Source organism: Eucyclogobius newberryi, unplaced genomic scaffold (genome assembly GCF_026437365.1).
Source record: "Eucyclogobius newberryi isolate DKJ021-1_F unplaced genomic scaffold, fEucNew1.0.hap1 SCAF_6, whole genome shotgun sequence".
Classification (NCBI taxonomy): Eukaryota; Metazoa; Chordata; class Actinopteri; order Gobiiformes; family Gobiidae; genus Eucyclogobius; species Eucyclogobius newberryi.
This window is the reverse complement of record NW_027316278.1, coordinates 14918558-15057484: the sequence shown is the minus strand read 5'-3', so window position 1 is coordinate 15057484 and position 138927 is coordinate 14918558. Positions and strand designations below refer to the sequence as shown.

The window sequence follows — 138927 nt, the reverse complement described above, 5'->3', positions numbered from 1 at the left end:
TTCACATCACAGTTTGAGCTCCTACAGGAGAATGTATAATTTCTCACTATTGATTCCCATTCGTTTCAAGAAAAAACATTACAATGTGACAATTATTCATGATTATTGAGACAGTGACCTATAATTTCCTTTTCTTCCTGTGATCTAATGTGTTTCTGTTCCTCAAGTTTGTCAAATCAAATCAAATCAATTTATTTTTGTAAGGCCCAAAATCAAAACAACAGTTGCCTCTGAGGGCCACAGGGAGAAATGAATCAACAATGTCTGTGGTGGCGATGGAGTCAGACAATGTCTGTGGTGGCGAGGGACGATGTCCCAGGGTCCTCTGTCCTTAGACTCTCCTTCTCGGCCAGGAAAAACTACAAAAAAAACCTCTTTGGGAAAAAAGCGTAGAAACCTGGAGGAGTTCCAGTGAAGGAGAGATCCGACTCTCACAGACGGACAGACGGACACGAGGAGACTGGAGCTGGACCCACTCTTCAGGCAGATGAGGGACCGACTGAGGCGAACTGGAGCCACTCTTCAGGCAGATGAGGGACCGACTGAGGCGAACTGGAGCCACTCTTCAGGCAGATGAGGGACCGTCTGAGTCGAGCTGGATCCACTCTTCAGGCAGATGAGGGACCGTCTGAGTCGAACAGGACCCACTCTTCAGGCAGATGAGGGACCGACTGAGGCGAACAGGACCCACTCTTCAGGCAGATGAGGGACCGTCGGAGTCGAGCTGGACCCACTCTTCAGGCAGATGAGGGACCGACTGAAGCGAACTGGAGCCACTCTTCAGGCAGATGAGGGACCGACTGAGGCGAACTGGAGCCACTCTTCAGGCAGATGAGGGACCGTCGGAGTCGAGCTGGACCCACTCTTCAGGCAGATGAGGGACCGTCTGAGTCGAGCTGGACCCACTCTTCAGGCAGATGAGGGACCGTCTGAGTCGAGCTGGACCCACTCTTCAGGCAGATGAGGGACCGTCTGAGTCGAGCTGGACCCACTCTTCAGGCAGATGAGGGACCGTCGGGGGCGAGCTGGACCCACTCTTCAGGCAGATGAGGGACCGTCGGAGGCGAGCTGGACCCACTCTTCAGGCAGATGAGGGACCGTCAGAGGCGAGCTGGACCCACTCCTCAGGCAGATGAGGGACCGTCCACACAGGGCAGGGACCACTTCACCAGGAGAGGGACATCTGGGTCCACAGGTCCTCAGGAGTGAGAGAAAGAAAAAGAAGGCGGTGAACAGTTTGCAAGTGGAATTAAAAAATAAATATTGTTTGATAGCATAAGTAGTCAGAAGAAGAGGATAGTGCTCAAGCTGTCACACTTCCCCCAGCATAGTTACTCCTAGGGCAGCGTAGCTAAAGCTGTGGGTTTATGTTTCTGTTCCTAACTAGTCTGACCATAAGCGATTTCGAAGAGGAACGTTTTAAACCTGGACTTAAATGAAGAGACTGTGTCAGCATATTTAACATGGGTCGGGAGCTGATTCCATAACACAGGAGCTTGGTAGCTAAACGCTCTACCTCCTACAGTACTTTTAGAGACTCTTGGCACCACCAGAAGGCCGGCATTCTGAGAGCGAAGAGCTCTGTTTGGATGATATGGTTCTATAGCATCTTTGAGGTAGGATGGGGCCATGTCATTTATGGCTTTGTAAGTCAAGAGTAGAATTTTAAATTTGAAACTCGACAGGAGCCAGTGAAGAGACTTCAGCACTGGTGTAATGTGCTCTCTTCTTTTTGTTCCTGTTAGTAATCTTGCTGCTGCATTTTGAACCAGTTGAAAGCTTTTTATGGAGCTTTTAGGACACGCTGCAAGCAGGGAGTTACTGTAGTCTAATCTAGTCGTTACAAATGCATGGATACGTTTTTCAGCATCGCTTTTAGGCTGGATTCTTCTGATTTTGGCTATGTTGCGCAAATGGAAATAGGCTGTTTTACAAGCTTGATTTATATGAGCTTTAAATGAGAGCTCCCGGTCAAGTTTGTGACATGTAAAGTGAGACAAAGTTAAACATGACAAAAGCAGCTAGATGAAAAAAGAACATAACACACTTAACAATCTTATCTGTGTGCTTGTAAGATAAGATAAGATAAGATAAGATATTCCTTTATTGTCCCACATGGGGAAATTTCATTGGTGCAACGCAGGTAGATACAGAGGTAGATACAGAAGAACAGATCACTTATAGGAAGTCTGAAAAACACTTTCAGTAGAAGATCTCCTATAAATAAATAAAAACTCCCATAGACAAATGAACAAATAAATACATAAATACCATTGCATGTGATCACGACAGTAATTGCACATGAATATGTGTCACGACAGCACATCGATTGCACATGAATTTCATAGTAATTGCACATGAATTGTACATGAATTCCAACAGCAATTGCACATATGACAGAATTGCACATGGTTAGGTCAGTATTGCGAGTGTTCAGGACTAACAGTGTTTGTTATAAAGTCTGACAGCAGCAGGAAGGAAAGACCTACGGAACCTTTCCTTCACACAGCGAGGGTGGATCAGTCTCTCACTAAGCTGCTCTCCAGAGCGGAGAGAGTGTCCTGCAGGGGGTGACACTCATGGTCCAGCATAGATGTGAATCTAGCCAGGACCCTCCTGTCCCCCACCTTCTGCACCGAGTCCAGAGCACAGCCCAGGACGGAGCTGGACTTCTTGATGACTTTGTCCAGCTTCCTCCTCTCCCTCTCTGTGATGCTGCTGCTCCAGCAGGCCACACCGTACAGGAGGGCCGATGCCACCACAGAGTCGTAGAAGGTCTTCAGGAGTGGCCCTGTCACTCCAAAAGACCTGAGTCTCCTCAGGAGGTAGAGCCGACTCTGGCTCTTCCTGTACAGTGCGTCTGTGTTATGAGTCCAGTCCAGTTTGTGGTTCAGATGAACACCCAGGTACTTGTATGAGTCCACTCTCTCAATGTCCCGTCCCTGGATGTTCACTGGTGAGGGGGCAGTGGGGTGGCGTCTGCGGAAATCCACCACCATCTCCTTGGTCTTCCCCGCGTTGATGAGGAGGTGGTTCCGCTGACACCAGTCCACAAAGTCCTGCGCCAGTCCTCTGTACTCCGCGTCATCGTCGTCCGTGATGAGTCCGATGATGGCAGAGTCGTCAGAGAACTTCTGCAGGACACAGCTGTCCGTGTCATGTCTGAAGTCTGCAGTGTAAAGGGTGAAGAGAAAGGGCGTGAGGACAGTGCCCTGGGGCGCCCCCACACTGCAGGTCCGAGTGTCAGACACACAGTTCCGGGCTCTCACAAACTGGGGTCGGTCTGTGAGGTAGTCCAGGATCCACTCTGCCAGGTCATACTCCACACCAGCCGTCTCCAGCTTGTCCCTCAGGAGCATCGGCTGGATGGTGTTGAAGGCGCTGGAAAGATCGAAGAACAGAATCCTCACAGAGCTGCCAGGCTTTTCCAGGTGAGAGAGAGAGCGGTGCAGCAGGGAGATGACGGCGTCCTCCACTCCGATGCTAGTCCGATATGCAAACTGCAGCGGGTCCATGGCTGAGCTCACGGTGGAGCGGAGGTGGTCCAGGACTAGCCGCTCCAGTGTCTTCATCAGGTGGGACGTGAGAGCCACTGACCTGAAGCTGTTGAGGTCTTTGGGGCGCGGTGTCTTAGGCACAGGTACCAGACAGGAGGTCTTCCAGACCTGTGGTACCACCCTCAGCTTCAGGCTCATGTTGAAGACATGCTCCATAACTCCACACAGTTCATCTGCGCAGGACTTAAGGAGCCTGGGGCTGATGCCATCAGGTCCTGCTGCCTTCCTCACTTTAATCCTCTTCAGCTCACTCCTCACCTGTGCTGCTGTGACAGTCAGTGGTTGGCAGGGGGACCGTGTGCTGGGGGGATGGGTGAGTCCAGGCGAAGTGGGGAGCTGATGGTCCGGGGCAGATAAGCGAAGAGGAACAGATGCAGGGCATTGTCCAGCTGTGGAAGAGGGAGCATGCAGCTGTGCAGGGGGAGGGGCGGGTGACCGATCAAACCTCAAGAAATGAGCATTTAAATCATTCACCCACTGTAGATCCCCCTCTGTTTGGGCAGGGGGGATTTTGAAGCCCGAGATGGTTTTCAGGCTCCTCCACACTCCCTGAATGTTCTTTTGCTGCAGCTGCTCCTCCATCCTCCTCTTGTAGCCGGCCTCAGCCTGCCTGATCTTCCTCCTCAGCTCCTTCTGCACAGTCCTCAGCTCCTCCTTGTTCCCTGACCTGAAGGCTCTCTTCTTCTCCTTCAGCAGAGCCTTCAGTTCACGGTTAATCCATGGCTTGTTGTTTGGAAAACACCGCACCGTCCGGGAGGGAACAATGTTCTCAAAACAGAAGTTGATGTAGTCCGTGATGCACTCTGTGATGGTGTTGATGTCCTCCCCATGTGGGTCATAAAGCTCAGTCCAGACAGTGGTGCTGAAGCAGTCCCTCAGAGCCTCCTCGCTCTCAGCAGACCACATCCTCACCTCACGGGACACCACAGGCTGCCTGCGCACGATGGGTTCATACACAGGCCTCAGATGTACAAGGTTGTGGTCCGAGCTGCCCAGGGGACCACATGCAGTACATCATTGTATTATGATGTACTGCATGTGAATGAACAAACCAAAGACACATTTCTGCCATCATTATATATAACGGACAATAAACATAGTCTATTCTATTCTATTATCTATGTGTGACGCACGCTGGCATAAACACACACAGAAATTGGGTTTGGAGGGTTTTCACTAACCTGCTGGACAAGCATGGTTGTAAACATGATGATTAAAAGAATAGTCCAGGTTCAGGCTGTACTCAATATATCAATACTGTGATATATCATAAGATAAGATAAGATAAGATAATCCTTTATTGTCCACACATGGGGAAATGTTATTGTTGCAACGCAGGTAGATACAGAGGTAGATACAGAGGAAAAGAACAGATAACTTATAGGAAGTTTGAAAAACACTCTCAATAGAAGATCTCTTATAAACAAAAACATCCTAATCATGACAGACTTCTTGTAAATATGCGGATTCAGAGATGTGCATCATGATACTTTTATAGCAACATAAAGTCAAGATACATTTCAGAGTTCTACACTTCTTAACCTACAGACTGCTGCATCAAGGCTGAATCTGATGATCTGAAAATGTGACTTAATCATGGGACAATTGTACTCAGATAATTCCAATGCATTTTATTCTAGTTAATAGAAACATCATCATCAACAATCATTTTAGTAAATGTTTAATACTGATTTTAAGGGATATTGATGTATCAGGACACGTGTTGTATCAAGTTCCGAGTATTTGGATAAGGATAGTATCTTGAGGTACCTAATGAAAAACAGTTAGTCCTAACCTGAGACATTCACTCTATTCAGAGTGTCTTAAGTACCTAGATGAACTGTATTCTCTAAGCTCCTCTTACCCCTCTCTGTATCCAAACTACAGCTCCCATTGTATCTTTGAACATTGTTACATCTTGACTTGTAAACTTTGTTGGCCCTTGGCTGTTTTCAGACAATTTCCAGAGTATCATTCAATTTTTCTATTCATGACGAGAAAGAAGCTGGATCAGATCCTCATGAAGTGTCCTCTAGACAGCGGGTTCCCAAACGTTTGAGGCCAGGATCCCAAAAATAACAATACAACTGACCTGAAAGTTAAATTGATGCTGGCAATTGTATTTAAACAGAACAGGAACAATGTGTAAACTAGGGCATTTATTGGTATTATTGGACCTAATTTTTGGAATATTTTTTCATGCAGCCTGATCTGCTTTGCTGTACATTCAAATGCTCTCACTGCAGAAATAAAGGCTTTAAAGTGACAATACAATGTACACAGCAGCAGCACCAGGACATTACTGTTTACCATGACAAAACATACAGTACATGGTTGTGATCATAGTGAAGTCACGCTATAGTGACATGCCTGGGAGCTGCAAGTGTGACTGTCAGCCCTGCACAACCTCTGGGATGGGACACACATCTCTGTAGGACAATGGACAGAGAACACGGGTGGATTAGGATCGAGGAGACACCAGGAATTCCTGTCAGCCACTGTGATAATGATGTACAGATGGCCCGGAGTGGAGCCCTCCCCGCACCAGTAATCTGACCAGGAGACCAAGACGTGGATTACCGTTAACTCCGATTAATTTTTTAACATGATGCAGGATATACGCCCATTACACGAACTATTATAGTCATTACCATAATCATCCAGTGTGTGTGGGTCACGTGGCTTGTCGTACTATAGCAGAGAGGTTTGCTATCAGCCCCTGTTAATTTACATGGAGTCTAGACATGGCATCACGTCATCATCCTTTTGTTTTTCATTAACAATATGTAATGACCCTGAGTGAGACCTCATCAACATGTAAGACCAGCTAAAACACAACAGAAAAGGCCTTTTGTCCCAACACCAATCCAATGAGAATAGGGACACGAACCAGTAAACAGTTATTTAGTTATGCATAATGTGGAGAGGATGAGGAAGTATGTATAACGGTTTAGGAAATAAATAACAGACTTTTCAATAATAAATGTAAACAAGTATTGTGTAATATGATATAACTTAAAAATACACATTACAATTAGGCAACAGGGACGTAACTACCTAGGTAAAGGCAAATAATGATGCGTCACTTTTTTTGACGTAAAAGTGACGCAAAATCTTTTATTTGTATTATGACTTCACAAGTATTTGTACAAACACTCACAATGCTCCTTTGTGACATTGTTTATACAAGGCAACAGACAAATAAGGCTATTTCTAAGAAGACAGCTTTGTGGCAAGAACAAGTCCTCATCAAAAGTTACGCCGTGACAGTAAAAAACATCAGACATCTACGGTGCTCGGAACAGTAAAGATACTGAGCATAACCCAAAAGCTCTGGTAGAGGACCTGAGCTTCAGAAAAGGATGAGACCACCCACAGAAGGGGAGAACAGAGTTTATGCTGGGATCTGGGATGTTTCATGGTGGACTGTGACTCTCACGCTCAGTAGTCCTCAGCCTCCTTCCTTACGGCTGATGAACAGTTTCAGGGTGCTGGATTTGGGACAGAACCTCCGTGCAGGGAGAGGAGTCTTTGTGTCTTTGGGCTGCCTGCAGGGCATCATTGGCAGGGCGTAGCTTCATGGAAACTCATGAGTTCATTTGCGTGTTCTCAGCTGGGGCCTCCATGAAGCCTCTGGGTGACTAAACGGAGCTGTCACTCTTGTGTGTCTGTCGTCTGATATAGTGTGAGGAGTCCTCTTAATAAGCTGGTCCTGAAACCACGCTGATTACCCCAATTAAACAGTGTTCCCATCACATCCCAGACCACAGCGTCCAGTGAGTCTGTTGTCTCGTCTGAGGGATGACAATAGACAGCGCTGACACACCCACCACACAAACGCACGTGCTGACCTCAGATCCTAATATTATATTACTGTAGGAAACATTTCAGATGTTCTTCTTTTCAGCTTATTCCCATGATACTTAGATAATAGCTGGGGTTAGTTATGACTAAAAATGTATCTTATAATAGTCTTGTTATCAATAATAGTGATTTAAATGTCATGAGAAAAAACACAGTTGCTTTTGCTATGTGAAAAAATAAAAACATAAAATCTGTTTTGTGCAGGGACATTAGGCACGATGTGAATGTGGATTCCCGTATGAACTTATATAAACTTTTGCACCACTACAGTCCACATTTTGTCAAAATATGTTCATGATAATATGATTGGTGAGATCGGTAAGAATCAATCCTTTCTCTCACACCAACTAACCTCATTTGCATTCCACAAGTACAGTACGACATCTGGACGGTCCTGCCAGCCCCGCTCAGTGACGGGCATTTATTCCAACTCAACTTCTGTTCTTGAAAAGGGCTTTGGACACATTTCTGGTCTAGATGAAGAATGGTTATTTATTTGAACAATAGTTTCAGTTCATAGAGATTTGTGATCTTATTGTTTTACATCTCTTCCTTCCACACACTGTGACACACACTGAAATATCATGTGTGCTTTACAAATACGTCTCCTGTGCCGTGGTGTAGTCGTCCAGCCTGCTTTTCAGGAGAGAAGTCAACACTGGGCACGTCCTGTTGAGATTCACAAATTCAAAAGTCCAGCCTGTCAGTCCTGATCTTATACCACTTTGTGTTTATACAGATAATAATGGAATAATCATGGATGTTATTATCTCTGTAGGAAACGTTGTCCTCTGAGCTGCCATATGTCCCTTGTTTGCTTAAAACTATCTGCTCTCCATATCAAAACACCCATCACTAACATGTCATAATAAACTTACATAATTCACTTCCCTCTCAGTGATTATGTGGTTATGGCTTAAATCTACCGCTGTTGCACGTCTGTCCCATTGTTTCCTGACTCACCGTTTTATTTCCACGTCTTCTGACATATTTTGTGCTTGCATCCTGGCACAGGTGTTGGATTAGGTAAAGCACAACAAATGCTGGTGTGGATGAGCTGCGTTCTCAGCAGTGTGCCATGGTTAAGCCTTTTTTCCCTGTAAAAGACGCCCGATACATGAGTGGTGTAGCTTTCAAGGTAGAGGGAAAAGGAGAGGAACTAAATTGTTGGTCTTTTGTCTCACACATGACACATCAACACTTGGATGAATGATCATGCCAGATTGGTTTTCCCATGAAGCAACACAACAATAGTGTTTTTATATAGCAGGATGCGAATGTCAGCAAAGGTAACTCAATGCAGCGTGGCACTGAACTGTATGTGGCCATTTAATCAGAATGAAAAATCTGTCAATACCTCTGCCAAAGATGTTGTCTTGTCACCTGCAGGAATTGGACTAAGCAATCCATACTTTTCCAATGGAGGGCAATGGTTTGGGAGGCAAAGATATTTACTTATTTTGGCCGCATGGAACGAGTGTGATGAGTGAGGAAAGACATGCAGCAAATTGTCAGAGCAAAGAATCAGTCTTTAACTACGTTTCCATTGGCTCACTTTGGGGCGGATCGGGACGGTCTGAAAGTGTCTGTCTGCCTGTTTAAGGAGTTCGAAGTGGGCCATGAGCGGCACTAGCTCCAAACGCTTTAGCACGAGATGTCTGGACCAGAGAGAATGCAGACTTATGTGAAAAATAATGAAAAATAAATCAATAATTCTCACCAAAATACTGATCTTGTGATAAACCGACACATTTCCGGTGACAATTTTATTTGCTGGGCCGACAAACGTATCAAAACAAAGCTAGTGCACAAGAGCATCAGATGTTTCCGAAGCATAGAGGCGCAGAAGTGAAATAAATGCAAATAAAAGCTGAAACTACACTAGCAGTTGTTTCTTAAACTCTCACATCTCACAGCGCCGCAAACATGGAATAACTAAATGTCTTTTTGTGAAATACTGAGATTGGCTTAATGGAGAAAAAGTTTAATTATGGCAAGATTTAGATTCTATTTTATGTTTAGGTGACGTCAGCTGCTCACGTAGTGGACTCCTGTGAGCCAGGACCTGAGCATGGAGACGCTGATCGCCATTAACAGAAGCATTGAACTGGTCAGGATTTACAATGCTGAGGCCATCACAAAGCATGTAATAGCAAACATCTATTTGTGAGTGTGAATGAGTCTGAAACTGTCTTTTTAAATTAGGAAACGTGAGTGTTTTGGTTCAATTGTTTTTTTGCCTTGTCCAAGAAAAGTACATGAAATGTGTCTTTAGTTTCAAAATAGGACCCTTGGTTTGTCGAACGTGTCCCAGTCCTTCTAGTTTGAAAGTGGATTGGACTTGGCGTTTTGTGCGCGCGGTATCTGTATGATCACTGAAGCGTGTCGTAGTTCATAGCTGCACATGTAGAGTGCACTTTGGGCGTGATGTTTGTGTGGCAGAGACGGATCGGGGGAAAGAGAGAACCCCATTAGGCGCTGCGGCCCGAGGCTCCATCCCGCTCCATGTCAGACTGTGGTAAGAGTGCAGACCCCGCGCTTACATCCGCTGCGTCCCAGTCCATGTACTCCAGCTACTGTCACTGCTGCGCTTTTCCTCTCCACTAATATGCACTAATCCACTAATCATTGTGTTACTGCTGATCAGAAAACAATGTCACATGATATTACAACGCTCAATAGATGCAAGAATCATGTACGTACGTGTGTGTGTGTGTGTGTGTGTGTGTGTGTGTGTGTGCGTGCGTGCGTGCAATGTAGGGCTGCAATATTGAGAATATCGTAATATTATTGGAGTATAATCATTCAAACAGCAATGTGTTACTTAAAACATAACTTCCAATGGATAAGTTGAGGTTTAATTATGAGACAAATGCAAAATGTCTCTCAAATTGATCACAAATGTGCAGAAATATCACCTTATATCAGCTTTTTATATATATTCAGATTTTGCAACGCACACAATATCATCTTCAATGCGTTATATTGCCTAATTCTACTGCAGTTGCAAATTTATTGTATTTAACTTACTTGAACCGGGTCTGAAACTACTTTCTCTATATGTCAGAGAATCTTCTAAATTCTGGTTGTAGAGTACATTCAAGTTTTCTGTCATGTTTATTGTATATTTATTTGTTTTTTAGAGTGTTTGTTTATTTCCTGTGTGGCAAAATGTGTTTCCAGAAAAGCAGGAGACATCTTGACAATGCACGAGGGACAGAACAGATGCCATACTCAACGATTACTGGACCAGCAACAAAATATCCCGTCGTTAGGAATAGAGAAAATTAATTAAATGAACAAAACTTGCAGATGGAAAATGATATTAAAGAGTAAGTTTTATTCTGAAACTGAAACCACCTAAGTTTTGTTATCAATCTCAATAAATCCTGTAATTATTAATACAATGAGTAACAAATACTTTCAGATCTTTCCGGTGATCTAGAAAATTAGTTGCAACAGAAATTTTAGAGGTCAACAACACTGGCACTGATTGTATGCTCAGTTTGTGCCGTGTATTGTGAGTAATTGTGGTGTTTCTAATTAGACTTTCCCGCTTTATAATAAGTCTGAACTTCACACTTTGTAATATGGGATTATGGGAAACCAGAGAGCTATTCGTGTGACTGCACTGTGTAAAGAATAGAGCCAGTTTCTATCCAAACCCTGCCAAAGAATTACTTTTCATGAGATACTGAAAGTAATATGGGTTATAACTCATCATGCAGAGAAAGAAAGTAACAAAAATATAAGTGAAATGTTTACATATCCGTACTTTTACCTTAACAATGAACAGTAGACACTTTTCATTTCTACTGCACTACATTTCAGAGCAGTTATCTGTACTTTCTACTCCACTTCGTTTTGTAACAAGACTAAAAAGTAAAATGTAGTTTTCTTTACCGTTTGAGAGGCAGAAATGAATTTTTAGCACGTTCATAGTTTTAGTTAACAATATAAAAATGGGTAGAGAAATTAGGAACTTTTATCTGTTATCACTACTTTGAAGGTTTAATAGTTCTCAAAATCTATCTGAAATACTTTTTTACTCTAAAAGTACATTTTACATTTTTTAAGGTACTTCCAAACTTTTACTTAAGTAGAGGTTTTCACATCATACTTTCACTTGAGTAATTTTTTGGTAATTTTGCACTTATTCCACCAATACAGTAATATGGGTTATCTAACTAACAATAATACACACATAAATAAGTTGTGGTGTTTTTTAATTCCAATTTATACCAATCTATCCATGTTTACGGTCAACGTTTTCACTGTGAATAAAGCCAACCAAAATGCACTTATAAAGCTGAATTTTAAAGAAAGTAAAGAACGCTGTTCCTTGGAGCGATAGATAGACCGACCCCTCGAGATGTGCTGGGGTCAGTCAGACAGAGCGCTGCTAACTCCCCCGTCAACAACTAGTCCTGACGGGTTGTCTGCGTGTGAGACCAGCCACGTGAAGCAATCCAAACGATAGCCTCAAAAATGCTTGACAGTGGGAGAAAGTGGGGTGTGCAGGGACGAGCGGGCCTTCTCCTGTCCTGGCCCTAATGCTCCAAATGAGGCTGTTTGTACATGGGAGGATGGTGGGGGGTGTGCTGTGGTTGGGGTCCGAGCTCAAACACAGAGGCAGAGCTGAGTGAGTCAGGCTCAAAGCCATATGAGCTGGCAGCTTGTCACATCCACAGACATCACAGGGACCCCACCACTGCACGCGTCACTGTAGACCCACAAGAGTTATGACCAATGTGGATTTTAACATAGAGAAGTGTACACAATAAACACTTACCCTAACATAGATGTACAGGAATATTACACAAACAAGATGAACATTGGATAAAGGATCACCGAAGCTATGAATGCACAAGATGAATTGCCTGGTAATCCTGCGCTTTTATTTTGAAATCCCTGGTATAATACTTCACAAGAAGAGACCGCTTTCTGTCGCATTGATCCACCCGTATAAAGAATAGTGTAATGTATATGCAATAATGAACACAGGCTGTTTACATTGGCATTTGCAACACATACTACAGCCTCTCGTTGGAATATTCATCCCAATTAAAAATGAGAATCTAAAAATAGACGGTGATTAGGTTGGAGTAGGAATGTATGAAAATGAGCAGTGTGTTATATTAACTATTTATTCTTTAAACAGCAAGGTCCTCAGAAGGGCTGACTGTGGAGCTAATGCCCAAATGTGAATTCATGGCATTTTAGAAGAAGCTAATTAAAAACTTGATTGTCATCAAAATGGAAATAGCTTTTTATCCATTAAATACAGGATTACATTTTTTTTAAATTAATATGGTAATTTTATTCATTTTACTGAAATAGAAAAATTGGAAAAGACAAACATAATGTTGTGACAATTGTTGTTCAAGATGGCAAATAATGCAATGAAATGAATCTTCAAATGTCTTTGGATGTGCAATTTCTAATCTTCATTAATTTTAGGTAACCCTGACAACATTTTCATGTGTGTTGAGTTCAAAACCACTGCATAATGATCTTTGATCCAGCCTTTTGATCTCTTGTTCTGGTTTCCTACTTTTCTTTGCAACTGCACATAGAGGGATTCCTTGACACTGCTCATTCCCACAGTGGAGCTCAGGTCCTGTGACACAGGTGCTGTCACAGGTAACATATCTGGCCATTTGCAGTGGAAGAAAATACTCCACTGCTTCTCTCTCTTCGGGCTAATGTTACTGTTGGTTGTTGTGTCTTAAACCTTAACACACCTCAGTCCGTGCATCTCTCTGCTTCCTCTCAGCTAGAGCTCTGGTTTCAGCCTGTCCCTCTGTGAACATGGGGCTGCAGGCACGTGTATTTGGCAAGACAAAATATGCATTTGATCATCTCTGTGTGTGTTTTTGCATCTCAGCTGCAAGGCACTCTCCATTGTGACTTGATTTACACTTTTACATTGACACCCAAATGAGACCTTTTAATAGCTTTCAGTCTAAGGTGGTTTTCAAACAACAATTGCCAAATATTTTGCAGATCAGAAGACAGTTTTGTATTGAGAGTTTACACTGGGACAGTGTTGTTTGTTAATATAAAGAAGAAAAAGTACAGGTCTGAGTATACGCCCTTGTGGGACACTATCTTTAGTGCGATGTTGTCTTGCAGAATCTGTAAATTCAACTGAGATAAGTTAGAAGATCTTTTAATTATCCCACAATGATGATATTTATGTGTTGCGATATTGTACGGTACGCTAATTAATAGCTACAGTTTGCCATAATTACCAAACGAAAAGCCAGAGCTAACGCATAAAATATATAAAATAAAAAGAAAATTATGTAATAAATCAAAAGACTGGAATGGGATTTACAAAGATGGTGTGAGTACTGCATGAGTCAGTTCCAAGATGCTTTTCAAAAGATATTGTCCAGAATTTCCATGTAGACATTCACATAACTAAAATACCTTCCTTTTTGTTTCTAGATGTGAATACATTTGCCCTTTTATTTGGACCTGTTTATTGTGCCTTCGATGTAGCAAGAGAAACTAAATCTACTATCACACTAATGACATGTGGACTGCAGTTATATGTATTTAAATCCAACCTAAATTATTAATGAAATGTAAATAAATTTTCATAAACTGGAATCTTGCGTCGCAATCAAGAACAACCCTGTTAGTTCCCTGATTTTAGGTTGGTGTTGTGTTGGTCAATGCCCTGCAGTGATCAACAAAAGTCTTTCCTCTCAAATCTGTGCAAGTTCAAAACTGAATTTTTAAACTCGTTCCACATCTAATGGAAATTTCCTTCTCACTCCTTTTCAAATCTAAAAAGGAGCACTGAAGTATAAAACCGCATATGAGGACAGTATAGGATGTGAAAGCTATTAGAGAGGCAAAGACAAAGGCCGGCTCTGTGGGAAGAGCTGGAGACGATCCTCGCTGAGCACACAGAGCGCGGTGTCCATGTCCCTCATTCTGCAAACAAACAAAAAGTAAACACCAGCGGAAGAAACTACAGTGACACATGATGCTGCCCATGGCTCCTCCACCTGCCCACTCAGGTTTCCCATAAGGCCATTCTGCTGGCCACGGGACAAAAGACACGCAAAAAGCCAACACCTCTACCCCCCTGAGGTGCCAGTAGACAAAGGACCAAGGAAAAAAAGCGATACAGCGTCTTTGTTTGCCGAGATTAAAACATGTACAGTAGCATTCCCCGAGCACTGCCCTCGCAGCCTCTCACCGGCTCCGCTCCCGGGGGAAAGTCAGGAGGACTCTGCCCGCCTCCCTCCTGCACCCAAGAAAAATGTGTTTGTTTGGATTTGGTTGTCATTGAGATGAGCCTGTGATTGTTGTGGTGGTAGAGGAGCCGAAAAATGTACTGTTACTTCAAAATCATATTAATCAAGTGAAGAGTAACTGTCTGGACGTAACATCTGATTTATAATGGGAAGTTCACTGGAAGGACAACACATTAAATAAAGCACTAGTATTTTCAAAGGATTAAAAAAAAAAAAAAATCTGAAGGAGCAGAGAAAAAAAACACAAATGTTCTAATAATTTAATATCGTCAACATATTTAGATTTACTCACAGTGGGAAGATTCACCGAAACATTTACTCAAGTAAGAGTTATGTTAAGTCAATAACAATATTACTCAAGCTGGTTAAAAAGTACTTTGAGATGTACAATTTCTTCAAAACGTTATTACCAGTAACTGTAAATGTAATCTGAGTGAATACTACCCACCTCTGATTACAAGTGACGAAAATGCCACTTCAATATGAAGATAAGTTCTAGTCATAAATACTCATGTAATGATCAATCAATAGGATCGGAATCAATAGGACAATTATGACAATCTGAAAACAACCTATGTGGCAAACATAAAATAACTAATGCACATTTCCAAACACAAATGATCAATTTGTATTGTTATAGTAAAAACCTGTATATATTTTATGCCAAACAAATATATGCATTTTTGATTTTGTTACATCCTCACCAAAACACACTTGTGTGTTGTTTGATTTAGTTATTATATTTTAAAGTCACTCTCCCTTTACAGAGCTCAAAATGTATTCCAGGAAGTGGTCCTCTGCACTTTTACCCCTGATTCAGACTCAGATTCATTCAGCACTCAAAAAAACAGTGGAACTGCTTAATGTCTCAGTAAAAGTGAGTCCATACGCCCTCTGCTGCAAAACATGTTGTTTTGTTTGCACAGAAAGTGGACTTGAATTACACCTCTGGAGTTGGCACATGTTAAATTAGGTGCATAAAGTTGGTGTGATCAGACTAAACTGCCCCTGCTGACTGTTGGGGCTGTAACTCAATATGGGTAAAGTTAATGCTTAGCCCCTGAATATTAAAGGAGACATATTATGCTTTTACCCCCAGGTAATTAATATTGAAATATAACAGAAGTAGATCATCATTTTACATTTTGTTCACATAAATCACAGTATTGATCTAAAACACCCTAATAACAAAAACAGGTCCATTGACTTCCTGTTAAAAACTGCAGAACTGATAAGCCCCATAGTCATTCACATTTCACCGTAACAAGCAGCAGATTGTCATTCATTTGTTTTTTTATTAGAAAAGTGGCTACAAAACATTTTAGACCTCTATATGCATCACTCAAGCCTTTTTTTTAGCAAACAGTCACAAATAAATACAGAATATAGGGGGCGTGGGTAGGGGGTAAGTGAAGACAGAAATGTTCGGATACTTGACATTTTGCACAATATGTCTCCTCTAACGGTCTGATAACAGCTTCAGAAATCCACTCGCAGAAGAACTGGGAAGCATTGACCGGATAAATCCCTCTGATAACGCAACACTTTGAGATCCGCCATATATTACCAACACGAGCCTTACAAGCAGACGTGTCGTGCGGCTCAAAGTTCATACAAAAGAAAACACAGCACATCAAATACACCAATCTACACAACAATGTATAGTGTATCTGAAGTAATGGCACCGAGAGGGAGGCCCCTAAGACACGCACCGACTCTGCGGGGGGTTTTAGCCAATCTGGCAACCGCAGTAGGAGGTCCCACTCTCATCAGTCCTTAAGATCTAGACCACTTTACCCTTTGTCGCTCTCGAGTCCTCCCTGGCTTGTTATTAAAGTCTAGGTGTGATGTGCCTGGGGTATTTTCTGGACTATTTCGCCACACCACCACTGAATTAAGCATAAAATATATCTTAAATAGTTAATGTGGTAAGTATGTTTTTGATACAATAAAAACACCTTATTTTACACATGATTGAAGTAAAACCGACAAGAATCACACCAGGGTTGTAAAAAAAAAAAAAAATACAAATTTAGACTAGACTTAGAATACAAATCAGTAAAATCACAATGTTTTGAAATGTTGTCTTGTTTAGGGATGTCACAATGTCCCAGTTAAATGAGAAAAAACATGACAATTAAGAAGTATTCACATGCCCGAGACTGTGATCGAACAGTGAAATCCTCCCTTTCATGCTTTTCATTGTCCAACACATTACATTTTCTTTTAGTTTGTGACCAGCTTTACAGAATTGAACAATGACAAAATAAAGTAAATGTGGCAAGTATGTATTTAGAATCAAACACAAAATGTATGATTATTTTCAGTTCTTATATTGTGACCTAAATAATCCCAGTTATCAATTAACCTATTAATCTTGACACAGCTAGTCTTGATGATGAACGAGTATAAGCTCAAAATGCAATATTATGTTGAAAATTTGAATATCCATTGTCATATCAAAATTAGTATTGAGCATTTCCCTATGTGTCATGTAAATGTGTCTAAATTTAAGAAAAAGCTGCTTTAATTGAGCAATTATTTGTCTTTGTAAATTCTCCTTTGAAAACACGTTCTTCTTGTGACCAGTGAGGGACTAAAACATAAGTCCGTGTTTGGCTTTGAAGCTCCTCCCTGCTGTACAAACATGCATTCAAATGAGCTGGGCTGAGAAAGTGTAAAGTGGAGGTGCATTGAGGGGGTGTATAAGCTGGACTAATCCCCCTTCAGTGCATTTGTTGTGTCATTAGAGCTGTATGGAGCGGGGATCCTGTGACACGGGTCCTTTTCACTCCCATCGCCCTCAGCGACTTCACTGCGCAGCGCCAGTGTTGTGTCGGAGCCGCGCAGGATTTTCAAAGGTACGCGGGACCGTCCCTTTAAGACCACACAGACTGAGCACACAATGGCAAAAAAAAAATGACACACTGCAGGTTCAAGTTCACGCTCAAGCTTTATTTTTACCCTTTGCACATCACAATGGATGTTCTTTGCAAGTAGCATACGTTCAGTAAACTACAAAATAGCATTGTTACCACATAATCACTCGTTATCCAGCCCAATGTGAAACAAAGAGCATTGAGCAGTGCGTTAAGACTCCGTTTTATTAGGAGCAAGTTGGACAAGGTGCAAAACATCACCACAGTCTGCAGTTATCAGTCAAACTTTGTCCAAGCAACACATTTTGGTAAGATTACAATATGGGTTTAAAAATGTGACCAATCCAAGAGATGGGCGACTGTTAAGTTGTCGTTTTTGGGAGAAAGGTGTCAGAATACGGTGGACCACATTCATCGTTTCATATCCATGAGTTTCAGCTTCATGTTTATAACCAATGAAGTATAATAAAGTTAGAGAGATCACAGATTGTGCTTGCAGTGGCAATTGGCAATATGGTAAGAGCAGCAAAATACGAATTAAAAATATAGAGAACAGGTAATTCAGGGCCGGAAAATTCACTGATTCAAGGGTTTAAATGAACATAGAATGGTATAATTGTGGTTCGAATAATGTAAGGAACTGTACTTTGTTCCCGATTATGATCTATTTCCTTATCCATAGCTTTTGACAAACATAGGCATAAGATAATACAAAAAAGTCAAACTACAAAGGTAATAAGATTAAATTGAGATGGAAAAGTGTGATCTGTATGTTGATTACTGTTCATGGTATTCAGCTTCTTTATTGGTAACATTTTGATGATTTTTCAAAAAGACACCACATTTTGTTTTAAATTGACCTAACGGTCCTAAGTATTTGCTGTAGAAATTACTGAAGTATTGATTTTTATTTAATTTTTACACCACAAATTTTAATGTTATGTGAATGTTAACTTGGCTTCAAAAACATAAAATACAGTAGGATGATTCAAATTTTGGTCTGATCTTGTTCAGTCCAGCCTGTAAAATCAGTGTAAATGTTGTGAAAGCTTAGATTAGAACGACGAGAGACATATTTAGTCATAATTTTTGTTTATATCCTAAACAAAAGCAAGAAAAAGCTAACTGAATGCTTGTTAGAACTGCAGATATCATTAACAACTCTCTAAATAGATTAAAGTCGAGTATTATATTTGTCTTTCACGTGTAGTGGAGTCAAAGTAACAAGTACTCAATTAAAATACTCAAGTGCAGAAAACTATAACCAGCCTATTATTATACCTCATTGTTTTTGCACATTCAGACATTCAAAATATATATTTTGTTTTGAATCGTAAATCAAATCCCTCCGAAACCCAAGGATATAATTTGCGAATTGCGCGTCACGTTTTCGCCCTCGCACGCAAAAGCAGACCCGATGATTCAAACGCTTCACTCGTCCGGTTTGATTAGCAGTTGTGAGAGAAACACGAGATGTGCTTTGCAAAATCGTCCCCTCGTGTTCAGTGCAGTACAAGAGAAGCTGCTGAATCTAGTGTTCTATTTACAGCAGCCATTATTGAGATGGAAAGTGACCGGCCATAGCAGCATTATAGAGTCCACGGCTTTTACGTTCTGAGAGGTTTGTCTCGGTAAAAGCGTCACATTTTAAGTAGCATTTTGAGTACTAATTTACACAGCTTAATAGCAGTAGTAGAGCAGAGTGGTTAAAACCGTGATATCTCAGCAGTGACTCAATGAACAGATAATGGCATATTCGAATGGCACCATGCATGTATGTAAGGCAGATATATTATGTACTGAGAGACGCATGTAATAAAGCACAATATGCCAAGATGTGAGAACCAAAAGAACCCAGGAAAGACTTTGAGGCAACTAAATGTTTAGCCATTTTTGTATTGGCACAAAGGCGATAATAGCAAAAAGTAGGGCTGGGACAATTATGTCATTTTGTCACGTGGTTTTGCCGTATCGTGTCGCACCGGACCACATGTATCGCAATACTTTAATGACGTCCTGCTTGCAATTTATTGCTAGAGTTCTTAACTGCTTTCCACAGTTAAGAGTGTCATTGAATCTGCAGGAGAGAAAACTACTAACTCTTGATCTGTCACAAACACTATGGCTTGATTAACTACTGTAAATTCGACTTCCTTGTGGTTTTACGTTACATGTACGTATCTGTTGACATGGTTAAAGTTACAGGCAAAACCAGTGTGTTGGCATCAGAACTGTTGCATCAAAGCTAGTATAGCTTTGATGCTGATTGATTGCAAAAGGAAAGAAAGCTTGACCTACAAACAGATCTGCACGTTTACAAATGTCTGAGACTGATTTACTTTAGAAACTATATTTAAATCAATTCAGGGCAAAGTGCTGCAGTCCATAATAATATTGAACCATAATTTAAAATCAAGCGTGTCGTCCCAGCCCTATCAAAAAGTAAAGTAAATATAACAAAAAATGCCATGAAAGTTTAGTTAGTATACCCACAATTACTAACTTGGGCTCATTTAGTTCTGTTTAAGCCCTCTTTTAAAATAATCAGTGCTACTATTCAAAGGCTTTTCATATTTCATACATTTATAATAACTCCACACTGTTGCCGTTTATTCGAACAGCAACCATCGATGTGACCCGTGGTACTGTGTATTGTACCATCCGTCGACTGTGTGAGGTAGCGGCAATTTACTGTAAACAATACAACATAAGACGTAAATACAGTACGGCGAGTTCAAAACAAGCAACAAGAGAGTAGCCGTATTGCTGTTGCCTGCTTATTGCTGGCTTTTTAAAACGTTAAATGGCTCAGAAGGTAAAAACGGCGTCATTCGCTCCGAGACTAGAGCCGAGTGCTACGGTTCAACTCAAGCATTGCTCTCTTTCATCAAAATAAATACATCGGCTCTTCATCCGTCTGCACAAACACACGTGCGTGGCTCATAAATAAGGCTAGGGAGATGAGGAGTGTGCTATTTGTGCAGTAAAATATACGACTAAATATTATGGCCATCCCCCAAACGAAGGATGTCAATGGCATGGCTAATACCCCCTCGAGTGAAGTTCATTTATACGTCTGGTGAGATTGTGCGTGAACCTCTGTTCATTTGGGCGGGTCTTTTAGCTGGTGTTCCCTGAGCGCCCCGGTCAACGTGGCGGTCCACACGTGCAGGGCTGTGGCGGCCGACAGCGTGAGGAAGAAGAGGAAGGCCACCTGGAACCCAAACCAGTCCACCATTCCTCCGGCCAGAGTGCTGAACGTCAACTTCCCGAGCACCTCCAGCGTCGCCAAGAAACTGTAGTGCGTCGCCTGAAAGCAGAAGAAGTGAATAAAGGGCGCAACAGTAAACGTTTGAACGCTGCAACATGAACAAAAAAACAAGTAGTGCTAAACTCGAGAAAAAATACTCATGAAAGATTTGATTTGCCTCATGTCATAAAGTAAAATCTGTTTTCCCCCTGTGCCTCTTTGGGTCAAAATGAGTCCGCTGTGCGCTGCCTGCATCTGATTATACAGCGTTTTATTCTCCGTGAAGGAGGTAGTGCGCTGTTAGCATGCTAGTTGTTTTTAGCTTTACCTAAAAGGGAAGGACTTTGAACTGTGAATTGTCATCGTCTTAAAATAGGCAAAAAACACAACAAAATTCAAACTTTTATGAAAACTGTAGGTCTGTAGAACAAGCAGTGCCAATGGTTTAAGCTAGCGATATCCTATACAAATATTTTAGTAGATCCACGGCTTTCCCATGACGGCAAAACTTTCACTGGCTCTATCTGCAAGTAGTGGAAAAGCTCATAAACCCATCGTATACATGTTGACTGTTGCAAAGAATGTAAGCGAGAAGAGAGATCTGTTTGTCATGTTTTTAAGATGGTAAAAGTCAAGTACAGCATCTTTAGGTTACAAATGACGGGGCAAAGTTGATACTGCTGAAATCTGTAGTCTGCAACAACTCGACCAATCACATTCTTGCATTCTTATGGGTGGATAAGGAGCGTTGCCCAAGGACGGATCGACAAAGAGCTGGACAGATTTGAACCCGATGGCGCTAAACAGCTCAAACAACGTATCCTCAAAATACATGAAAACACACCCAATTGACTTGATTATTTGTTACTTGAGGGAATGTTCAAAGTGAGGTGAAATCCGAGCAAGGGGAAGGAAAAAGTTCGCCAAAGAAAGACAAACATTGTTGGAAAAGGAAGAGTGAGCTGGAGAGAGAGAGGTAAAAGAGAGGAAAGAGAGGAAAAAACGTAAAAAGTGGGGATTGATTCCTATCAGTTGTACCGCATCACGTGAGCGATACTGAACACTGAGGACGGTTAACAGAAAATGTGTGAAAACTTTAGTTGAAAGCCCCAAAGTGCAAAGGGACACAATGGAGGAGAAGACTAAAGAGGATAAGACACCTGAAAGAGAAAACGTGAGATCATGGCCCCAGATGCTGGAGACGAGCCAAGACGAGAACAGTATCTGTGCAGCCTTTGGGTTTTCCACAGAGAGACAGAGATTACCTAATGTGGCCGGCCTCCTCCCTGCACCGGAGAGCGCCACGCCGAAAACACCCAAACTCTGAGCTGACAGCCACAGGAGAGACCGGACAAACTGATTTATTAGGCTGATAAACGATACCGACAATCAAAACAGAGCCTAAAGCTCCAGAACTGAAGCACTGTTTAGATGCACTGAACAAAACAAAGCACATGTATTGTTTTTGTAAAATCAGGAAGTAATCTGGATCGCAAGAAAAAAATAGCATAGGAAGTTCTTTAATGACACGAAATACCTTATTGTTTAATAACCTATAAATAATCTATACATCTAGTTTTCTACATTTTCATATTTTTGGAATGGAATAAAATAAAACGTACTGCTTTTGTGATGAATAATAATGTAAAAAGTTCATAATGCTTTAGGTGTATTAGTCCCTGAGGTAATTGTTTGTAATTGTTTTATAGTTTTACATCGAAAGTTGCAGTTTGTCGATAGAAGGGGGAAAAAAAACGTAAAATGAAAATAAAAGTTGACAATTAGCAGAAATAGTAGAGCTGAGATTTAAAGTAGAATCCCACAGTTCAAACAATAATTCAACAAAATAAAAGGCGTGTGTGTGGATTTCGACCCTTGTTTGCGTTATGGTTGCTAGGTAACAGTTGTGGGATTACCTCACAGCTGCTGGTAAACGGTAAGATTAGGAAAGCGTTAAAGGGTATGGTTTAGGTTAGGGGGAAATGGGTACGGTGTAAGTACATGTAAGCAGCAGTGATTAAAAACAAACAAATGCATAACCTCCTGGCTTTATCTCATCTTATCTTATACAATAAAATTAATTAATTCATTTTATTTTTTTATACAGGGAAAACCCAATGAGAAAAGTTCTCTTTTTCATGGTTAAAACACAACACAAAATAAACAACAGACAAACACAACATATTAAAACACAAATAAAACATTGAATAAAATTAACAAATACATTAAAACACATTTACTTATACAATATGAGCTAAAATTGTATAAAACAAATGCATCGGCACTGGGGGTAGTACTTGACCAGTTCTTTAAAATTATTAAAAGGCATAAAATGATTTAATTTAAGTCTGTTTTGTTCCACAGGGAGGGAGCAAAGTTGTTGAAAGCCTTTTTTCCTGTCTCCGTGTTGACACGATGTGATTGTAAGATTAAAATGTCCTGAGACCTCAAACGGTGAATACCTGAACTGCAATAAACTTGAGAAATATACTGGCAAAATGCAAACTAGAGCCTTGTACACAAACAAAAGGCAGTGCTGCTCTCTTCTTGCATCCAATGATTGCCATTCTACTTTAGAGTATAGAGTAAATTATAAACCAGTCAAAAATAGAACAGTTTAGCAATTGATACTAACTCATCACCATGGCAACCAGATGATGTCTAGCACTAACCCACCTGCTGCTCATGCCCAACCAGGAGGTAACATTATAAACATCAACACAATTATCCAACTGGGGGAAAAAAAGGCACAATATTTAGTTAAATCTGAAATATAATCATGTTCACAACGTTTCAGTGAACTGTGTTGTCCAACCTGTCACATGCACTTCAAAAATAAACGATTTCTTGTACCAACTTGGTGGTGTAATTGGCACGGTTAACACGATGCGCTTTGTCACAGAGTTTGTCGCTGGCGAATAAAGCCAAACCTCAAAATGGAGTGGTCGAGGCCGGTTGCGCCTTTGCCCAACTTGAGCCGAGAGTGCGGTGTGCAGGCGGCAGGAGAGGGCGCTGAGAGAGGCCTGTGTGAGCGACCACAGCTAAGTGGAGTGCCTTTATTCTGAGCAACTTGTTTAACAGATTCAGTTTCTTCCTCCCGGGGATCGTTAACAAGCACTCACGCTATCAGCTTTCTGTCACTGGATACACTCCCTTCAGTACACGCACACACGCACGCACGCACGCACACACGCACACACACACACACACACACACACACACACACACACAAATGCCACGCACACGGGAAATGTGTTGCGAGGCGCTTCTCAAATTAACCCCGGCTCTCATCATGGCATGTTGTGATTGCGGCACATATTCTCGATAATTTATTTTATTAGTAACGAGATCCTGACTGCTGTGATCCGAGCCGCGGCACGCCTTTCCCACCCCCTCGTCTTTTATTTTAAACTGACAGCAATTTAGATGATAATTTGTCACTTTGGGAGATTGACAGGAGGCAAGTCTGAGCGGGCGCGTTAAACAGATCAGCCCCGGGGCACGTACAGTCGGGACAAAAGAGGGGCTCCGCCGAGGACGGGACCAGTCAGAGAAAGCGTTTTTTAACGGGGAAGAGATAGCAAGGTGCCGTGTCGGACAATGGGGAAAACGTGAGAGATGTTCCCGGCGCAACCAGACGATGACAGTGGCAGGCCGAGGCGATGACAGGCGAATGGGCGACGACAGGCGTGGCGCTGTGTTCTGGCTGAGCTCGCTTTGAAAAGACATGACCTAACATTATCAAATGGCATGATTGCGGCGAGGGAACGAAGCCATTATCCAACAACAAGAGTGACATAATAATAATAATAAGTGACATAAGAGACCGATTACTGTATCTATTTGAGCGACTGTTCAAGCTCCTTAACGACAAACCCAATTAGGCATCAGTTGGAAAGTCACTCCGCAATTGCCAAGTTTTATTTTATAGCATTTATTTCCCCTTGTGATGGCTTTGGACTGGAGCAGCAGCCCGTTGAATAAAGCTAAATGTGGCTTGTATAATTGGTGAAAATACACAACATGAGGAAAGTTGGGTAAAAATTAAAAAAATATGCAGCAGTTTGTCAGGAGCCCCACTAGAGCACAAATCAAGTCATTTATAGTTTTTAATGATTTGATTTCTTTGATTTTGTGAAAAGACCAGGATTCACAATTCTACTGGACTTCAAATACACAATTTATTTTTCAACAATATTTCCCATCATTGTGAGCTGCATTAGCTGTTGAATTTCTTTGATTTCTGTGTGAGCCAGGCTTTAAAATGGACCTGATCCGGACCTGGGCTGGATCCAGTTCTGGTCTTGACCTGATTTGGACTCAGTCTGAACACTAAAGATAAACACGTAGCATCAGTCAAGGCTATTTCACGATTCTTTCTCTAATGTGTTTAAGACAAAACCAAAAAGCTATTGATAAAAATATTCAAACGTAGCCTTGTTTTCGGGTACAGTTGAAGTAAAAAAATAAAATAATTTTCTTTAAAAATGGTTTGTATATATTGGGGAGCTAATTCAGGCATCAAGGGCAAAAGATGCATTTAAACATATATTGCAAACTGTGGGATTTATTGTGCTTAGTTTGAGAAAAAGAGGCAAATATTGGTGGAAAACATCGTTATTACCCTTATTGCTTTTTTAAAAAGATCCTCTTTCTGTTGTATTGTGGCAAATAACAGAATAATAACAGGACTTATAGAGGCAGGTAGAGATAAACACATCAATATTATTGTAATTATATGTTGGATGATTTTAAATAAAAGAGGTCTCGATCTCAGTGGGTTCTTGCCTGGTTAAGTAAATGTTAATAAATAAAAATAATAACAGAACTTACCGTGAATTACTTTTTGGACCCACTTAATGTATTTATTTATTACTTTTTATTGAAGGCCTACACTGTTTGATGGCTGCCGAAACTGGAAGGTAAACTCGCTTGAACTGTCAGAGCGTAGCGCGGGAGGACAGACCTACCTGGATGCTATCCTCAGCCCTTTGAGTGCAATGCATCATGGTAGTGAAAGTGAGTGTGGTGATGAGACCGCCCAGGAAGTGCTGAACGCTCATGCTGAGGACAGCCATACCTACAGAGACAGACGAGCCAAATCAAAACCACACAAAAACGAGAAGTGGAGCAGCGCAGAGTCAAACAATGGGAAATAACTTCTCTTTCTGCAGAAAACTATCAATTTGACAATATTCTGTGCACAGCGCTCTGTACTGTATGTCAAAGCAGAGCAGACAAAGCAGTGGAAACGGTGAGCTGCTGAAGTGTCTCTAACTCTGCTGTTCCCCAAACACATGTAGTGTATCCTCTGAGGGGAAGTGGCAGAGAAACACAAGAACCACAGAGCCCGTCGAATGCTGAATTATTCACCCAAGCTGCCGACTTTCTGCAGAATAAGAGTCTTCAGTCAGCGACACAAGGCGAGGAGCCACTGATCAGTCTGGAGGAGCGCGCAGTGTTGTCATGTAATATTGAAAAATGGGAAACTGAATGTTTTGGGTTTTTACGCCTGAATCTTTGTACTGTATGTAAAGTGGCGAGGAGCTAGGCCTGAGCTTTCAGACTGAGGGGCTTGATTGGGGAACAGACAGCTCTTGCAGAGATAAAGAGTATAGATATGAATCCCAAATGTTTGCGACTTGCTGTGCAATGGAATAAGACATGTAATTCAGACACCAGTGAATGTCTCTCTAAAGAGAAATAGCACCTGTCTATCACTGTCCCACCTCAGTCCACATTAACACCTAGAAACAACACATGAACTTTTACTGTACGTATGTGGCAGAAAAGGAATGCAATTTAACAAGAAATATATTTGTTTTTTTTTGGTATTCAGTATTATCAGTCAAATGTATTCAGAAAGGTGAGATGTATTGAAAAAATGAATAAAATTGCATGTTTTGTTTTGGAAATATGGAAAATTGGAATATTGAGTATATTATCAATAGTTAAAAAATATTATAAATTACAAGAAAAATACATTGATCGGAAATGTCTAGTGTAATCTTGATTATAAAGTGACATTTCTGCTCTTTTATTGTTCATTTTTGTGGTAGATTGAACCTCAACCCAGACATTTACAGGCACATTTAGCACATGCCTAATTGTTGCATAGTGGAAATATTGTCGGAACGAACAAATACTGGTTATTAACATTAACTTTTGTCAGTAACTCTACATTGTCATATACTCCTGGAAGTTACAGTACATAGTTAAAAATGGCAAATCTGTTCAGCACGACATGTAAAAACCCTTTATGACTGCTTTGTTGATTTAAGAGGAAGCACGCCAACAGTGACAGAACGGTCTAAACGTGGCTCGGTTGCCAGGCCTCACCTTTCATGAGTGGCGACGGCTCCAGCACCGTGAGCAGTGAACTCTGGAAGACCATGCTGATGGTTCTCAGCACAAACACCCGCCGCATCAGAGCCCCGATGCTGCGGAGACGGACAGAACAAAGCACCAATCAGAGGACTCGCTCGACCTCCCAACTTTTCCCGCGCAATATCGATGAGCAGCCGCAACACAAACACACATAGACGGATGAACGCATGTGCACGTGAGCCGGTAAACAAGTCTCCAGACACTAATTGATTCCCCCGTCAGCACGAGAAAATGGTCCCCCCGGTGGGTTTGCTTCATGACGTAATCAATAACCTAAGGAGATGCCCAGCGTGTGAGGGGTAATTAATCAGTGTTAAGAGCGCACACACAAACAAGCGACACACACCGGGCTTAACGGTGCCAATCACTCAGTGGACGCCTGCCACTCAAACACTACTGCGTTTGTTTACATGGTTTTTCTATCTAATTATTTATCTGTGAACATGTGTGAGCGGGTCGCAAAGAGCAATAAGTTTACGGAGCGAAACCACTAAGACTTGACACTCCGTCCAAGTGTCAGAGTCTATGTGTGAGAGATATTGAGCCAAATCAACTGTAATGAGCCTTTAACTAGAGCAGACATGTCCAAACTATGGCCAGGGGGCCAAATGCGGCCCTCAGAACAATTATTGTTCTGTATAATTGCAAAAATTCAAGCATTTTCATGTTATACTTAATATTAACATTCCTATTAAAGTCTTATTAAAAGGTGTGGAGGCTCATCGAAACTATGTCAACTACAAAATTTCGAAAGATTCACTTGTTTGTGGCCCTTTACTCCATATAAGTTTCAAAATTTGGCCATCTGTGAAAAAAAGTTTGGACACTCCTGAACCAGAGGGCAGAGTAGACAAACTTTGTACTTAAGTAAGCATAAAGTTACTTTAAAAGAGTAGAAGTAGACTCAAATAGTAGAAGATTTCAGCTGTCAATGGTTGAATAATGAACTTGACTCATAAATGCAAACTACTAAAGTGTTTTCATCCGCTGTTTATATTTAGCACACAAACGGGCAAAAAAAAAAGTGTTAAAAGTGTCTTTTAGGGTTCGTTCACACCATATCAAAATTGGGATTAAAACCTGGATCAAAAATTTGATCTAAACCAAGACCAAACTAGGAATGTATTAGTGTGAACAGCCTAAATGTAATTAGTTGAGGTTTCAGATAAATGTGAAACGACCCACAAAAGTGAAGAAAATGTATAAAGTTTATACCCTTACAACTATTAGGTTGGTATAACATCATAATGCTTGAATTGTTCCAATTTTACAGTAATAAGGTACGGTACTACTTTTTGTTGTTTGGACCAACTTAGAAGGAAGTCGAAGGGCCAACATAAATGGGTCTGAGGGCCGCATTTGGCCCCCAGGCTGTAGTTTAGACATACCGTCCTTAGACTGTCCTTCTCTGCAAAAACAACTACAAAACCCTGTGGGGAAAAAGAATAAACATCAGGGAGAACCACAGAGAAAATGTATTAACATGACTCGAGATCATTCTAAAACTGTTCAGCAAAGGTCCAATTCTGCCCCGTTTGTGATTATTTTGTTTTAGTGTCGCTGCTTGTTTCGACAATAGTTTTAGTATTGATTAGTTACTGATTATTGACACTTTCGACAGCCCTGGTCTTATTTTGCGTCCTCTCCTCCCTCCTCTCTCAGCCTTTCCTCGCTCCAATGTGGAAAACCAATCCTGCATCATTCACATGCTAAAGACATTCTCCTCAGCGCTGCCTTCTCAATGACACTCTTTCATATCACGCACTCTGGGTAGAAGCTGTGTGTGCTGTGGCGGTGTGTGTGCTTCGTGTGTGTGCTTCGTGTGTGTGTGTGCTGTGTGTGCTGTGTGTGTGCTGTGTGTGTGCTTCGTGTGTGCTGTGTGTGGTGTGTGTGGTGTGTGTGGTGTGTGCTTCGTGTGTGCTGTGTGTGGTGTGTGTGTGTGTGTGTGTGTGTGTGTGTGTGTGTGTGTGCGTGTGTGTGTGTGCGTGTGTGTGCGTGTGCGTGTGCGTGTGCGTGTGCTTCAGGTGTGTGTGTGAGAGAGAGAACCTGCCTGGCTGCCACCTCACACGGGCCGGTCCCAGATAAGAATAGCCTCATTCTCAGGTTGCCTCTGGTGGTGGAGGTAAAAGGGGGGTCCACTCACAGACCACTCAAGCGCTTCTGATGGCGGGCGGGGATCGAGAGAAACCTTCCAACTGAGCTTTTAGAGATGGGAGCGAAGCCTACTTCTACTCCAGTTCACATACAAAAACAACTCTACTGTTTGCTACGGATTGTCAAGCTCAGTCGGTCAGTCGTAATTATTCAGGTCTAAGGATGCCAGGATTATTAGGTGAATCGATAATCGTGATTATTCAGGTCACAATAAATAGTAAAATATAAAAAAAACAATAATCGGCACAGTTTTTGAAGCAAAATTAGTGTTTTGTATGTAATGTTTTTTTTAGTTCAATTTAGAGTCCAAAAAATAGACCTAATTGTATTTTTTTCTTTTATCTGGCTGTTTTGTCACATTTACTTTATTTTGACAGGAAGTTTGATTTTCATGAAGTTGGTCACAAATTTAAGGAATAGTAATAGTAAAAGAATGAAGTTTTTTCTCACAATGGTCCTGGAATTTGTATAAATAGGTCAAGACAAACATACAATAAAATAGATAATTGAATCACCAAACATTTCCATACTTTTAACTGGTGTTGTTAGCAATCTATTAGCAATCAAAACAACAAACAACTTTCCATCTGACTACATGTTACTATAGTAACAAAAAGAAAACATTACCAAGTCCAAGTGAAAAAAAATATACAAATAAAATTGGAAAAATATAATATTAAGAGTCAAATTTGCGTAGATATAAATACAAACTCAGGGGCAAAAACAAAAAAGAACAAATAATAGTGCAGAAATATCACCTTTATAACCTTATTTGAAAGCTTATCACATAACTTTTTTCATTTTTCATCGGCTCTTTTTGCAGCTACAAGCAATATTCTGGATATTCACATGTTGCGCATCTTCATAACAACATTCACAATATTATCTAAATTTTGATATTTTGCAGACTTCTAGTTCTACATGCCTCTTTTTTTATTCCCCTCATTTTCCCACGATGAGAGTAAAAACCTTAAGAAACCCTAAGAAATGGAGGATCAAACGCTGGACCTTAAAGCCTCATTAAAAGGCCTCATGCCAAGTGTATTTTCACTTGTGTGTGAACCTTTTACCAGTCTACCATCCACCAAATCTTTAAACCGAGATGAGGAAAGAACAAGCGGGTGAAAATACAAAGCTAAACTATGACAATGACATCTTTTCAAAGCCCCTTTTGCCTTAAGAAACACAGGCCTTTTGAGACTTGCACTGTGTTTGCCAGTGTCACTTTACAAGAGAGAAAAAAACTAACTCTGGAAGCATATGAAGACATAACACGGGACAAAAAGCCTGATGCTAGAAAGAGCGAGGAGCAAAGGAGACATGAGAACGAACAAACAAAGAGAACAAAGATTTGTAAAATAACACACATACAATCAAATTATAATGAAATAGCGTGGAAATGAACCTATCACATGCAAGTACGGCATCTGAAGTTTTTTACAATTCACCTTATTCTGTATCTTTACTTCTGTTCAGACTTTGACTGATGGTAATTTAAGCGAGAATTGCAATCATTTCTATGGAGAACTAGAGAAGAGTCTTGCTGCTAAAAAATATAACAAAAATCAAAAACACTGCCCTGTTGTTCTGGGAGGCTTGAGAGCAGCTTTGTATCCGTATCAGGGTTCGATACTAAAACTAGTATCAAACTAGAAACTTGATTCTCATTTGAGCAAATATCGATACTGAAAGTATGAACAGGGAAAAAATTGACCCTTCCTAAACAGCTTCGATCTTGAGCTTTATAAGAACCAGTATAAGACCACAATAATAAAGTGCAACTACTTTGTATTGACAAAGACCTAAAAAAGAGAATCTTTAATTGTCGTTGTGATATCAAAATTTATAGCAAGAATCAGGTATATTCCTTAGAATCAATAGAAGAATTTGAGCTCAGTGCAAAATCACACAAGCAAAAGGAGGGGCACATTTAATGGTGGCACTTGTGGCAAATTATGGAATCAGGTAAAGAGTGACGGCTTGTGATGAATCAAATTCAAAGTTCCTGAATTATTTGGGGGCGTTACCTGAAGGGGGTTGAGAGCTGGCAGCTCCTGAGCTACACGTCCTAACCGAATCTAATTTACACATTTATTTGGAATAATTTGCAGCAAGCGTGAGCGAGTATACAGCATGGCAAAACATGTCTGTGGCTGATGGCCAAACGTGTGCATTTAGCAATATTATTTATCACACCTTTTTTCAAGCATGGAAGCATAATATTAGGCCAGTTCACACATCCAGATGCTTGTTAATGAGGTTTTGATGGTACAGTATGTTGTAAAATGTTCCACCTTCTGCAGAGTCTTAACAAGGACACCTCCATTTGTACCATTGTTGCTAGGTGGTTAGCACTTTCTATGACGAGCATCATCCAAATGTTACAGAATTTGTCCTTCTCCAATATGATCAGTTTCCTTGGTTAACTCGTCTCACAGTGGTACTGTATGTCCTGCACTTCTCATGGTACAGCTGACCTTCTGAGATACTATTTAAAACTCTATGTGTGGAAGCTTAGTCATGCTTGAATAGCCAGTACTAGTGCAATATGTTGAGTATTCAAGTCACCAGGTCACGGACTGATGGTAGATAAACCTCTAGTACCTCTCATTAGGAACACACTTATTTCTCCTAACAGTTTAAAAAGTACTACTTAAAATTATTTGGGCCAATTCATGATAAAGCTCATTTTTTGTACCCCCGGCCATGGAGAACCCTGGTATACAGCATTGACTGCACGTGTTTTCTGCAACATTACACAAACCAAAGGACTGAAGCTAACTCCTTTTTATCTTTCCCCATAAAAACTGCACATCGGAGTATGTAATGTATAATGTGAGCGTCAAACCACTAGGCTTCATGACGCTATTGTTGTTATTTTTAGCAAAGCCTTACATCACACTGGCCATAGGCTCCACTATAACGTGACACTAGTTAAAGCAGATGTACAAATCTTAGGTAACTGTTTTGGCACCAACTGTACAAAATCAAAAAGCTCAGGGGGGAAAGGGAAACAGGTAGATCTGGAAACATGAGTGAGGCAGTATGATTTATGCTAGAAGACAAGGTAAAGCATGGCGCAAAACCACAAATGGAAATGTAAAAATGGAATAATAATTCCTGCATTCAATTGCTACAAATATAACATAAAGTTGTACATGAGAAGCCTGATATTTCTTTACTCCCTGAAGGGTGCATTTACGGCTCAAGCTCAATTCACTCTCGACAAGACACTGAAGTTCTCTGAGCACTTACGGTAAATCCAGCTTCTGTTTATGTATAGAGTAAGAGCAACAGTGGGAGCAAAGTGACAATATTGAGTGGATGTATTTTAAAGACGCATGAGTCTACACAGCGTTACAGGACATAGGAAGCAGGAGAGAGGAGGAGGAGGCGATGACGGACTCTGATGGGAATGAAGCAGGAGCCTACGTTATGCAATTCACTTCAAAGTCAGGTCTAAGGGCACACACACTTTGACTAGAGATGGGCACTATATACAAAATATAAATTGGAAGGTTTGAATAAAAGTTGGCATTAGCCGTGGGAAACGGTTAGCTTAGCCAACTGCTTCTGCGCAAAGGACTGAATAATAAAACAGATAATATTGTCTGAATATTGTTATCGAGATACACAAAAAACAACAATATTTTAATGACATTAATATGAATGTATATTTTTTACTTAAAAATAAAATAAAAAGGGGGAAAAAAAGATTCCTTCTATCTTGATTTTCACTGCATGGAGATTTGTTTATTTTTCTTACCGTTTGCCTTACAAACAACTGCTTTTCTCCATTTTGAGATCATTTAAATGGTAAATGACTAACTTCAAGGCACCTGAAGCGCTCTAAATCAAAGAACCACTCCCCCATTCTCACACACATTCACACACCAGAGAACACAGACACTGGCGACGAGGCAGGTTAAGTGTCTTTCCCAAGGACACAACGGCAGTATTCTGGGCCAGTAGATCTGAGCGCTCCTCAGATCAGAGGACGACCACTCCACAAACAGAGCTACATCACCTCATTTGGGATTTACCTGAACTGACCGAGCAGCAGGCCTCCCAGAGACGAGCCGCAGATGGAGAATCCCATGGCGATGATCCCGTTCCAAAAGCCCAGCTCCCGGGCCGTCATGTGATGGTCCAACAGGAAGAGAGGGAACATGGTGACCGCGCCCTGCTCACCTGCGTGTGACACAACAGAGGGAGAAGATTTCAAGAACGTAACTAACATGTATCGGTATATTATTCTTAATGGATAATCCAAACAACCTCATGTGTAAACGTTGTGCTGCTTCTATGAACTTTCCACGATAAACGTTAGTACAAAAGAAACAATGTGACTTCTGAAGACAGGTGCCATAAGAAAGTTGTACCTGACGATTTCGCCCGCACAGCTAACATGGTTTTCTGGAGATGACGACAACACAATCAAACACTAAACTAAACACTCGGTCGGGGCTATTCCTGGAAAGTGTCAATAATAGATGTCTGACAAGAAAAAGACAACTCTCAGTCACTTTATCAAACCGAGACCTGGTACTTTTCCGAAAGCGGTGAAAGGGAAAACACAAAAAAAACTTGCTAAAGATGAAACGGGCCGCACAAAGACCTCTCAGTCAGAATGAAAAGTTTTCCCGGAGACTTCTTGTGTGTGGTTTTGAGTGCGGGGGTAATGCTCTGCCGAAACATTACAGTAAAATATTCAGCGTCGCCGACTACACGCCATTATTATATTAATGGAGAGCGACTTCACAAAGACAGTGGGACCAAGGAGCTGCGGTGACTGACAGCTCGGTTCCCAGACTGCTGTCAAAGCCGACGCAGCACAACCAGCCATCCACTCACTCTGTCAGCCAGGAGACAAACAAAAATAGAGGAAGAGGGGGAAAAAGAAGACACATGAAACGGATAGGAATGAAAAAGAGGAAGTGTGAGAGAGAGAGAGAGGGAGGAAGCCGAGGGGCTCCTTGTGAAGGGAAGAGTGGCAGCGCGACCGAGGGTGTCACAGTGCGAGCGCTGGTGTGACAAGTCGACAGAAAACACCGGTTTTCTCTGTATAAAATGTGCACCGACATGCTCTTTTTTAAATTTGATTGTACTTTTATTGTTTTTTAATATATACATATAATACCAACAAAAACAAAATAACAATAAACAAGACACAGAGAGCAACATGACAAAAGCAAAAAGACTAGTTTGTCATTTGTCCCAGTGTTTGACCCATTTGTCCATTTTAACATTCAGTGCAAAAGTTGGTCTTTCCAGTTTTTTAGTGCAGGAAAAAGTACATTGCACAAGTATCCTTCTATAGTTTTATATCTGATTAAATATGATATGGTTTTAAAGTTAAATACAAGCGAAGAGCGGTGACTTCGCTTGTATTTAACTCAATACTCAAGCGAAGAGCGGTGACTTAATGAAACAAGCGAAGAGCGAAGAGCGGTGACTTAATGAAACAACTATACAGAGATGTCCAATGTAAGGTCATTTTTCACACAATTCATAAGAGTCCAAACCCTGCACCCAAATTCTGTAAGAACACATTGACGTAAAGAGAACGAGAGAGACACAAAGGAGAGAATGACAGGTGAGCAGAAGGCTGAAATCAATGGTGGCAGCAGTGACGTGATGCAATGATAACAACCAATTTCTTGTGAAGCAAAACATTAATTATTGCACTCTTCAGGATTCTAGAAGGAGAAAAAAGCAATGCCTCAATTTTTAAGAAGAAATAATAATGCTTTGCTCAACTTTCAGTGCAATTCAAGTCAACCTCAGGAGATGAAGTCGATAAAGAATGAACTTTGTGGCTGGAGTGGTACAGAGTAAATAATGTACTTTTGTGTGTAAATCAGTACATGTTTTTTTTCCCCCACAGAGAATATTGTGAATATTGTATTGCTGCTCATTGTGACAAAATTAGGCCACTGCGAAATGTCTGCATCCAATAAAGAAGTTAAAAGATATATATAGATATAGATCAGTCAAAATCAGATGCTGAGTGATATAAAAAGTAGTATCAAAACAAGAAAATCATATGAACAAGCGTCAATAAAAATAAAAAGGGGGACAAAATTCCAGAGAAAGAATATAGGAAAGTAGTATTATTTACAACAAATTGTTTCAAAAATAATGTTATTTAATTATTGAGGTATTGAAATCGGTCTTGCGCATCAAACCCATTACTTAGCATTGATACTAGTTTGAAATGTTAGTATCTTGTGCCTAAAATGACTTAATGTAGATATTATCAATGACGCGGTCAAGGGAGCAAGGAACGAGTTAACAGACTTTAATACCCACTTCTGTCTTTTGCAGAGGCAAAATCAGGTATTTATTACAATGTCTCACTCATTATTTAAATGTATGAATAAGGGTTTGGGCATTTCACTGCACAAAAAGGTTGTTCTTAGTTGCCAAGACCTAAGACTGAATCCATGGCTCTCCACTACACATGTGTCACCCTCTGTAGAAGTCTGCAGTAATCACATTAGTCATAATAAAGTCAACATTGTCGACTCTGGAGCCCATGCTGCTGCTGTTGTTTACCCATGATTCCCTGCTCCTGCGCCCGTCTGCCTGTTGTTTAGCTCAGAGCGCTCACAGTCCTGTCTTCAGCTAATTATTTCTTTAAAGAGAGGGCTGTTGGGAGGAGACCGTGTAGACAAACACAAGCAGGCTGATTATTCCTTTCTATAAATATTCTCATAGCAACAATTGTCCATTTCAGAGGGGATTTTATTAGACGTCCACAAAGATTAAGTAAGCGCGAGTGGAGAGGAAGAGGCAAGTGTTGGGGGATTTGGGAAACGAGAAAATTACATTAAAGAGATTTTATGGCGACGTCGGCAATGGGGAAAAACATCTTAAATCACAGGTGGAAATGTACAGCACACACAAAATACATGCACAATGCAAACCCCCAAAATACCATAATTACAATAAAATAAAAATGGCTTAAAATATCTGACACATTTGTGTGCAGGTGTGAGCAATATTGACATTTTTTTCATCTTAATAACTTCATTTTTGGTGTGTCCAGATAATTAATCAGACGATGTTATGTCAGCCCAACAGAAATGTGTTAAAACATGTCTTTAAATGTATTAGTTAAGGTTTAATTATCAGACAAATGTCAAATGTCTCAGAAAAGTGCAGAAATACCACCTTATCCTCTAATTTGAAAGTTTGCATTTTTTACTATAAACAAGACATCAATATTAAAAGAACAACATTCATGATTATCTAAATTTCCATATATTGCCCACCTGCTTTTCAAAAGTCGCAACAAAATAATTTTTTTCACATGACTAACGATTACTCACGAACCACACTAATACTCTTTTTAAGGTCAAGATTTTAGACAATAAACACAAAATAATAGCCCTTTCTTTATAAAACATAATGGTCTACTACTACTAGTTATAAAACCGTTCACGACAATGATAATATATATTTTTTGTGTCAATACTTATCTGTTTGTTACTAGTTTTAGTATCGATATATATTCGATTCTTGCTCATTTTGACAACCTTAATTTGTTTAAATGCATTTGAATAATAGACTCCACTTCACCTTCAGCTGAATTACGCGCACACTGGAGAAGCAACTGAAAACAAATGAGTTCATATACAATTGAACCGCTGCACATAGAGTAATTCCCTGATCCCTGCTAATAGACTTGGAGCGATGGCGTTACAGAGGAGTGGATGGATGGTACGGGGTGGGATCAGCAGGGGGTGAAGGAGGGTGGGAGGGAGGTAGTGGGAGTGGGGTTTACACAGAGGTGAGAGGTCGATGAGGACGCGGTGGGTTCAAAGTGCACGGATCACAGAGGACAACCAGGACAACCTTATCCCGTAAGCAGAGCGCGCTTCATACATAGTACATGCAGCCGCACATGGCCGCAGCAGAGGGATGAGGCACGTAGTTATCGGCTCATCCGCTCCCCTCAGGACAGGCGCGTAAACAGAGCCCTCTCTTCACACGTTGCCAGGGTATCCTATGCATTCGTGGCTTCCGAGACACGCACGCGGCACGGAGAGGGAGCTGCTAAAATCAATGTACAGTCGATGTCAAGGGTTTTCTCTGCCCCCGGGGGGACGCTTACAAAGGACAATCATCTCTGGGAGCTTCAAAAATGTTCTGATCAACTTGAGCCTATTATGTAGAGTATGTAACTCCACGTAGTTGTACACGCCAGGTCATTCGTGATCACAAATTAACAGCTAACTACAAAAACTGGTATTATTTGACAACGACAAAAGCTAAGAATCATCCAGCCAAAAATAAAATACAAAGCAGCAGCAGAAAATTGTTCATCAATACAACAAATGTATGGATTAAGATTGGAATATGGATGTTTAAAAATATTTCCCTTAGTATTAAACTTTTGTGCATTATAATCCACAAGGACAAAGACATTTTTAAACTGTAATGGCTTTTGACACGCATTTGTCTTGCCATTGTACACGTCGTCTTTGTTGGAGCACCATGTGGCGGTTGTTTATTAATTTACTTCAGCTTCCTTCAGCCTTGCTCCCTTCAGTCCTGCCTTTTCCCTCTGGAAAATACTGCCTCTTTTCCAACTTGAGATTCAAAAATCTTTCATAACTCCATTGCCCGCTGGACCATGCACCAACCGTGAAAGAAGTGTGTTTATCTCAAATATCGTACCTTTTTTTCTTTCTTTGACCACTTTTTAATGCACAATAACATAATTAAAACTAAATATTAGCACAATGAAATATGTTGACTGTTTATGCAACAAACCTGAAATATTTTCTGGCGAACGCAAGACGCCAAGGTGATGACAACCACATATGTGCAACGCCTTAAACCACCACACCACCGGCGAGCACTCACTTTCATAACAATGTAGGTTGATTATTCTTATTACAGGTACTTTTTTTTATCAATACAAGTTCACCATTTTCAACACGTCTTCAATCAAACAACGCAAAGTTCTTCACTATTGAGTTTCTGTGTCCCCTGCAATGTTACAAACTTCACGGGAAAGAAAAATGAGAGGTGAGCAAGATCTTTTCTGTTTATCTATTCTTCAATGTGTCCAGCTGGTCAATTCCCAGAGAAAGGCAGCACCGACGCTCACCATCACTCATTTCTCCCGTCAGACACTGTAGAACTAATGATGAAAAATGGCCATCTTGGAAGCGTGCAACGGGGCAGAGTTCAAAGTGAAAAGCGAGCAATAGATTCTCCCCATTAAAAACATACAGTATAAATTACACAATGATTACTGATGAACAATGTGACCTTTTTGTGTGTGTGTTTTGTTTTTTCTACAGCGGAGAAGGAAGCATTTAGGGCCCTATTTTTACCCTCCTTCCTTTCCTTATCCAAATATGTCTATCGCTCTATCCCTGTAGAGCAAAAAGTCTATTAATTCAAAAATATTCATTAGCTCGCGGCCTTGTGCAATAGCTTAAAAGAGGACAACTGCCGTTTAAGTCGTAATGGGGTGGTGTTGTTCCATGCTGTACTCGGTTTAGCCGTAAGATGATGATAAAGATATAGATCATATGACAAAAATGTTGTCTGTGCGATAATGATATGGCCAACTATTTCCTGACGTGCCTTCATTGATAATTACAACAATCACTTATAGTTAAAAACATTAAAACTGGAATCATCTTTTTTGAGGCTCAATATTTTTATAATTTTTGGGAAATGTTTTAATTTGTTGTTGAGCTCTAGATGTTTGACAGAACTTCCACTAACATAGATACTAAAGAACTTTCTGCTATTTATTCATTTAGACAAGTGATGTCAAGATTATTAAGTTAATCAATAATAGTGTTTTTTTTCTAGGTCACAATATAATTTTAAAGACTAAAAAATTATAATTGTGACATTTATGTATAAAAAAAGACAAAAATTCAATTAAATTTGTATAAAAATGACAATTTTCTAGCTAAGTTTTTTTTTTGTTCATTTAAATGAAATGTGACGATTTTAGAAGAAAAATTATGTTATCTTGCCGGTTATGTCAAATTAATCATTCAGAAAGTTTGATTTAATAAAACAGGTCACATACTGAGGAGTAGTAATGTGTTAAGAAAACATGAAAGAAAGAACATTATATTGCCGTTTTGGTTTATTCTCACAATAATTGTTATAAGATAACAAGATGAAATCGTGACATCCCTAATTGCAGTTAAAGTTTTATACATTTTGAAAAGGGTTTACTGGTATTATTCTGGGGTTACTGTGATATTCTTCTGTAACATATCGCACCTTGACATTTGTTATTGTGACAGACTTACCAATGCCATTATGCAAATGTATACAAATATGTAAGAACAGCCATTCTGATTAGTGCTTTCACTCTATGCATACATCGCTTTTGACCACCTAAAAACTGCTGATGTCTATCATATGAATTGTTAAGGTGAGACACGGCAGGTGAACGGGTAAAATATTAAATTGAGGACGATTGATTTTAAACTTTATCCGTAGTTTACTTACATAGACGTAAGAAAAATAAATATTACAAGTTTTTCATCATGTAATCTTTGCGATGTCAAGATCATTCGGTTAATGGATAATGGTGATTATTTAGGTCACAATACAATCGTACAAACTAAGCCATAATTATCATGGCCTTTTTAGACCCAAAAATACTTTAAATTATTTCAATTCAATCTATTATCCTGAATGATAAGGTATGGCTGTTTATGTTGACTTACACATTATGACAAGTGTATTATTGACCTATTCACTAAAGTTTATCATTCAGAAAGGCTGATGACAGACTGGAGGAATTGTGATCTATCAGACCATTTTGAACGTTTGGTCAGGTGTCATTAAACAATAATAATCTTAACCCTAACGTTTGATATTGTGACATCCCTATTTGGGACGTATCACTCAGAAAAATGGACAGAGCCCTTATTGTCTCTCCTTAAGAGTCGTGATCAGGATAAATACCTTACAATTTTTGTTTTTGTCTCCTCTTGCTTATTTATTATTCGCAGAGCTGACTCTTCCTCCCCCTCGCTCCGCCCGCCCCTGGAGACCAGATAGGGCTCCCATGATGCCCCTGCCCTTAGATGGCACAGAGGTCGTAGTTCAGGCGCAGGGCTCTCACCGATTGGCTGCTGCGTTGGACTCTGTGCAAACTCCACTTCATTAGGGAACGATGCGGCAGAGCGGGGTCAGTATTGGGAAAGGGGGAGCGGCAGCAGACACCCTGATCGCCAGCCGCACACAAACAAAACGCTTGGACAAAAACAATAATGTCTCACATGGTCAATTACGCTGGCAACATTCAGAAAATTACACAATCATTTTGCCCCAAACGATGGAAAATATTTAGGCTCGAACATCAGCAGCAAGAGACACAGCAATTAATGACTCGTTCATGAAAACACAAGCAGTAATTGTTGTTATCAGACGGATGCGTGAACTCGTGCGACAGGGAGAGTCCTCGTCAGGGGGGGGATCCTGGTCCCTAGACAGATTAGGGGTCCAGGCAGGCTTCATATTTGTCTAGTGTACTGTCGTCTGCTGGGACTCATCCGATTACCAGGCCACCCTCACTCAACACTCATTTAAAAACACACACACACACACACACACAAACACACAAACACACACACACATTCTAAAAACAAAGACCATACATTCATACACAAGCTCAAGTGAAAGCTATGCAAATGTGAGGAGACAATTATATTCCCACCACCCACATAAACATCAATGTGATGCACTGTCTTCTCCTGCAGTTTGTGAACGCCACAGACACAAAGAGACTAATCCTTACATAATCCCCTTCTGCTACCAAACACCAAACTCTCTCCCACACATAAACACAGTAAGAGTTATCCAAAACTATGACTTCTCTTACGAGATGGCACGAAATACGAATTCAAAACAAACTCCGGAAAAGATTTAAACTTAGTCTCACAATGGGCATTATTCTAGCAACCAACATCTATTGAGACTTGTGCGTCATTGAGACTTGGGCATTTTATTCCCACAGTGAAAAGTACACCTGCCAAAACTTTATACAATGCCTTACTTACAGTGATGACTTTCTCAACTGTAACAGCACAGATACAAGTCAGTCCAAATACAAAAACCAACAGAGACATCTAGTGGTAAGTGTGTGCCCCTGCATCGAGTGCTTCAAGATTTCACAATAAATTACTTATTTATCTACTGGCTGAAAGAGAGCTTTTATCTAAATGGGTAGTGGGCGCTATAGAGTAAATTTGTTACATGGTATTAATTATTTCCAATCAGACAATAAAAACGCATTAGTGAGTGAAATATGAGCTCCGTAGATCAATTCCATTAGGTTTGACTTGTCCTTGTTTTATTGTGCTGTCAGTGTCCTCCAGCCCCTACTTCTTCTTCGTGTGTTCCCCTTCTAAATTTGACGGTCGTGACTTGCTCTTCCCTTTTAATATCTCTGTCTCGGGAAGAGGTCAGTCATCCATTGTGTCGTCCTTTATGTTTTATGTGTTGTATATTGATTTAATTGCTATATCCTTTTTTAGTTTGGGCTGGATTTCCCTCGTGGCACGTGTTGACTTGTTTGGTGTTTTTCTGTTATAAACGGAGGGTGCCTCCAAAGGATAAACCTATCTCGTGGCCATTCATAAAACAACGCAAGAACAATCCGGTCACACATATAGTGTCTGCTTTCAAATAATCATCACCATCATCACCATCATCACCATCACCATCATCATCATCATCATCTTATAATCTTATAATATATTCCAGTAAGTACAGCACCTTTGAGATGATCATCATACTCACCAAGTTTGTATGTTAACACGTACAAGACGGTCCAGGGGGTGCCAGGTACTGCAAGCAGCTTTCTCCACACAATCCATGAAGTCTCTGCTGCTCTCTTGCTGCCATCTGCTGGTGGCCCCTTTAAAGTCTCCTCATCCAACACTGGGGCCCCCAACACAAACAGAGCCACACCTGCATATACAAACATGAGGAGCACAAACATCCAAGCCCATCCGGCTACGTCGATGACAGCCAATAAGCCACCTCCAGCGAACACAGAGCCAGCTTTGTAGCCAACCACTTGGGCTGTGTTGCCAAGGCCAAGTTCCCCACGACCTTTAAGCAAAGCCACAGCCGCTCCATCTACAGCTATGTCCTGGAATGAGGCCAACGTGTTCATGGCCAGGAGTGTTGCTGCTACTCCCCATATGTGCGCCTCAGGGGCTAGAGCAGCACTGGACGCACACGTGAGGGCCAGACCAGACACAGTCCCTACAATCCAGCGGCGCTTTGTACCAACACGGTCTATAAGAGGAGCCCACAGGACCTTGAGAACCCAGGGGAAGTAGAGGACTTTAGTAAAGCTGATGCGGGTGAGAGAATGGCCAGCTCCTCGCAAGTAAACAGGAAGCAGTGAAGACTGGAGTCCATAGGGGATGCCCTGTACAAAGTACAAAAGGCCCAAGAAGACCAGCTTGTCATTCATGTCTGCGGTGAGATGACCCTGTGGAGGGGCTGTGAGGTGACCCTGTGGAGGGGCTGTGAGGTGACCCTGTGGAGGGGCTGTGAGGTGATCCTGTGGAGGGGCTGTGAGGTGATCCTGTGGAGGGGCTGTGAGGTGATCCTGTGGAGGGGCTGTGAGGTGACCCTGTGGAGGGGCTGTGAGGTGACCCTGTGGAGGGGCTGTGAGGTGATCCTGTGGAGGGGCTGTGAGGTGATCCTGTGGAGGGGCTGTGAGGTGATCCTGTGGAGGGGCTGTGAGGTGACCCTATGGAGGGGCTGTGAGGTGTGGAGGGGCAGTGATGCAGGGTGCTGGTCAGGTCATTGTCAGACACTGTGCTGATGTCCTTCATGAACCCCTCTGGATGCACAGCCCAGTGCACGACACTCTGTCCTGAAACACACAGACTGAAGGATAGTTACACTTGTTGTCAGTGTAACCTTGCTGAGGATGTCACTGCTGCTTTATTGCCTCAGCTATGTTACTTCTATGGCGCTAATATTAGCCACGTCAAACGACAGCACTAGCCGGGTGCACCACATAAAGACAAACGTACGTATATATCTTATCTTCACGAATCAATAAAACCACTGATCAAATCTACAAAAGCAAAACAACCATAAGTTTTGTTGTCAATTAATAATTAGCTTCTGTTAGCCACACAAGCCTATGCTAAACAGAATAAAGCTATCTGTGATACAGTGTTAAATCATGTTAGCATTAGCTTACTATGTTTAAAAGGCGCTTCTTCTCAGTTTGAAGATAAATCTTGACATTCAGCAGGAAAGTTCAGTGAGGCGTTTGCAGACCATATGTTTGTGTTTCTGTTGGTGACTCCGCTCGGTGCAGCAGTGCGCTGGGTTGCCAGATCTGAGTGACACATTCCAGCCTCAGGGTTGAAAATGCGCTGCAGCAGAGAACGACCTGTGTAATACACATGGTGTAATAGTGTAGCTCTATAAACAACGATACTTAACCCAGACCTTAGCTTAGGACCCACCCCTGGGACCGTGGAACTGTAATATAATTGTTCCATTTTGTTCACATCTGATGAAAGAGAACTCTCCATTTTTTACTTAAAAATAAAGCTGCAACCTGCTTGCTTCCAGTCAAATCAATCATTCTGAGAAGCATCAGAGTCAGTTTGTACAGCAAACTAATCAATAGAACTTGTATATGGATTCCGTCTGGACATGTTTGCTTTAACCCTAAAACAAAAGCAAGAAAGCGAGGCGAAATTTAAAATCTGTTTTAATCTTATTTCTACTTATAATTAGAGTAAAACAGAACACCAAGGACCAAACTACAGAGGCTCAGCTTCACAAAGGCTCCAGCCAATTGTTTGTGCTCCAAAGGGTTCAGGAACAGCTTCAGTTTGAACTGGGGCTCATTAAGCGGTCAATACAATCATTTATTGGGAAATAAACATACATTTCAATCGAAAACATTGAACAAATCACATGTTCCTGAAGTTATTATTCTGTGACACACTTCAGTCATTACACACATTTAATTTTACAAAGGCACTTTAAAGTCTACTCAAAGTTTAGTTTTCACACGGTATGTCACTACAGTTCTCTCCTCAAACACAGAAACAATCATATTATATACAACTGTATTGAGAACGCTAAAGGAAAAAAAAGGCTTGTTATAGTAAGTTACCTAGGTTACTTAATTAACCTTAATGTCTCAGACAAAAATAAATAAAATGGGCTTTATGTGAGGTCAGATGGCATTAGTGGAAAGTGGATTCCAAGTTTAAGTGGTTCATACAATTCTATGCATGTGTTGGCTTAGATGTCATGGTCTGTTGTTGAATTGTCGATCAAAGTCCTACAATAGTGCGCGTTCACATGACACAACATTCTTAAATTCCTATAGTTTAAAATTTTGCTGGAATTCATCCTTTAACTGTCAGATTTTAGATTTTTTCGTCCTGGTTTATAGTTAATTCCTCTGCTATTACTAGGCTTGTTGATATTAAACAAAAACTGGCACAAAGCTCACTGTCTCCTCTGTAAGCACAAATAAACAAAAGTGAAACCGATTTTCAGCCTCAGAAAGTGAGGCTTAAACTCATGGCTTTACATCCTTCCAAAGGAAGTTGGAAGGACTTTAAGCCATGAGTTTAATATGACACATTTGTGGAGTCAATACCAAACAAATAAAATGCATTTATTATGGATATTTCCTTCAAAAACGCTGAATCGCCCATAAAGTTTCACGTACCCGGCCCGCCATCTGAGATCATGAACATCCAACTCCACAACATGAACAAATGCAAGATGGATCCATTTAAATCTATACTGTGGAGCATTACAGGCAAGCAATAACATCTCCATGGTGACAAGCAGGCGGCTGGCCCCAGAAAAGTAACATCTAGTGCACCTTTAAGAACATACAGTATGGCAAGGCAGAGACAAATCTATAGAGAAATGAATGAGAGAAGACGTTGAGACGGTTTTGGCAGATTAGTTATGTTATTATTAGACAGAAGTTGATACCTCATCTCTCATTGAGGGGGCTTGTTCAGTCCAACAGAAAGACCAACGATTAGAGCAACAATGGCAATCAGGATCAGGAGGACAAAAGCAAGGATGATAATTTTCTGTAAAAACAAACAAAATTACCATACATTATTTCAGTGATGTAAAGGTTGATTTCTTTGTGAACATTGCATATGGCTTTGAGAAAGTAGACGCACCCTCCTGGACCTCTTCTGGTATCTCACTGCTTTCTTTGTCTCCTCTTTTGCGTGACAAATATACTCCTCCGCATTGGTAACATTGTTCTCAATATTGTTCACCATCTCCCCCTTTGAGAGAGTAAACGCCGATCAACAACCCTAATTCTAAAACGTTTTATTGTACTCAAAAAGCCTCTTACTTGAGTCTCCACCAGCATGGCCATGTCCATAAACATTGTGTGAAGCTCTCTGATGCTCATCTCCAATCGCATTATGTCCTGATGTCGGGATTCTATTTCGTTTAAGGCCTCGTGAGTTATTTGTGAATCCATGATAATCTGGGAAAAGTGGATAAGATCTTTGCCTGACGTGTTTCAAAGCCAAAGCACCTTATTATAAATAACATTAGGCATATTGTAACTTACATCAGATGTGAAGATAGCTGGATTTCCACTTTCTAACATGTCCTCCAGTTCTTCGTTTGTGGTCACTCGGCCGGCTAAAATTAAATAAATGAAAAGAAAGTATGTAGTAGTATAATTTTATCAGGGCAAACACAAGGTTATTCAGATGATATTAAGTCAATCCAACAGAAAAAACTTAAAACTTGTCTTTAAATGTATTAGTTGAGGTTTAATTATCAGACAAATGTGAAATGCTTGCAAAATTAACCACAAAAGTACAGAAATGTCACCGTATATCCTTATTTTCAAGTTTACCTAATCTTTTTTTTATTTTAATTTTTTCAATCTGTTCTTTTTGCAGCATTTTTTGCTATAAACATGTTGCATATCTTGATAACGACGTTCACATTATTACCTAAAAAAAGTACTGAAGTGCGTTATTTTTGAATAACCGCACAGGTGGTTCCGGCAGCAGTCAATCACATTCTAAATCACTACAGTGTGGCCATCACCATAGCACGGGGTAAACAAATGAGCTGCTGTTAAAAGGGACTAGCTTCAACTAACACAGAGATAACTGATCCCTCGGACAGCAAACGCACGGCAAAAAGGTTTTTATATCCACCGACTGGCTCTTGCAGATTGTGGGACCAGAGTATAAGCGGATTTAACAACTCACAGCCGTGTGTTACACAGTTTTAACGCACTCTGCGGAATGTCCGAGATATGAGTTATTTCTGTGTTTTACATGAAGCTAGTCCCTCACAGCAGTTGAGCATTTGTTTACCCATTGCTATGGTAAACAGAGTAGTGATTTAACTGTTGCCGGAACTACTTGTGCGTTAAACAAAATTGACACATGGCAGTTAGCATTAGCTCTCACTGACCGTGGTATAAACATCAACAATAGTCATTCAGCCAGGTTTTTAAAGTTTCAAAGAGCCACTGAGACATATTTACAGGCCACAATTGTTTGCTGTTTTCAGTTTGTGGCTGGCTTTCAAATCCGTGACTATAAAGGAAAGCTTGAGTCAAAGAAAAATGACAGCTTAAAATCTATAAACAAAAGTGTTCTGATGCCTCATGCTCCTCTCTCTGCCCTCCCCAGAGAGACGGATCTGTGTGCAGGTGCTGCAATTAGTTTATTCCTTAGAGACACTGAGCCAAACACATAAAAACACACTATTGTAAGAGACAGATTCACAATAATGCTCCAGGAGGAACCAACATGTTAAACAATGAAGGGACTCCTGACGTAAATAAGAGTAAATATAGTGGACATATACCACTAGAGTATCAAATGCACGAGTAAAAAGCAGGTGAATAGTATTACTGTCACCGTGGCAACACAAACAGTGCCGGGCGTCTCTGGTATCCGCTCTTCGACTGCACTGAGCTGGGTTTCTCATTAACGCTGCCACTGAGGGAAAAGTCTTCTATACCATTCTGTCTACACTTTGTCTGCCCATTCTTTTTGAAGATTCATATGTTTCAGACCTATGCTAAAGCTTTCAGCTAATTTTGTCAACTTTTTTTTTTTTTTAGTCTTGGTTTTTTGACTAAAATAATTTTTAGTTTATCCCCTAGATATAGTCAGTAAATCTTTATCGTTTTGGTCAAGATTCAGTCTCCAAAAATGTTAATTTAGTCAACCAAATCATTGATAGTTTTAGTGAACGTTTCTTGGATGTGCAGTGTGTTTCTGGTTTGTGGCTCTGGGACTGAAGAGTGGATCTAGTCTACACTTGTAGTTTTTATTATCCATCTTGTTGTTCCCTTTTAGGGTTCCCTTTTTGTTGTTCTAGTCTACACTTTTAGTTTTTATTATCCATCTTGTTGTTCCCTTTTAGGGTTCCCTTTTTGTTGTTCTAGTCTACACTTTTAGTTTTTATTATCCATCTTGTTGTTCCCTTTTAGGGTTCCCTTTTTGTTGTTCCCTTTTAGGGTTCCTTTTTGTTGTTCCCTTTTAGGCTCGCGGGTGACTGGAGCCTATCCCAGTGACTTTGGGCCTTAGGCGGCGCACACCCTGGACAGTGGCTCGTCGCAGGGCCGACACAGAGACATAGACATTACAGCCATTCACTCTCACATTCATTCGCTAGGACCAATTTAGAGTCATCAATCTTTGGACGGTGGGAGGAAGCTGGAGAGAACCCACGGTAACACAGGGAGGACATGCAGATGTTGTTCTGGTCCGGGAATCGAACCCATGTTCTCCTTCATGGGAGGCAAGGGCTGCTAACCGCCTTTGCCACCGTGCACCCCTTAGTTTTTATTATTTGACAAAAATATTAAAACTTTAATTGACGAAAACATCTACTTTTAGTCACAGTTTTAATTGACAAAAGTTATGTAATTTTAGCCACAGTTTTAGTTTTTAAGATTATTTTTCATTCCTGAAAGTAATAATGTGACATAGACATTTTGAAGGTGCCTTTGAATGAGCTTTTGTGTTGGCTTCTGACTTTCCTTTATACACATTTACAAATCAACTTCTCAGAATAAGTGTTTTTAGATTCCGCCGCACGGAAATATATTCGAGAAAGTAAGATTCTGCCTCATTGTATCCCCCCATAGATGGAAAAAATTGACATTACTACTTTCCATTTCGGATGACTTACTTATCTCCAGCTGTCTCTGGATTCGTCCTTTGCTTCGCTCCCTGAAGGACACTTGCGTCTCGTTGTACTGAGTCATGACTTCCACAAACTTTCTGGACAACACTGTGTGCTGAGGGTAAACCACAGCAGGCCAAAAGTACAGTCAAAACAAATGCTCACGTCAACAACAACAACATCAGCGGCAGCGGCGGTGGCCATTTTACGGTTGTAAATAACAATGGGTCTGACCTGTGTCTTCTGGATCCTGAAATCGACAGAGGACCTGTTCACGGCATCATCTTTGGGCATACTCTGCTCCATAGCTGTAGGAAAACGAGCAGAAGGAGATGTGTGCTTGGGAAAACTGAAACAATCACATTATAAGCATTTTCTCTGATTTGTAACTCACTTTTTAGTTTTGTTCGCACGACGTTGGCATTGCCTTTAATGTCGTTGGTCAGTGTGGCCAACTTGTCCTTTGTCCCTGCGGATATAGAGAAAACCCATTAGCTACTGTTTGCTGACAAAATATATATAAACTCAGCTTCTATCTCAATGATTACCTCCATGTGACTAGCGTAAATATTGATTTTAGTGTCCATCGTGTAATCTAGCAACACCTTTTTAGAAATAGTCCGTCTATTAGTCAAGCAGTTATATTTCTATTGGATATTTAGACTTTTTAAATACATCCACAAACTAGAGGTTGAAATATGGTGACGGAAGGCTTCTAGATGGAGAATGTTTTAGAAAAAAGTGTATTTTCATTATGAAAATCAGGAATTATTTACAATTGTTTTGACATTTTGACTGGCTTAGTTATAAAAAAAAGTATTTTCGTATGAGTTTTTACTATCTGTACCGTTCAGATGGTGATTAAGATTGTCAAAATACAACTACATTTAATCCAGGGGTTGCAGATTGTTGAAACATTTGCCATATCAATATTGTTCTGAATGGGGGAAATAGTCCTCAAAATGTTGCGTAAAACGAGAAGCTCAAACCGGTGCCACTGAATGAATGCTTCTCTAAACAAATACAACTATTGTCAAATGCGCACGCAGATGTTCACAGAGACTGAACACTACACACAGAAAGCACCATGCCATTTTTTTTTAAAATTTCAAACAAAGTAAAATAATAAAAACACTGAGGATAAACTCACAGTTGTCGGGATTGGGCTCTGACAGGATCGTGCTGTGAATCTTCCTCACCTCGTCCACTTGATGGGCGATTTTATCAATAAGCCCCCTGACTTCCTCCACCTGATGAAGTGCACATGTATTGCTCTATTTGCACATTTAAATTTATATAATATCTAAATAATTTACCCTTCTGAAAAAGCTCTCCATGAAGCCATCTCTCTCCGACGGGACAACATCGTCGTCCGCGCGCGTCCGGCTCTGCTCGGGGGAAAACTGCAATTCAGCCACTTTTACATCATTGTCTGGACACAACAATAAACACGTTTAAAAAATAAATAAAGTTAAAACGGATCACTCACGGCGGCCAATTCAGCGAGGCGATCCTTCATCACGTCTCTGGTCTCGGCTGGCTCCGGTGGGACAGTCCGGTCACGGTGCAGGTCTCCGAACGCGGTGCGCCATGGCCGTGGAGCTGTCAGAGGACGCACCGGTCAAACAAGTTTGGACTTTTAAAAATGACGCAGTAAAACGCAAAGGGAATCCGGTGTTAGTGTTGATGTTGGTGCGGGGTTAATGAAAGCGCAGTACAGACGGGAAAGAGGAGACGCGTAATGAGTTACCGGGATACGCCTCTTCTCTCTCTCTCTTTCTCCTCTTCACCCGCTTCACCCATGGGAAAAAACACTCTCTCAAGGCAAATAATGTAATAATAATGCTTCACGAATGTTCTGGAAAATAATGGCTGGAATTATGTATAGGGCAGTATGGCCAGTTAGCACATTCTGTCACCTGGAAACAACAACATTTATTTGTTCAATGTAATTTAATCCACATCCATTGATTTAGGCCCATGTGACACAACAAACTTTCCAATCTTGTATTTAACAAGATTTTGACGAATTGCACTGAAGGATTTGTTGATATCCAATTCAAAGCGTGATTTGGGGGGGGAAACAAAAAACCTTTTTTGTAATTTATTTGTCAGAATGCAGCCTGAAATGTAATCCTGACTGTACAGTTTCAGATTTACACGTGTGTAATTTTGGCACTATTTATTCAAACTGCCTTATTTGTAAGGGTTAAGGTTAGGTATTCAGAATGAAAACATTGCATGATGAAAAACTGCATACTTTTGTAAGTAAACTACACATGATCTATATCTAAATGTGTAAACATTACTACTTTATCCACCTCCTTTTAGGCTAAACTTGCACATATCCTACTCTGTATAAATAATTATTTATTTAATGATTTATAATTTATTTGTATTACGCAAATAGTCCCAATAGTGAAGTTAATGCATGATCTTTAGGCCTATGAACAGATGCTGCCACACAGGGACGCTGTTCACTCAAAAAAGTATTGAGTAAACTTTATGCGGCTGGTCAGGCTCTCATCACCTGCAAGAATCACGCACGACCACAACACGCTCTCTACACACTTTTACACCAGCAAGAGAAACCGAGGGAAAACGCAGATGCTTGATAACGTGCTAAATACTTTGTATTTGTCTACTTTGTTTCGTGTCCACTGAAGTAAGTTTATAATCACGCGAGACAGAGACATGGATCGTGCTCAATGTTCATCTGCTTTACAGTTCTTCATTCATGTCGTTCAGTCTCCATTTTCCCCCGATGCTGTGTGTTCTTTTCTCTAATTTGAAACATGGCTGGATCGCACACAGTAACTCCTGATTCAGACCCCGCGCAGTCTCCCAGTGCGCACGGATAATGCCATTTACGCACAGCCTGACGCCCCTCCTCAGAAGATACAGAAAAAGTGACATCACAGCTTGGTATTCCCACGTTCAGAGCCACAACTTGGAGAGCTCGCCTCCCCCTCAAAGCCTTGCATGGACTGCGTTTCAAACTCATTCAAGTCAAGTCAAGTTTTTCTTTGGATTCTTTTGGGTTTTTTACTTCTTCATCATGTCAGAGGTCTTTAGTGCTTGATGCTTTTGAGACTTTTCTGAGTGCTTTTCCCCCTGTTTTGTGTGAACTGTTTTTATTGACTGGACACATGGACTAAGCCTCAATTTAACTTTTGGAATAATGCATTTATCCTCTTGGATTTATCTACATATAGTCAACTGTTAACTGTCATTCCAAACGCTATGGAGCTTCATTTGAAACTTCACATTTTCACTGCTTTTCTCTCATGTTGTATAAAGGTAAGCGCATGCATTCTGGTAAACATTGTATTTACACTGTCTAAAATGGATGCTCCGAGCCTTTTACTTGTAGTAAAAATCAAAGAAGACTTAAAGAAACTATTGACTTGTTTTCCTCAACAGGTCAATGCTCAAGTTGTGCAATGGAGGCAGAATCCAGGTATCTCAGTGCTTGTCAGTCACATATTTCACGTTTGTATGTTCGATGTGTAGGCTTAAAACGTATTATTTTACACATTTTATATTTACGTATATAAGCACTTTTCTGCTAACTCAAAGATGCTTTACATATGAAAAGTCCAACTACAAAAAGCAAATATCTCAGTTTTGGAAAAAATGTTAAAAAGTCTTTTTCTTTTTGTTAGAGATAATTATCAAAGTAAATAAAGTTGATCAAAATGGAATCATATTTAGATTGCAGTGAAATACATTTGGCTTTTGAAATCACTGCTATACAAAGACAACGATGGCTTTTAATGGCACTTATGTGTTTTTGACTCTTCATACAACATTTAAACCCCATAACTTATTTTATTATCGCTATGAATATTTAAACCTGTTAGTCCCCATAGTGCTTAGGACATCAGCCGTTGAATCGGGATCTTAATGATGATAAAAGTGTCTCCCCTGAAGGCTTGCAGGTGTTGCGCAGTGCTTCACATTACTGGCCCCTGGATGATGTGAGTGGAATCCACGAGCTGTGGGACCAGATCGGGAAGAGAACAGGTTATGTTAACGGCAGCAACATAAGTACGTCCTCACGTCCTCTTACTGTGTATGAATGTGTACTTTCAGACAGTCAAGGGCAAACAGGCCATTTAAATCTGATTCCAAAGTAGAAAGTAATCACCAGGGGTCTCATTTATGAAACTTTATATGGAATTCTTAATAAAAGTGTATGTCTGGATAAATCACAAACTTCTTCTTCCTCGTCTGTGAAAGCCCTGATATGCAAAGTTCTGAATGTTTGGACCAGACGACTAATTTCTATAGTAAAGTTGTCGTTTTATGGATCACAAACGTAACGTGGAATGTGCCGTACGTAAAATTTTTGTACGTACGCACGCTTTATAAATGAGACCCCAGCAAACCCCAGAAAACACTGGATATAAATGTATAAAAGATTGGATTGTATACATGTCATCACATTTAGATAGATATTAGATCGATCATTGTCTGTGTCTATATTTACTATAGTGGCGACTTTTAAATTTAAATGGACTGCTGAAATACTTACGCAGTACTTTGGAGAAAATGGCTAAAAACAACATTTAGTATTGCTGTTGACGAGTGATGGGCAATACCACTGATTTTTTTATCCAATACTGATACCGATACCAATGAGTTTTGTACTAAAATGCATTGAAACTCCTCAATTATGCTTTTTTTTTTTACGTTATTCATCATTATTTTCTTTCAATCTCAGCTTGAACTGACATGAATAGTAAATATAAACAAAATCTATTAAAGAAAACTGAATTTCTGGGAGACATTTTAAGTATCGATATATTCGCTTGAGTATCAATACTTTTTTAAACCTCTGTCAGTATCTGTATATCAATAGTTGGTATCGATTTGCTCATCACTACTGTTGACATGTGCATTGCGTGCGTCATACTGTACATTTGTGCCTGGATAAATAAGAGCTCTGCCCACTGTATCTACAAAAATCGCACTATTCCAGTTCATATATACAAAAAAATCAATTGATTAAACCCTCAAATATCACTGTCTGTCTGTTACACGTCTGCATTACCTGCCCTGACCCCATGCAATTGTTGTTTGTTTTGGAGGGATCGGGTATGACTCGAGTTGGATGCATGTGTCCTCCGCGCACACTGACGCCGTTCGCTCCGAGCATCAGTTCTTCTCATACCTGCGCACCATGTCCCCCCTTTTTGTCCTCTTTTCACTTTTCTTTGTGCCTTGTGTCAGTCCAGGTTTGAGTCACTGTTACGTTTCTGTGTTGTCCAGCTCTCAGAATCCACAACCACACTGTGCTCCCCTCCTCCCATAACTCTTCCTATGTGTACACCAATGACTCTGCCTACACTAACATTTCTGCGACTGTAGGTGAGCATCCATCACTGTTGCATCATTCACCACTGGCTCCATTGTCATCGTCGCCCTCTTGTCTTTCTTTGTCTGTGGCGTGCGACTTGATAGCGTACACCTGTCAGTCTCCTTTGGGAGCAACAGGAACCGTATAAGGGCTGTAGTGGTCTAAAACACCAAAGACGGGCTCTGTGCATCGTTTAGTCAACCAAAAGTACCATATGTACCCAAAGTGCAGTGACAAGACCAAGGAAACCACACGATTACAAATATTTAAACAGAAAAGGTCCAGAAGCGAATGTATTTATTGGTAGAAAGGTGGATTAAATTCACAGTTTGCACCCACACGTCAAGATAACTCACTAAATGTTATTTCCTTTCTGCTATTGTGAATATAAATCATTTCAAATCTCCAAAATAATTAGTAAAAGCCAACAGCTCTAAATTGTATACACTAAAAAAAGTAAAGTTTTACATTCAAGGTTCTTATGGTGCCATCAATTAATCATTAATTAAAAGGTGCTGGGCTAACATAAAATATCTGATCTGCTTGAATTTATGAGAGTGACAGAGGTAGAAACAGAAAAAATGCTTTGTATTCTATGTAATATTATTTTTTTGTTGCAGACATTGTTGAAGGAATGGTAAACAAAGGCATTTTTTTGAACGGCGATAACGGTGGTACTTTTCTCCACTTTGGAACCTTCCAGAACAGCTGCATCAGTGACCCGATGCTGTGTGGCCCAGAGGGTCAGTCCTGACACACGAAAGAGTCTTTATGTCATGATTGAAATCCCTGGTTACTGTATTTTATAATTGTGTGCAGGGATTACTTTCTCTTTTTTCTGGAAAAACCATGAGTCTCAGTCCCGGTTTGCAATTGCGTCCGGAGGGAAAGTGGTCTCCAACGGTTTCTCCGTCTACACCAATCCTTATGGAGGATACGTGGAGTTTTATACCAGAGGGAACAATCACAGGTGGAAGACTGACATCAAGGTGCCAGGTAAGAGCCATGTTTTTCTGCTTTTCTTACAGTTACAGGGTGAGGAACTGGTTTCTGTGTGGACTATGCCCTGTTTCTATGTTCTCTCACGAATGTAACGAATTACAAATACTTATATACTGTAATTGAGTAAATATTTTGACTAATTGTACTTTCTTGTGTCGCTTTTTTAACATGTACTTGTACTGGTAATGTACTTAGTAAATTAGTTGCAGTTATTTGTCCCTGTGCAGGTCTGTCTCACTGCTGTTTCTGCTTCTTTACAAAACAACTCTGCATCACCAGCTCTGATTGGCCACTTCTCAGAGAACATGTGAACTGTGGTTTTAACAACTAGATTCAGTTTAAACTATTCCATGTTTCAATTCTCTATGAAATATTGTTGAAATTGCTTGTAAAATTGCATTAAAAGGTAACTAGTAACAAGTACACTTATTTTTCAAGTGTACCTTTTATTACAGTACAATTTTGTAGTACTCTTTCCACCACTGGTCCTCTCTCCAGCATAATGATTATTTGTAATGTAACATAGCCCTTTATATGGTAAAAAAAAAACTGCCGCGTACAAGAAGGGGCAAGGATTCACAAAATACACTTAACAGAAATGTCAACTGTGAAGGAGTGTAGGATCAAACTAAAACACCGCTCTCGTTTCCTCTTGCGATCGCATGTCTTGACAGAATTGCCTCCAACAAACGAGGCTCTGAGCTAAACTGTTGGGAGCTTCCTTCTCAAATATCGTGTGTAATCAGTGTTTGTGCAGCGCTGAGTTAGGGTCGTTGTCATTGTGTCATAGCCTGCTGCCTTAAAGCCAGCGCCCGGTTCCACGAAATCATCTGGTTTTCATATGTGATTGTGACACGCCACAGTTCAAGATGTTACCTCAAAAGTCTGCCTGTCCTTACTCCTCTTAACACAGACGACATTGTGCTCGGCCTTTGGTGTTGCGATTGCGATTTGATGGTAGAATTTTGTTCAAAGTTCACATTTTAAGCACTTTCAGACATGTTTGTACAGTTTTTTTTTAATGCAGAAGACGACAGGATATTTTGTTTGTTTGCGGAGGAAATTGTGGACCTTCATAAAACCTTTGCGATTTGATCATTGCGTCATTGCGTTGATTCGATTGCGATCAATTAAACCGTAGGTGCATGGCGGCGGACAGGGCTGGGCAATTCGGTGCTAAAAACTGAATCGTGAGCTCATCCCTGTGACGATTTTGCTATTTTGGCGAAATCGATTTATCGTGACACTTTCGCCTCGCTCACGCCTCCTGTTGGTCAACTTTTGTCATGCTCTGATTGAGTGGCAGCGCTATTCAACCAATCACAGAGAAGAAGCAGAAGATGATTTCATGTATCACTTAAAGGCAATAGATAAGTGGACAGTACTGTAGACACGAATGGCGATAGAATCAAAATTGTGACAGTGTGGTTCAATCGTCGCATTGTCTTTTTCTCATTCTCATTCATTTTCTTTTTTTTTTTTTTACCTTAAAGAATGACAGAAGAGGAACTTTCTTCTCTGTGACTACCTGGTCAATGTCACGGGCCCACAAACCATCTCAAACTGATATTTGCTGGATCGTAGGGCAGACAATATGCAACAATATAAGCGTAACAATTTGCATCCATCTGCAATGTCATAGAAAAACCTTTGTGGCTTGATGATTCGAAGGCTTAAATATAGCCAGTTCCATTAAGAGTTTCCCGACAACGACAGTCAGACAATATTATGTCAATCCAACAGAAACACGTTAAACTTGTCTTTAAATGTATTAGTTAAGGTTTAATTGTCAGACAAATGTGAAATGTCTGTCAAATGAATCACAAAAGTGCATAAATATCACTCTTTTACATAACTTTCCTTTTTACTCAGCTCTATTTGTACCATTTTTCACTATAAACAATATACTAGATTTAGCTTTTCTTCCGAACAACAACCACAATATTATGTACATTTCGTTGTATATTGTCTACTCTTGACCTGTGACCTTTTCAGGGCCCTTTTGGACTCATATTCTTTTCACCTGGACGAAAGCAAAAGGCCTGGATGTGTACATAAACGGGACTCTGAACGCCCGGGACGAGGCGGGCAGAGTGTCCGAGAACTACGGCGACCCCTATCCCGACCTGGTCATCGGCACCGACAACGGCAAACCGCACGGCCACTACGTCACCGGCGCCTTTGACGAGTTCATTATCTGGGAGCGGGCCCTTTCCCCCGGCGAGATCCTGCTCTACTACAACGCAGCCACAGGTGAAGCGCCGCCGCATTTCCTGTGTGAAATCTCATAACGCAAAGAAACAGGGTTAAAAAGCCATTTCCGCGCTTTCCTGCTTGTAGATGATGGAGCTATTGAATTGAATAATACTAATAGTATCTCCCTGCGTGACCTTTGGAGCAGCAGTGTCACGGCCCGGCTGCTCGTTACCGCTCGGACTCGCATAGTTCTGCCTTATAAGCATGTCCGAAAACGCGTGTGGGTGGCAGGGAACGCATGAATCCTATTTCAGTTGACATGCTCAGACAATCCCTCAAGTCTGTTGCTTTTGAGTCATTTTTAAATCATTATGAAACACTGCACATGCATTGCTTCAAAAGATGGAGTGTCAATATGGAAGTTTCCTAAGTACGAATACAATATAGTGTTTTGTTGGAGTGTCAAGATATATCAAACTATTTCCACGATATTGTGTGGGGAAACGTGATAAAACATGTCTTTTAAAACAGATGTGAAATGTCAGTCAAATGAATCACAAAAGTGCAGAAATGTCACCTTATACTCTTATTTTACAGCATTACAATTTTCCTTTTTCTTTTTAATCAGCTCTTTTTGCAGCAGTTTAAACTATAAACGATAAACCCGATATTAGAATTTAGCCTCAAAACAACATTCACGATTATCGAAATTCAAAGTTGTATCCTCCTTTTGGCCTCAACCAAGAACACAACCTTCTTTGTAGATGTAATTATCAAGTCAAGCTTTCCATTTAAGTAAAAAACAATCGTTTCTACTGCTGCCAGCGTCCAGTTTCTGAGGCTGATTAATGAAATTGCCAAAGGTACATTAAATTAGTCCGTCTCTAGTCGTCGCCATATTCTTGGGGCTGTTTATTTTTGTGGTTCGTGACTCTTAAATCTGGAAAGGCTTCTTGGTTACTTTGTGATTAAGTGTTATTTAGTTATTTGAACTCTAAAATCGGCCCTGGCACCTCTGATGCAAAGCAGCTTTTATTAAGAGCCTTTTGCACACGCTTCTATCCACATGTGTCAAATGCCCAGAGTATAAACAACTGAAGGCTCACACCGACCTGAATCTCCCCCAAAGTCGTAACCCGAAAGCAATACATCCACCAGCCATTACCAGACGCAAATACTCCCCACTGTTATGGTTACAGAAAAATATTTTTACCTCCACAGAGCGCGCATAAAAAGCTTCACAATGAACCAAAGAGGAGCGGGACTGGATCTTCCGACCGACATGCGTCCATATAAGGCCATTTTAACGTGACCTGCTTTCACTAAATAGTAGCAAAGGCATAAAAGTGTATTTTTAACTTCGCACAGGAGCGAGTGACACTGTATTGAGTTGTGGCCTGTCTTCGTTTTTGTGGTTGTAATCCATCTCCTGTACGCCACTGGGATCGATCCAGACTTGTAAACCGCTGCAGATAGATCGCAGCTACAGTCGGCGTCTGTTCTGCTAATAATGACTGCCCCTCAAAGGCTTTTTATAGCAACATTAACGGCATTTGTAATAGTATTTATTACCACGTGTTGCTTTTTTAGGTCAAGACACATTTCCTCCCACAACACCAAGCGTCGCTAAGGAAGTTGCCTCAACGTCGCCAACAACGGTAAGTCTGCCTAGAATTAATTTACTTATTTATTTACATAAACTGCATTCATCTGAAATTCATTTGTTTGGCTACATGAAGGCAGAGGTGGAAAGTAACAAGTATAAAAGTAAAAGAACTGTATTAAGTGAAAGGCTGGCTGTCAGAACTGTAAATTATATTCATTCAAAACATCTAGTAGAGACTATTTTTATTTGATTTTGTAAACTATTATTTTTACGCGTAGTTATTATAAACTACGCTTATTTCTGCTGTTATTGTTGTTGTTTCATGTTCGTTGAAACATGTTTCTAGTTTGTACATTTTTGTTCGGTGACTGTCAATAAATTAAAAAGATCTGATTCTGATTAACACTTCCATCATTTGAGTTTAACGCCCAACTTTGAGCAAATAAAACAATCCAAATGAAAACAGTTTAAAAAATTAAAAGACCAATTCAATGTTGAACAAAAATCAGCTTTAACTCTTCAACACATTTGATCACATTTTAAATACTTTTTTAAACAGATACTTTTTACACCTTTACATCAGTAGATTTTTTCATGTCTTACTTTTAGTTGAGTATTTCTTTGCTCTTGTAGCTGTACTTTGACTTCAGTAACAAAATGGAGTACTTCTTCCACCTCCACATGAAGCGTACCATAGTCATTCTACATTCTTATTTAAATTTAGGATGCTTGGAGACAGATCATTTCCTGTGTTGACTCTAGAAGGCAAAATTAAGAACAGATACAGATTTAAAAAAGAAAAGAAACATGGGAAACACCGCATTTGTCATTGACGTCCGTTTCGAAGGGCATTGAGAACACGTGTGAATATTTCTGCTCTATCCTGAATTCAAGAGCAGAGACAGAGAGACAGGGAAAGTGAAGACAGCTGTTTAGCACCACGCAAACAGCTCCCTTTAGAAAACTCCACACTAAATCATCTGTCCAACAAGTATTTCCGAACTTAGTCAGTCTGAACTTCCTGTACATGTCGTTGTCCCGCAGAGAGCCGATGAAGTGAGTCCTCCTGGGGTCAGAGGCAAAGATGTCCAAAGCCAAACGGAGCGGGACGCCATGCCTGTGCTCGGCTTCCTGCAGGAATTGCCCAATCGAACCATTTCTCACAACACTGCCAACAACCTCACGCAGGTATCAAAGCAAGAAAACCATTCATAATCATAATCATAATCATAATCGTAATCATAAGACAGCACTGAAATGTTTCTTAAAGGAGACATGTTCTGCTTTTAACCAGATTATAACAGTATTACCCTAAGTTGTACCCACAATTGAGTGACTCTAAGTGATATATAAGTAAATGATACAGATGACAGTGCGTGGTCTGGGGGGGATTCAATAGGAAACTCAACTTTTTCCCTCTTCTAATATGTCCGAGTCTTGATGGAGGCTGTTGACCCGGTGTTACCTCTGTAGATGTTGAAATACATCTACAGCCCAAACACATTCATAGACATTATTCATATGTCTATGATTTACCACTTAATTCTTCTCTGTGTCTTTGTGTCTGTATTTGGCACAATATAAGTCTTGAACTTGGCGTTTGCTCTTGTACTTGTTAAACAGTGAGTGATGAAGCTGCTGTTCTGCATTTAAATGAATGGATTCCTCCACAGAGGTCTGTTAGTGGGCGTTCCCTTGGATGTCTGTAACTATGAAGAGTTATGTCTGTAACTATGAAGGCTTATCAGTTTATCAGTCAGGAAGTCAATGATTCTGTTATCAAGCCGTTTGAGATCAATGTCGATGTTAACCATGAACAAAATGTAAAATGATGATCAACTTATATTTCATTCCTGCTAAAAAGCACAATATGTCTCCTTTAAAGCCTGGCTTGTATATTGAAATGTATTATTCTGTATCATAGCCAAGAGCCCATCAAACTGAACTGAGAGGGATTCATTTACTCGAAATAAAACCATGATTATAGATTAGCTTTATTCCACCAAATACAGATCCTGGATGTTCTCGTTGCATAAAAGTGGATAGATTATACTGTGGTTTTCTCGTTTCCCTCCCAGAGCAATAGACACGGATTGTTTGTCCGTTCAGTGTGTGTCATATAGCGCTGACATGATATGTATTTCCTCTTCCAGGCGTTTCTCAAAAGTGTTGAAGAAGTGCTGTCCTCTCCCGGGCTGCCAGAGGTAAACAAGTTCAATATGTCATGCAACGTTTAAATCGTGCATTTTTTTTGACTCTGTGTCTTAGGTGGGATTTCCTACTTTATTCCCTTCTTCAGATCTGGCATGGTTTTTATTTTAGGATCAAACAGAAACAGATGTGCAAAAGTGAAAGCTAATAGTTTAGGGCAAAGCAAAGCCCCCAGCTCCTCCGGTGTCACTTTTAATCGACTGTTATCGTTTCACTAAACAGGACGTCCAGTTCAGACGGTTAAAACACACAATGTATCTTTGTTTTGCGTATCACTTTGATTGACTAAGTGGTAAGTCGGTTTTGCTCGAGAAACACTCACACATGAAGAGCTCTGTTGGCCGCTGTGGTGTTGTAGTACTAGACCTCAGCATCCAGCTCACTTTCAATGCGATGCTCTGTCACAAACTTGGCCATTGCAATTGTGAATCATCATTTATGGAAAAACAACACACGGATTCAGCCTTTTTATTTTTGCATTCATTTTACCCCCAGCATAAAACGACAATTTGCTCTTTTGGCATTCGGCAAAAACGAGCGCAGTTGTGTTCTTGCCTCCGGCCCTTTGTGTGTGAATGTGTTTGTAGATTTCATTGCTAACCATTACCGGTGTTTTGCTAATCACTTAGCTTAGCGATTATTCTTCCGCTTAATTGATTAGTTGGTTAGATTGCTAAATTAGTCCCAGATAAAGTGATGACGCTCGACGATGTCCTGACAAATTATATTTGCACTAAATCTACACACTTTCATGTACCGTATTTTCCAGACTATAAGTCGCAGCGGGGAATAAGTCGCACCAGCCAAAAAATGCATATTAGAGAAGAAAAAAACATACATAAGTCGCACTGGAGTATGAAATGCGGTTGCAGGTGTGAAAGTAACAAATAATATCACATATAAGTCGCTCCGGAGTATAAGTATATAAGTATAAATGTAAGGATAAGTCGCACCCCGGCCAAAACTATCAAAAAAGGTCTGAGTTAAGTCTGGAAAATACGGTAATTGCTGCTCATTGCTGTGAGTCATTAAACCTCTTTTTCAGCTCATCGCAGGTTTTGGGGTCTTTCTATAAACCGGCTAATGATGAATCAATCACTAAATTACCGTAGTTATTAGTTATGTAACAGTTATTTCAACAGTCGATAAGTTGCGTTTTTGTTTTAATAATTGCTTTTGATGAGTTCTTCTTCAGAATTGCTTCACTGTGTCACAATTCACTCACTAGCACAATTATTGCACCACGATTGGATGGAAATGATCGTCTAAAGCCACCAAGCGCGTGTTCTAGTGCGCAAACGTAGATGGGTCTAGAGTGGCTCTAACTTCCTGTGGCCGTGTGACGCAGCAGTCGTCGTCAGTGGTCGGCGGCCTGATAGAGACCGTGGACAGAGTGATGGAGCACATGGCGACCAACCTGGAGCCCGGCCCTAAATCTCTGGTCTCTCTGGGCGGGACGTCTTTTGTTGCAGGTCAGTGTCATATCACTGTGACAGTTTGCAGTTTGTTTAGACACGCTTCAGGCCTAATAGGATGAAACCTTAAGCCTTTACATCATTTGTTTTTTCATTGGGAGGTCGAACGCACGCTCACTAAGCACAAAACACCTCCATCTGTCGTCTCGTGGGAGCTTCTTTCACTTCTTAGCTAATTTATTGATTTTCATACAAGATTTGTAATGAGGATTATATTCACTGGTTCATTTTTTTTGTTTCTCACATTAATTGTATGACTTTTCAAGTAGAGGTGCGGGGGTACTTTCTCCCAAGTTATTCCTTGTGTTTTCTTTTGACATTTCCCCCATGTTTTTCTCCTACAGATTATTCACTGACAAAATTCCCCCAAAACTACAACCTCCAACATTATCGCTTCCCCATTCAGGGCAAGAACTACATCTCGGTGCCGGGAGAGGCTTTCACTATGCAGTGTGAGTGAACTTATTACAAATGTCCTCTTAGACCTTTACAAACTCAACTGTTCTGCAGCTTTTCTAGGTTAAGTGTGAATAGCGCGGCATTAGCCCTTCACCGTTTCTGCCAGGGGAAAATTGTCCCTCCGGGAAGCTTTTATTATGAGGCAGTAATTTACGATGCTTAGATTTAAGACTTTGAGCGCAGTCAGTGTACAGGAGTGCCACGTTGAGGGCCTTTGTTTGTCTTTATGGGCAGCTGTAGAGCTCCAGCCATGACTTTAAAGTTGGCTGTTATTCTTTTACTCACCGGAAAAGTTAGGAAAAGAGGCCATTCGCTCTTGTTTTCTGAGCAATTAAATAAAGAAGATTAAAAGTGGTGGACATTAAAACTACCCGGGCATACAGTGTGTCCAGTCTGCCATTATGTCTTTGTGGGGAACATCGTCGCAAAGTGTGTGAATGAAGGCGATGTGGGGGCAATTTTCTACTAATGAGAATCATGTGAAATGACTTTGAATGAGCCGAAAACTGATGAAAGTTTTGTTCATTTTAAAATTTGCACCGACTATATCTAGTCGATATAGTGGGTGGGGATTCCTTGTCCCAAGTGGAGGAGTTCAAGTATCTCGGGGTCTTGTTCACGAGTGAGGGAAGGATGGAGCGTGAGATCGACAGGCGGATCGGTGCATCACTGCACTGCATCACTGCAGCCGCTGCATCAGATTGTTGTGGTGAAGAGGGAGCTGAGCCGAAAGGCAAAGCTCTCTATTTACCGGTTGGTCTACGTTCCTACCCTCACCTATGGTCATGAGCTTTGGGTAGTGACCGAAAGAACAAGATCGCGGATACAAGCGGTCGAAATGAGTTTCCTCCGCCGTGTGGCTGGGCGCTCCCTTAGAGACAGGGTGAGACGGGGGGAGCTCGGAGTAGAGCCGCTGCTCCTCCACGTCGAGAGGAGCCAGCTGAGGTGGCTCGGGCATCTGTTCCGGATGCCTCCTGGGCGCCTCCCTCGGGAGGTGTTCCGGGCATGTCCCACCGGGAAGAGGCCCCGGGGAAGACCCAGGACACGCTGGAGGGACTATGTCTCTCGGCTGGCCTGGGAACGCCTCGGGATCCCCCCGGAGGAGTTAGAGGAAGTGTCTGGGGAGAGGGAAGTCTGGGAGTCCCTGGTTAGACTGCTGCCCTCGCGACCCGGTCCCGGATAAAGCGGTAGAAAATGGATGGATAAAATTTGCACTACACTGAAACTTGATGTTTTTGCTTTGCCTGGAATATTCTATAAATTCATCCCACAGTATGATATTAAATGTATCTAAAATGCGTTCATTCAAATACAGGTTTTATTGGTACCACTTTATGATAACTACACCTTAAATAAGCATGATTAAAGCCTTAATTTGTAAGGAACAGACAATTTATTAAGGGTTTAGTAACTATTTAATCAAGGTTAAGGTTAGGAATAAAAGAGTTGGAGTTTTAGGGATTTCTAAACCTGAACCATTCTTAATAAACTATGTGTTCACAATAAATTTGGTTGTGTCGCCGTTTTAATGCTCAAAAATACCTTGGAATTAAAAAAAAGATATTTATCAATTATTTAAACAAGGGAAACAAAAGACAAAAAACATGCATTCTTATAGTGGGTTCTCGTCTCCACAGATCTGACCTGTTACTTGGCATAATGGATAAGTTCAATACCATGCTTTCCAGGCAAACCAAAAACGTCTCTAGTGTGGCAGCCCCTCTACAGGAAATGTTACATAGTGCACCTTTAAGTAGATCGACCTTCATCAATCAGTATGTTTTATGCATACACATTGAAATTAGATTCTAAATATATTTTGTCTTCCCATCCATCCAAATTTAGCGGCCCAAATCTACTGTGTGTGATGTTTTTGACAGGTAATCATGGAGACCCTATTTTGGGTTTACTGCCTTGAAAGATTGTTTGAGGGTTTAGAAAGAGAAGACCTTTGAAGTTTATTGGTCATGATGCACTTCAGTTAGTTGACATAAAACATAAAAATATAAGGGGGGAAAAAAACAACACTTAAAATGGATTCAGAATGATTTACCGCCTATTTTATTGGAGTGAAAAACATATTACAGTCTGCATACCTGTGGGCTGTTTTATGCCCTAATTAGGCGAAGGCGAAGAGTGAACACTTGCATTGCTAATACTTTAAGCTTGAAAACGCTCATTCCTATGCAAAGAAAACAGGCTGAAGTCATGTTAAAAAGCTGGCAAAACATACTTTCTCTAGTTTCAGCGTTTATCCTATGTAGCGGAACCACAGGATCACAGTTTGAATGGTGGAGTCACAGAAAACCTGCGCTCGGTCTGTTTCTCCCTCCATGGCACTCGCGTGTGACTAAAGGGCCGTACTATTAGCCCGCCTGTGCCAGCGTCAGGCGGCACGATGGCGTTAATTAACTTCTCCTGTGAGCGAGCATTTTAGCAGATTCCTATCACATTCCTCGCCTCCTGTTCACGATCTTGTGTGTGCTTTTTTTATGCGCAGCGCAAACCACCATTGTCGGCCTCCTCTATCACAACATGCACAAGTACTACAAAGAAATCAGCCCGTTCAAAACAAGGTAAGCACCATGAAGGATTTTGGTTTCATTGTGTGGTACATGAATGATATAAAGGAATTTGATTGTGGAAAAGAGTGTATTATTTAAAGGCAATGTGTTGACTTTGCATAGAGAGTCCAAGTTTAGCGTTATTAGTGTTCAGTTGTTTGTTTTAGCACTTTCACTAAGTAGTACGCTCAAAAAGATGATGAAATAGAGAACAAATACTTATTTAAAATCTGAATTTACTTCAAAATAAGACATAATAATAGATAGATATAATAGATAGAAAGACATAATAATTTGCACAGAGAGAGCCTTTTAGATGTTTATTAGGGCCTGACCAATTATTGATGGAAGTAACTGGCCCCATTCTGCCACAAACATAGTTTTACCCACTTCAGCTCATGCCATATCTCATTTTAAAGCTCAGTTAAGCCCAGTTTGACAATCCACATCTCTATTTCTGTTCGCCATCTAAAAGTTGGCATATCTCACTGTCCCAAAGCGCCCACTGAGTACATAAACACAATTTTATCAACGTTATCCAGACATGGGCTCTAAATCCTCCAATATGGACACGCCATACCTTTTTTTAAAGCCCATATGTCTTCCAAAATACATCCATGCAACATGCGGTCATACTTGCTGAATAACAAAATCAAATCAAAGTAAACTTTGGTCGATGAATCATAATCTGCGTTTCCAAGTCCCTTAAAATCAGTCGATCTAACACATTGCAGTATTCACACATTGTTATTGGTGGTAATCTTGTGTAGCCACTTATGCCCTGGGGCAGAGTAGAACTAACTTTTCCCCCACTTTATTAACTATACAAAAGTTAGAATAAAACAGGAAGTATAAAAACACCCCGATACATGGTCACATTCTGCGCTAATAGTGAATCTGACTTTTAAACTAACAACTGAACCCCTGAAACATTACCTGTCCATGATTTAATGTGGGAGTTTACTGTTTAGAAGTATGTCCATTTAAGATACCATTATTTATTTGTGAGAAGCTGCCTTCCTCTTTGTACTTTGTGTGGGGTAAATCTGGACAGTTGTTTCCTGAAGTACAGAACATGTCCCGGGCCTATCTGCCATCGCAGCACTCACAGGTCTCACTGATACACCCTGCTGATACACCCTGCTATTAGAGCTGTGTCCACTGAGGTCCCTCCAAAACATACATGTTACTGACCCGTGGTGACCTTCCCCTAAGGACAAAACATGCTTAATTATACATTTACACACTCAATTTATACAAGCCTGTCAGTTGGGATTAAGCAACTAAAATAAATTAGTTCTTAAGAGACAACACTACTGGCAAAATATTTTGTTTTGTCAGTTTGCTCCAATCTTCACTTAAATTTGTTTTTACTATTTAATTTAATCCACTTGGAGCTGTAGATTTATATGGGACATTGTAACTTAAAAGGCCAAATGCATTTCCCCCCAATGGGGACATAAAGATCAGCTGTCAGCACTTGATAGAGAGCTTGGCAATTCATTGAAAGATGAAAAGATTGAAAGATGAAAAGATTTTTTAAATGGCACAGATTAAAAATGTTCATGAAATTATTACTACAAACAATTTTTGCTTTGTTTTTGGAAAGACGAATAAATAAAACGAATAAATGAAATCGACATTGAGAAATATGACACAAAAAAATGTTTGTCATTTTTTTTCCATATCACCCAGCCCAGCTTGATTAACTTATCCATTACTACTTAAAGTGCATAAGACAGGTTAGAGTATACATTTCATTAAAACAGTGAACATGATTCAATTTAAGATTTTACTCTTTACTTTTCTTGAGTTTGTAATATAACTTCCTGGTTGGACATGAGCAGCGGATGTGACAGGTAATCGCACAACTGTTGCCTAGCAACCATAATGTAATGTAGGGCCAAAATCCATATAAATTACTCAATAGCAATGATTTGACAAATAATGATACAGAATAACACCTTGATTTTGTTAAATGATTGTTTAATCAATGAAAATATGTGTCAGTTGTCTGTAAACTGTTCCAGCGTTTTGGATGTGGTGTTGTTGTTGTCGCTTATTGATGACATCACAGAGAGATTCCGTTTTAAAACTCTGCTCTACTTTTTTCATTTTCATTTTTTATTTGCCAATTTTCTTCACAAACTGCAACTTGACTGACATAAAACTATGATATGATGATGAACATTTACCACAGGTTCTATACCAGCAAACAAAGTCATTTGCACTTTAAATTCCACTTTCACTCTATTTTCTCTCCAATCTACAGTACCTCTTTACGATATACAATGTAGTTGAATAATCGTGTGCCACATTCCTAGTCCAGTGCATTATAATAGAGAAGTGATGCTTGTGGGAGGCCTGTGCCACATATCAGAGGATCCTGAAAAAGTACAGATACTTCTGCTGACTGTGGACGTACGCACAGAAAGCCACTGCTGTTTTACTGTGGCTCTGCGGCTCATGTGTTAAACTTATGTGTCTGGTCCGTGGGTGCCAAACAAATTAGCTTTATTTGTATGCCAGTAAGCAGCCCAGTAATTCTGGACGACGATGAATCAGTTTAATCCTTTTAACGTTTGATAAATTTGTAATAGTCGACAGTAGCTTGTGTGCAGTGCCCCTTTTTGCTCTTCTTTTGTAACTTATGGATACACTTCTTAAATACACACTTTTTACATAGTTGTAAAAAGTGTATTTACACCCGCTTTTGCGAGACCTTTTAAATGATAATGAACAACTGACCATCACGCATGCTGCTAAATAAAGTTACTAATTTTGTGTTTCTTTGGCTCTTCAGGGATGATTCATTTCCTCTTCTCATAGAGTGTAATTGATAAAACATACTACTTATGCCCTATCTTTGGACTCATAGCGGGTTCATGTACTCATTATTCACTTTTTGGGGCTTTGTGACATGAGTTGAATGACATAATTTTGAACAATTTGTTTCAATTCAGTTTAAATTCTTGTTTCATTTGATTTTCTTCAGGATCAATGAAGCCACAGATTTCAAGGACCATAAGATCCAGGTCGCAAGTAACTTGATATCCCTCAAAGTGGAGCCCTCCCCTGCCTTGTCAATCAACCTCTCTGGATCCCCGCTCATTAAAATCGTGCTCACCCACACTCTGGTAAGAAAAAACTTTGAAAACACTTGCCATAAAACCAAATCTAATCACAGCCCCACTTAAATGTTCTATCAGGTCTGTCTCACACCAAATGTAAGATATGAAGGTTATAATGGTTGAGTGTTTGAAACTTGCTGTAAAAAGTACTTCTCAAGATAATGTGGACCAATTCACTCCTGAGGCCCAAGAAAAAACTTTCTTAAGGCCACATTTGGCCCCCAGGGCCATAGTTTGAACACCCCTTTCTTAAAGGTTCAATGGACAATTTTTTTTGGCATAAATTTGAGTCTTATTTCCTCGTGGTGTGGACTGCCGATTAGTCCTGCCACATATCAATCATAAAACGCACCTACCGCTCACCAGCAGCCGCGTGTGGCTCGTCCCACATTTCCGCGTGTCTAAGCGCATGGATCTATCATAATATAGTTCCCTCAGTGTACGGGACAAAATGAAGACGGAGAAAGACAGTTCGAGCTGACTCAGAAGTAGACTGAAATCTACGGGAGACGAGAGATGCGATGCGATCTGTCGCGCTAATAAACAAACGCACGTGTGTGTTGTATCAGTCCGCACGGGGGAGTGCGCATGCGCACTTCCGCCTGCGTTCTCAAATCGCCGAAAAATCGTCCATTGCGCCTTTAACCTTTACATTACGATAAGTTTTTCACAATTCTGGCACAATGAGAAGCAGCACAACAGAAATTGACACTAATTGTATTTGATTCCTTAAACCTGTATAACAAAAAAACACAGTCACCGGCAAAGTACATCAAATCTGTGATTAGTAATTTTACTGGATTCTTGTTTCCTACGGGACATAAAAAATGTCTGTCTTTTTTTCCTTTCCTTTTTTTCTCTAAACGTGTCTTGCTATATTTCTGTTACTTTAAATATGATTTATTATTATTTGTGTATAATGAAAGTATACACTGTGACTTGCCAGCATCTTGGCCATCACTTTGGCATGCATAAAGTTTCCATAACTAAGCTGGCCACACTTTAAGGGCGGGAGGGCCCAGCCTTATCACTGGGAAGCAGGGAACACTTTGCCTGTGGCTCTTGCAGTTGTACAGACCATATATGAAATCTGACAGCTTCTATTTTGGTGGCCATCCCTTATGCAAGAAGAGCCTCTCGCTGTCCATGCGCTTACACAGCTGGGTTCTCACAAGGCCTGAGTTGAATAAGAAAACACACTTGGATTGCATTAGCTGGCCTGAATTTTCCTTTGTGGAGCATGTGGCCTCCAGAAAGCAAACTGATTATGGACTTTGAAAAACGTTCTATGCTTTGGGGCAGTTTTTAAAGGAACAATGTGCTATTATGAACAACATATTTTCTCTTTTTTAGTTTATGACAGGAGTTGAGCCAGTTTTCCATGGGAACTCCTTTAATGAGAATCAAGTTGAAAATCTGTGCTGCATTTGTGTTTGTTTTAAAGTCACTATTGTGTGCAAACCTTTGACAGCCAAATGTTTTAGCAAGTGCACAACAAAACAATGACTGGGACATCGTATAATGATGTATTCAGTCATGGCCTTTTTAGCTACAATTGTTTCACGTTTTACAGAAATCTTGCATTTTGAAACCATGGCAATATTTTGTTGTTTTTCTATGCTTTTACAAGAAGTCTAAAGCTGCAAAGATTGGGCCGTAGCCCGTAATAGATGTACTTTTTATAGCCATCGCAACAGGAGAGATTTTCTAACTTTATGGGATTACCATGGGAATTTAAGGCCAGGCTTTTGTGTTCAACTCTCTAAAATCCTTTGGCGTTGTTTTCAAAAATACAGTACTAAAAAAAATGTGGCAAGAATGCTTTAATAAATACTTTCAAAATCCCTGTAATGGCAATGGTTCCTTAAAGTCTATTTTACATACCGGTACTGTTTTTTTTTTTGGCTTGGCCCAAATAGACAACAAAACTATCTGCCATCTATAAGCCGTGCTAGGAAGAAAACTCAAACTGAATACCTGCATTAAAATGGAATTTGTAACGTATTCCATCTCTTGCTCTAAATTGTAACGTATTGCGTCACTTGGTCTAATCAGAGTCCTGTATTCTGAAAACTAAGAATACAACCACGTTGAATTGCATTATATTATCGTGTAAAAACACAGCACAGAGGTTTTTGTTTTTGTTTCATCGTTTGTTCTGCATTTACTTATAAGCTGAGAGAACCTTTGTGACAAACTGAAGAAGGAATAATCACACATACACTCACTATAAGAGCTGTATGATCAAATACCACCATTTATGTCTCTGATTTTGGAAAAGTAGCTGTATTCTGGACACCACCAATTAGTATTCTGAATAGACTGTAGTCATGTCCTGCCGATCGATTAGTTAACTAAGCTCTCAAAAGTATATATACATATGCAACCAAACTGCTAGACTCAAGACTAAGAAAGCACGGGAGTTCCTGCAAAAACAACTATTTATACAGAAAGGAAACAGCGTATTTATATATAGTAAAAAATCTAATTAAACTCATAGTTTAATCCCAAATCTTCAGATAACTCACTCCATGCCTTTCCCTTTCTTCTGTTGTCACAATTTAAACCCTTGTTATCTCAAAATAAATGAATTAGTCAACAATACATTTGGAATGATTAAGACGCCATCGACCGATTAATCGACTAAACTAACCCTAATGGTACATGTGTTCAGTTGTGTTCATGTAAGAGTCCTAATCGGGGCCATTTAAAAAAAAAATGATGCTGTTTTTTTTAAAAAACTTTTACCAAATCTTTCTTTGTTTGTTGCCGTGTACGCTTTTCGATTAGAACAAAAAAGCATTATGAAACACGGCTAAACGATGTAGAAAGACTGTAAAGTAATTTATCAAAGCTGTGGACTTCAATTCTTCAAACTGTGACACTACTTGCACATTACAGTGTTTTTTGCCTCTCACATTAAAGCCGGCGGTTATCTTACTAAAGCATGGTGTAATGGCTGGACATGCCAAAACCTTTACGCTTAACCTTGCTTCATAACTTTGATGATTTATATTTAGGTGCGGTATACGGCCTTCTGGCACGCCGTTATCCTGGCAAACATAAGCTGTAGACGTTTGTAGTGGTTAGCACCGTAGAGCTGTTGTTGGTCAAAAACAGACTATTTGGGGAATTTTAATGATTTTGGCAGCTGGTGGACACTTATCACCTCCCTCAGATGGAGCCAGGGAGTTAAGTACACGCAGTACAGTATGAGGAGACCTTTTCTGTCATTGTTTATGCTGCGTTTTAGTGTCTGCACAAGAGTGGGTTTAAAAGTGTCACTCTTGGCCCCGCTTGCTGATTTGCAACTGTCCTGTCAAGTTGACTTCATTAAAAGAGATCTACGGCAGGTTTGTGGCAGGACGTCCTGGTTACAGTGACTTGGGGGCTCAGTGCACGTATTAATTCAGTGCTGATTTGTATCAACAACACAATGTTAACGCAGTGATAAGAAATTAGGACTGTTGCAAAACAAAGTATTTATGTTTGCAATGGGAAACATCCTTAAAAATGTTGTATAGCAGGGAGTTGAATCCCCTGAATTCATGCAAAGAAAAAAAGGGGAAAAGATAATTTAATGCTTTTAATTAAGTGTTGGACAAGAGCTTGTGCCATAAGATCTTGTGAGATGAAATTGCCAGAAGATTGTGTGCGCATGAAGAAAATTTGCTTGTGAAATTTCTTTCTCCCTGTGTTTACATTTGGTTTGGGCAAGAAAGAGCTTTACGCAACATTGTTCCAAAAAAGCAGAACAACAATGAAAGAAAACCTATATAAGAAAAAATAATAATAATAATAATAATAATAACCAAAAATGTGAACTGAACTGCACCAATTTCTATGATAAATTCTGTCACAACCTCATATTTGTTGTCCGGGACCTAATCTCTCGTCTCGTGTCATTGTGTGGAAATTATGTATTGTCCCCCTCTTAAATCCCAATAAAACTATGTTCTGGAGGACTAGATATTTTATTAGTGACAAATTCCCTCTTATTGTGATGATACATAACGCAGCAGACTATGCAACAGAATCAAATGAATAAGATATAAAATCCCAAACTAGAATCCAACAAAAGGAACAGTCCTTTGCTAATATACTGGTCACTCTAAATTGAATCCACTGTACAGGGATTCTCAAGCCTAGTTTGCCAAGTTTGTTTGGACAAGCTTTTGGTCATCATTATTTAAACAAAACCAAGTCCTCAATCGAGTCTCTCTGTGTCCTTTTCGTCCTTTCTTTTTTTACACCTGTCAATCAGTCGCTCGTCTGACCTCAAACTCTTTCGGTCTACGGATAAATGCTTCATTTTGACCACTACTTTTCATGCAGCTGACAAAACATTCGCACCGAGCTACACTTCCCTCATCTGTCCTGTACCCTAGACACCTGTCTCGATAACACAGGTCGTTATGTGAATTGATGGAGGTCAAACTTGTAGATCCAGTGCCCTGGTGGCCTTGTTTTGTTGATAAATGCCCAGTTTTGGTCAATGATAATAATCAACCCAGTGAGGTCAGACCATTCCCATCTGGCTCGCCCATGTCTCTGAATGTTCGACATGCACGGTTTTATCAAGGCAGCTAATGCTTTCTCACGCCATTGGCCCGAGGTGTTGATTAGACCCTGGCTCCGTCCGTGATTTATTGCAGCTATCTGACTGTGGTTTCGAGACGCTCGGAGAGAAGAAAGAGGAGTTTGGGAGGAGTCGGTGGTCTGCGGTTAAGCATTACATACATGTTAAGGTCTGTCTCCCCATCACACTGGAACTACATACAACTGCAGACGTACAAAAGGAGTTGTTTTGGCTTGTTCTATATACATGTCTCAATGGTTTGGACATTACTAATATAAATACATACAAATATAAATGCAATATAAATACAAATAGATTTCATTTTATTTTTTCTTCTTTACCCACATTAATTTTCATTCAAAACACCTGTTAATTTTTGGACATTGGATAAGTTCTTTTGCAAAAACTGAATAATTTTTGTGCTGATTCCAATATTTACCAGATTTGATTAGATTTTTGGCTTGAATAAGCAACAATTGTGACATTGTCTAATGATTAAAGTATAACTGATGCAATGAATTGTCAATTCAAATGGATGTTTTCAACAATAAAGCTGAGATAGTAATGTTTCTATCTTACTTGAATTGTTAAAAAAGAAAAAAGGTATTGCTGTTATTTTCATATTTCACTTTCCTAGGATTTTCCATGCAAACACTATCTATAAGTATTTGAACCTCAAATCTTTTTTCTACCTGTGCCTAATGTGTAGAGGCCAGGGCTATTTAGGCTTAAAAGAAAAATAAAATTCCTGAATAATTGTTGAAATGTCTTTATTCATATTATTTACTGTGAACCCCAGTTTCCATACATTTTGCAGTATCTGGCGACCTGAGGGGAAATCTGGTGGAAGGAAGGGGAAAGGTCAGGCGTAGACAACTCTTTGTTTCTGGTTTGTGTTTACAAAGTTGTCTAGACTTTTTGGAGCTTTCTAAAGCAAGAGATTGATAAAGTAATAATTAAAACTTCACTGCACATTCTCATCTTTGGGCTTTAATCATTCTGTTGTGTCTTAGGGGGCCCATAAGCTATCAGTCCATTTTGCCACAATAATAAGCACTGTTCATTGGCATTCTTTTTATAGCTCACGGCATACGCCCAGTTTATATGTTGTGGGCAAAGGCTCTCCTCTGTTTTTTTACCCCAGCACACCCAACATGCATACAGCTACACACATGCAGCCAGTGAGAGCCAACACCCTGATCAATCACAGATGGGACGGCAGCAATGCCAAAAAACTTAAGATTTGGATCACTTCATTGAACACGCCTCCCATTTAGCACCGCTGTCGTATCACCACTCTGAGACCACCACCATCTTCTGCTGAAACAAAAGTATTTGGAAAAGTGTAACATAAATATGCAACTATAGGCAAATCAAATTACATTGGCCTCATTTTAGGCCGCAATGAGTAATAAAGATGTGCACAAAATGACTCATGTAGACATGAAAGTGGCTTTCCAAATAATAACTTCAGTATTTAGTAAATAGACTTCACAGGTTCTGAGTTACTATGGAAAAATTAGGACCTGGGGCTTCTTGCAGGTGTATAGTGCTTTTGATCGTTTGTATCCCAGAGATGCTTACAGAATACACCCATTTATCACAGCCAAAAATACTATATATATATATATATCTATATATATATTATATATATATATACACAAGTTCGATATATATATATATATATATCGAACTTGTGACACTCAAACTTGTGACACTGCCCCCATGCTGCCTTTACTAAAACATAGTATGACTTGATGTAATTTTAGCTCTACATTTTGCTGCCTTTATGAAGAAAACATACGAGTATCCCGGCTTTACATGTTTTACAAATAAAGTCTCCATCAAAACTAACTAATTGTGTGCAGTGGTGCTCGTCCCATTGTTTTGAGTGTCTACCTCCAGGAGAGAACGGACCACAGCTGCACCTCTTATGACTGCTCCCCTGACGCCATGACCTCACTCCAGGCTCGTGTTATTGCTCCACATGTCGTACAGTAAGGCCCAAGTCTGATTGAAAAGTCATGTAGGCCTGGACTCTGTCAGGGGCACCTCGCTTGGTCACTTTGGTGTTCAAAAAGTGTGACCCAAAAGGGGATTTAAGCCTGATTTTAGTTTGGAGAATTGAGAAATGTTATACTGTCTGTCATTGTACCTACCCCAGACATCACAGTAAAGCATTTCCTTCCTTTTCTAAATTTAACAGAGGTTTATGCAACTCTTTGGCCTTTTTTATGTACAACAGTATTACTATTGTGAATCACTGGCTACGACAATGCTCAACTGACTCATTCAAAACTCGTGTATGTACTTAAATATAAGTACACAAGAAGGATGTTTACTTACAGGTTTCTTACTACTAACATTCTTGTTCTTGCCATACTTCTTTTATGACAGTAAAATATTCATTCTTTGCGTGAGCTCATCACTATTACTATAGATATGTATTATTACTATTTATTGCTATTGTTGTTAAAACTACTATTGGCATAAAAGTCACCCAGTACTGGTAAGTCTGTTACTTTTAGTTTGGCATTGTTTTCACAAATACCACATACATCAAACTAAATGAATAAATACACAAAATTGAACTTGTGTTTTGGCCACCAAAAGTGACTGTATAAACTTTAAAGGATCATTATGAAATATAGTAATGAACTGCACAGAGACCACATGGAGAATTTACTCTCTGGATCCCAATTCTCACAAATATTTGGAAAGCATAGTTGGCGTCTTCATTTGTACGTTGTAATTTTTCAGTTTTTTTATTCAGTACAACTTTCATTTTTTGCTCCTGTGTGACTGCTCGTGACTCGTGACTGCACTTGTGGACTGAACATGTGACTAAACCACCCTTGCACTTGAAGGGGTGGGCAATATGGCAAATAGATTAATAAAGTAATCTTCTTCTTCTAAAAGTTGACTGTGATGGTCACTTAGAGGTTGCCCAAGAGGAGGAATAAGATAAGATAAGATATTCCTTTATTGTCCCACATGGGGAAATTTCATTGGTGCAACGCAGGTAGATACAGAGGTAGATACAGAAGAACAGATCACTTATAGGAAGTCTGAAAAACACTTTCAGTAGAAGATCTCCTATAAATAAATAAAAACTCCCATAGACAAATAAATACATAAATACCATTGCATGTGATCACGACAGTAATTGCACATGAATATGTGTCACGACAGCACATAGGTTGCACATGAATTGCACATGAATTCCAACAGCAATTGCACATATGACAGAATTGCACATCAGTATTAGGTTAGGTCAGTATTGCGAGTGTTCAGTACTAACAGTTTTTGTTATAAAGTCTGACAGCAGCAGGAAGGAAAGACCTACGGAACCTTTCCTTCACACATCGAGGGTGGATCAGTCTCTCATTGAAGCTGCTCTCCAGAGCGGAGAGAGTGTCCTGCAGGGGGTGACACTCATGGTCCAGCATAGATGTGAATCTAGCCAGGACCCTCCTGTCCCCCACCTCCTGCACCGAGTCCAGAGCACAGCCCAGGACGGAGCTGGACTTCTTGATGACTCTGTCCAGCCTCTTCCTCTCCCTCTCTGTGATGCTGCTGCTCCAGCAGGCCACACCGTACAGGAGGGCTGATGCCACCACAGAGTCGTAGAAGGTCTTCAGGAGTGGCCCTGTCACTCCAAAAGACCTGAGTCTCCTCAGGAGGTAGAGCCGACTCTGGCTCTTCCTGTACAGTGCGTCTGTGTTATGAGTCCAGTCCAGTTTGTGGTTCAGATGAACACCCAGGTACTTGTATGAGTCCACTCTCTCAATGTCCCGTCCCTGGATGTTCACTGGTGAGGGGGCAGTGGGGTGGCGTCTGCGGAAATCCACCACCATCTCCTTGGTCTTCCCCGCGTTGATGAGGAGGTGGTTCCGCTGACACCAGTTCACAAAGTCCTGCGCCAGTCCTCTGTACTCCGCGTCATCGTCGTCCGTGATGAGTCCGATGATGGCAGAGTGGTCAGAGAACTTCTGCAGGACACAGCTGTCCGTGTCATGTCTGAAGTCTGCAGTGTAAAGGGTGAAGAGAAAGGGCGTGAGGACAGTGCCCTGGGGCGCCCCCACACTGCAGGTCCGAGTGTCAGACACACAGTTCCGGGCTCTCACAAACTGGGGTCGGTCTGTGAGGTAGTCCAGGATCCACTCTGCCAGGTCATACTCCACACCAGCCGTCTCCAGCTTGTCCCTCAGAAGCAGCGGCTGATGGTGTTGAAGGCGCTGGAAAGATCAAATGTGGATGAAACTGTGTTTAGCGGACAATATCAATAAACAAAGCATTTACCCCTTAACTTGCTGAATTACATAGTTATTTCCCCCCTAGTTCCACCTCAAAATTACATCTATGTTTGTGTTGAGGCCTCGTCAAAACCAGTTCACAATGTGTTTCTGCTGAAGTCTGCACTCGCCAAGTTTGTTGTTGTCTTTGCCCTAAACAGATTCTCCCCTTCTTCATTCAGTCCACTCCAATAGAAGCCGTCAACTGTCTCAATTGTAGCTTGGTTTGTTTTATCATCTAAAAAGAGTGTTTGGCTCTGGATTATATCTAAATTTTCACATTTTTCCATCAACTAGTTGCCATTTAGGATCGTTTGTAATCGTGTGTTTAGTGCAGTCAAACTGCAATGGGGCACCAGCCAACTCTGCCACTTTTGGGAGGTCTGATCCTTACAGACACTACACAGAGAGATTTAGTGAGATTTCTTCACTTGTGACGTGTGTGAATGTTTACTTTCCCTCTTCATTTGTTCCCAAACGGTCATTAAACAGCTGAAGGAAGATGTTTGCTTTGGTCAAGAGCCCTATATTTACGAACCAGCATATCTCATACGTCGCAGAGAAGACAAATGATGCTCTGTTTTGCCCCAGTGTCTAACCATTAAAACGCCATCCGCTGCCCTCTCCATAATGCTAAACACATTGCGCTTGCATAAGTTCCTATCCTACAACAGGAGTGCTGTTCGAGCTAATCACCTCAGAGTCTTAGTGCTTTAATGTAAAATATGTAGTTGTCAAATGCCATTGCGTCAATCTAAAGCGCATAGTTGCCTCAAAAAATGAATCCTGAACTTCACTTTATGTCATTTAAAGGTGCTCTATGTAATTTTTCTTTTCACAACATTATACTAGTCTGTCTCCATGAAGAAAAGCAGGTGGTGCCACCAGGCCAAGTGAGTGGTCAGGTCCTCAAACTCTGAACACTGAGTCCTGGCTCCAGAGGGGAAGAGCCAGGTGGTAGGGGAAAGCGGAGTACCCAGAGGAAACCTACGCAGACACGGGTAGAACATGCAAACTCCCCACAGAAAGGCCCTGCCTGTCGCCAAAAGACTCAAAGAGACTTGAGTTTGAAGAAGTTTGTGTTTTGTACATTTGCTAAAGGGGTAGATCTCTGGAAAACAAACTTAAATCATGTCCCTCTCCCACTTTAAAAAGATGTCTAAATGTGTAAGTCAGCAGACACACAGTATAGTCAGGAACCACAATACTATTGTACTTTGTTGCATCTGTTATTGCACAGTTTCCTTTTGCTTTCTGTGAATTACAAATGGTTTCGAACTTGTATTATAACAGCAAGGCATGGACAAGCAGAAGCTTTAACCTACACTTTTCCATCTCTCTGCATGCCAGGTCTTTCTGTAAAAATGTCAGAATATACCTGTGACCGAAATAAACTAAATGTTAAGTGCAATACAGTAACATTTGCTGCCATACACGGTGGAACATTCCTGGCAAAGCAATAACATAAAGACAAGCAGGTGGCGGAGCCTTTATGTACCTTTAAACTTAACAAATATATATATGTATTTATTTTTTAAAGTTTTTTATCAGTTTTAACAATTATCCAAGGCATATCTTTGAGTTTATTATCGATATGACCTGATATTTTCATTCTTGCTTGTTCATTTTGGGTGTTTAGGACATAGCATGAACGATATCCCCTAAGAAATGCCTGTACAAATCCTATTGGTCAACAAATATGACTTCTCTGAGGGAAATCTTATTATTCTCCTACCAAAAGCCTCATTGTTTTGGGGGCTGTTTAAACCTCTGCAGCTGTAGGTAGTATGGCTTTTATAAACAGGTCCCAAACAAAGAAACACTTTTGCAATCGGAAACTTACCAGCTTATATCTTCGCTCGTTTATATCGCGCTGTCGCTCTTCATCACCTGCCCATCGGAAGCTATCAATGATGTCTCGCTTTCTAACATAGTTCTTTGCGAGGTTCAGAACCATTTTAATAACAGATGGAGGCTTTTTTGTTGGTCCGTCTGTTGCAAATTAAATCTGGAGTTGCAATAGGAGATTTGGATAATAGTAGTTGCAAAGGCCTCAAGGAACAACAAAGCGTGCTGAGCCAAAATGTATTTCAACACTACTGGATTGCACTTTCACTTGTAAAGAAGTTTGGTGCTGGCTTTGTTTACATGTGCGGTGTCAGTGTATGTAACAGCCTGGATTTGGTCCCTTTCATGGGGCAATGTTTAGGCCCTAATGTGGGGAGAGTGTGTGCGAATTTCCCCTTTCGCCATTCACTCAGTTTACCATCTGTTTTCATTCACCGCCAACAGGAAAATGTAAGTATCTGAGGCCCACATGAAAAATATACATTAGTCCATGGTCTTGGGTTGGTTTCAGATTCTCTTTGGGGCCACATTCTCCGTGTCCTCAAAAGTGGCGTCAATCCAATTTGTCTGTCGCTGTGAACGGACCGAGCGACATGATGTTGTAATCAGGTCCAGACCAGTGTGTGTTTAAGTGTAAAGTGAAAATGTTCACTGCATATAAAAGAAACATTTCATTTGCCACAAGGGCCACAATTTAGAGTAACTTTGTGACAGCACCAACCCAATATAAATTAACAATTATACCAATTATGTATGTCAGTGAGAATTCCAATAGTCCCTTTTCACAAGTGGAGCTCCACTTCCTGCTCCATTCATTCCTTATGGGGAATTAGCCGAGTATGCTAAAGTAAATCAATGATTAATTAAGACAAAGTGGAGAGCGTGTAACTAAAACAACCCAAATCACAGACATGAGCATCCGCACGGGACAAGATTTACCCGTGGACCTCGGAGTTTAATGAAAAAGGTAAAAGTTGGGGGGATTTTTACGGACAATTTCACAGACATGGACGATTCGCACAAGACTAGAAGCACATATATTATATTTGTAATTTTAACCATTTACCTGAGATACATTGGTAAAACTAATCCCGTCCAGATAGGGCTTATTTCATTTTCAGGTCAACAGTTGCTAGGGTTCGTTTAGTCTTGCATAAAATAGGACTTGTGCAGCCATCACCATAGCAATGGATAAACAAATGCTCAACGGCTGTGAGGAACAAACTTCATGTAAAAGAGAAAAATAACTCATAATAATTCAAATTAAAATATTTTAGAAATTTACAGACAGGGAAAGCATTTTCAGGTTCACAGGTGAAGTATTTCAGTTTGCGTGGAGGAAAAATACTGCACGTTGTCGTGTTGTAAATTCCGGGTTATGCGTTAAAATTGTGTAACACAGGGTTCCACATTGTTTAATGCTTTAATTCAATTTCCTACCATAAAACAAAATTCTTTACCTGAGTAACAGCGTAAACTGCCTGCCTTGTGTATGTTAGGAGACATGTTATATGCATATTTTAGAATTTAAGAGTTATTTTTATTTTTTCCCACTTTGTCACAGAAAAAGTTCCTTCTGGTGTATAAATTTCAGCGCCATTTTCAAAGCTCCCAGCTCATTCACTTTGATGATGGCAGATTAGAGTACATGATGGCTTGAGAAGTTGCAACAGACAGAATGAGAGCATGCGTTTCCTTTGTAATCGGAGCCTATAGCTCCACTGTCAGCTTCACTCAATTTTTCCAGGAGGAAATCGTGCAGACAATTCCTACACTTATCCAGTCTGAGGAGCCGATGCTGTGGGGGGAATAGGTCTGAGAGGTGTGTTGTTTTCTGTGCACACCCAGGCTGGTAATTAAAGTTTTTTCACAGGAGCGATTGAAGAAAAAGGAGGGTAGTGGTCCGAACCAAACGCAGAGCCAAACCCTAATTACTGCATTCTTGTACTTTAACCGTTAGCTCACTGTCTCATGGGAATCCAAATCGTATATGCAGAAATGACATGGAAAGACTGACATAATCAAATAAGATACTTGAAGACAGTCGACAGTGCTGCTTGGTCAAAGTTATATTTTGTTATCTAAATGAAATGCTGTGTGCCTAAAGAGCCAATGTTTGCATCCAAATCTTTGAATCTCTTTCACATATGGAAGGAAGGAAATGCACAGGCTATTAAAGAACATAAACAGCATTACTAGAAATAAACAAGTTGTGTCCCTTAAGTATCAATGTATTTCTGTGATCTGTCTTTAACATATTGAAAGAAGGAAAGGCCTCAACTTTGGCATGTCATCACTCTTTCTCTACCGGTTTTATTCTGCTTTACAACAACAAAGCAAAGAGTTTTAATAGGCTCCATTCAGCCGTGACCGGCCAAGCAAATGTTTTCCTACATCACATCATTTCACAGATTGGATTACATCAATTTTATTTTTCTTTTCAGACAAAGGAGCAACAGGATCAAGTCTTAAACCAGACCAATAAAATCTTCCTCTACTGCGCCTTCCTGGACTATAGGTGTGTTATGATTTATGCCATTTTTATATAAATGTATGTTTTTCATACATGCGCTGTGATTGGATTGTTCAACGTGGGAGCAATAACAATACTCGAGTTGGAAACAGGCATTTCCTTTTAAATCAGAAACATATTGGCGCAACGTACATGCTCTCTAAAATCAGTCAGTGAAATGAGCCAAAACATAAATTGTGTATTGTTCAAGTGGGAGCGCGTTGTGCCTGGATACAGAGGACTCAACTCTCGTTAAGTTGTTCAAGTATGACGAATTGTGCTGCTTCCTACACCGCAGTCACTCATTGAAGTTATTTTCTATGTTTTCAGCTCTAAAGAAGGAGTATGGTCGAACAAAGGCTGCATCCGCTCAGAGGGGAACATGTCGTACTCTGTGTGTCTCTGTAACCACCTCACAAACTTTGCCATCCTCATGCAAGTCGTGCCAATAGAGGTGAGGCACATTCGAAACTCTGATAGCAAAGTCGGAATAACCACGCACACAAAAAAGCCATTCCCAGAGGATGACGTGATTTGTTTGGTTTTTGGTTTTTGGTTTTCAAACAAAGAGGGTATTGGGTATTTAAAAGTTTGTTAAAACACTAACACATTTATTTTGAACATGCATAAACACATCAAGTCCAAGCCAATGAAGACAATGACATTCTGATTCATGTGGCCCTTTAAGAAACCAATAGCAATATTAATACATTACTCTTATATAAATAAATAAATAAATTAGTAAATTGACAAATAGTGTAGGTATAATATGCACATCACTAGGTGGCTACTGTAGGGAACAAACAAAAAGGGAGCCAAGCCTGCACTTACTCAGAAACTGCATTTCCTCAAGTCGAGGAAGCTCCATTCGGATTGTCTCCTACAGTTTTGGAGTGAGTGTGCAGCCTTGTCTAAACCTGGCCCGCCAGATTAATTCCTGCAATATTTATTTCACAAACTCTTGAGAATACATCTGGTTGGGCTTGCGCTTTTCGGTTTGAGCCGCTGAGTGGCTGACCAATCACAGCAATGTAGTCGTCATGATGTCTTTTGCTGGCAGGTTTCGGCGTGACTGATATTAGTTAGAACACAATTAAATCTGGCAGAGCCAGGTTAGCTTTGTCTCCCTTTTCTACATACATACATAAATAAATAAATATAATACATGTTCCAAAAGGAGTCTCAAGAAGACTGTTGAACATCCTTTTTTTTTGTAATTATGTTTGAATTGCTTTATACTTACACCTTCTGTTAATTCCACTGGTAAACTGTCCCATAGTCCTATTCGACAAGATGAAGCACAAAAGCCTTTCCTTGTTGATTTAAATTTGGCCTTGTTCCTCAGATTAAAAGCCCCTTCCTCCCCAATAAATGGATTTTTAATATTTTCAGGTACAGAAATATAAACATCGATATAATAGAATTGTGCTAGATTCGTGATAGCATAATTTGACAAGAACTAGTGGTTTGTCAGTGGCACATTCTGATCGATCCGTCCTTGTGACTTTGGTGAGATTCTGAATATTTGAGTGGCTTTAGATGCAGACGTGTGGATAGCCGTGATGAAATGTGGCTGTTTGGTATTATTGCAAAGGTCAGTGCTCTTTCCCCCCAAACCACCAGAAAAGGCACTTCGTAACATCTGGACACAGAAACACAAATGTAGCTGCTCAAGATTTCGGACATTATCCCTGATGTTGGTCTTTAAATAGACAAGACAAATTTTGACCGCAGTGAAGTGGGCCACAGTATTTTAGGAACACCAGTTTATTTGATGCTATACTTTGCCTCAGCCACTCTCTAATTAGTGGGCTTTCTTATACCACTGCTGCAGCATCCCACAGAGCACTATTCTGGACCTCAGACTTCTGGCCTCATAATCACAAGGCACATACGAGCATGGGCAGAGGAGAAGAGCTTCCAAATATCCTACAAACTATGCAGAAACAAAGTAAATATCACTCGCTGTGGTCACCGATTGGCCTCATTTACAGGACTGTGCAATATATCATGCTTTAATCGAATCAATATCCAATTGTTTCAAATCGTTTCAATGATCAGCTTGGCGTGTTTTAATCGACAGGTCTACGGCCAAAAGTAGTCAGTAAAAGTCAGTAAAAGCCTGGAGTTTGAAATAAATGTCACTTTTTTGTATTGAATTATGCCACATAATAAAAATTCTGTGTCGTTAATATTGATGATATTAAGTTTTGAAGCCATATTTAGACATATTTGTTCTAAAAAATACAAAGTCAAAATTGTGCTCGATCCAATTTATTGTCATATTGCCCAGCCCAAGTCATCACTGAAATAAAACAAAGGGATTAACTTGCAATATATTGAATTGTACCAACTCATTGAATCTGTACAATATAAATAATTATGTAGTATATCATCAGTCGCAGCACAAAATGGTACGCTACATGCTTTGTCTAACGTGTTTTATTTTCTGTGTTCTCTGGTCTTGATTCAAAGCTCACCACTGGCCACCAGGTGGCACTGTCGACCATTGGCTATGTCGGCTGCTCAATATCCATCTTTTGCCTTGCCATCACTTTGGTCACTTTTGCAGTCCTCTCGTAAGTACACCAAACACATTCTAGTTTTGATGCATAGTTTTATAAAGATAATTTTAATTTTCAGTTCAGTTAGTACAATCCGTAATCAGCGCTACCACATCCATGCAAATCTGTCCTTTGCCATTTTGGTGGCTGAGATTCTCCTTCTCATCAGCGCTCGGTTTGATCCAGGCACTGTAAGTATTTTTGTACAAATAAAAGCCGATCCTGTTTGCAGAAATGACATGGAGATTCCTATTTTTCTCCATAGCTGCCTTGTAAAGTCATGGCCGTGCTGCTTCACTTCTTCTTCCTGAGTGCCTTTGCCTGGATGCTGGTGGAAGGCCTTCATCTTTACAGTATGGTCGTCAAAGTGTTTGGCTCTGAGGGCAGCAAACACTTCTACTACTACGGCATCGGCTGGGGTACGCTTCCAGAGGGACAAAGAAAGACAAAAGCTGACAACAAAGCACTTTTTAAAATCTTTTTTACTAGAGGCAATTTAGTGTTTATCTTTGGAAGGTGAAAAACGACATGAACATGAGCAGTCCAACCACTGCTTCCACATCATCTCATTCGAGCAGCCTCTAACCTGACCACACGACCGCATTTATTATGACTTAGTTCAATATCCTCCAAAAGCAAAGAACACTGACCTTGATAGTCTGCTTTGAGTCAACTTTCTTTACACTTTCTCTCTTTAAGTTTGTGTTTTGAACCACAGTTGATTGACAGTTTAAGTAAAAATACAGATCATGTTTATGCTTTCCTGTCAGTTTAGTCTCTCATTCACATGTCAAACCACTTAGAAACAAAGAATATGCTTTTTATTATGACTTCTTCTGGTATTTGTCTAAAAGCAATGGTTTACACAAGGATTTATTGTTCCCATTATTGTCTCTGATGATTTATTGATACTTCAAATCTTTTGTTGCACCAGATATTTCATGTAAATCTGTATTTTTCTTCTTCGCTCTGTGCATTTATAAGCGTGTTTGAAGTGTAGACAAGTTGCAGTGAAAGTGAACCCTCTTTTGTGCCAACAGTGACTCGGGCACAGTGACATTTTGCCTAAATCTGTCTTCAGCATGTGTTGACTTTGTGTGTGCCATCAGGTTCTCCGCTGTTGATCTGCGTGGTGTCCGTGACCTCAGCTCTGGACAGTTATGGAGTGGGGGATAAGTGAGTCGTTTTTCACAAACTTTGAATCAATCATGTACTTGAGTAAGAAATTGTACTTTTCAGAGTAGTTTTTGGATGCCATATTTTACTCCTACTTGAGTCAATTATTCGACATTGTAACTTTATCTTACTTGAGGCCATATTCTGGTTCTTTTTCCAGACAAACGCTTTATGTTGACAATATGAAATCATTTGAACATTTGTGTTTCTTTCACCGCTCCTTTCCCATTTCTCATTGTTGTGTACCGCATTTTCCGGACTATAAGTCGCACCAGCCAAAAAATGCATAATAGAGAAAGAAAAACATATATAAGTCACACTGGAGTATGAAATGCGGTTGCAAGTGTGAAAATAACAAATAATATCACATATAAGTCGCTCCCGAGTATATAATTCAAAAATTATGAAAAAAGGTGCAACTTATAGTCCGGAAAATACGGTATATATTTAAGAATATCACATTGGAGCGTCATTTATTGTGTTTTTGTTTAAATTACATTCAATTATAAATCAGATGTTACGTCCAGACAGTTTCTCCAAGTACTTTTTTACTCTTACTTTGTACTTCTACTTGAGTACAGTTTTTTGGATACTCTACGCACCTCTGCTTTGAATGATGTCATATTTTAAAGGACAAGAGAACAAAGGAGGCCATGATTTATTAAAAAGTTAAAATCACAATATTTTTCAATTCATTGTAGATAATTGAAGTAGTGTTGTTTATTTTGTTCTTTCACTGGTATTTTTAGGTAATACTTTTGAGCATGTGTACATTTGTTTGCAACACACCTCAAAAATAAGTATCTAATGTGATTTTCACTGAAATCTGTGCCTCTTCTGTTCCGGTAGCTGCTGGCTGTCACTGAAGAGCGGCGCCATCTGGGCATTCGTCGCACCGGCGCTCTTTGTCATCGTGGTAAGTTACGAGAAAGGATAACCGTCGGTTTTCACAGCCTGCAGATCGCCAGCTAAACCTTTAAATTGTCGCTTTTCTCTTCCAGGTGAACATTGGCATTTTGGTCTCGGTGACAAGGATCATCTCTCGCATCAGTGGAGAGAATTATAAAGTTCACGGAGACGCCAATTCTGTCAAGTGAGTTCATCCGCAAAAATGACTCAGAAATGTGTAACGTTTGAGCAAAGTCAACGTCACCAAACTGTCTTTCTTCGATTAAAGGCTGACGGCGAAAGCGGTGGCTGTACTCCTGCCTATTCTGGGCATCTCTTGGATCTTTGGTGTTCTGGCAGTCAACACTCACTCTTTGGTGTTTCTGTACATCTTTGCCATTTTCAACTCACTGCAGGTAAGTCAGCATAACATATGATACAAGAAGCTATCAACCTAAACCTGTTACTTCACACTTTTTGTAGGGCTTTTTTGTCTTCTTGTTCCACTGTCTTCTTAACTCCGAGGTATGTCTCTGTTAAATATCTTCTGGAGAGATTTCATTCAGCTCCACAGACATGTTTTGGTGATTGTTTTTGGTGTGATTTTACAGGTCAGAGCAGCATTCAAGCACAAAACCAAAGTGTGGTCGCTCACCAGCAGTTCAATTCGCAACATCAACGTGAAACCCTTTCACTCCGATATTGTGCGTATTCTTTAAAAAAAAAAAAACACATTTGAACTTGTTCTTTATTATAGTGTCACTTTAAATGCTGCTGTGCCTTTTCTTTCTTTTCAGATCAATGGAAACAAAGACGGCGTGATTCCCACTAAGATGAACACGTGGGACAAAAGCGACAATTCAGCCAATCGCATTGATCTCTCTGCAGTATAGATACATCCTGCCTGAAGGTAGTCACTCAAGGAGACCATCGTTGCTGATTTACCGTGGACTCTCCATTCAAGAGTGATTGAAATGTGCAGATGGACTGGGCCTTTTAACCGCCTGATCTTTTGAATAGTTGTGTGTGTACGTGATGAAGCGTGCACCATAAGCAGGCTGGCGTATATGTGCTCAGGTTTGTCCATTTTGCAAGTCCAGTGTTTCCCAAAAAAATGTAGATGTTTTTCTTGGCTCAATTTCTATTTCAAAGAAGACTGGTTTCACTGCTTTCGATAGCCCATCATCATTACTAATTCTGTATCTAGCAGGCCATAAATAATATTTTTTTTTTTGGCTGAAATTGTATTTATTTATTATGTGACGTGAGATCTTTCCCTCTTTTCCAAGACTTTTACTGACATTGTAAGTCACTGTGTAAATAGTTTATGTTTGTGTGTCTTATTTTATATAAATTGTTCGATATTTTGTTGTACCTCACTTAGTTGAAAGCTGCATATTGTGTCATGCCCTGTCCTTGTGGAGAAAGGTGATTGATTGCTGTGAAGGTTCTGTGGCTATTTGATTTTTTCATTTTAATCCTTTGTAAATAAATCTATTGGTACTTTTTCTCCCGACTGTTGGTATTGTAAGTAAGTATACTGTGAGGAAAGAGACTTATTAAGAGTTACACTTTACCAACACAGGCCTCTCCATCAGGATCCATCCAACTCCCTTTTCATGTCATACTTAATAGTTTTCTATTTTTAATATTTTCTCATGATATCATGTTCTTTACTTTCATGCTCTCTTAGCCATTAAATCATTTTGACAAATAGTTTCAATGTTTTATTAGTTGTCCTCTCAGTATACATGCGGTTGTAGCGAGAACGTCATCGCGATTGTGGAAAGATTTTCTGTCTCGCAGCAAACAGTATACTAAACGTGTTTGCCCAGCGGTTAGAGGCGCGGACTCACATGTGTGAAGTCTTGAGTTCAATTCCCGCTTTTGGCACAATAAAAAAAAAAAAAAATCGGGTTTAAACATTAAGGTTTAGGCGTTAGGGTTAAGGTTACAGGGTTAGGGTTAAGGTTAAGGTTAAGGTTAGGGTTAGGGTTAGGGTTAGGGTTAGGGTTAAGGCTAGGGTTAAGGTTAGGGTTAGGGTTAGGGTTAAGGCTAGGGTTAAGGTTAGGGTTAGGGTTAAGGTAAGGGTTAGGGTTAAGGCTAGGGTTAAGGTTAGGGTTAGGGTTAGGGTTAGGGTTAGGGTTAAGGTAAGGGTTAGGGTTAAGTTGGGGCTCCAGAAACGGGATGACGGTCTCGCCACAACCGCATGTTCTCAGTATGCAACATTACAAATTAAGGCTTATCAATACCTTTGTAGGATTCTGAATTATATTTAGACACAGAATTCTTATCTAGGATCAGGGACCATGAAAAGTATTTGGCCAAATATTATGTTTAGTAATTTCCCATAGCTCTAGTTTTAAAATAGAGCTTCTATTTTATTCTATTTTACGACGCGTCCCTGAAAGCACCGACGCAACAGTGTCGCGCATGCGCAGTCTGACTAGTACATGTTTTGGAAAGGTGAGCGGCGTCCAATATCACTGCAGACCAGACTTGTACAAGTAGTTTACATGTTAAGACGAGCCGGTGTCAACGCTGGTGCGATTATATCATCGTTTGTTTACACTTTAGATAACTTATTTCACTGTCGACACCTTCTTCGTGAGGTTTTCTTGTGTTTGTCGTGGGATATTGCATTTTTCCTCCATGAAATGACACCGTGAGAGTTTCGTGGGGCTGTGCTTCCTAAAGTACAACCTCGTAAACCTGCTGGAAAACTCTGATCTGTTTCTTTGCCATGGAGTCTATCGGGAAGTTTGAGTTCAGCAGAAAGGACCTTATTGGCCATGGAGCCTTTGCGGTCGTGTTCAAAGGCAGACACAAACAGGTAGTTTTTTTTGGACACTTGTGCTCTTTACATCAAGCTATTATATTAATCGTTTGCAGTATTATTAACTAGTAACTATAATCTATATTAACCATAATCTATATTACAAGAAACGGAACTGGGAAGTTGCCATAAAATGTATCAACAAGAAAAACCTGGCCAATTCACAGTCACTGCTTGGTAAAGAGATAAAAATATTGAAGGTAATGTATTTCCCTTTTATACAAGAGCTGTTGTTTGTTTGTTTTTAAAATGTGAGTTTTCCCCCTTTTGTTTCTTTCAGGAGCTCAAACATGACAATATTGTTCGACTACTTGAATATCAGGTAGGACACATTTTCTCTCAGGTGATGCAAACACTGTCATTTTTTTGTCATCAAACTTAAATGGTTAAATAATATGGCCACAAACCATGAGCGCAGGACAAGTCTGCATGTTTGACTAGTGATTTCCCTCTTCTCCTCTTGCCAAACACTAGACATGTGAGAGCTGATGCAGCATGTTGTAAACAGGTGACGACTCGCAGCTGCTCAAACAACAGCTCATAAAACGTTTGAATTTGACACTGGCACATGGCACATAAAACAACACAAAGAACCTCTTGATGAGTCGACCCGTGTGCATGGTACAGGGAACAACAGTGTAAATGACTGAAAAACGGTTATATTGTATTCTTCAGTGCTCATGTTACTCACTTACTTACTTATTCACAACTCCTTTCGTCGCCTCACAGTCTGCTGCGTTTTAAGTGGAAATCTTGTGCCCCGTTTAATTTAGGAGGTGTCGCAAATGGTTCTGGGGTGCTTAGAATAACTCCTGTCACTCAGAATCACTGGAAGAGCCGACAGTGATGCTCCTGGAAGTTGTTTTTGTTGTGTGACGTGGGAAAATATTTGTGTCTAGCAAATGTAATCATCAAAGTGTTTGTTTGGTTCAACAGGAGATTGGTGGTTGTGTCTATCTAGTTATGGAGGTGAGTTTTACAAATGATGACATTCATTCATACTATTGATCATGGGCCACGTGTTAATCAAACCTCTTTTGTTTGTTTCATTATTTGTTGTAGTACTGTAATGGAGGAGACTTGGCTGAGTATCTTCACTGTAAGAAGAGCATATTCCTTTTGCCCTCACTATTCATATCAATTAAAAATAGATTTGTTGATGCTCCGCTGTATTAGATAACAGTACTAGCATATAATCATGTCATTGCAATTGCAATTTTTCCCCTAAAGATATCCCTAACACCACGACTTTTTGTAGGACAGTCTTACAAAAGTTATTGCCCCTGACTTAAGCTCTGAGATATTTATTCACAGGATTTGTTTTCATGATGTCACTGCATGTCCGTTGCTTGCTTCCGTCACTTCATCAAGTTGCCCAATTTGTGCCACTGCCCCGTGGCACTGGGCCATTTGCAACACAACCCTCAGTGACACTCGCATGACCTTACTCAACACTCCAATGTGCCATAACTAGATACTAAGAGTTTGCCCTATAGCAGACTCCATTTACTCTTTTGACGTACAGCACAATCTTTAAATAATGTGAAGTACTAAATGTATCTAAATGAATTATTTTTACATCTAGCAAAGGGCACCCTGAGTGAGGACACAATCCGCATTTTTCTTCAACAAATAGTTCAAGCCATGAAAGTTCTACAGGGCCAAGGCGTCCTGCACAGAGACCTCAAACCACAAAACATTTTGTTGTGCCATGGTGAAGGGCGAAGAGCAAGTTCTGTCAATATTTGCATCAAAATAGGTAAAAAATAAATAATTTATGGATGTATTTGTGCCCATGTAAGCCTTTCACCTACTGATGCTATCGTATGCTTATTGATTTACAGCTGACTTTGGGTTTGCTAGGCACCTCCAGACAAACACTATGGCCGCCACATTGTGCGGCTCTCCCATGTACATGGTAAGTACTTTCAGAATTTTCATTTTCCATCCATCCCTCCCTTTTCTACCGCTTGTTCCCTTTCGGGGTCGCGGGTGACTGGAGCCTATCCCAGTGACTTCGGGCCTTAGGCGGGGTACACCCTGAACAGTGGCCAACTTGTCGCAGGGCCGACACAGAGACATAGACATTACAGACAGACATTCACTCTCACATTCATTCGCTAGGACCAATTTACTAATTTTACAAATTTTGCCTAACACATGCATGTCTTTGGACGGTGGGAGGAGCCAGAGAACCCACGGTAATACGGGGAGGACATGCAGACTCCACTCAGAGAGATTATGTGATGTTGGTCTGAATAATAATACTATATGTGCCTAAACTGTGTTTGTGTTAACACAGGCCCCAGAAGTCATCATGTCCCAGAACTATGATGCAAAAGCAGATCTGTGGAGTATTGGGACCATCGTTTACCAGTGTCTGACAGGAAAGGCCCCATTTTATGTGAGTTGCACAAGCTTCTATTGGAAAGTATATGGTAAACAAAATGATCCAAAAATATAGTCAAATGCCTGTCACCCTCATCGAATGCTTTAGTGTTCAAATAGATAGATAGTGGCCTTCTATAGAAACATGTTTCCCATAAACATTTCTGTGAATCAAGATAAATGATAATAATAAATAAAATCACAAGTTCACAACTGATGGTATCACTTACTGCCCTGTCACACTCAGATTTTCCTGGAGATGTTCTTTAGGTATTTTTGTTTCCACATGGCAGAGCTGATCTGATCTCTTTTGGCCAAGCTAACTCCTCAGTATTCCATGTTGACAGCTGAGGAAGAGCCGGGAATATTCTGTTGATTTGACCCTTTGCACCTAAAGTTTTATTTATGGGACAGTTTCCTTGAATGCTTGTTCTCAGAAAAAGGGAAGATTTATTTGAGTTTCTGTTAGGCCGTAAGTTAAAATGTTGGACAGATGACAATGTTTGCTTAGTTAAGACATCTTTGCTGTCTCCACAAAGTCATTTGCCATTCTGATCTAGGATTCCTTTCACTTTGTGCATGTTTGTGTGTTGTTTAGGCCAGCACGCCCCAGGAACTCCGACTTTTTTATGAAACCAACAGGACCCTCTTGCCCAGGTTGGTGCTTTGTAACAACAAACACTTTAACACATGCTAAACCGAGAGATCAAATCAGTGTTATTATATAATGCCATAAGTGAAACATTTATGGATAGCTTGCTAATTTATTCATGCAGATGTTTTTCATTGATCGCAGTGGCTCTAGATATCGTGTTAAAACAAGTCTTATGATGTTTGAAATAAGACCTGGAGAGAGTTCACAGTGGATAGTTTTTCCTGCGGTCCAGCAACGTCCCCCCCCCCCTCATGGCTGCACCAGACTTATCTTTGGAAGTGATAAAGTCGATTGTATTCTCTTGTTTGTGCATGTGGTGGCCGAGACCGTTGTTTCCTAATCATTTCTATATATAACCTTTCAGAGCTGCATGTTAGGGGTCGGGGCGGCTATCGTTTTCCACATGACCCACATAACTCCACACAGACATAAACATGCACAGAGTTGTTGCTAATACTTGTCATGGTCTGAAAGTGGAGCCATAAAAGTTGATAAAATAATATTTTTTTTGAACATCGTTATTATGAAAGCTTTGGCAATAAAATGTGAATTTGCTTTGTCTTAGCATACCAAAGGAGACATCTAGTAACTTAAGACATCTCTTGTTGGGACTGTTGCAAAGAAACCCGAAAGACAGGATGACCTTTGGTAAGTACTGATATCGAGGGTGCATTTAATTTTTTTTACGATTGACCAATGTCTTTCACGCAGTTATTTACTTTTACAGAGGAGTTTTTCCACCATCCTTTCATAAAACTCGACTCGTCATCCAGAAAATGTAGGCACAGTATCCTATAATAATTTTACCGTAGTTTGTCAATGTTCATTTCAAAGATTACATGTATACATACTATACTTTTCAACAGGTGCACCAACTACAGTGTTGTTTTACCCAAAGTGTGGCACTGCTAGTTGTGGTTCCCTGGCCTCTCATCCTGCCGCCTCTCCAGTTAGTTTCAGACAAATGCTCCTTTAGTGGTTGTGATTTGCAATAAATTGTGTTAAATATAAACATATACATTCACAGGAGCCTTCAGGATTCCCATTGACAGAGGGAGCTGGAGAAGATCATACAAATGTGCCATCCTTCACTGACGAATATGTCATGGTGCCTACCCAATCTCCCAGTAAGCTTGAACCCTTATTCTGTTGTGTGTTTGTGCGTGCGTGTGTCAACGCACTTCTCCCGACCAAATAAACTGATAATGGTAACATTTTACTTTCCAGGTGAATACTCCAGTGATGTGGAATCTGAGTCATCCATTGCGAGTTGTTTGATTAACAGCGGGTGAGTTTCACGTGTGCTGGTCACAATTCTATATAGACACCATTCGCTGAAAGATGGCTTTTTACAGAGGCTCATTAGCGCTGGAAATCAATAAGGCAGCAGGACGAACACCACCATGCTCTCCTCTCCTTCCCCATCCTTGTACATCTGACAGGTTAGAAAACATATTAACTGCTTGTTTTTAATTATTTAAAGTACAAACTGGTGATTCTCAGTTTTCATTTAATCAGCAAACCTTTGGTGGCCCCTCCCCACAAGAGCAACCGCTCCTTGCCCATTCCTGTGCCCACTCAGGTCCGCAATTATCAGCGAATGGAACAGAACCTGCTGCCGGCAGGTTTGCATGGCTCTACCAGGCATGTGCCACACCCTCAGCTGTGCTGTGTATCCTCCTGATGGTTTGTATGTTATGTTGGTACTTACTTTGTTCTCAAACTTTCAGAGTCAAGCTTTGTTGTGCTGAAAACAGCAGTCTGCCTCTAGAGCTCGCCATAGGAGGGGCAAGACCACAACCATCTTCACCTGAATGTGCGTTGAACCTAGCAATGTCTCGCAGAGGTTGAGGGCTGAAATGCCTTGTCCCTTTTTACTTTCCACTGTAACATTAAACATGTTCTATATACTGTATATTTTAGTTGGAAGAACACCACGAGTCTCTGAGCAAACATTACCACTCTGCACCAGGACTTTATTGGTCACTGATACAAAAGATGGTCTGTTGCAGGTTTGTATTTTTAATATAATTGTAAGGTATACGTTCTTTGTTGAATTATTCTGGGAAACAATTTGTTTTTGAAAGTAAAGATGTGCTGTTCTTCTTCAGGTCCCCAGTAACTTGCACAAAAGGAGAAGAACAGTTGGGGACTTGCCATTGCTTCGTCAATTTGTTCCCTACGGTAACAACGAAGGGCATATTAAAAGGTCAGGGCAAATGCACCTACAGTAATGTTTCTTAGGCCATGAGATTACACTAAACTATCTAACTTTTACAGAACACTAAGCGCGGTCAGGCTGTCTGACATGCTTCTGAAAGCAGCGTATGAAGCTACTCCTGTGGATGGAGGATCACAGGAGAGCCTATATGAGACAGATCTAGGTAAGAAATTAATCAAGAGCTGCATATTAAAAAGACTAGGAAATAAACAGCATGTTGTATTGTTTGAGCACCATCTTGTGGTTACATAATTCATTTTTTCCTCTCAGATGGCTCCCCAGTAACTGTCTTCACAATAGAGTCCCCAAATGTTCCAGCTAACACGAGGCTTTTACCTGGTACGCTTTAATTATTAAATGTTATGTTGTGGGGGTTTTTCTTTCTTTTTTTTCTTTTACTAACTTATTATTTATTATTTACTGTCATTTATGAAATTGTAACAGGCTCCCCCAACTTTAAGAGCTCTCCCTGGCTCAACAGTCGGCCCCTTCAGAGAGGAACTCGTAGAAACAGTGAAAATGAAGCTATGGATGACAGTCCACTGACCAATGTGGTGTTTCACCTGCCACAACTCCCCGAAGAGACACTGATGGAGGTATAGAATCCTTTTTTTTTTTGGACAGAAAATGTATTTCAGTACTATAGAAATCATATTGTTCATTATAGATCATCATTTTAGAACTATTTTCATGTTTTCAATCTTGTATTTAAAATGTAGTTTGTAACATAGTAATTACGCTATAACATGCAATGTGTTTTTTCAGCAATCCCATACAGATGCCCTGAACAATCTACGTTTCACTTTGGCTTTTGTTCACTGCATTATGGAATTGGCTGCATCAAAGGATCCAAGTCTGAACACCACCAGCAGTCCTGATGTTTCCTTTTTAGAGCAAAGCATGTTGACCGATCAAATCAGCCTTTTAAGTCGAGAGTGGAGGTAAAGATTGTGGAAATAGGCACCTCGTCTGTACTTTTTACATAATCTTGTTTATTCTTATTCTTATGTATTCTTATGTTTATTCTTGTATCTTGCAGTTATGCCAGTCAATTATTGTTGTACATGAAGGCTGAAGATTTCCTTTCATCAGCCTTGCATGCTGCCAAAGAGGATATCAAACAAGGCCAGCTCCTCCCCTCTGCAACAGCAAAACAAGGTAATAATTAACATGCTTATTGATTAAATCCACATTTATATAATTTTTAAATATTATGTTTCTTCTAGTAATTCGGAGACTTAATGACATGTACAAGTGTTGCGTGTCCTTTTGCCGCTCCCTCAATGATCAACTGCAAAACTTCCTTCTTGACAAACAGAAGCTCATTGACCGCTTCAATGGACTTACAGCGGAGAAGCTCATTTATAGCCACTCTGTGCACATGGTGAGCTCATACTATCTAAAAACAGCTATATCCAAATCTTCTTGTTTTACCCTAATGTGTAATGTGTCCAGGTGCAGTCTGCCGCTCTTGATGAAATGTTTCATTATGGGCTGGCTTCGGCTCAGAGATACCATAAGGCTCTTATTCTTATGGAGGGCCTGTCCAGAATCCTCACAGAACAAAATGACATTGACAGTGTGGAGAAATGTATGTATTACATTTATTGTCATAATAACTACTATTTTCTCTTTTCATTAATGTGATTTTTATTTTTTTATTTTTTTTTATTTTTTTTTAAACAGGTAAGCAGTGCATTGAGCGGCGCCTCTCAGCTCTTCATACCTCCTGATGTTCCATGTGTATGCTGAGAAATAGTTACCTTATTCTTAGTTATTTTGCTGATTTAAGCACTTTATCACTGGAGCTGACCACATGAAGCATCTGTTTATTTTCCCTTTATGGTTTGTAATTGTATATTTTATTGTGCAAGACATACTTGAACTCAGTTGTAATTATTTGAACACTAATAATGAATCAGGTTAACAATCCAATTTATTAGATTGGTTTTTAATATTTTGCACATGCATTCATCTGAGAAGGTTTTAAATGGGGTTTACTTGAAACAAATGTTTTGGCACAAACATATTTATTGTACAGTATTTATTGATATGTTGTGTGATCCTGTCACTTTTAAGTTTGGCTAAATTCAGATTCACACTGACTGTTGGTGTTCCTTTGCATTGGTGTTTTTCTTACGGTGTAACGTTGTGAAAATGTATTTGCGTGTTAAAATAAAAGTGTAGCCTTGTTTTGTCTGCTCATTTAATGTGTCCGCTCCGTGTAAGTATGCACACGTACATAAGTATCAAAACAGTGAGAAAGAAAAAAAACCTTGACAAACCCCATCGAACCAGGCACGCAGAACTACTTCCGGGTTACACTAAAGGTTGTTTCGGTCGCCATGTTGCTGAATGAAATTAGCTCCAAAACATTAGGTAGCCGATAGCAATATCTTTATTTTATTCAGTTACATTATGACGCTTGTTGCATCAAATACTCGAGTGTAAATATGACTGGGGACATAAAGAAAGACTAGAAAACTCCTTACTCTGTAAGTACCTTCCTTTCCTATTTTCATATTGTCTTTATTACCCGTTAGCAAAAACAAGCTAGCATCCAGGGCTGTAGTTAGCACGCGCCTGGATTAGGGTTATTGTTTGCCCAAAATAATAGAAAATAGGTATTTGTGATGCCATTTCGTTAATATTGACAGCTTTTTTTATATGAATCTTGGGTCTGTGCTTGCATACAGATCACAACTTGTTTGAAATGTGTATGAATCGTTTCTGTAGCGGCGCTAGCAGATGTTACACCCTGAACCACACCGTATGTAATGATTAATCTGGCGCTGAATGCTCTTATGCTCAAAATTCAGGCTGGTCATACTCTGAATAATAAACTCAAATCATTTGCGCAGACACATTTTTGGAAGTTATCATTAATTAGTATTCCGTAAATTGCCTTTGTCTCCCAAGGCTCGTAAAACATGAGCGTTTTTTTATTGGTTTATTACGTTGTTGCTTTATTATATAGCTTAGAATAACAACGTTAATATTTGATATGTGATTCATTTATTCATCTGAATGATTACGTTTTTACGTATACGTTATTGTTGTTACAGCTGGGACTCTTCGTTGATCAAATGTTGCATAATTATGCTTCTCTGGAGACAATATTCAATTAATAGTTAAACGTGTTGTTTTTATAGTGGGAGAAAATGTTTCCATTGCATGCCGTCATTGTGTGCTCTATTACATGTTGGAACCTAATGCAAATGTCACTTTTATTTCACAGTTGTGAATAAACATTACAGCATCAAGCAATGCACCATGGAAGTGGATCACAGAATATTCAACGACAACTTCAGAGAGCTAAGTCAGCCAGTGGAACTGAGGCTGAGGAAGGGCCGCTGCAGCAATCGACCATAGCAGTTACACAACAGCAGGCTACAGCTAACCACCCTCAGTCCCCTGTGACCACTTTTACCTCAGCTGCCAGCCCTTCAGCACCCCAATCACCCAATTATCCGATAATCATGAGCCGAAGCCCTGTTACGGGCCAGAACATGAACATTTTACAAAATGTGGGACAGATAGTCACTGGAAATCAACAAATTACCCTAACCCCAGTTCCTCTTCAAAATCCTGGATCCCCTGGTTTTCAGCACACAACTCCCCAGTGGAGGTTTGAACCTGCTCCATCCTCCTACATCCAGGTCACTTCACCTGTGCCTCAACCCATTCCTCCACAAAGTCCTACACAACACAGCCCAGTAACCACAGTGACACGCCCCGGAGCTCCTGCAGCATTACATGTGTGTGCGCAAAGCCCCACTCGCTTTGTTGACGCTGGTATGCTAGTGCGACAGATCAGTTTAGGCAGTCCTTCTGGAGGTAGTCACTTTGTTTATCAGGATGGGACTGGGCTGGCTCAGATCGCACCAGCGGCTCAAGTGCAGCTGGCCACAGCAGCTACGCCCGGCTCAGTGAGGGAACGCCGCCTCTCTCAACCACATTCACAGACTGGAGGCACCATCCACCATCACGGACCTCAAAGTCCTGTGGCAACAGGGAATGCTCTCCCCACTCTGAGCAGCCCTGGTCACATTACCACTTCCAATCTACCTCCACAGATCAGCAATATCATACAAGGGCAGTTAGCTCGCCCCATGATATTTGAGAAGACTCCACAGGGCGTGGTTGCTGGTGTAGGTTCTACAGGCGCACCATCTTTCAATATACCTACTTCTATACCACCATCAAGCTCTTCTCTCACCAATTCAACACAAAGTATCTCCAACAATCCCCTGGTATCCAGCAGCATGGCAGTTTGTGGAATAAAGAAGCAGGCTCATAAGAAGTTGGAGGAGATTGCACCCTCTACTCCCGAGATTGCTCAGCTGAGGAAGCAGTGCTTGGAGCATCATACAAAGAAGATGGAGAACCTGAAGGACGTTTTTAAAGAATATCTGATAGAGTTATTCTTTCTCCAGCATCTGCAGGGAAATATGATGGACTACTTAGCCTTCAAGAAAAAACCCTGTGTTCCCCTGTATACATACCTGAGGCAGAATGACTTGGACCTTGAGGATGAAGAGGAAGATGAAGAGCAATCGGAAGTCATAAACGATGAGGTATTAAAGTATTTTTGTTGTAGCCTGTAAGCGTAAGTGTTCTACCTGAGTGTTTTGTTTCAGGTAAAAGTCGTCACTGGAAAAGACGGCCAAGCTGTGACACCAGTTGCCATATCAACGCAGCTTCCAGCCAACGTTTCTGCAGCTTTCTCAACCCCGCAGCAGTTCCAGGTGATCCAGATGCTGTGAATACAAAGTCAATTATATCTTTTATGACTTTATATTTGATGCATCCAAACAATGATTGTGTACAGGGAGTTACTGCTGGGGGAATTTGCAGTGCTGGAGACATGGAAGCCTTTAAGAGGCAGCAGGCCATGGTCCAAGCAGGTAGGGCAAGGGCTGCTGACTACTGTGTCTCTTTTGTTGCTCTGTTTCCTCCCCGTTTGCTTTTTTTGTTTTTGATTTTCTTCCCCCTAATTGCTTCTGCTTTTAGAATTTTGGCATCATGTACTAGCGTTCAATGTTCAAGTCTTAACCGGAGGAAGGAGAGGTGACCTATGTGGTCTTAAGCCGGTCATTGGCTTATGCCTAGTGCTTTTTTCCGTTTTGAGGGTATTGTGTGTTTTAAATCCCAGATCAGGCTAAGAGGTCCCGGATTGACGTTGGTCGCCATGGGTTGATTTTCCAGCATCCTTTAGGATCACCTGGCGTTCCACTCCAGCAGCTTATGCCAACTGCGCAAGGTAGGAGTGCTACAACCAGGCCGTTCTTTGTTGTGCCTGATGCTGCAAGGACATTTGCCCCCTACAATCCAAGAAGATACCAAACCGAATCATAATGTCCTCTTCGACAAACAATTTTCCCCAGCATCAACAGACAGATCCCAACAACAGCTTGAAGTCCTCTACAGTTCAAATTCAGGCTTAGTTCCACCAACAGAGTATATTGGGATGAAGACAATTCAAGGCTGAAGAAGAGTAGCCTCTCAATGGGAAGATGCCATGTCTTGTGATTTTAATTTTTTAACCTTTTTGTTATATATACTTTTTTCTATTTATCATCAGTGTTATCCATTTCTTCTTTCTAATGTCTGCTTTCTTAGTCGTCTTTTTTGGACAGACTTTCCATACTACTGGATGTTTTATCTTTTTGTGGAGCTGGATCATTGAAATATTCAAAAGCTTTGTGGAAAAAAATTAACTCGAATGGGTTGAATCTTTTTCCATTTGATGGAATCATACTTCTCATATTTGTTTTTGGTTTTACATTGTCATCCATTCACTGATCATCAGACTTATGTTTTGTAATAGTATCAAGGATTCCAAGTCGTCATGCGTTTGTCCAGTGGAATTATTCATACATTTCTTCTCCCATGTTGTTCATGGCATTTTGTTCTGACTTGGCTTCTTTCCCTCAGTCTAAGTAGGCGGGGAATCATGTGGAGGAGTTGTTCACGGCTCAGGGTTTTTGGATTGTGGTGGTTGGGTGAGTCAGGGCTGTGTTGATGCCGTCTAGGCCAGGTGAAGTGACGTTCAGGGAGGTAAGGCAGGCGCTGCTTTAGTGTGCACAGCTCCGCTCAGACCTGCTGTCTGCAAGACCCCATGTGTGTCTTTGCTCACCTCTGTGGCTCTGTGAGGCATTTACATGCCGTGATATTGCTACATTCTTTCATGCATGCTGAACATATGGTCTTTACTGTCTGCCTTGTATTTTGATTTTCCCCTTTCTTCTCCCTGTCTGTTGCTTGTTTCATTTTTCTATGACTCATTACTATTACTTCCTCTTAAAATACCTTTCTTATTGCATGTATAGTTTTTGATGTTGAATTACATTTCTCAACATTTAAAATAGAATATTTTGCTTTTCTGCATTAAAGTAGTATTTTGTTTGAAATTGTTTAGATCATATTAATTTAATTTCTTCTGTAATCATTGCTGTATGAGTTCCATTAATTTTTGCTCGGATCATCAGAAACTAGTACTTTGCTGTTTATTCATATAGTATTCATATCTATTTCATTAAAGCAACATCCTGAGGAGCCCGATAGCTAAACAGTCAATATACTAATTCAATTTACAGCTATTTAAGCTTAAAATGATAAAAGGGATTAGTCTGAATCTTACATTTTAGTAAACATATTACATATTAATCAGAAACACAGCAGAAGTGTATAATATTACTGATGACTGATTATTTCTTTTTGTGTTACTCTCTTTACCACCCCTATTCTGCCCTATAATTTTATTACATATATATAGGAGGGATGCCTCCTATTCCTCAAGCAGTACAGATTGCAGGACAGAAGCAGAATCAGCAACAATACGACCCATCCAAAGGACCTCCAGTGCAAAATGCTGCAAGTTTACATACCCCTCCACCACAGCTACCCAGCAGGTTACCCCAGGGAACCCTCCCCATGGCAAGCTTGCCTTTGGCACTTCCCCAGCAGGCTCAGTTGATAGATGGGACAGGCCAGCCTGGGGCTCAGCTCCAGGCTCAGGTGAAGGTGCAGCCCAGTGGACCTGTCATGGCACAGATGAATCCACACGCTCAGCTCCAAGCCCAACTCCAGCAGCAACTGCATCTCCAGCTTCAGCCTAGTCAACAACAGCCCCAGGCAATTCTGCAAACGGGACAGGCAGTAAGTAATGAAACCCTGTTTTAACTGACAATGTTAAGGTTTGCCTTTCCTACTAAATACATTCTTTCTTTTAGACTGTGACTCTTGCCCGCCCTGCCACAGAACCCAATCAAGTTCAGCGGATTATGACCAACTCAATGGCCAGTGCGTCTCCTGGTTCTCTGTCAAACGCTGTCTCTGCTCCTCATAATGCAGTTACTGCACGACCACTCGGCTCAAGCACAAACTCGAGCTCCCAGTCCAAACTCACTGGTACAAATGGCATTTCCTCAGTAAAAATAGGAGGTTTCTGTCAAAGTGGTTCTATGCAGACATCGCAAGATGGTTCTCAAGACAAGCAAATTGAGCAGGCCAAACTGGTAAGTTCAAAACCAGAAGATTTTTTCATACCATAAAGAGCTGTATGCTAATGATCTGTTATCATCCCTCAGGAGAGTCAAGTGCATCAGCGCATCTCTGAACTGAGAAAGGAAGGACAGTGGTCCTCGAGTAGGCTTCCAAAACTTATGGAGGCCTCCCGACCCAAGTCCCACTGGGACTATCTTTTAGAGGAAATGCAGTGGATGGCAGCAGATTTTGCACAGGAAAGAAGATGGAAAGAAGCTGCAGCTAAGAAGGTATGATATTATTTTACGTTCAATAACAGATGAGACGAGACACCAACGTGATAATCAAATTCTGTGTATTGCCACAACAGCTGGTTCGCACATGTGCAAGGTACCATCAGGAGCGAAAGAAAAGCGAGGAACGATCAAAGACTAATCAAGAAACTCACCTTCGTCATATTGCCAGTACAATTGCCAGAGAGGTGGAATTTTTCTGGTCTAACATTGAACAAGTATGTTTTAAATTAAAAGTTTATTGGAATTAAATTATTATAGCTGAAATTATTATAATTGAGTGTGTGTCTTTGACTGCAGGTTGTTGAAATTAAACTTCAATTTCATATGTATGACAAAAGACTTAAAGCCTTAAGGTTACAAAATATGTCCGCAAAAGGTATACTGGTAGTATTTTTTCTTTTTTTTTTTTTTTTTACATGCGCTAATGGACCTAACTGAATACTTTTTGTTTCACAGTGTTTGGCCTTCCAGCTGGAGAAAAGGCTGATAAAGAGGTTGGCAGTGCATTTCTGATCATGTAAAGAAAACCTATTGCTAAAAGATCTTAAACATAGTCTTATTTCTTGAAGGAAATGGTCTCTACACGCCAAAAAAGAAAATTAAGTTTATCTTTGACATATGAGGACGGTAAGGTGTTTTTATTCATCTGACTTGTATTTTCTGTTTTTTGTGTATGAGGTATGGATAGAATAGAGATATACACCACATTTGGATAGTATTCACTTTCTTCACATTCTGTTGTTACAAAGAATTCAACCTTCTTTCACATTGTCATCATTGGGTATTTTTGGTTAATGAATTAAAATTATTTTGGAATAAGGCTGTAACATAACAAAATGTTGAAAAAATTAAGGCTTTCCTGAATGCACTGCATATCATTTTTATCAAATGTTTATATTTGCTTTTTAGTTGCTGATGAAGAGAGCACCATAGAAGAACAGGAGGCTATGGAGGGACATGGCGATCACAAAACTGAGCTGGGTGACCTGGCCAAAGAAGGTATGTTTGTATTAGGTCTGGTGACAATAACGCATACATTTATCAATAACAATGAATTATTTTGCTCGTCTCAATAATGTTTACAACCAAAAGAGAGATATTAACTTTTTGGGAGTGTCTGCAGTGCCGCGGCGCGCGGCTGAAACTGCCATGTTATTTTTGTGCCGGCCGCGCGCCGCGGCTCCTGAAGCTGCGCTGCTATTTGACCGCGTTTTAGCACCGTTTTAGACCGCGCCGGGTTAAGGTTAGGGTTAAGGTTAGGGTTAAGGTTAGGGTTAAGGTTAGGGTTAAGGTTAGGGTTAAGGTTAGGGGTTAGCCATGAGGCTATAACGGGCTATAAGGGAAATGCCGTGGTCCCTGAAACTGCGCGGCCATTTGACCCGTCGCGGCTCTTCAACCACGGCCTAACTTTTTAATTAAACCTGGTCTGAATTAAACCTGGTCTGAACCAAGGACTCCACCAGAACTGAACTAGGACGTAACAAGAACTACAAAAGAAGGACTGTTGCCAGGCCTAAGTCAGGATTAAACCAGGACTCTGCCAGTTTTCTAGTAGGACTAAATGGGAAAGCCAAAGGATTTTTTATTTGAGATGCCGAATGCCATTTGGACATAAAAAATACTTCACACTAATCGGTCAGAGCATCACAACAGCAGAAGAAACAGACAAATCCAAATTGTCAAATCAAATCCACCACATTGTGCCCACATTTACAAAAAAACAAAACAAAGTTGTCCATATTTGTCCTAAAATAGGCTCAGGTTGGGTCAGGTTGATTTGACTTCCGCCCAAACTCCAATGATGCTCAGTGATTGGTTCCAGTTCACCTAACAAGATGCATTCTCAAGAGTTTGTGAATTCAGAAAAAAATCACCTTACTGGAAAGGTTAATTATTTGTACTTTGGACTACTTTTTTTTTTATCATTTGGTCCAGATACATAAAAAAAAGGGAAACTACTGGAGGGATTCTGCAACATATTTGGGTCTAAATGTTACAATGGCCAAAACAGCCTTAATATATAGTTGTTCTTGTTTTTGTTTTTTTTACATTTTTGATTTTTCACAGTACTCGTTTTCATGTTTTAACTCCTTACATTTATTTTTGTTATCTGTATTCACACTCCACATAGTGTCTGACCCATTTTTAAAACCCCTCTCCTGTCACAATTTTATAGCGGAGATGCCTTTAGACGCTTTGAGGAAACAGTATGCTGGAGCATACGCTGATGGCTTTGAGTGGCCAAAGCCCAGTCCTCTTAAATATGATGAAGACACAGACCCCGAAGGTGTGTTTATCTTTACCTATGTAAATTTTGATCTTTTTCTACAATTGTATTCACGTTTTTCTGCAGAAACAGAATGTGAAGAGGATAGTCCACCTGAGGCTGTGGTCATTGACTCCTTGCTGAGTGTGGAGCAGTATAAAGGCGGTGACAAAGCCTCGAGCTCTGATGGAAAGTCTGCCAAAGACATTGCTGAAGTAGCCGCTGCCACGGAACTGCTCCTTCCCAAAGGCAGTTTAAGAACTACTACTTCTGTAAGACATTGGGCTGTAAAATGTAATAATTTAAATAATAATACAATCAGTGAATTTATCTTTTGCTTTAGACCCGCAGCCCGGCTCCCGTCCTATTACATGGGTTGTTGCGAGAATATCAGCAAATAGGTGTTGATTGGCTGGTTAGTCTATTCAAAAAACGCCTCAACGGCATCCTGGCTGATGAGACCGGCCTTGGCAAAACAATACAAACTGTTGCCTACATGGCACACTTGGCCGGCCAAGAAGGTATAAAGAAGTTTTGTTAATTTTCTAAAATATTTTGACATTAAACATTCTTTATTTGCATAGGCATATGGGGTCCTCATCTTGTTGTGGTGAGAACAAGCAAGTTACTAAGTTGGGAGGTTGAGTTCAAGCGCTGGTGTCCAGGGCTCAAGATCCTCCTGTATCTTGGTAACAGACGAGAACGTAGATCTTTAAGAAAGGTATCTCATTCGAGTTCTATTTAAACACCAAGCTGAAGACTTATCATTCATAAGTGTTCTCATATTGGTCTTTTGTGTACAGTGGTGGGGTGAGGCCAACAGTTTCCACGTTTGCCTGACATCATACAAGCTTCTCATGACTGACAACAGCCACTTTTTGAGAAGAAAATGGAGACATGTTGTTTTGGATGAGGTTCAACTGATAAAAGATATGACTCAGAAACAATGGGAAACCATATTCTCTATCAAAAGGTGATTGTAAAAGCTAATCACAGGAATTACATACGGTCTTGGTTTAAATATTTGGAATATTTCGTTTTTATATGAATGATTTTATTTTCAACAGCGATCAAAGAATTCTCCTCATCAACACTCCTCTACAAAATACCTTGAAGGAGCTTTGGACCATGATCCATTTTCTTTTGCCAGGAATCACACGGCCGTACTCAGACTTCCCAGTAAAGGCAGGCACAGACCAAAACCAAGACTACTGCCATAAACTGGTTATTCGTTTACACAGGGTGGGTTTATTCATCAGCATTTTTTTTTTCATTTGTTGCCACTTTATAGTAACAGGCATGCATTGCTTTCATATCTAGATGATCCAACCGTTTATACTGAGGCGCTCTAAAAGGGAGGTAGAGAAACAGCTTCCCAAGAAATATGAACATATCCTGAAGTGCCGTCTCTCCAGGCGACAGAAGAGCCTTTATGAAGATATCCTCACTCAGTCAGGGTAACGTCCATCTCAATTTTCCAACTGGCATTCTAAAATGATAATTTTGCTGTTTATTGATCGTTATGCATACTTTTTTTATTATTGATTTTCTTTACTAGAACCCAAGAAGCTCTCAAGACGGGCCACTTTGTTAGTGTGCTTCAAGTCCTGATGCAGCTACAGCGAGTCTGCAACCACCCTGAGTTGGTGTCTCCCAGAGACGCCAAAAGTTCCTTTTTTTTCTCAAATCTGCAATTCAATATCCCCTCTTTAGTTCTGGGAGCAATACAGAAAGATCCAGATATGGTAAACACTTTTTAGCTCACTGATTTTAGCATGTAAAAAATTATGTTTTCAGACCTCCCTGTGTTTCTTTTTTTTTTTTAGACTGCAGACACATCCATCTTTAATTTAATCAACAATGAGAGCAAACTGACCCGTTATCAGACTGCTGAGGCAGTGCCTAAGCTAAAGCTCTCTCAGCCACTTATAGAGGAGCTCTACTCTGGCCCTGAACAACCTCTTCGACCCAAACCATGTCCCATTAAACCAATGAGGTCTGTTATAGCATATCTCATGGCAAAGTACTCTTTAACTTATTTAAAATTTCAAATTCAATTTAAATACTATGGTCCGTAGATTGTTCCAGCCAGTCCCATATGGGACAAAGCCAGAGGGGCGTCTCGCCTCATTTACAAGTACAGCCAGCCAACGTCCCGCCTTGAACTCTTCGGTCAATTCTATATCCCCCTCCATGGCAAACCCAGCAGCACAACCCAGGGGAAAATCCACTATCACCACTGGAGCAACTGCCCCTACCTCACATGGTAAGGTTGACACGTTCCATCAGACTCAATCCAAACAAAATTTGCTTGAATCATTCATAGATTCTTTCAGGATTCTCTGGGTTTCTCTCATGGTATTTTCATTGTAACAACCTCACTATAGACCAGGATTTTTAAGACTTTTAATTGGATAACTCCAGAGATGATAACAAATTAATATCCAATGCTGCTGTTTTTGGGTCCCTTTTCTCTTTTGAAGTGGTTCTTCTGAACATTTAAAAATGTGTTAATGTCAGATGTACAATATTCTAGTTTTTTGTAAGACTTTCCTTTTGACACTGCCGGTATTTTACATTTACACAATTCGAGACCTTTTAGCAGTCGCCAATTGACAACATTTCAATGCACAGGAAGAGACTCTTCTGTCATATTTTTTTGTGAAGTCAGTCTTTTTTAGTGTTTGCTTTATACTGACATCCTGCTTGCTTATTTTGATCCTGCATTTGACCAGCATTGAAGTGGATTATTATGGAAGCTTGATGATTTAATTGCCCTTACCCCTAACATGTAGTGGCGTGCCCAATTGCCTTGTACTTCACAGTGTTTGGAACAGCTACTCAGAGAGCCCAGACTACCTCTTCTGTCTGCAACAGCAACAACATTGCCGCCTCCACTGTGTCCGCCTCTGGGACCAGTGGACATGGGCAGCATGTGCTGGGGGCTGCCCCTTTGCCTTTGGGCCAGATGTTGGCAAATACAGTTGTGGGATCTATGGCTTCACCGAGCCTGCCCGGGGTTTCACAGGTTGCCAGACCCACACTATCCCCCAGCCATGCTCTCCAGCCCAACTTACTGTCTCAGAGGCTGGTTCTTACATCTCAGGCCCAGGCACGGTTGCCTAGTAAGTGGCCTCCCCTTCATCCCTTTCAGCATCTCCCCTCTACCTCTGCACAGCAGTATGGGCTGCTCTGATCTGAGGTTTTACTCGGGGGACTGCTGATATGTTGTTGGGTGCCTTTGTGGTTATAGTAATGGCACAAACAAACATTGTACTTATATTACAGCAAAAACTGCTGAAAGTAGAATTTAATGGAACTCCTAAAAATACAGTCATATCAGCAGCATCTCCACAGCCTCAGGAGTTCCCTGTTTCTTTCTCAAGACCTGCATGTTCACTATAAACTATTATTATTATTATTATTATTATTACTACTACTATTATTTTACTGCACTCACCACAGTTTTTAACCTTAATGGGTTTTATCCTTCTTTATAAAGCCTCTCCCCAAATTATTACTAATCCTTTTTCTTGCTTTAGACCAATCTGCAGGAAGAGAGTTACCTGAAGTTTTTCTTGGCTAATAATTAGTTTAAACCATGGGAAAATTGCCCCACAATTTGCGAGCCCTTTCCTCCTCCAATGTGAATCTAAAAGCCTTTACATAATTAGGAAACCCTAAAAAAGAGCCGTGTGTTATGCATTGACTTGTTTATTTTCTACACTGCCTTATGTGTGAGGTTTGACCTAAACATCTATTAAACTATTCTGATCAGTTCACGTACTATATAAGGTTTTACATCCTGTTCCTTTTTTTTAACTAGCTTTTCACATGACTTAATGCTTTTATTCATATGTGTATTCATCCTTTTTCGTTTTACCTGAGTACATATGAAGCTGTTTCTTTATCCCTGAAGGTTCATACTGTTAAGCTGCTGATCTTATGGAGAAAGTTTGCCTGTTTCCCTTATTAATACACCTTGGTTCTGCATGATACCCTTTTCACCCTTAAACTAACGTTTGTTTATCTTACACATGTACTTTTTTTCCAGAGCTGCTGTATCATTGCTTTTGTTGTGGGTAAAGTTTAATGTTTTGTTTTGAAGGTGGTGATGTGGTGAAGATTGCCCAGTTGGCAAACATAGCTGGCAGTCAGACTCGGATTTCTCAGCCTGAGACCCCAGTGACCCTCCAGTTTCAGGGTACCAAATTTACATTGTCTCCAAGCCAACTCCGCCAGCTTACCACTGGACAGCCTTTGCAGCTTCAAGGTACACTTGGTAATGTACTTCCAATCATGGTCACTTCTATTTTCTTTTATTGCATTTTGTACTTTTTGTCTTTCACCCGTCACCTTTTACATCAAATACTCAAAACACCACCCATACCATTGTGTGGATTTTATTTTGAGTAATTTATATTTTTCCCCAGGCAATATCCTGCAAATAGTGTCTGCCCCAGGACAACAGATCATCAGGCCCCCAGGCTCTATGGTAATGCAACCTGTGCCACAAACTGTAGCTGCCTCTAACGCTACGTCCACAGCTGGCACCACTCAGCCCCCCACTTCTGCACAGCAAGGTGATCCTTTAAATAAACCAAATTATACATTGCATGTACCCTATTTTATCGAAGCTGTACTTTGTCAATTTGTACTTTTCAATAATTGTTTTCTCTAACATGTTTCCGTTTCCAGCTATGGGTGTTACTACTAATTCAAATGCAGTTCCCACCAAAGTCAACACACCAGTCAATTCAACTCCACAGGTTAGTAGTTGTGCTATGTTCATCATGCTAAAAATTTATAAATGTACAATTTTGTTCCCATGTGCAGGAGTCTTCAGAAGAGAAAAGCCAACAGATGAAGGAGCGTTTGAGCCGCTTGTTTGAAGCCAATGAGCGCCGCTGTAGCCGCAGTGTGCTGTACGGTGCAGACCTGCTACAGGCCTGTACAATTGGTCCTGATCCAGGTCACTCTGCGCTTACTGCTGGAGGCTGGCGCTGGGTGGGGCTTGAGAGCTGCCTCCGAGCAAAGACCTCTTCAAAGGGAGCGACGTCTGCTCTGAAGTCATGTTTGTTGTCAGTTGAGGACCGCTTAGATGTGATTAAAAGTTCTGCCACCAGGTAAAATTTCGCATACATATGACTAAAACAGTTTATCCCCGAAAATTACTAAATACATCTTTATCTTTTCAGGGTGGCATGTTTTGTGCCCCCAGCTGTAGCGCCGCCTCCTCAAATATATGCAGTCAACCCAACAGTGCCATACCGACTGGAACATAAGTCCTTTCAGCGTCACCTGCGTGAGGCCACCTCCTCCCACAGAGCTGATATCCACAGTTTTGCTCCAACACAACTGCAATTTCCTGACCTACAGTTGATGCAGATGGACTCAGGTGAGACAACATTGAGGCAAATATGTAGTTTCTAATATTGTAGTTGACCATTAAAACATATTTTAAAGAATATAACTTTGCTTTTCTGTAGGTAAATTGGAAGCATTGGCTATTTTGCTGCAGAAGCTGAGGTCAGAGAATCGGCGCGTCCTCATCTTTACACAGATGGTGAAAATGCTGGACATCCTGGAAGCATTTCTAGATCATAGACAGTTGTCTTATGTACGGGTGGATGAAAGCTTTACTCCTGATGAAAGACAGGTAAAATATGCTGCTTGTGATTTATTTAAGAAACTAGTTTAAATATTTCAATAGAGAATAACTGCCTTTTACCTTTTTCCACACTGCCCGTTTTTTCCTCTTTTTGCCACGGATCAGAACTTCTGTTGTAATGGCACTTCCATTTCAACTCCACTCAGTTCACTTGGTGGTGCATCAGGGAAAAGTCTTGCTGCTAAAATTAGCTATAAAGTAGACTGATTTGTGTAAAATGTTAATGTCAACAAGGCACCGAATCCCTGGGTGGCCTGAAAATTAGTTTTTAGTCTGTCGAACGTATTTCCGATTAAGATTGGCTTTGAAGGGATGTTAACTAATACAAGCAGAAAGAGGTGCTCAGGGCACCTTCCGGAATAAGGTGCATAATCAACAAATGTTGGTCCCCATCTTACACCAGGGCCTCCTGTCAGTGGAGAGGTCTGGTTTTAAATGGGGTAAAATAAATTGCTTTCTTCCCTCCCTGCTGGATACTGTTCCTTTCAGGGTCTACAAACGAGTGCACATTTGCCATTTCATTTTTATTCTGCTTTCCCCCCCTAGTTGCTTTTTTTTCCCAAACGTGTGCCCTCTGGTTCTCTCTGCAGGAGAATATGAAGAGATTTAACAGGAATAGACAGCTGTTCTGCAGTATCTTGACCAACCGCTGCTGCTCCGCAGTTGGAACTGTGTTTGATGCAGACACCATCATTTTCTATGACACAGACCTAAATCCAAGCATAGACTCCCGCACTCAGGAGTGGTGTGATAAGATTGGCCGCTCAAAGGATGTGCACATTTACAGGTCTGTCTAACTTATTGTTAATTGGATAGGACATTTATATCCACTGTATGTCCAAATCCCTCTGAACCTGCTCAGGTTGGAGAGTGGAAACTCAATCGAAGAGAAGCTACTAAAGAATGGCACCAAAGACCTGATCAGAGAAGTGGCTGCACAGGGCACAGACTACACTCTGGCTTTTCTCACACAGGTAAGAGCCTCTTCAAGTTTACCTAAAATGTATGTGTCAGTTGGTTGGTAGAGATCCTCATGAACTTGTTTGGCAATTTACTAATTGTATTGCATACTATTTTCTCTGGCACTGTTATGTGATAGCGAACTATCCAGGATCTATTTGAGGTGGAGGCCGGGTCAGGAGAGAAAGTTGAGGAGTTTGTCGTTCTTCATCAAGAGCCATCTGCCTCTGAGGCCATTTCTCCCAAAGTGGCTCGACCGTACATCCAGGCACTCCACAGCATAAACCTGGACAATCTACAGGAGGAAAACAAACAAAGGATGGAGGAGGAAATGACTGACAAAGTGTCATCAGAAGAAGACCAATGTCCAGAGGATCAAGTGGAGCCTGCCCAGATAGAGGAGTTGAATGCCGTCATGGAGCAGGTCAGTCGCAATAGAACAAAATATGAAAATGGTAATGATGAATCGAAGTCTATATTTGCTCCTTTTCTCTCAGCTCACACCAATTGAAATGTATGCCCTGCATTACCTGGAATACATTCACATCAGTGACGATGAGACAATTGTTAAGGTAATAGAGGTGGAGATGTAGGCATCTATATATCTACATAGTTGTTGGTTAATTTGGCTCAACCTTCTGTCTTTGCCCCAGGAGCGTTTGGCGTCATCTAAAAGAAGTTGGGAACGGCATCAGATCCAAAAACTCAAAGAGGATTTGGAGGAGAAGCAGATGAGAGAAGATGATGAGGATCTCTTCACTTACACCAGAGAGGACGCATACAACATGGTCAGGATCTGCCATATTTTACTGGCCATAAGAAGATGCATGCATCTAACATTTTCTTTCTGCTCTCAACAGGAGTATGTATTTAATGCAGAAGATGGCCATACAGAGATCATGCCGGTAAATACACAGCCAGGGGGATCCTTCAGTTCTAAACATAAAATCGAAAATGAGATTATTCATCCCAAGCGGCAATCCCAAATGATTAAGAATAGATCCAGAGTTACATTTGTAACTTTAGTTTTGTTGCTTTGGTGAAGTAGATCTATTGTAATATGTCATGGAATTACTTTTTTTTGCTCAGATTTGGACACCTCCCACACCACCACAGGACGATAATGACATTTACATAGACTCTGTCATGTGTCTGATGTATGACACAACACCTATGCCAGAGTCCAAACTGCCTCCAGTCTACATCCGCAAAGAGCACAAGCGTCTCAAAATGGACCCATCTGGTATGTTGTTTTTTTCTCTTTGTATACTTATGTGCGTTAAAATGTATTAATGTCATGTCACTTATTTTGTTAGCAGCTGCTAGGAAAAAGAAAAAGGGCCATGGAGAGACTGTCATTCCCCCGCGGTCTCTGTTCGAAAAGGCCAGCATGCTAAAAGTACGACGTGAAGGCAAAGACCAGAAGAAGAACTTCTCTCTGAAGCAGCAGGCTCCTTTTGCCAAACCATTGCCGTCCCTAGTAAAACCTGCCATGGAGAGCAGCCAGGACAACCCAGAGTGGCTAATCAGTGAAGACTGGGCACTGCTGCAGGTACAAGACAGTATCCACACAAGGCCTTTTGAGCAACATGAAAAGGTGCCACTGTGTAAATTACTAATGTACTGTTTATTGTACATGTACTCTAGGCGGTGAAGCAGCTGTTGGAGCTACCTCTGAACCTGACGATGGTGTCCCCCGCCCACACACCCAACTGGGACCTGGTCAGTGATGTGGTGAACTCGTGCAGCCGCATCTACCGCTCTCCCAAACAGTGTCGCAACCGCTACGAGAATGTCATCATCCCCAGAGAAGAGGGCAAGGTGGGCACTCTGAGGTTGTTTCCAGTCAGAAGTAGCCTCATGTACATTTGGTCTAAATCCTCATTTCTCAAATTTCAGTTGATGTATGAAGCAAATCCCAAGAAAAAAACAAAAAGCATATACAAGGTGACATTTATTCATAGCTCTTGACCTTTTTTGCACTTAAAATAACTACATGTACTTATGTGATATTGCTCTCGTCTTAGTCTAAGAACAGTCGTCCACTGAGAACCTGTCAGATTTACACACAAGATGACAATTCAACACAAATTCAGCTCTATAACAGTCGATTTGAGCTCATGAAGATCATTGCCAGCAAGAGAAGCCCACCAATCAAACCACTGTGAGTATCTACTTGGACCAAATTACTGTTATCTTAAAGGGGACATATTATGCAATATTCACTTTTAACAGCTTTTAGCCATCATGTTGTTGTTTTCCTTTCACATCTACTCACTCGGAAGTTGTTTTTTCAGTGATTATTCGTGATGTTTGTGTTATTGTTAATCTCCTGCATTCAAGGTACTCCAAAAATTCATCTTCACTAACCTCTGATCCCAAGGCTCTAATCTCCTCTGTGCTCCGTTTTTTTCTTTTAATGGTGGTACACGTGGCAGCATTGTGTAGCTCTTTTTGCACAAATGGGGGGGGGTCAGCTGCTTCTATGATCTGCAGCTCTCCATAGGCTGGGCCGTCAGCATGGTCCAACAGATCAGTATTGTTATTTAAAATGTCCAAAATATAAAGTAAGGATCCACGGGTTATATGTAAGAATATGTTCTTCTTAAATTCAGTAGTTAATGTTTTTTATGTTGTTTTTATTTTACAGCCTGGGAATGAACCCCTTTCAGAAAAATCCTAAACACGCCTCCGTTCTGGCTGAAAGGTCTGTTCACATTAATGTTATGACTTTTATTTATATCCTCAACATTCCCTCATGTGTTCTATGCTGTTGTTCCAGTGGGATCGGCTACGACAAGCCCTTGCCTCCTATTCAAGTCGCATCACAACGCGCAGAAAGGATTGCGAAGGAGAAAAAGGTGACCTAACACGGTCATAATAAACTTTAAAATTGAAAATAAATTATGAAATAGTTTCGTGTTTAACGTTGAAGACCATGCAGCATCGGGCCTTCAATAAGGCTCTTGTGTTTTGTATGTGCAGGCCCTTGCAGAGCAGCAGAAGGCCCAGCAGGTGGCACAACAGGCTGGAGGTCCTCAGGCCGTAGTGGCAGCCCCAGGCCAGGCCCCGGTGGCAGCCCAGGTCCCTCAGGCTGTACCAGGAGCCACTGCAGTGCCCAATGCTGCGGTTCTGGTACAGAATGTTTTTTTAAATCATGATTTAAACCTTTTCAAACCTAGGGATGGGAATTGAGAACTGGTTCTATCATAAACATCTCTGTGAATATGAGGCAGATTATTGTCAAATATCTATTTGTCTTGAGCCATGTAGACGGGAAGAGTCTCGGTTTTACACTATTTAAAATGCTTTACACTGTAGTTTTGATTGTTTTGTTGTTCACACTTACATTTGTTTAAAGGTGGTATGGACGATTTTTTTCAGCAAATTTTTTATCATATTTCCTCGTGGCGTGGATAAATCATTTGTCCTGCCACATATCAATCATAAAACGCACCTATCGCTCACCTGCAGCCACGTGCGGTTCGTCCCCACGTTTCCGCGTGCCTAAGCGCATGGATTTATTATAATATAGTTCCCTCAGTGTACGGGGCAAAATGAAGACGGAGAAAGATCGTTCGACCTGACGCAGAAGTGGACAGAAATCTACGGGAGAGGAGAGATGCGATGCGCTCCGTTGCACTAATAAACAAACGCACATGTGTGTTGTATCAGTCCGCACGGGGGAGTGCGCATGCGCACTTCCGCCTGCGTTCTCAAATCGCCGAAAAATCGTCCATTGCGCCTTTAAATATTATATAGGCTTACAAAACAGGAGACACAAAGTTGCATACCAAGGAAAAGAATCAATGAATCAAAAATTACATTGATCTTAAGATCAAGAATTTATACGATCTTATCAATTCTCATCCAACGTGACTGATGCAAAAAAATGTTTACAGGCTGGAGCCATAAAAAATGCCACTGTGGGCACAACAATTCAGGCTGGTACGTTGTAACTCATGGTTCTCATTACTGAGCCGCCGTGGTGCTGTGTATAATTTATTTATCCCTGTTGCATTCAGCTACTGTAGCGGGTAATGTGATTGTCAACACAGTAGCTGGAGTCCCTCCAAGTCCCTTCCAGGCCAACAAGCGCCTGGCATCTCCAGTCATCCCCGGCACCCTGTCTGTGAGTCCTGGCTCTCAATCAGCTTCTTTCTTGGTCATTCTCAGACTTTTATTATTAGCTGATTGCTTTACTGTTGTTGCAGCCTGCTGGAGCCGCCGGAGCCCAGGTAGTACATGCTCAGCAAAGAGCTACCACTGCAGCTGCTCCTGCCGAGGTGGTTGCCATTGCGACAGGGCAGCAGGGTGTTCGAGCCGTTACACCGATGACAGCGTCTGCTGTTGTGTCTACAACGTTGAGCCCAGTGCAAGCCCAGCCCCGCCCACTTGTCCCCCAAGTTACTCCAAGTACGAACAGGAAGAGCATTTTTGTTTTTGACTGATTCAGTTCTGACCAATGTGTGTTGTGTTCAGCTACAGGGATGACATTGCCACAGGGCAAACCTCTGACTCAGGCCCATCTCCAGATGCTCAGGCAACAGCAGCTCCAGCAGCAGCAGGCTGCTTCTCCTCAGATCAAAACGGTGGGGAAATCACAGGTACAGCGCATCACCAGGGTCACAATAATATACTGCAGTGGTTAGGGCTAAGGATAGGGCTCTGGACACTAAACTCCTCTCTGGTATAATGCTAATATTGTGCATGTGTCCTCATTAGGAGCTGATGAAGTTGCACAAACACAAGCTGCAGCAGCAGCAGCAGGTGGCAGCGGCTGTGGCAGCGGCTCAGGGCCAGCAGGCCGCAGGGACCCAACAGATCCAGACGGCTCAAACTGCTCAGGCCAGTCCTCAACTGACCCCTGTGGCCGCACCCAGACCAGGAGCTGTGCTCACCGGGGCTGTGACCAACCTGCAGGTGGCCCGGCTGGTAAGGTCCATCTGACCAATCAAAGAACAGGTTGCACTGCTGTAGGGAACTGTACTGAAGTGTGTTGTATGTTTTCTTTAGACTCGAGTTCCAACACAAGCCCAAGCGACCCTCACTAAGCCCCCCGTGGTGTCTGTCCCAGCTGTGGTGTCCTCTGCTGGAGTCACTACTATCCCCGTCTCAGTCGCGGGCATCAGTGTCTCTATTGGGCAGGCACAGAAGACCGGTATGTTACCAACACTTTAACACTGTTGGGTTTTCTTTGTTCTGTGACTTAATGTGTGGCTTTGTTTTGTGTCTCAGGTGGCCCTGTGCTGGGCCAGTCCTTCCCACAGATGCAGATGCAGGTGCAACAGCTTCTGCAGATGAAGAAGCAACAGGCTGCGGTTCAGGCTGCAGCGCAGCAGAAACAGCCTCAGCAAACACAAGCCACGGTCCAGCAGAAGGTCTGTCACTGCTAATTTTCATGTCGCATTTTTTATTCCAGTATACAATAAACTGTATATTACACTGCTTCATGGACCTAATACATCTTCTTTTGACTTCTTTATGCAATTGGTCTCTGATTTGAAGACCTATTCATTTCCAAATCTTTCATTAGGAACTTGTGTCTTGCATTCATTCATCATTCATGAATTTGATGGGTTTGCTCTTAGTTTTCATAATGTTATTGCTGTTGTAGTCATGTTGTTCTCTCCTCCAGATTGCCACGCAGCAGGTGACTGTGCAGGCTGCTCCGGCAGGCCAGCAGCCACAGCAGAAAGTGGCCTACCCCCCCACAGGACAGCTCCAGACTGGGATAAAGACTCAGTTCTTCACCTCGATCGCTCAGCCCCAGAAACCTGCCGGAGCTCAGCAGATCCAGGTGCGTGTACTCTACACCCACATCAGCTGTACTGGTGGCATTTGTCCCACAAATAGGTCAGCAGCAGCCGACTCTGCCCAATATTCAACAAATAGTGTCTTCTCAACAGATAAAAGGAATTTATCATTGGATTTGTTTATTTCAATTGAAGGCAAGTCTTATGTCGATAGCAGCAATTTTACTTTAGATTATTACAAATCTAACATCACAATTTTCAACCAATAGTAGGATGTTAAAGAAGAAGGAAGTTTGTAACTCTACCCTAACCCTACACACTATGAATATAAATAACCGAAGTGTCTGTGTTTAAATTGTAAATTGGGGCCTTAAGATATGGAAAAGAAGTGATTTGCAAGAGCTCAAAGATGGACTGCTCGTCGTTCTGGTGCGGATCAAAGACTGTGCTCACTTGTGTAAAACAATCTCTCGAGAGTTATTTCCCAGTCTTTGCATTTGGCACAGACATGAAAAAGAAATAAGTAGCAGCGCGACAGGAGAGTGTGAGACACAGAACAGAGCAGCAGCTCTAGTTTTAGTCCAATCATTTACATAATAAAACTGAAATGTAATAGACATATTGAGTTTATTGTAATAATTAGGAGTGATGCCTGTGCAGATTTACACTGCAGAATTGTCTGTATTGCCTATAGTCAGGTGTGCATTTAGACTATTATTTTTATTTTTTTTTAAAGTAATGTCTATTCCCAAAAAACACATTTGTTAATTGAATGTATTTTTTGTTTAAAAAATAATAATAATCTCCATCTTGTGGAAATTATTTCTCGTCCTCAATTAAGAAATTATGAGTTTCTTGTAGAGTTATTAATTACTTTAAAATTCGTACCGGTATTCTTTTTTTTAATTGATATTGTTGTGTTGCTTAAGATAATTAAATTATCAGTTTTTGTAATAATAAATCTCAGAAGAACCTTTCTGCATATGTATTGAATTTCTTGCTGTTCTTGCTTCAGTTTTGGCCTCTTCTGCAATAATATCTGTACACGAATTGTAGAAAAAGATTCAATAGTAGTCATCTGGACACTTTTTTTAGACATTTCAAATTCATTCTCAATCTACAATGGAACACTCCTTGACAAAGGAGGGATTACACCGATTTGTATACCGTACTAACTAAAGTAGAATGTATATTTTAAGTTATTCTTAAACTAGGTCCTAGCGCTCACAATGCATTCATTTTAAGGACGTATACATGGCTTAACGGCAGCGTAATTCAAACGGTAAAACGGGTCAGCCGAAGCACAGCCAATCAGAGTACTGCTTTTAGCCCTTACATCCGAGTTGGCAAAACATTTGTTTTATTAACAGCCACAGAAATCGCACTGTGGTCCCATTTTGTCATAAAGTGCTGCTTTTACAAGATGCTCTTGGGTGGAAAACACAAAATGTACTCATTTACAGCAACAGTCATGTACCCCAGCTTTAAGTTTGTTTTCAGAAGTGCGAGTACAAAACGCAATGAGTGGGATGAACATTAGAGATGTCAAGATGATTTGATTGATGATCATTTAAAAAAAGGGAAACTACAAATCAAAAAGTTTGATGCCAAAACGCTAGTGAGGAATAGTTTGATTACAGTGGCAACACTTGTAACATTGTACTTATATATATTGTACTAATATTTGTCACTTATTAAAAGAAAGTCCTGTTGTCTTGAATGTGGTGGGCAGATCCAGCCGCAGACCGTGGCTCTGACGCAGGTGCCCTCCTCGGCTCAGGCTCAGGTGCAGATGATCCCCTCTGGCTCGGCGGCGGCGCAGGTCGTGCAGCAGAAGATCATCCAGCAGCAGGTCGTCACGGCGCCATCCCCTCAGATCCAGACACCGCCTCCTCACAGCCCCGCCCAGCAGCAGGCCACACCCTCCGCCACCTCGGAGTCCCCGGTGCAGCAGCCTCAGCAAACCACCAAGGGCCAGACTAGGCAGGGAAACATCCGGGCCAAAACGCCAGCGAAGCCCAGCGGCGGAAATGCATAGGAAAAACGAAAGCTAAAGGGCTGCACGGACAGCAGGGCATTTCATTTGAAAAAAAAGAAAAAGAATAGAAAGAAAATTACTATTATAAATTTTTAGCCCGCTACATTGCCGCTTTGTCGGCGGAGGAATCGCAGCATTCCTGCTCGTATCCTGCGGTCTGATGAGTACTGAATCATCACTTTTCAATCTGAATCTTTTGATCAATGTGTGATTAACAAATTCTTGTCTAAATATTGTTTCCACAGCTGTCAACATAAGAAAATACATTCATGCATTCAAAGGCATGATAACGGCAACTGAGGCTGTCTGTTAGATTAAGTGTACCCATTCATAGTCCCTTTTATGTATAATTTCCTTGTTGTCTATAGATACCAAACCAGAATAATGCACGTTCCTTTAGTCCTTTGTTTTTTATTGCCGCAAACACACTGTAAACATGTACTTTAGTATTTTGTGTTTTCTCATTAATGTCTTTTTTATTAATGTCAAAGGAAATAACTGTAAATATCAATGAAAAACATTTGTACTTGTAAAGTAGTTGTGTTTTCATTGGGTTTTTCAGCCTAATTGTAATAAAGTGTTTTGTTTTTATACACAGAATGCATCGTTTTTCATTAATTTATTTTAAACTTGCTCATTAAATCCCTTGAAGTATTTTTGGCTTGTTGATTTTTAATTGCACATCCATACACAATTTGTACAGTGTTTGTTTCAACAAGAATCTTTCATTTTGTCTTTTGATGCACTGAACGTGCTTTATATTGACAGTACAGTCACTATAGTGTATACTTCAGATTTCGTCCTAATTTATGCTTTGATTCAACCTTTTTTTTTGTATGGCAATTATGCAAATTTGTGTGAATACCTGGATATACATTGCTTCCATTATTAGACCCTCTACTACAGCGTCCAGAAAGTATTCACAAAGATTCTGCAAAGAAGAATGGGGTAAACTGCCCAAATGTAGGAGTCCCAAGCTTGTAGCCTTACGTGTAATTGGTGCCATTGCTTCAACAAAGTATTGATCATTATTTTAGTATTAAGTTTTTTTATGCATAATTCAAACAACCTCCTTTCACGTTGTCATTATGGGGTACTATATAACACACTTCTATTCCTGTTCTCTCTGAGTTGCATTGATTGCTCGTGGCAGCAGCAGTAGTAGACTGATGTATTTGATGGACGTGGCCCCTGGCTCCAAGAGAACATCAGGGCCCAGTAAACCTCTCTCGGCACCGTCTGGGCCGCACTGCTGCTGACACCGGCCTGTGAGTGATGGACACTTCAGCACAGACTTCACACAGCAGACACGATGGTGCGTTTATTACTTCACAGCAGGGGTGCAAAGTACAAAAGTAAAAGTAAAGCACGTTCATGGGGACCTTCTGCTAAAGATTTTGAGTTCAAGCCCCAGTTTTAGGAAATGGAACATCTAAAACTGACTGCAAATATTAAGGAATTGCTCTGAATTGTTACTGTTGCCAAAAGATGACCACTCGTTATCTCTTATCAAATTACAGTACATTTTTAAACACATACTTCAAAACTTTTACTTAAGTTGATTATGTATGTGCTACCTATTTTTTTTTTTTATTTGACAGAGACAATGCAATTATACATAGTTACAAACAAAGCTTGCAGCCGATGTGATGCACACAAAGTTTATAGCCAGAGCTAATTTTCAACTTCTGTCCCTACGTGTTTACATTAGCATTTATTTGCAAATGTATCCCACTGTTAGCATTTACTTGCAAATGTATCCGTGCTTTTACTAAAGTAACATTTTAAAATTGAGTTCCATCACTGCTGCACAGATAAAAATAACACATGAACACATAAATGCAACAGCTCCCTGTTTGTCCACACGGGAGCGCCATTGTGCTGTATTGTCTGATGTGAAAACTCCACTTGAATTTGATTTTCCTTCACATTGAAATCCTTGTTTACACCCTGGTTTCAGTGTCCAGTCCACATTCACCAGACCCTTTAAAAGCTCAGAGAGGAGGCAAAGTGAAGCCAACCATATTATCATGTACGTGAAATAAATAATTGATATATATATAAGATAAGATAAGCCTTTATTGTCTACACATAATAAGTTCTTGGGTAGAAATGTCATTCATGTTCCTTTAATTTGTTAAAAAACAGAGTGATATATATGAATTTCTAGTCTTCATATTGTATTTTTTATTTTGTTTCTATTTTTTTATTTTAATAAATCAGTAGATTAAATTAAAAACAGCTATTAAATCAACATTTTGGTAAGTTTTTCTCTAGTGAAATTTAAAAATATTCTTAGGCTAATAAAATTATCTCCCTTGTTATTACAGTGTGTGCTCTACTTCATTCTTGCCTCCATTATGAAATGTAGAATGTAGTGTGTGTGTTTTTAAGTGAGCCTGTTTGACCATTACTATTATGCAAACCCTGAAACATCATACAGCTTATTCCATCATTAACGTGTAAAAAAAAGATATTTCATGTTTTATAGCTGCAGGCTGTAAATAAACCGGTTCTCGTGGCCTCATCTCTCTCCTCTCCTCTCACTTTAAAGTAAAAGCTTCAGTGGGAACAGAAAATGTAAACACAAATCATCCCAGTGTGTCACTCAAACACGTGCTGGAGAGCGCAGCCTGCACAAGTGTAAACATGCTCACATCTCTTGAATCTCAATGAAGCCCACAGATCCACCTTTTACAGTTTACATGTTCAGCAGAAGAGTTCGGAGAGCCCCCATGGCAGAGCTTTGGAGAGAGACTTTAGTTTGATCTCTATATTTCTAATGTACAAAACATGAACCAGAAAACATAGACTGTCTGAGTGTTTTCTGAGTACTAGGACCGTCAGCCCTGTTTTTAGTGAGAGCTTTATCTCAGGAAGGTCTTCAAAGCTTCTTAAAGTGTGTCAAACGTGATGTGGGCGGCTGCTGCTGTTGTGTGTTTTGCTCCATTTGCACAGAACCATGAAGAGCCCAGAGCCCAAGGAGCGTGAATGACAGGCTTTAGAGAGATGATACAATCACCGTGTGTTGACACAACAGTGGGATCAGCGTGGTATGGCTTTGTTGCCACCTGTGTGTGTGTGTGTGTGTGTGTGTGCGTGCGTGTGTGTGTGTGTGTGTGTATGTGCGTGCGTGTGTGCGTGTGTGCGTGTGTGTCCTCACCTCACTACACACAGGCCACACCTGTCTGTCATTGTGTCCACACGCTCTAATGTCCCAGCCAGACCATCGCATCCCCAGGAGCCGCCTGCTAATGATGCTCCTCAAATGATGCTCATGATCGCCGCTGTTAGAAAAGAAACAGACCATCTTTACCCAAAGGTTACCATGGCAACCCACAGTGGCCCCTTTAGTGGAACTCACAGAGCTGGTGAACAATGGTTTATGTAGCACACACTGGCAGTAAAGCTCTTCAGACATGGTCTGCATCAAAATGGTCTTAAATAGGTTCCTCCATCAACTGCTGCAGACGCTTTCATTTAAGCTGCTCAACACAATTGTGCTCGGACTCACCATGCTAAAGGCTCACAGTATTTCTGTGGTGTCCTTCTGTGGCCCTCCTTCCACTGTGGACAACCCCATTCCTCGCAATAATAAGTCACATCTGGTTTGACTGAATGTGGCAAGAGGTTGACGTGCTTTTTGACATGAAAACGACTGGAGGCCCTTTAGGACTCGTATCCCACTTTATCCAGGCTTGGAACCTTCACTACAAGAGATAGTGATGGGAGGGATGTGCCAGCAGTAATTGCAGGATGGGGCGAGAGGGCACAGGAGCCCACACGCTCCACTTCTCCTCTCACTGTGATCTGAAGTGTCACTGTGCACTTTGCTAAATCTACTGTAAGTGTGCCCTCTCCTCCACCCGCTCCTTCTCTATGGACATTTCCTCTTTTGCCTTCTCCTGTTTTCTTCTGCTTACATTCGTGAGTGACACGACGAGGTCGTGAGCTGTAGTGAAGTGTCTTTGGCATAACCCTGGAGTCCACAACACTTTCATGCATTATCAATGTGCAAAGGTCAATATCATTCATGTAAGAAATACTGCTGTGACTGATTTCTGTTTCTTCTCCAAAGGTATCCATCTATTGTTTCCATTTCAGGAGTTTTATGACACAGATTTACTGTAATAGTCAAGTTAATGCTAACAATAATTTTGCAGCGCTTTACTAATCTCAGTCCATTGTTTATAAACAGTTTATTGATTTCTATTTCATATTCAGAGCCTTCTTGGTTCACGATCCAGCCGACTGTGGAATCATATCATCACAAAAGCACTGACTTGGAACCACATCTTTGTCATTGACCTCAACAACACAATAAAACACAATTGACTAATGCATTTGGAGATGACACAGTCGTGATCCTGTAGTGTCTTTAGTCGGTCAAGATTACACATAATGGTTGCTTTATACCAGTGCTTTCTGGGTAATTGTCCTCCCGGATCAAAATTGCAACATAATCTTGGAAACCTGGAAAACAAGACAATGGTGACTGGGATTTTAAAGTTCCCAGGCCCATTTTAAACTTTTATCAGAAAGGTTCACTATGTAATGTTATAGCTTTGCCTGGAATTTTCATAGTTAAACAAACCCGTCTTGCATTTATTAAATTACAGGTATTTTCACTGCTAAGAAATGCCTGGTTTAACCTTTATGATGCTTGACATTAAAGCTGAGGTACCTGAGTTTAAAAGGAAGAAGTAGATATTGAAACAATTTCCAAACTCTAACAAACAAAAAGCACGTCACTAATATTAATAATATAATACGTTCATGCTTTTCTTGACAACATCTTTCTCAGACAGAGAGGGGAAACAGGGCGGACCTCCCTGGCACAGCCAATCAGCTCTCGTCCCAAAGCAATGCACATGTATCGTTCTTACAGGTTGTATGAGCACATTTCTATGCTTATGCAAATACTGGTAATATTACAAATGTGTCTTTTCCATCTTTCTTTGCAGCTAAAGGTTACTGCGGTTGATTTATTATTGAAAATTTTGCAGGAGAGATACTACTTGGCATTCAGCTAATTAAACGTATTTTCCCCAACACGACACACACTATTTTGTACCTTGATTCACTGATGCAAAACTTATTTCCAAACCTTCATTATAGCCTGTTGTTTTGCATACTGACTCCCGCTGTTGCCAAATACAGCCGTCTGTAATCGAACAGATCCTCTGCCTCAGCACGTGGCATGAATCATTACCTCATTTCAGACATTAACGACACTTCCACTCCTTCACTTTGATCAACTGTGGACGCACCTCCAGCAGCACCTCCAGCAGCACCTCCAGCAGCACCTCCAGCACCTCCAGCAGCACCTCCAGCAGCACCTCCAGCAGCACCTCCAGCACCTCCAGCACCTCCAGCAGCACCTCCAGCAGCACCTCCAGCAGCACCTCCAGCACCTCCAGCAGCACCTCCAGCAGCACCTCCAGCAGCACCTCCAGCACCCCCAGCAGCACCTCCAGCACCTCCAGCAGCATCTCCAGCAGCACCTCCAGCACCTCCAGCAGCACCTCCAGCAGCACCTCCAGCAGCACCTCCAGCAGCACCTCCAGCACCTCCAGCAGCACCTCCAGCAGCACCTCCAGCAGCACCTCCAGCACCTCCAGCAGCACCTCCAGCAGCACCTCCAGCAGCACCTCCAGCAGCACCTCCAGCAGCACCTCCAGCACCCCAGCAGCACCTCCAGCAGCACCTCCAGCAACTCCAGCAGCACCTCCAGAAGCACCTCCAGCAGCACCTCCAGCAGCACCTGCAGCAGCACCTCCAGCAGCACCTCCAGCAGCACCTCCAGCACCTCCAGCAGCACCTCCAGCAGCACCTCCAGCAGCACCTCCAGCAGCACCTCCAGTAGCACCTCCAGCACCTTCAGCACCCCCAGCAGCACCTCCAGCAGCACCTCCAGCAGCACCTCCAGCAGCACCTCCAGCACCTCCAGCAGCACCTCCAGCAGCACCTCCAGCAGCACCTCCAGCACCCCAGCAGCACCTCCAGCAGCACCTCCAGCAGCACCTCCAGCACCTCCAGCAGCACCTCCAGCAGCACCTCCAGCAGCACCTCCAGCACCCCCAGCAGCACCTCCAGCAGCACCTCCAGCAGCACCTCCAGCACCCCAGCAGCACCTCCAGCAGCACCTCCAACAGCACCTCCAGCACCTCCAGCAGCACCTCCAGCAGCACCTCCAGCAGCACCTCCAGCAGCACCTCCAGCAGCACCTGCAGCAGCACCTCCAGCAGCACCTCCAGCAGCACCTCCAGCAGCACCTCCAGTAGCACCTCCAGCAGCACCTCCAGCAGCACCTCCAGCAGCACCTCCAGTAGCACCTCCAGCACCTTCAGCACCCCCAGCAGCACCTCCAGCAGCACCTCCAGCAGCACCTCCAGCACCTCCAGCAGCACCTCCAGCAGCACCTCCAGCAGCACCTCCAGCACCCCAGCAGCACCTCCAGCAGCACCTCCAGCAGCACCTCCAGCAGCACCTCCAGCAGCACCTCCAGCACCTCCAGCAGCACCTCCAGCAGCACCTCCAGCAGCACCTCCAGCAGCACCTCCAGCACCCCAGCAGCACCCCCAGCAGCACCTTCAGCAGCACCTCCAGCAGCACCTCCAGCAGCACCTCCAGCAGCACCGCCAGTAGCACCTCCAGCACCTTCAGCACCCCCAGCAGCACCTCCAGCAGCACCTCCAGCAGCACCTCCAGCAGCACCTCCAGCACCTCCAGCAGCACCTCCAGCAGCACCTCCAGCACCTCCAGCAGCACCTCCAGCAGCACCTCCAGCACCTCCAGCAGCACCTCCAGCAGCACCTCCAGCAGCACCTCCAGGACCCCCAGCAGCACCTCCAGCAGCACCTCCAGCAGCACCTCCAGCAGCACCTCCAGCAGCACCTGCAGCAGCACCTCCAGCAGCACCTCCAGCAGCACCTCCAACAGCACCTCCAGCAGCACCTCCAGCACCTCCAGCACCTCCAGCAGCACCCCCAGCACCTCCAGCAGCACCTCCAGCACCTCCAGCAGCACCTTCAGCACCTTCAGCACCTCCAGCACCTCCAGCACCCCCAGCAGCACCTCCAGCAGCACCTCCAGCACCTCCAGCACCTCCAGCAGCACCTCCAACACCCCCAGCAGCACCTCCAGCACTCCAGCACCTCCTCCAGCAGCACCTCCAGCAGCACCTCCAGCACCTCCAGCAGCACCTCCAGCAGCACCTCCAGCAGCACCCCCAGCACCTCCAGCAGCACCTCCAGCAGCACCTTCAGCACCTCCAGCACCTCCAGCAGCACCCCCAGCAACTCCAGCAGCACCTCCAGCAGCACCTCCAGCACCTCCAGCAGCACCTCCAGCACCCCCAGCAGCACGTCCAGCACCTCCAGCAGCACCTCCAGCAGCACCTCCAGCAGCACCTCCAGTAGCACCTCCAGCACCTCCAGCAGCACCTCCAGCACCCCCAGCAGCACCTCCAGCACCTCCAGCACCTCCAGCAGCACCTCCAGTAGCACCTCCAGCACCTCCAGCAGCACCTCCAGCACCCCCAGCAGCACCTCCAGCACCTCCAGCACCTCCAGCAGCACCTCCAGCAGCACCTCCAGCAGCACCTCCAGCAGCACCTCCAGCACCTCCAGCAGCACCTCCAGCAGCACCTCCAGCAGCACCTCAAGCACCTCCAGCAGCACCTCCAGCAGCACCTCCAGCAGCACCTCCAGCACCCCCAGCAGCACCTCCAGCAGCACCTCCAGCAGCACCTCCAGCAGCACCTCCAGCAGCACCTCCAGCACCCCAGCAGCACCTCCAGCAGCACCTCCAGCACCTCCAGCAGCACCGCCAGCAGCACCTCCAGCAGCACCTCCAGGAACCCCAGCAGCACCTCCAGCAGCACCTCCAGCAGCACCTCCAGCAGCACCTCCAGCACCTCCACCAGCACCTCCAGCACCTCCAGCAGCACCTCCAGGAACCCCAGCAGCACCTCCAGCAGCACCTCCAGCAGCACCTCCAGCAGCACCTCCAGCACCTCCAGCAGCACCTCCAGCAGCACCCCCAGCACCTCCAGCAGCACCTCCAGCACCTCCAGCAGCACCCCCAGTAGCACCTCCAGCACCTCCAGCAGCACCTCCAGCACCCCCAGCAGCACCTCCAGCACCTCCAGCACCTCCAGCAGCACCTCCAGTAGCACCTCCAGCACCTCCAGCAGCACCTCCAGCACCCCCAGCAGCACCTCCAGCACCTCCAGCACCTCCAGCAGCACCTCCAGCAGCACCTCCAGCAGCACCTCCAGCAGCACCTCCAGCACCTCCAGCAGCACCTCCAGCAGCACCTCCAGCAGCACCTCAAGCACCTCCAGCAGCACCTCCAGCAGCACCTCCAGCAGCACCTCCAGCACCCCCAGCAGCACCTCCAGCAGCACCTCCAGCAGCACCTCCAGCAGCACCTCCAGCAGCACCTCCAGCACCCCAGCAGCACCTCCAGCAGCACCTCCAGCACCTCCAGCAGCACCGCCAGCAGCACCTCCAGCAGCACCTCCAGGAACCCCAGCAGCACCTCCAGCAGCACCTCCAGCAGCACCTCCAGCAGCACCTCCAGCAGCACCTCCAGCAGCACCTCCAGCACCTCCAGCAGCACCTCCAGGAACCCCAGCAGCACCTCCAGCAGCACCTCCAGCAGCACCTCCAGCAGCACCTCCAGCACCTCCAGCAGCACCTCCAGCAGCACCCCCAGCACCTCCAGCAGCACCTCCAGCACCTCCAGCAGCACCCCCAGCAGCACCTCCAGCACCTCCAGCAGCACCTTCAGCACCTCCAGCACCTCGAGCAGCACCCCCAGCACCTCCAGCAGCACCTCCAGCAGCACCTCCAGCAGCACCTCCAGCACCTCCAGCAGCACCTCCAGCACCCCCAGCAGCACCTCCAGCACTCCAGCACCTCCAGCACCTCCAGCACCCCCAGCAGCACCTCCAGCAGCACCTCCAGCAGCACCTCCAGCAGCACCTCCAGTAGCACCTCCAGCACCTTCAGCACCCCCAGCAGCACCTCCAGCAGCACCTCCAGCAGCACCTCCAGTAGCACCTCCAGCACCTTCAGCACCCCCAGCAGCACCTCCAGCAGCACCTCCAGCAGCACCTCCAGCACCTCCAGCAGCACCTCCAGCACCTCCAGCAGCACCTCCAGCAGCACCTCCAGCAGCACCTCCAGGACCCCCAGCAGCACCTCCAGCAGCACCTCCAGCAGCACCTCCAGCAGCACCTGCAGCAGCACCTGCAGCAGCACCTCCAGCAGCACCTCCAACAGCACCTCCAGCAGCACCTCCAGCACCTCCAGCACCTCCAGCACCTCCAGCAGCACCCCCAGCACCTCCAGCAGCACCTCCAGCACCTCCAGCAGCACCTTCAGCACCTCCAGCACCTCCAGCACCCCCAGCAGCACCTCCAGCATCACCTCCAGCACCTCCAGCACCTCCAGCAGCACCTCCAACACCCCCAGCAGCACCTCCAGCACTCCAGCACCTCCTCCAGCAGCACCTCCAGCAGCACCTCCAGCAGCACCTCCAGCACCTCCAGCAGCACCCCCAGCACCTCCAGCAGCACCGCCAGCACCTCCAGCAGCACCTTCAGCACCTCCAGCGCCTCCAGCAGCACCCCCAGCAACTCCAGCAGCACCTCCAGCAGCACCTCCAGCACCTCCAGCAGCACCTCCAGCACCCCCAGCAGCACGTCCAGCACCTCCAGCAGCACCTCCAGCAGCACCTCCAGTAGCACCTCCAGCACCTCCAGCAGCACCTCCAGCAGCACCTCCAGCAGCACCTCCAGTAGTACCTCCAGCACCTCCAGCAGCACCTCCAGCACCCCCAGCAGCACCTCCAGCACCTCCAGCAGCACCTCCAGTAGCACCTCCAGCACCTCCAGCAGCACCTCCAGCAGCACCTCCAGCAGCACCTCCAGCACCTCCAGCAGCACCTCCAGCAGCACCTCCAGCAGCACCTCAAGCACCTCCAGCAGCACCTCCAGCAGCACCTCCAGCAGCACCTCCAGCACCCCCAGCAGCACCTCCAGCAGCACCTCCAGCAGCACCTCCAGCAGCACCTCCAGCAGCACCTCCAGCACCCCAGCAGCACCTCCAGCAGCACCTCCAGCACCTCCAGCAGCACCGCCAGCAGCACCTCCAGCAGCACCTCCAGGAACCCCAGCAGCACCTCCAGCAGCACCTCCAGCAGCACCTCCAGCAGCACCTCCAGCACCTCCAGCAGCACCTCCAGCAGCACCCCCAGCACCTCCAGCAGCACCTCCAGCACCTCCAGCAGCACCTCCAGCAGCACCTCCAGCAACACCTCCAGCAGCACCTCCAGCAGCACCTCCAGCAGCACCTCCAGGAGCACCTCCAGCACCCCAGCAGCACCTCCAGCAGCACCTCCAGCAGCACCTCCAGCACCTTCAGCAGCACCTCCCTTACCGCCAGCACCTCCCTTACCCCCATCACCTCCAGCACCCCCAACACGTCCCCCCCCAGCACCTCCAGCACCTCCTGCCCCCACCAGCACCTCCAGCACCTCCAGGCCCCTGCCCCGAAGACAAACTCGCTCACATGCTGAAAGATGAATGTCCAACAAATGGAGGCAAGAGGTGAGTGAGGGCCCCATATGAGAGCTGCATTGTGCAGCCGGAACCACCACCACCGCTGCCCCCTTCACCAGTAATCAAGGGGGCCCCCACAGTCAGCAGGACAGGGGCCAGGGGGGTCGCGAGCTGTGATAGGAGGAGGCCGTGGCTTTCTCCCTAGGATGTTATTTATTGGTTTACTTTGAATCTGGAGCTCCCGGTGCACTCGCTGTCACCGCCATTGATCTTTCTGAGATCCGCCCACTCAAGTCTGCCCCCCTCTCCCTCGTCCCCTCCTCCCACACACACATCATGTCCCCTCCCTGAGTTTTTCTACATGTTCAGGTCTCTGAGCAGCTCAGAGTGGGAGTGTAAAATATGAGTCTCCTCAAATATCTGCTGTAATGAAGGACGTTCTTTCACTGCCAGGGCTTTGACTGCTATTCGCCCCAGTCTCTCTAGTTCCGAGTTTGTTTTGATGGACAAATTACCAAACCACCTCCAGCAGCACCTCCAGCACCTCCAGCAGCACCTCCAGCAGCACCTCCAGCACCTCCAGCAGCACCTCCAGCACCTCCAGCAGCACCTTCAGCACCTCCAGCACCTCCAGCAGCACCCCCAGCACCTCCAGCAGCACCTCCAGCAGCACCTCCAGCACCCCCAGCAGCACCTCCAGCACTCCAGCACCTCCAGCACCCCCAGCAGCACCTCCAGCAGCACCTCCAGCAGCACCTCCAGCAGCACCTCCAGCACCTTCAGCACCCCAGCAGCACGTCCAGCACCTCCAGTAGCACCTCCAGTAGCACCTCCAGCAGCACCTCCAGCACCTCCAGCAGCACCTCCAGCAGCACCTCCAGCACCACCTCCAGCACCCCCAGCAGCACCTCCAGCACCCCCAGCAGCACCTCTAGCACCTCCAGCAGCACCTCCAGCAGCACCTCCAGCAGCACCTCCAGCACCCCCAGCTGCACCTCCAGCACCCCCAGCAGCACCTCCAGCAGCATCTCCAGCAGCACCTCCAGCACCCCCAGCAGCACCTCCAGCACCTCCAGCACCTTCAGCACTCCCAGCAGGACCTCCAGCAGCACCTCCAGCAGCACCTCCAGGAGCACCTCCAGCACCCCCAGCAGCACCTCCAGCACCTCCAGTAGCACCTCCAGTAGCACCTCCAGCACCCCCAGTAGCATCTCCAGCACCTCCAGCAGCACCTCCAGCAGCACCTCCAGTAGCACCTCCAGCACCTCCTCCAGCACCTCCAGCAGCACCTCCAGCATCTCTAGCCCCCCCAGCACCTCCAGCCTACCCAGCACCTCCAGCTCCTCCAGCAGCACCTCCAGCACCCCCAGCACCTCCATTACCTTCATCACCTCCAGCACCTTCAGCAGCACCTCCCTTACCGCCAGCACCTCCCTTACCTCCATCACCTCCATTACCTCCATCACCTCCAGCACCCCCAACACGTCCCCCCCAGCACCTCCAGCACCTCCTGCCCCCACCAGCACCTCCAGCACCTCCAGGCCCCTGCCCCGAAGACAAACTCGCTCACATGCTGAAAGATGAATGTCCAACAAATGGAGGCAAGAGGTGAGTGAGGGCCCCATATGAGAGCTGCATTGTGCAGCCGGAACCACCACCACCGCTGCCCCCTTCACCAGTAATCAAGGGGGCCCCCACAGTCAGCAGGACAGGGGCCAGGGGGGTCGCGGGCTGTGATAGGAGGAGGCCGTGGCTGTCTCCCTAGGATGTTATTTATTGCTTTACTTTGAATCTGGAGCTCCCGGTGCACTCGCTGTCACCGCCATTGATCTTTCTGAGATCCGCCCACTCAAGTCTGCCCCCCTCTCCCTCGTCCCCTCCTCCCACACACACATCATGTCCCCTCCCTGAGTTTTTCTAGATGTTCAGGTCTCTGAGCAGCTCAGAGTGGGAGTGTAAAATATGAGTCTCCTCAAATATCTGCTGTAATGAAGGACGTTCTTTCACTGCCAGGGCTTTGATTGCTATTCGCCCCAGTCTCTCTAGTTCTGAGTTTGTTTTGATGGACAAATTACCAAACCACCCACACATAGGCAAGGCAAGTTTATTTGTAGAGCACATTTCATACACAAGGCAATTAAAAGTGCTTCACAGCAGGAAAAATGCATTCGAATCACAAAGGAATTACATAAACAGAAACACAATACAATTAACAAAATAAAAAAAAATAAAAAAAACACCTAGCCACAAAGGGTAACGTGTTTTCGGAGTCCAACTCCCTTTTAAATCCTTTTTAAATCAGTCCAACTGATTGTACGTACTTTTACACATCTAATGTGTTTTGGAGTCCAACTCCCTTTTAAATCAATCCAACTGATTGTCTAAACTAGTGAAATCACAAAGATAAAAGAGAAGAGTGCATATGCGCAGCTAAACAAAACCGTTTTTAGCTTAGATTTGAACATTGTCAGAGTAGAAGCCTGTCTCACATCTTCAGGAAGACTGTTCCAGATTTTAACTGCATAAAACTGAAACGCAGATTCCCCATTCACCATATCATGTAACACTTCTGACCACAGCATGATAAAATAAGATCATTATTCTCCATTCAACTCAACTTAATACCACTTAATACTATGCCAAATGAAGTAATTTTAATTAAAAAGTTGGATTTCATAAACATGATCACATGCTCGCACTGTTGTTTGGTTATGGGGCTTATTTACAAATATGTGTCAATAATATAAGTAGCCTAAATAGGACATTTAGATGTACAATATTTCTCAGTACATGTGTCTATTACAACGTGTTGGTGCAGCACTTACACAATCCTCAGCAGCAACAGACTTTTTCTCAAATGATCACAGTGAAATAAATCTCCTGAGAGACACACAAATGACACACCCACAGATAAAAAGACTTATTAACGAACACCGGATTTGAGGATTTGTGCAATTATATATTCACTTTCAATAATGCACAAATAAGGTTTGTTCATTTATTCAATCTGGATCTAAAACCTGTCAGTAGTACTCTTGCAATCAACTAGAGCAAAATATACACATAAATACTTTGTAAAGAGAAAAGATAGGTCAAAACTCTGTGTTGTGGATCACTGTCCTCTAATGTCTCTGATGCGATTATTGACAGGGTTCTTGTGTGTTTATCTCTCGCTCGCGCTCCTCAGTCCTCCTCCCTCTTTGTGAGGAATGCTGGGCACCTGAACCGTCCCGAGCCTGATGAGAACCATGTGTGTGGGATGGAGTCTGGTTGGTGGGAGATAATGGAATTCCCTGTCACAGAATCCCCCAAATACAGCGCGTGGATCTCACAAGTCCATCGGCTGCTTGGACCGCATTAAGAGGAATAAACGGTTAAGCCGTGCGCACTTCTCCTGTTCTTTTACAATAGTTCAGATGCCACAGAGAGCTCCACAAAGTACAACTAAGTAGTATTTAAGCAAAAAGCAAGAGGTTTGTTGATAATCTTGCCTAAGCACAAATCCCCTCCCCCTTCGACAGCAAAGACTCATATTTATAATGGCAGATTTTAAGGCCTTGAAATCAAATAATTTAATCCACACCTAATAATCTATGAGGTTGTTTGGCTTGACTTACCACATTATTCTTGAGTAATACTGCTTTCTTCAGCGTTTATTTCAGTATTTCAGGGCAAGAAATCTTCATGTTCCTTTTATTATAATTTATTAATTTGGCCTATAGCGCTATGGGAGATTCAATTGTAATCCATCCAATTAATGTTGTGCTCTATCCAGTGTCCTCCACTTTATCCAGGGTCGGGTCACGGGGGCAGCAGTCTGAGCAGGGACTCCCAGACTTCCCTCACCCCAGGGACTTCCTCCAGCTCCTCTGGTGGGATCCCGAGGCGTTTCCAGGCCACAAAGGGACATAGTCACTCTGTAGCCTAAGTCTTCCCTGGGGCCTCTTCCTGGTGGGACATGCCCAGAACACCTCCCCAGGGAGGCTTTGTCCAGGAGGCTCTTGAACATATGCTGGAGCCTCCGAAGCTGGCTCCTCTCCATGTGGAGAGCAGCTCTACTCCAAGCTCCTCCCGTGTGACTGAGCTTCTCTAACAGTGCACACAGCCACCCTGCGGAGGAAACTAATTTTGAACGCTTGTATCCGCAATCTTGTCCTTTCGGTCATTATCCAAAGCTCATGACCTTAGGTGAGGGTAGAAACATAGATTGACCGGTAAATCGAGAGCTTTGTCTTTCGAATCAGCTCCTTCTTCATCACAACAGTCCGATGCAGCGACTGCATCACTGCAGAAGCTGCACCCATCCGCCTGTCAATCTCACGCTCCATCCTTCCCTCACTCCTGAACAAGACCCCGAAATACTTGAACTACTCCATTGGGACAAGGAATCCCCACCCACCTGGAGAGGGCAAGCCTCCTTTTTCCAGAACCATGGCCTCTGATTTGGAGGTGCTGATTCTCATCCCAGCTGCTTCACACTCGGCTGCAAACTGTCCCAGTGCATGTTGGAGGTCCAGGTTTGATGGAGAATTCAGGAATACGGTACTTATTTCTGAAGCTATTTGAATGACATGGGGTTCAAGTTGTTGTCACGTAAACACACGCGAAATCCTGTTTATAGCCACTGTATGAAAGCTACACAGGTTCGACCCACAGCTCAGGTTCATGGGATATATATGTGTATATATATATATATATATATATATATATATATATATATATATATACACATATATACATATATATATTCCCATATATATATGTATATATATATGGGAATATCAAGTGCTGCTATTATTGTTTCTCACTAATCAATCCGTATTAACCGCATCGCAAATTTCACACTGTACTGCACAGAGCTTCTGTGTGTATCCATAACATGTAGCATATACTTGTGATGCCCACTCCTCTCCTGCGGCCCGGGAGTGTTTCGATAAAGGCATCAGCACACAGCACACACTCACTTATAGCCGGGAGCGCCTCACACCAGAGCAGAAAGGAGAGAAAGTGCAGCTCGTCTAACTTAAGCTTAAGCACTAACAGTGTGTGGGTATATGCAACATGAGCCTCCTGCCAGATCCCTGAAGCGATATGTGACTGTGGGCCACTACAATGAATGTGGTGTGGGGGCAGGGGGCAAATTAAAGGGCATGTGACAGGCGTTCTAATTAGTTTGGTGAGATAGTCGCTGTGGTACTTCAGTCAAGTTGTAGTTTGTGAAGAAAATTGGCAAATTAAAGTTGTAATTTACAAGAAGTGGAGGAAGGAAGTTATTATTATCATAATTTGTTAAATCATAACTATTGCGTAATGTATATATATTTTGGGCTTTGTTGGAATCACCTGCACCTAACCTGCTCATGTTCAACCAGGAAGTAACATTATATGTATCACCTAAAACTGGGGGGAAATGAGAACACTTTTAGTACACTCTTACTCATATAATATACAATAATATAATACAATATATAATAATATAATATACATCCTGTATGCTTTAAGGTGTATTCTAACCACAGTCACATGCACTTAGGTACATTTAAAACCATTGCTAGCATACTAACTGGAACATGTTTACAATGAAACAAACCTAAACGTGCCTTCATTTCCCTTAATTACGGTGGCTTTCTTGGTTTTCGTTTGGCATACTATAACTTATGTTTATCTCCATTTCATACCACTCAGTTTGCCACACTCACTTCCACACTTTGCTATGTATTTTGAGACCAATACAGAGAACTACTCGGGAAAACGTTTCTCCTCTAATGATAGGTCAAGTTACAGAGTAATAGTAACTTATCACCTCTGAGGAATGAGGAGAAGCTGGGATGCTCCTGGGTGTGTTTGCTCACGTCAGTGAGTTGGATTTAAGGTGTAAAAGTGAATTCTCAGGTGGCTGTTCTCTGGAGCACTTGCCCAAATCGGGATGGAAGACAACACATACAGGAGTGCAGATTTGACAAATGAAAACAAGCCCTTTACTCTAAAAGGCAATGCTTTGAGCTTTGGCCTGGGCTTGTGCTGTCAACCAAAGAGCTATAGCGTTGTTCCACTGGCCACTGTTAATTCTGTTCAGATGTGGTATATACGAATTACTTTTGCAAGAGTAACTTCATCAGCACGGTGTATTTACATGACACACGTATTGTTTACTTAAATCATGTGGTTAACAGTAAACTGCCATGGACACAATACATGGATACCTTGGAATATACTTCTGGCAGCAGAAAAGAAGGCCACACGGGCACAAACTGAACCAACAATCACAGGACAAAAAAAAAAAAAAACTGCTCTGGAAAACACAGAAAAACACTGTAAACTTAAAGCACTTACTGAAGCCTTGTATCGGTTATCATCTTGTTGCTAACGGTTGCGCCGCTAATGAGTCATTTCAGCATGCTTCACTCCCCACTGTTACCAGCAGAGGGTGACAAACATTGAATCTAACCATTCTTTGTGCCATAACCGAACTTCAAAACAGAACACAAATATTCCATGTGCTTTACATTCCAAAATACAAATTCAGCTCGCTTCAATTTGTATTATGGTGCGTCACTCATTCAGTTATACATGAAATAAAGGTGCAATATAAAACCTTTAAGAACTCTTTGGCACCTCAATACAGTTTAACTCTATAGGGAACCCTTCTTCTTCCTCTTAGTACATTTTTAGACCGCTTTGTCGGCCTGAAGACTGGCGGTGCAGGGGGGGTTGTAGGGCGTGTAACCCTTCTAGGCCTGGACAAGACACATAAATCTCACACACACATGAACCAGCGCCGCCATGTGACGTAGGCGATAGGCCCTGGTATCTGGGACAGGGGCCTCTGTAGCTTGAAGCTTAAAAAAGTGCAGAGAGGTGAGGGGGGGAGGAGAGGAGGAAAGGAAGGAGGTATAGGAGACATCGGAGGAAGGAAGAGGAATTGAGGAAGGAAAGGGGGGAGGGTGATTCACGGTTATTGGGGATTTTCTGCTACACATCATGCACCAGACTTAGCGCAGTGGTGGTTTCCTCTGGTGCTTTAGTTTGATCCTCTGTTTACACTGCCCCCCTGGATTTGTGGCATACTATACTTATACTATACATCATCTGCTGCCGTGATTTACACCATATGCCCTCCCCGCACTGGATTGTAACCTGCCCCCTGTTTTCAATGAACTGGCTAAAGAAAACAATTGTGCCTCACTACTTGCTTAATACTTGGCTGCCTGAAGTGTGACGAATGTATCTTTCTTTGCAATGTTTTTTATCTTGTCTATGGCACTTTGGCATGCCAGCAAATGTTTTTGCAACAATAAATTTACAAGCAAGCCAACAGTCCGTTGAAAGTGTTCACCTGATATATTTCATTGCAAGATAAGAACTTCTGGTCACCATTAGAGAGCCATCAAAATGACACTTATGCATCTGCTTTTACGTTACATTAGTATTTCACATGATTAGTTCTGTGTAGTACATCCATTGGCCTTGTATGTGTTGCAGTTGTACAATAGGACCTTTCTATCTTGTAAGAGAAAAAGATTGAAAAAGACGGTAGGGTTCATTCGGGGAACAATAGTGGATTAAAGTGACTTTAGACAAGCAGGAACTACGAGTTATCTGTATCTAAATCTGTGTCAGGGAAAGCAGAACAAAGCTGTGCAATCATAAAAACAAAAACGACAAAGAGCATGTGTTAGATAAACAGTGATTTATGAATACGCTCAGATACATTGCAGTATCTAGAGCTTATGCCAAGATTTGCAGACAACCTTGGGATTTGTAGTCTTTTTCAGCTGTAATTTATTCCAGTCAGGGTTGGTAAGCATTTGTGTTCAGAGAAAAACTAACACTATTGAAATTCCTCTTTCCTGGAACTCAACTGTGACCACGCACCACACGCTCCAGAAGTACATGTCCCCATCATTTTCCCCATAGACTTTCAAAAAAAGTCTTGTAGTAACACAATATGGCAACACAAAACCTATTTTGGTTTACCGCTACGTTATTAAAACTAAAACACCAAATTGTCATTGTACTTGTTTAGTGAGTTACCACATAGCATGCCTATGAACTGAATTTTTCTTTTTTCTTTTTTTAAGTCCATGGCCAAAATCTTTTGAAAGTAAAGTTCAACTGTTGAACTCCATATCAGTCTTGCAAACAGACTAATAAACTGACCCACTTCAGGGAAACATTGCACCATTGTTTATCCATAGAGTTCAGAGGGATGGAAATCTAGCCATTAACAGTGCAACAAAAGATAGTACACAGTATAAACCGCAAGCTAAAACCCTTGAATACATATTGTCACATTTTAAATATTAGCTGGACGATTTCTGCGGCAACTCTAGGTGATATTTGGGACGATATTAGCTCAGAGCTCTGGTTCATCAACCTGAATGTCCATCCCCGCTCGGACCAAGGTTCTGTTGTTGTGTCTTTAGGCAAGACTCTTCACTTGTCTACTAGTATGATTGTGGTGTGTGTGTGTGTGTGTGTCTGTGTGTGTCTGTGTGTGTGTGTGTGTGTGTGTGTGTGAGTGTTGGGGGTGGTCGGAGGGGCGGGGGCTTCAACAAACCTTTAAAGCACATTGCAAGTGTACGAAATGATGGTTATTATAGTGCCAAAATGACCTCGCCTATAATCAACGTATTTGCATTGACGTACATTTGAAAAGATGCGTGTGACTGCCGAACTCAAAAGGGCAAATGTGTGAAGCGTGGGGGAGGTGCTCTGTGCTCCAGCCTGGCTGCCCTCAGAGACATCCATCTCCATAAATCCTGTCACCCCTTCCAGACTGACTGGCCCTGCTCCCTCTACCCCCATTTCCACATCTCCACCATACCACCTGTCTCATCCTGCTCTTCACACCGCTCCACTTTGCAAACATACAGAGCATTTCTACAGTGTAAATATGTAATCAAATATAAATACGCAGGGCACGCAGAATCCTTGAGTGCACGGGTGAAGCTTGAGTGTGGTGAAGGAGAGACATTTACCTGCTAAAACATGCATCAGAGCAGGTATTCAGGGCTCAAGACAAAGCCTATAAATCTTATGGTGACGCTACGAGTGTGAAGAAATCCACTATGCGAATGTCCTCTCTTTCAAGGCAGACATTTACTTCAATTCACCAAGAAAGACTCCACGGCAACTGTTATTGTGACCACTGCTGCGAACGTCTGCTACAGTATAACCCCTGTAACGCTGGAGCTTCTTAACTGTTGCTAATAATGTGGCGGCTATGGTAATTCTAGCCCTGATGTATTCAACAAAAGCCCTAAAAAGGGTTAGGGCACAGTAGCTAATAATACAGTACATTTAATCTATCATTCTCTTATACACGGTTACAATAGGTTGAATT

At 41.9% G+C, this 138927-nt stretch overlaps 5 protein-coding genes and 1 non-coding gene across 12 annotated transcripts; 4 read left to right on the top strand and 2 right to left on the bottom strand.

Moving 5' to 3' along the window:
- Positions 1–17629: 17629 nt before the first annotated feature.
- Positions 17630–43737, bottom strand: mfsd3 (major facilitator superfamily domain containing 3). 2 transcript variants are annotated; one of them, XM_072433132.1, is made up of 6 exons: positions 43673–43737; positions 42164–43256; positions 33409–33556; positions 27164–27264; positions 25795–25904; positions 17630–20884 (listed from the first exon to the last, which is right to left on the bottom strand). In XM_072433132.1, exons 2-6 carry the CDS (start codon positions 42846–42848, stop codon positions 20678–20680), a joined length of 1251 nt encoding a protein of 416 aa, XP_072289233.1. In that variant the 5' UTR covers positions 42849–43256; positions 43673–43737; the 3' UTR covers positions 17630–20677. The 2 variants fall into 2 exon arrangements, with proteins under 2 accessions (XP_072289233.1, XP_072289232.1); XM_072433131.1 differs by having other exon boundaries at positions 43593–43702.
- A 1638-nt stretch (positions 43738–45375) lies between these two features.
- On the bottom strand, positions 45376–50127 carry stx2b (syntaxin 2b). The gene is made up of 10 exons (XM_072432859.1): positions 50058–50127; positions 49885–49956; positions 49719–49818; positions 48963–49037; positions 48803–48876; positions 48575–48683; positions 45975–46048; positions 45750–45887; positions 45568–45678; positions 45376–45471 (listed from the first exon to the last, which is right to left on the bottom strand). The coding sequence occupies exons 1-10, from the start codon at positions 50085–50087 to the stop codon at positions 45376–45378; spliced, it is 879 nt and encodes a 292-aa protein (XP_072288960.1). The 5' UTR covers positions 50088–50127.
- Positions 50128–51392: 1265 nt separating this feature from the next.
- adgrd1 (adhesion G protein-coupled receptor D1) lies at positions 51393–88152 on the top strand. Of its 3 annotated transcripts, none has more exons than XM_072433324.1 (26): positions 51393–51868; positions 51992–52028; positions 52502–52618; positions 53843–53941; positions 54551–54673; positions 54750–54926; positions 56928–57185; positions 58719–58786; positions 59779–59922; positions 60888–60938; positions 62297–62417; positions 62765–62872; positions 65380–65455; positions 68439–68580; positions 81741–81814; positions 82139–82262; positions 84284–84387; positions 84452–84563; positions 84638–84791; positions 85482–85548; positions 86398–86464; positions 86550–86641; positions 86726–86852; positions 86920–86961; positions 87048–87140; positions 87234–88152. In XM_072433324.1, the coding sequence occupies exons 1-26, from the start codon at positions 51812–51814 to the stop codon at positions 87327–87329; spliced, it is 2730 nt and encodes a 909-aa protein (XP_072289425.1). In that variant the 5' UTR covers positions 51393–51811; the 3' UTR covers positions 87330–88152. The 3 variants fall into 3 exon arrangements, with proteins under 3 accessions (XP_072289425.1, XP_072289424.1, XP_072289426.1); XM_072433323.1 differs by having other exon boundaries at positions 62294–62417; XM_072433325.1 differs by lacking the exon at positions 53843–53941 and having other exon boundaries at positions 51396–51868; positions 62294–62417.
- A 715-nt stretch (positions 88153–88867) lies between these two features.
- Positions 88868–96728, top strand: ulk1a (unc-51 like autophagy activating kinase 1a). Of its 2 annotated transcripts, XM_072432787.1 has the most exons (28): positions 88868–88902; positions 89014–89269; positions 89380–89472; positions 89553–89594; positions 90209–90241; positions 90335–90371; positions 90858–91031; positions 91117–91190; positions 91575–91676; positions 92259–92317; positions 92881–92963; positions 93043–93093; positions 93182–93264; positions 93343–93442; positions 93543–93603; positions 93671–93757; positions 93834–93959; positions 94046–94131; positions 94239–94327; positions 94427–94524; positions 94596–94699; positions 94807–94875; positions 94981–95132; positions 95302–95477; positions 95576–95694; positions 95763–95920; positions 95992–96127; positions 96223–96728. In XM_072432787.1, exons 2-28 carry the CDS (start codon positions 89180–89182, stop codon positions 96267–96269), a joined length of 2529 nt encoding a protein of 842 aa, XP_072288888.1. In that variant the 5' UTR covers positions 88868–88902; positions 89014–89179; the 3' UTR covers positions 96270–96728. The 2 variants fall into 2 exon arrangements, with proteins under 2 accessions (XP_072288888.1, XP_072288887.1); XM_072432786.1 differs by lacking the exon at positions 88868–88902 and having other exon boundaries at positions 88935–89269.
- A 115-nt stretch (positions 96729–96843) lies between these two features.
- On the top strand, positions 96844–119611 carry ep400 (E1A binding protein p400). 3 transcript variants are annotated; one of them, XM_072433493.1, is made up of 53 exons: positions 96844–97031; positions 97775–99113; positions 99177–99284; positions 99368–99443; positions 99692–99799; positions 101315–101697; positions 101772–102056; positions 102129–102314; positions 102395–102535; positions 102618–102696; positions 102777–102814; positions 102890–102947; positions 103230–103319; positions 104497–104607; positions 104674–104858; positions 104930–105107; positions 105171–105307; positions 105390–105559; positions 105654–105828; positions 105907–106043; positions 106145–106331; positions 106413–106582; positions 106665–106852; positions 107412–107711; positions 108695–108859; positions 109020–109169; positions 109285–109355; positions 109423–109712; positions 109785–109984; positions 110076–110245; positions 110848–111044; positions 111120–111231; positions 111357–111641; positions 111715–111789; positions 111871–112005; positions 112078–112122; positions 112307–112460; positions 112534–112769; positions 112865–113038; positions 113117–113164; positions 113245–113381; positions 113868–113924; positions 114000–114078; positions 114203–114352; positions 115120–115165; positions 115243–115349; positions 115432–115633; positions 115700–115824; positions 115943–116152; positions 116234–116378; positions 116456–116598; positions 116856–117017; positions 118706–119611. In XM_072433493.1, the coding sequence occupies exons 2-53, from the start codon at positions 97803–97805 to the stop codon at positions 119009–119011; spliced, it is 9177 nt and encodes a 3058-aa protein (XP_072289594.1). In that variant the 5' UTR covers positions 96844–97031; positions 97775–97802; the 3' UTR covers positions 119012–119611. The 3 variants fall into 3 exon arrangements, with proteins under 3 accessions (XP_072289594.1, XP_072289595.1, XP_072289596.1); XM_072433494.1 differs by lacking the exon at positions 99692–99799 and having other exon boundaries at positions 108695–108868; XM_072433495.1 differs by lacking the exon at positions 107412–107711.
- On the top strand, positions 110643–110768 carry LOC140347645 (small nucleolar RNA SNORA49). Its single transcript, XR_011924393.1, has one exon. It is a non-coding gene; the product is annotated as a small nucleolar RNA SNORA49 (small nucleolar RNA).
- Positions 119612–138927: the final 19316 nt, after the last annotated feature.

What these genes read in the sequence shown, in the direction of transcription:
- stx2b (XM_072432859.1), bottom strand. Translation starts at nt 50,087, where the DNA reads ATGAAGGATCGCCTCGCTGAATTGGCCGCC. An exon ending in GCCTCGCTGAATTGGCCGCC is followed by an intron (nt 49,957 to 50,057) that starts GTGAGTGATCCG and finishes TCCCCCGAGCAG; the next exon opens with AGCCGGACGCGCGCGGACGA. An exon ending in CGTGCGAACAAAACTAAAAA is followed by an intron (nt 48,877 to 48,962) that starts GTGAGTTACAAA and finishes GTTTTCCTACAG; the next exon opens with CTATGGAGCAGAGTATGCCC.
- mfsd3 (XM_072433132.1), bottom strand. Translation starts at nt 42,848, where the DNA reads ATGAATGACAAGCTGGTCTTCTTGGGCCTTTTGTACTTTGTACAGGGC. An exon ending in CTGCTGCTCGGTCAGTTCAG is followed by an intron (nt 27,265 to 33,408) that starts GTAAATCCCAAA and finishes CCGTCTCCGCAG; the next exon opens with CATCGGGGCTCTGATGCGGC. An exon ending in GCCGTCGCCACTCATGAAAG is followed by an intron (nt 25,905 to 27,163) that starts GTGAGGCCTGGC and finishes CTGTCTCTGTAG; the next exon opens with GTATGGCTGTCCTCAGCATG.
- ep400 (XM_072433493.1), top strand. Translation starts at nt 97,803, where the DNA reads ATGCACCATGGAAGTGGATCACAGAATATTCAACGACAACTTCAGAGA. An exon ending in TGAAGACACAGACCCCGAAG is followed by an intron (nt 104,608 to 104,673) that starts GTGTGTTTATCT and finishes GTTTTTCTGCAG; the next exon opens with AAACAGAATGTGAAGAGGAT. An exon ending in CCCCACTTCTGCACAGCAAG is followed by an intron (nt 109,170 to 109,284) that starts GTGATCCTTTAA and finishes TTCCGTTTCCAG; the next exon opens with CTATGGGTGTTACTACTAAT.
- ulk1a (XM_072432787.1), top strand. Translation starts at nt 89,180, where the DNA reads ATGGAGTCTATCGGGAAGTTTGAGTTCAGCAGAAAGGACCTTATTGGC. An exon ending in CGACTCGTCATCCAGAAAAT is followed by an intron (nt 93,094 to 93,181) that starts GTAGGCACAGTA and finishes ACTTTTCAACAG; the next exon opens with GTGCACCAACTACAGTGTTG. An exon ending in AGTTGTTTGATTAACAGCGG is followed by an intron (nt 93,604 to 93,670) that starts GTGAGTTTCACG and finishes GGCTTTTTACAG; the next exon opens with AGGCTCATTAGCGCTGGAAA.
- adgrd1 (XM_072433323.1), top strand. Translation starts at nt 51,812, where the DNA reads ATGGAGCTTCATTTGAAACTTCACATTTTCACTGCTTTTCTCTCATGT. An exon ending in TGCAAGTCGTGCCAATAGAG is followed by an intron (nt 82,263 to 84,283) that starts GTGAGGCACATT and finishes CTTGATTCAAAG; the next exon opens with CTCACCACTGGCCACCAGGT. An exon ending in AACCCTTTCACTCCGATATT is followed by an intron (nt 87,141 to 87,233) that starts GTGCGTATTCTT and finishes CTTTCTTTTCAG; the next exon opens with ATCAATGGAAACAAAGACGG.